Source organism: Mixophyes fleayi, chromosome 7 (assembly GCF_038048845.1).
Source record: "Mixophyes fleayi isolate aMixFle1 chromosome 7, aMixFle1.hap1, whole genome shotgun sequence".
Taxonomy (NCBI): Eukaryota; Metazoa; Chordata; class Amphibia; order Anura; family Limnodynastidae; genus Mixophyes; species Mixophyes fleayi.
In genome coordinates, this window is record NC_134408.1 from 144,231,769 (window position 1) to 144,350,592 (window position 118,824).

Consider the following 118,824-nt stretch of genomic DNA (forward strand, 5'->3'; position numbering starts at 1 on the left):
TGGCAGGACCCAGGGATCAAAGGATTCACAAGCTGCATTGTTTACTTGCACCAAGTAACCTCTATGCCCTTGTATATACATATGTCAATGTTACAAGATGATTTCTCCTATATATATTTTTTCTGCATTACTGAAGAAAAGATGAGAGAAAATATAATGAATTTGATATCCTAACAGTGATATCAAAGGCTACTAGTCCTAGGGGCCTATTTATCAAGCCCTAAACCTAACACAGGAGTTATTGGAGATACCGCAGTCCTGGTAATACTTTATGGGGACTGCAGTGTGGGCAAATGTATCAAATTCTGAAAGTTTAGCTTTTTGGAATTTGTCCTCAATATTGTTAGCCATTTAATCCAATGGGGAGATCATCATGATAATTAACTGGGCAATAGTCCCATTGTAAATAAATAGACCCCATTGTGTAATTACTAAGGGGGCGTATTTACCACTGAGCGTAATCTTGGCACAATGATTATCATTCCTTATGACAGCAGATCGCAAACGATAAGAAATGTGTGTACCATTTATCAAAAGTGTTCAGCCTCAAAACTGTACCCCTAATAAATGGCTGTCCCGGCGAACACATCTTACCTGATCGTACCTTGCGTCCTGGACTTGCGATGACAGCTGTCTCTTATTCATCTGCGCATCCTCTTTTCGAAAACTTTGAGCATATTAACACCAAACCACGGGTCACTGCAAGGAGCTGGACACCAGGAAAGATAGGACCAGAGCAGTTCCCGGTGAGACATCCCAAAGGGACTGGAAACCGTAAAAGGTCATTTTTTTTATACGTATTTAAGTTTATAATAATGATTTCAATAATATAGTGCATATTAATTAGCTATTGTTATAAGCAAATCAAATTATAAACAAACTTTAGGTCTGATATTGTAGCACAGTGGCTTAGTGGTTAGCACTTCTGCCTCACAGCGCTGGGGTCATGAGTTCTATTACCAACCATGGCCTTATCTGTGAGGAGTTTGTATGTTCTCCCAGTGTTTGCGTAGGTTTCCTCCGGGTGCTCCGGTTTCCTCCCACACTCCAAAAACATACTAGTAAGTTTATGCTCCCATGAGCATGTTTTACTGTACCAAAGCACATTGCATCATTTCATTTGATTTTATAACTGGACTGAAAATCTAAATAAATGATGGAATGATGTCTGGCAAATTCTGCAGTGTCCATAGATCTCTATGGAGTTTACAGAGTCACCATCTTTTCAGCCGATGGTTATGACAGATGAAGATCACAGATCTGACGTTGTCAAACACATACAACGTGTACACAGGAATGGGCTGATTGGGACTGTCAGACGTTGGTAAAATCGTTTAAGATATCGCATCGGGAAAATTATTTTGCTGTAGTGTGTACAGAGCCTAACTGTATTGGCCACAAGTACAGGAGAAGCACAATGTATTCAAATATATAACTAATAAATGGCTTAATCACAGCATCCTTTTTGTTTAAATTAGATTATTTTGTTGAAAATAAATTAAAACCTAGTTACATCTGTAAGTTAGTAGTCAATCGATGTATTAAAAATATATTTATGGGCTGAATTTGTGATGCTATTTTGACATTGCAACTTGTACAAATGTTATTTTTATTAAATAAAAATGTAATGGTTTAAATAGTAGAAGATATGCTATCATAAAAGGTATACACTATTTATATGTTTAAAATTATATAAAGGTACAATGTTCTGAAGTATATCAGTACAGAGGCAAATGATTGTAATGAAATAATAATATTAGTATGAGGAGAAAAATTGTTTAATAAATTATAAAAACTTAGGTGGAAAATGGTTTATTGTGCTAATACTATTATGGCCCTAATATGTTAAGTTACAGAAAAAAATACATATATATATATATATATATATATATATATATATATATATATATTGTGAGAGGCATGCCAAACAAATGCTGCTGACACAGGTTTGCTGAACCACTTTGCTGTAGTTTTATTTACAATTCCACACGACCCTGCTTCTAGCTAGACCCTAATCCCCTCACTAGTCACTGGCCACTGGCTGGCATCGGTCGCCCCACCCACAACACAGATCCAGCTATTTATGCTTCATCCACAGCACTAAGGAGCTGAACCATTAATTAATTACACCCATGTGCTCCATCTTTGATCCTGTGCTCTGTGTGTAGAGGAGACTTAACCCTCTCTGCAGCATGAGCCTGAAGACTGCAGGGTTATTGTTATGTGAAAATTATTTTTAGATTTTCCTGTACAAGTAGCAAGGATTGTAGGTTTTTTTTTTTCTTTCAAGAAATAGCCCACAGACTTCACTTTAATCCTTTACACTGTCAAAATTTGAAATGCAAAATAGTCTGATAACCTATTGCAATAGAGTGTGGGGGATGCATTTCATTAGGTTTAAGATAGCAGCTTAATGTTTATCTGTATCTAAAAGGTTTGTCTCTGTAGTTATATACCTTTTTTTGTCACCATAGCCTTGCCACTGAGTAAATATATATATGTATTTTTTTATTAAGATAGTGCTATCTTAACAGATGGAGAATGGTGGGGATTGTATTGAAGACTTCAACACTGCAATCTTTTAGTTTGTTTATCCTTATCTCCTTTCTTTTTCAATTTTAAATAAAGACAATTGGCCTGATTCATTAAGGAAAATAAGGCAAAATAATTAGTAAGTTTTCTCATGGCCAAAACCATTGTACAATGCAAGAGGTGCAAATTAGTTTATTAATTTGCACATAAGATAATACTTGCTGTTTTTTTCATGTAGCAGACAAAGACTTGATAGTTTTATTTTACACTGAAATTTAAAGTGGATCTAGGACATGCTCTACCCCAATTATAAATCTTCCAACACATTTTAAATTTACCTCCCCCTCCAATGCAATATGGTTTTGCCAAGGTGAAAAGTTACTCATTTTTTTTTTGCGTTAATTTCTTTAATTAATCAGCCAGAAATGGCTCATGGAGAAGCCTCCGAAGAGGGTAACAGTGGGTGATAATTTCACCCTACTCAGCACTGCACATTTAAAATGGTTTAAAATATTAAAAATACAATCATCTCTTAATATTTATATTAGATACATACAGAGAACACAGCTAGTTCATAACTGCATGGTGCAGAAAGTCCAAATTCAGAGTAACAACAATAAGATACTGGATAATCTTTCACTGCTGCTGATAGTTCGCGCGGGTGACTCCTCTGTGCTGCGCTACGCAATGGATGTCGGGTGTGATGACGTCACCCCCGATATTCACTGCGAGCGCCGCACGGAGGAGGAGACCAGGGAGGGAGCCGGAGCGCCAGCTGACGGGACCGCAAGGTAAGTATTTTCTTTTTTTTTTTTTTTGCAGGATATTTTTTTCATTAACAGTGCTGCCCCCTTACCACAGCCGCTGGGCCACATTTACAGGCTGGCTGGGCCGCAGGCTTTACCAGGGACAACCCTGGTTTAGAATGAAAATTCCAGGCAGAATTAGCAGCCCTGAAAGTGATATATATATAACATACCGTAGGCAAACTTGCTGCAACATCCACCTAGCAAGACATGGCATGGTCATAAGTCCAGTACATTATAAAACATCCCTCCATTCTTTATGCGGAAAAAGTAGAAACATTTACAGTTATTTTTATTATGCAGAAGAGAAGTTTTATAGTGCAATCACTCAGTATGTACTGTCAGATCAGTGAGGCAATAGGTATTAAACTGTAAGACCTAAGCTCTCAGACAATCAGTTCCCAAGATCTCTTAACACACTCAAACTCATCCCTCTGCTGAGCTCAGCATTGTAGTCCATACTGTATTACACCAGTGCTGTAATCAACATCAAAGACATCTAGTAAGATATCTATCCTAACAGGTGATAAACAGACATGTAAATATGATAATATAAATCACCTTATCAAAGGCAACTATGAGTGAACTGACCAGGAAAGACCTCTGTTTAGAAGTTGGGGGTACGGCTCAGTTTCAGTTTACTGCTCATGGTTTAGTAGAGGATAATGTGCTGCCTTTAAATGTATTCACTGTTGTCACTAAGTAAAGTATTAATTTCTTAAATAGAATGAAAGTGAATTCAAGACAGGTTGTATTTTATGTGTTCCCTGAAGCTCTGATATACATACTAATACTTATTATTATCTGGTCAAACTAACATCTCCAGCCCCCCCGCAGTGCTGCCTAAATACTACAGGGATCTGGTCACGGTGGCTCAGTGGTTAGCACTTCTGCCTCACAGCACTGGGGTCATGAGTTGAATTCCCGAACCATGGCCTTATCTGTACAGAGTTTGTATGTTCTCCCCGTGTTTGCGTGGGTTTCTTCCGGGTGCTCCGGTTTCCTCCCACATTCCAAAAACATACTAGTAGGTCAATCGGCTGCTATTAAATTGACCTTAGTCTGTCTGTCCGTGTCTGTGTGTGTGTGTGTGTATGTTAGGGAATCTAGACTGTAAGCTCCAATGGGGCAGGGACTGATGTGAGTGAGTTCTCTGTACAGCGCTGCGGATTCAGTGGCGCTATATAAATAAATGATGATGACGATGATGGATATGTCAGGCAAGGCTTCTGCCATATTCGGTGTCTCCCGGCTTATAATTTACTCCGGAGTCAGAGACCATGAAGTTCAGGACCTAACAGCTTCCGCCATGTTGCGTACTCACGTTACACATTGGTGGACCTCCACAGTACTCAATAGCTCATGAGTTCAGCGATCACTCTCCTGGGTAGTCCTTTATCATCAGTGCGGCTCAAGAGAGTTGGAAGCTCACTGGTAGAACCCATAATCCTGAGCTGAAGACGCCTGGCTAGCTCGCCGGCCTTGACAATTGTTCGTTACCTCCAGGATCTCCTCAAACCACCTTCAAGGTGTGGGCTCGGATGTGGATATACTGTGCCGGACAGCTGATGTGCTCTGCAGGTGTGGTTTCCTTCGGTGATATCAAACCAAATGGGGCCTGCCGGACCCCGAAATCCGGTCCTATATTCAGATTAGGCATTTCCTAGTTTCTGGTTTTCGTCCTAAACACATTGCTAGAGAACTGACGGCGTTCGAGTCGTTATGTTCCATATCTCGTTGCCCATCTCACCTTGCTCTGCCAGTGTCTCCATCATAGAGACTCAATACAAGATACTACCATGTTTATAGAGTATGTACCATGGGATCTTTGACTCCTGATGTAATAGTAGTCCTGGTACCCCCATTCATATATGGCGGGACTGTGCTCTGTTACTCCCTTTTGGACCCAGGTTATTGCTATCTCTATGGATATCCTGGGGGATATGGTGCCTGATACTCCATTTTTTTGGTTTCTTAACAAGAGAAGTGTTCCAGTTTCCTACTTCAAAAAGTCCCTCTTGAAGTTTCTAAATTCGGCAGCCAAAGCGTTGATCCCAGTCCTTTGGAGGTCTCTGTCCCCACCAACCATTTGTGGTTTGTTCCAAAGATTGGAATTTTACAGAATAATGGATGAATTACTCCTGTCCTCTGATGATAAAGTTGAGGCTTATGTTGCTATTTGTGGATCCTGGTTGGAATGCTTAGACTCTGGACAATATCATCATCATCACCATTTATTTATATAGCTCCGCTGATTCCGCAGTGCTGTACAGAGAACTCATTCACATCAGTCCCTGCCCCATTAGGGCTTATATTCGGCCTTAAACTCTCTGTCACCCACCTAGGAGGGCTCCACGTCCTTTCCCGAGCCTGCTGCTAATATCATCATCACCATTTATTTATATAGCGCCACTAATTCCGCAGCGCTGTACAGAGAACTCACATCAGTCCCTGTCCCATTACAGTCTAAATTCCCTAACATACACACAGACAGACAGACAGACTAGGGTCAATTTGATAGCAGCCAATTAACCTACTAGTATGGGGTTTTTTTGGGGAGTGTCGGAGGAAACCGGAGCACCCGGAGGAAACCCACGCAAACACAGGGAGAACATACAAACTCCACACAGATAAGGCCATGGTTGGGAATTAAACTCATGACCCCAGCGCTGTGAGGCAGAAGTGCTAACCACTAAGCCACTGTGCTGCCCTAATATGATGCTCACAGTCAGAAAGGAATGGCTGTATACATGTCAGGCTAATAATGAATTAATGGGTAATCAGAAAAACATACATTTAATTATGTTCACATAACTAGATTAATTTATAATATCAACATAGAAAAAAATGAAATTATGATAAAAATATAAATATATTAAATGTATATAATAATGTATAATATATTAATTTATTATATAAATATATGAAAACATACATATTTCCAAAATTGGGAAAATGGTATATGTAAATATATATTTATATATAAATATCCATGGGAATAAGTAGCATTGTTCGTTAACAATGCAGTTAACCTACAAAAACTGCTGTTTTGTGGGATTTTCACCTCTTAGGTGGTTGATAAATAGGACCTTCAGTCTTTGTGAATTGCACTTTTTGATATTCTGTCCTGTATACAGTATAAGCAAAAAATACTAACATTTATGTTAATTACCCTTACTGCAGCCGTGAAGACAAGAGTTGTAAGACTGATGAAATCACAGCTTTGATTGGCTAGCTAGATCAATAAGGCACCCCAAACATCATACTGGTTATACCTAAACTCTCTGTGTAACTCCAAATTTACTCCAGATTTTAATAAGATAAATCACACACACAAATCTGTTACTTCCATTCTGGTTTTTGCTTTCTGCCTTCAGAATACTTTTTTGTCATCTTTTTATCCTGATCACCCAGGATGTCCTAACTTATGGGGTCTGATTCATTAAGGATCTTAACTTAAGAAACTTCTTATTTAAGTCTCCTGGACCAAACCAAAGCAAGGGGTACAAATTAGTATTCTGTTTTGCACATAAGTTAAATACTGACTGTTTTTTCATGTAGCACACAAATATCAACTTTAAATGTCAGTGTACAAATAAGCTATACAAGTATTTGTGTGCTACATGAAAAAAAAACAGTCAGTATTTAACTTATGTGCAAAATAGAAAACTAATTTGCACCCCTTGCATTGTAACATGGTTTTGTCCAGGAGACTTAAATAAGAAGTTTCTTAAGTTAAGATCCTTAATGAATCAGGTCCATGAAGTGGATTTAGATAGAACAGCATGTAACTCCTCAAACCAGTAGAATACACACAGCATCACAGAGTATTTCAGGAGGTGTGTGTGTGTGTGTGTGTGTGTGTGTGTGTGTGTGTGTGTGTGTGTGTGTGTGTTGGATCAGTGACCTGTCCACCTCTGTGACTGTTGTGAGGAGATAGTTGCTTCTGACAGGAACAGTGTTATTGTGTGAGAAGGGGGGATGCAGCCAAACTGAAAGACACAGAAGGAGAATTAGTAGAAATAAAATTGATTATATTGAGTAGTCACGTCCTGCTTGGTAGAACACTGTGTACTCTATTCTCTCAGACACTACTTCTTTATTTGCTGGGAGAGATTGCACTGTATCACTCAGGAGACAGTATGTTTGCAGCCCAGTGATCTCAAAGGCGACACAACTAATCCAATTAGCACATACTGTTTTACAGAGCAGTCACAAAATCCAGTGGAGAGGGGGGGGGGTACTTTTGGATAGTTGCATAAACAAAACTATATATTTTACATTCAAATATGCAAATTGAATTAAACATGTCCCAACACAGTTTGGTTCCTTAGACACACTTACATTAATAACAACAGCTTTGGAATGATAAAAACATTGTTAATGGGAGTTTGTAGAAGTTAGCACACACAGATCCCATATCTCTCTCTTCAGAATTTTATTTAAACATGATTACCAGACAATAGTGAATTTTATTTATATTATGAGCTTTGCAACTGAGCAGGTAGTTTATAACAAACCACTCAGAAGCGAATACTCACATATTCCACATGTAGAAATGTACATATCTGCAGATTTGTTATGTATTATCAGGGTTATTATCACAACTAGCAAATAATGGGACAGTGATCAGTCCTAGACGACTTCTAAAACATATTGAGCAATTCACCTCTCGACCATAAAGTAAATTTATTCTATAGAAAAAGCAATGTGTCAACATTATTTGATAGATGGGATTGACTCTATGGTTAGCTGTCACTAGGAAATACAGCACTGCAGCTATATAAAGTAACAGCAACATTAAACAGCTGCCCCCATGAACCTCAGATATTTCACAATGTGGTCATATTCAGCTTGTCCACTTATTTTCCATCTGCACTAATGATATTGAAAAAAAACTTGATAAATTTACCTTTCATCATCATCATCATCATTATTTATTTATATAGCGCCAACATATTCCGTAGCGCCTTACAATTGGGGACAAACACAGTAAACTAATAAACAAACTGGGTAAAACAGACAAAGAGGTGAGAAGGCCCTGCTCGCAAGCTTACAATCTATGGGACAATGGGAGTTTGATACACAAGGTTAAGTCTATATTTTGCATTTCGGCCCAGTCAGACTGCAAAGGTAAAAGTGACTCAAAAGCTAAATGATCCCGTCACACAACAATGTTGGTCATGGGGTAGTTGTCTTGTGTGAAATTGTGTGACGGGTTGTAATAGGGTAATGTAGTGAGGTTAAAAGGGTGGTTGAGGAATATTATAAGCTTGTCTGAAGAGGTGGGTTTTCAGAGAACGCTTGAAAGTTTGTAGACCAGAGGAGAGTCTTATTGTGCGAGGGAGAGAATTCCATAGAGTGGGTGCAGCCCGAAAAAAGTCCTGTAACCGGGACTGGGAGGATGTAATGAGGGTGGATGAGAGACGCCATTCTTGTGCAGAACGGAGTTGCTGAGTTGGGAGATATTTTGAGGGAAGAGAGGAGATGTATGTTGGTGCAGCTTTGTTGATGGCCTTGTAGGTTAGTAAAAGTATTTTATATTCGATTCTGTAGCAAACAGGCAACCAGTGTAGAGACATGGGGGGTATTCAATTGTTAGCGAGAACCCCGGAAAACGAGCGCTCTAAAAATATTAGCGTTAATACGGTAATTACCCACTGAATTTCATCTCGCAGCTCCCTGAGCTGCGAGATGAAATTCAGCGAGTAAACTACCGTATTAACGGTATTTACGCACATATTACCGTATTAACGCTAATATATTTTGAGCGCTCGTTTTTTCCGGGGATCTCGCTAACAATTGAATACCGCCCACAGAATGATTCAGCAGAGGAATAACGATTTGAAAGGAAAATTCAGGTATGCTCTTGTTGGTGGGTGGAAATATTATTAACTCAGTTTTAGAAAGATTAAGTTTGAGTTGGCGAGAGGACATCCAGGATGAAATGGCAGAAAGACAGTCAGTTACATGGGACAACACAGATGTCGAGAGATTAGGAGAGGATAGATAAATTTGGGTATCATCCGCATAGAGATGATACTGAAATCCAAAGGAATTTATTAGATTTCCAAGGGAAACAGTATAGATAGAGAACAGCAGAGGACCTATCACTGAGCCTTGCGGTACTCCAACTGATAAAGGAAGCGGAGCAGAGGTGGCCCCAGAGAAATTAACAGTGAAAGAGCAATTAGACAGGTAGGATGAGAACCAGGATAGAACAGTGTCTTGAAGACCTAGGGATTGCAGCATTGTATGAGACTTTGTCTTTATTTGCTGGAAGAGATAGTCCTGTATTACTGTGTTTGCAGCCCAGTGACCTCAAAGGGACACAACTAATCTAATTAGCACCTATTGTTTTACAGAGCACAGGCACAAAACCCAAGGGGGAGGGTACTTTTAGTTAGATGTATAACCAAAACTATTTTTTTTTTTTTTACATTAAAATAAACCCACTGTGATTTGAATTAAACTTGTCCCAACCCAGTCTGGTCTCATCTCTCTCTTCAGATGCTAATTTAAACAAACAGGATTCCCAGACAATAGTGAATTTAATTTGCATCATGATCTTTGCATTTGAACAGGTAGTTTATAATAAACCACTCACAAACTAATAGTCACATATTGTATTTGGAGAAATGTACTTATCTGCATAATTGTTCTGTATTATCACAGGTTATCACAGCTGGAAAACATTGGGACAACTTTTAAAAAATGTCGAGCAATTCACCTCTCAACCATAAAGTAAACTTCTGTTATACAGAAAGCAATGTGTCAAAATGATTTCACAGAAGCCGTGACCTCTATGTTTAGCTGACACTAGGAAAATACAACAGTGCAACATTAAATAGCTCCCACCATGTAAACCTCAGACGTTTCACAATGTGGTCATATTCAGCTTTCCCACTTATTTTCCATCTGTACTCTTAATAATTAACTAATGATATTGGAAAATAACAGATAACAGAAGAATGCTAGCACACAGTGGAATGGCTCAGGCAATGCGCTGATCACTTATCTATATTATGTTACAATGTATCATTACTGAAAGAGACAATGTGCTGACCACGCCCCCTCCTGACCAATCACACCGCAGGTCTCTCAGCAATGATACAATGTATCAGTACTAAGAGATACAATGTGCTGACCACGCCCCCTCCTGACCAATCACACCGCGGGTCCCTGGGTCTCCGCTCTTCCTGTATTTGTGTTCCAGGTCTCGTAGTGAGCCCTGGAGGGGGCGTGGATAGGCCATGACGTGGGTGGTTGGAGGCAGTGACGTAGCCGGGAAGGGGCGGGACGGAGAGGTGACACGTCAGGCGGTTGCTGGGAGCTGTTATTAGAGGAGGAGGAAGAGGAGTGAATGGAACACTGACTCCGGGCTTTGGAACGTTCGGGGATAACGGAGGCGGCGCTGATTGGCTGCGTGTGAATGTGAGAAGCTGAGGGACAGCTGGAGATCCAGTGTGACTGACCCGTCTATAGAGCCCCATATCCCTGTCCTTCCCTACTACATAGCTTAATCCTCTGCTACATCCCTGTCCTTCCCCCTTCATATCTATATCCCTCTGCTACATCCCTGTCCTTCCCCCTACATATCTATATTCCTCTGCTACATCCCTGTCCTTCCCCCTTCATATCTATATTCCTCTGCTACATTCCTGTCCTTCCCCCTACATGTCTATATCCCTCTGCTATATCCCTGTCCTTCCCCACTACATATATATATCACACTCTGCTACATCCCTGTCCTTCCCTATTACATAGTTTAATCCTCCGCTACATCCCTGTCCTTCCCCACTACATATCTATAGCTACATCCCTGTCCTTCCCCACTACATATCTATAGCTACATCCCTGTCCTTCCCCACTACATATCTATAGCTACATCCCTGTCCTTCCCCACTACATATCTATAGCTACATCCCTGTCCTTCCCCACTACATATCTATAGCTACATCCCTGTCCTTCCCCACTACATATCTATAGCTACATCCCTGTCCTTCCCCACTACATATCTATATCCCTCTGCTACATCCCTGTCCTTCCCCACTACATATCTATATCCCTCTGCTACATCCCTGTCCTTCCCCACTACATCTCTTATCCACTAATACACCCCTCTGCTACTACATCTCTGTCCTCCACTAATACTTCCCTAGCCCACCTCCAATAAGATATTACTGTTCCCATTCACCATAGTTTCTATTCTGCATTACATTCCAGTACTGCCTTCCCCAGACTGGTGATGACCTGGGCACAGTGACTGTGGAGGTGAAGCCTGCAGACCAGCCTCTTGGCTGTATTTGGGTGCCCTTGATGCTGGTCGGTGTGTCAGGGACTAGGTAGAAATGAGACTGTCCATGGTGCTGTCCTTGCTGAGGCCTGTGGGCCCGGTGGTGGTTGGCATCTCTCTGGGCTTCACGCTCAGCCTGCTAAGTGTAACCTGGGTGGAAGAGTCCTGTGGAAGTGGCCCAAGGATACCTGGAGGGCCGGGGGGGCTCTCTGACTCCAGCCACGATGTGAGTCTTGTAAGAAAACCCAATTCAGTCGCTGCCGGGATGGACAATATTGAGAACTTTGAGCCCAAGATCATCCCCTACACCCCACCGGACCCCCAAAAAGTGCAGAAGAAACCTGTCCGGTAAGTATGACTCCTAATCCATTATTATGTGACTTGGCTGCCCTGGAGCATTTCAGTAATACTTTGAGGTGGATCAGGGACACACTTACATTCTTCCGTGTCTGCAAGACTTTGTAACTTTCTATGTGGGAAAGTCAAATTGTCTGTAATAACAGTGTAAGTGATGGCCTGGAGATGACTAACTTAGTCCCATGTTATTAGTGTCTCAGTCAGAACAGACCTGGCCATGTGTTTGGGCATATGTCAGACCTATTATCTCACCACAAGTTGTTCAATATTGTTCTTCTGTTGAAGCTGTACATAATATTATCACACTAGTATCGTCTTGAATTAAATGACTCTACTAGGTTTGTTGATAGGGATTAATAAGTGTTTGTAAACACTGAATCGCTAAATAAGTGAATATATTTATGACCAATATATGCAGAAAATGTGTGCAATTTAGTCTAGAGTATTAATACACCTCTTATGTGCGTATTGTTATACATTGTATGTAACTCTGTAATATAAAATATACTATAACATTTGTAATGTGAAGAAAGACATTTTCAAGAGACCTTATTTGCTACTTGTCTCTTAACGATTAACCCATCTTCCTCATAAGTGGACGAACCTTTGAGATCTAGTTTTTTTGGGGGGTGGGGAGGGGGGGTTTGAAGTATTGTAAACCCTCCCCCAATAACCTGTATGTATGCCCTGCCATGTTAGCAATGTAACTTCAACAGTCTACCATCCATCTGTATAATCTGTGTTCAATAAACTTTCTGCCTACTGGGTTACTGCTAACATTCATTTTTAAATTAAAGTTTCTATCTAATTAAAGTCTCCTTGCTGATGGAGGCTGTAGAAAACGTGCACCCAGCTGTCTCTGGTATCATGCTGTGATTTGTAGCCAAAATCGTCTAGTCCTGCTTAAGAATAGGTTCCGTTTTATGATTTCTGCAACTTATCAAGTGCATTCGACTTGTATTAATGTGATCCATTACTAGCAGGCAATCTAGAATAATTTAAATACAACCTAAAATCTTAGCTGGCTTTGACAGTAGCTTATGTGCCTTGCAGCTGTGAATAGGGGATATCGGTCAGAATAGTTTTTGTTGAGGAAGAAGCCTTGTTTAACTGGCCCATGTGTTCTTGTGGACCGGTGTATAGTAAATTAGGTTTATAATACAAAAACTTGCATTATGCTTCTCCAATACCAGAATACTGTACCAGCAGGAGAGAATCACAGGTCTCACTAATAGAAATCTGCACAGTTGACTTATTTTTAATGTTATAAAAAAAAAATAGATTTAGTGAAATAGTAATTTGTGCTTTAGTAAAACTTTCAGCTGATCCAAAGAAAAAGGAAAGTTGGGGAACTGAAACATTTGCCATAAACACAGGTCTGTCCTCAAATTAAACTATTAAGGAATCTAGACAGGCTGCAGGAGGCAAGGAGTCTGGTATTTTATTGAGGGAAGATAAGAGTTGGTTGTTATATGTTTGAATTGTAATTAAGCCGACCTTTTGTAGGTCATTATTTCTGTTATCTGTATGTAAATGTTGGTTGAACATGGACTGGAGTTAATCTGAACAGTGTGAGTGTTTATTAACGTGGATGGGTCCAATCACCCAGAGCCATCTGTGTGAAACAGATGTTTGCATTCCTGTTGGTTGGGGCCCCAATTTGGATCTCGGAATCTTTCTGAGATATCCTGATTGTCTGACATGCCATCCACTCTGCATGGAACCACTTGGTGTGGGCACCCCGGACAGTGGCACGTTGGCACTTGGGATGGCAGCTATGAAAAGTTTAAATCCAACACCTATTAGAGGTCGGATGTTAGCCCGTTGACCAGAGCAGATGTTACACAAACTGGCCCCTGTACTACTGTGTATCTTTGACACTGCAGTGTGAGTATCGCTTCCTATGCCATCGTGAAGTCCTGCAAACAAGTTCCTAAGACCAACTCCTTGTTCTTGCAGTACTCCGTTTGCGGGTATAAGAATTGCCCACTAATTACTTTCACCACATTTTCATATAAGCACATGGGACTGATAATCCGTGTCAGACGGTTCTTGCGTAATAGCGCAATCCTCTGACGCTACTGGATACCCTGTGTCTGCGTGGATCAGTGTCCTCCCTCATTGGTGTCTTTGTATTATGTGCCTGCTGCATCCTCTCCTGCTGTAAAGCTTTTCTATAGGGTCGTCACTCTCCCTTTCTGCACCCCTGACACATTTATTTGTCCTGACAGCAGCACACACTTCAGGAAGCCATTTGGGAATGAAACATTTCCTTATAATGTGCTCTGGGGGTGGGGGGGTCCCCCTCTTGTGTTAACTCTTTCACCGCAGGCATTAGCCCTGGAGATTTATAGGAGCTGTGAAGTGACCCCTCACTTGGTAAATGTTAGAGAATGTGTAATGTAGGACTTGTGGTCTGCAAGGGAACAGTGTGATAGAAAGATATAACTGATATAGAATGGGGAAAATAGAAAAATAAACTAAAGTGATTAAAAATAAATAAATTGTTCTTAAATTTAAAATAAACTTGACCCCCAAAGAATGCAGACTTTGGATAAATGGTGCTGCAGTAACAGAGAAAGACCTTATAGCTTATAAGTTCATAATATATAAAGGTCAGTAAGTAGTGGGAGAAGCTGGTAGAATACTTGGCTGTATAAGAGAGGTTTGGGTAACAGGGAGAGGTAGGTCATATTGTCATTTATAGGTTACAATTTAGATATCCCCTCCAGTACTGTATACAGTTCTGAAGGACCAATCACCAAAAATACATTCATAAAATAGACAAGCGTTCAGGGCAGGACTGCTAAATTGGTGCAAGTGCTGTGTAACAAAATGTATCGAAAATATATCAAACCTTCTAAACTAGAGAAGTGGTCGTGTTGCCTATAGTAACCAATCAGATTCAAGCTGCTATATTCTAGACTGTACTAAATAAATGATGGATAGAATCTGAATGGTTGCTATGGGTAACACCTCCACTTTTCCTTTTTATAAGTTTTGGTAAATCTACCACTTGAAAAATAACCTGGACATGTTTAGCTCTAAGAGGATTCCTAGAACTATAGAGAACATACATTAGCATTGGAGGAATAGTGAAAGACTACATAAAGGTTCATACCCCCTGGTGTCTTTTTAAACTAATAAACTGCATGTAAACGGGTCTGACTCTAGGACCCATTGCCTCTAATGTTTCCGAACCTGCCAGCATAGTGTTCAAGTTCCTGTTTTTCAGAATGAATCTTGTTTCATTTTTTTTTTTATTTGCATTGTGGAAATCTTACCTCTAAATACTGCTAAAAAGCAAATACAAAATACATGTTGTCTATAATGGAATAATTTATTTACAGTAAAGGCACAACTTCTTTTTAAAGTCCAAGAACATTGCATAGGGCAAATATATAGAGGCTGTTAAGTTTTGGATTAAAGAAGCAAGAGGGTAAACTAGAATGACCTGTATTTCTGCTGTCAGAATCCATGTTCCTCTATTACAGGGGCCTCCTTCCCATGGTCACAAGGAGAGATCTCTGTAGAAAGATGATGTTTCTAATTAGCATTAATGACCTCCTGTTTGTGATTTCCTCAGTATACAGTAGAGGCCAGTCCAGCCATCCATCTATTGCATGTAGACCCCCTTCTATCTCTTTCCTTATACAGTTCAGGTGACTGCTTGTGTTCAGCTATTTGATACACCACTTTGACTTCCAGGTATTTCTGAGGATTGATGTGATTATATTTGCAAATATCCGCCGTTCCGTCCCCTAAAAAAAACACGTTCAGCCCACACGACCGTGTGGGATGAACCACTATTCATGTAAATGAAGCCTAGTAATTTGCGAACAATTAATTTTATATTACACTTTATGCCACTTGGTTTAGTTATATCAATAATTCCTAGTGTATTGATGGGGATTTATCATTTTAAACACTGCAGCACATGTAACATCTCATCCTGTAAGTTTGTCCTTGGAGGACGGAGTCATTGGTTCACAATCCTCTGCTCTGGGCCCATAAAAAAACCTTTATATATTGGGCAACGAGCTAGTCAAGGGTTTCCATGTAAGTGAGAACATGTGTACAGAGTGATCGCTGTGGATATTGAGACATTATGGCACTTTAATGATGTAATGCAATGTGATATACCCCATTGCAAAGTGTCAGGGAACATCTGATTTAGGTTACTGACAACTTATTTATGCAACAGTGTTTTATATTGGTGGCTGTATTTTCCTAATACAGATATGGGATATTTTTATCTGGATGCACTTTATCCAGAAAGCTCAGTAAAGTAATAATTACCACGGCTAAGTCCTACATGTAGGCGTGATTCTATATCCCAGGTCTGGCCAACCTGTGGCTCTCCTGGTGTTGGGGAAAGTACAACCCCCAGCATGCTTTGCCAGTAGATGGCCAGCGGATAGCTAGCAGGCCATGCTGGGACTAGTAGTTTTCCAACACCTGGAGAGCCACAGGTTGGCCAAGAACGTGTCTGTGTGGAGTTTGTATGTTCTCCCCGTGTTTGCGTGAATTGTTCTCCTACAGTCCCAATAACATGATGGTAGGTTAATGTTGGTGTGTGTGGTAGAAGATTTAAGGCTAGAGTTACTAAACTGCTGGTTTGAAAACTGGAGATGTTGCCTATAGCAACCAATCAGATTCTAGCTGCCATTTATTTAGTACATTCTACAAAATGACAGCTAGAATCTGATTGGTTGCTATAGGCAACATCTTCACTTTTTCAAACCAGCAGTTTATAAAATATACCCCTTAGTCTGAAAGCACCAATGCGGCAGAGACCGACGTGAATGATTAAAACGTTTTCTATGAATCACAGAGTGGTATGTTGTTACTATGTAAATAAATAACCAGTCCCTTACTTTAAAGTATATTTAGGATCTGTGTTTATCTCTTCCCTTCTTTAATTAGGAAATGACTTGAATAACTTAAGGTAGGAGTCGTTTTCTCTTTCGTTTGATGTGGAGGTTTTCAGAATAGCTCTCAGTACACTGCAGTTAAGGGACCGTGTTGGGTAATAATTATGTTATAAAGCTCTTACGCTCCCAGCGAGCGCTGCTTTTCCTTATAAAGGAAGGCTGCTTGCTCTCCCCTCCACTGAGCACCAGAGACTGTCACTTAGCAGGTCAGCTAATAAGCACCTCTCATCCTGTCCCAGTTCTCTCTATATAATTCGGATTTCAGAGAGCAGCCGAGGGAAGGAGCCCTGATGGCTGTTAAGCCCATTGTATCTGATGTGTCCGCTATTTCACGCAGCGTAATTTCTTTTTCACCTACAGGATTAACCTGCTTGTGCCCCCAGTTCTCCAAAATCGCAGCCCCCATGTTGCTACAGAGTACATATCCTGCCAGCCTGTCTCTTCGGATAACATGGGCGTGCTGATAAGTCACGCAGACCTCAAATGACTGTTGACCAAATGTTCCTGCTCTGTAGAGCAGTTGATGCACAGGGCTGGCAGAGAAAATGGACAGAGTAGTGGGAGTCAGAGGCAACAGTTATGTGAGTTTTTAAACTAAAATTAACCCAAAGCGACATCTATCTGTTTACACCTGTAGCTAATTATTGATTTGTTCCGCCCGTCTTGGCAGATCGGAATTCAAGTAGCCGCGAAGTGTCTCGCAAACATTCTGAAGACACTCTGCGGCAGATATTTTTACCGAAATATCTGCCCATTTTTCCTTGCGCCCCTTTGAGGTGCGAGGGGGAAGAATGAGCCAATATTTCTACCATAGTAACGGTAAAAGCCCGTAGCCGCGGCATTCTGAGCAGAACCGTCTTAACAGCATTATAGGCCCCCGGGCAAAGCAGTGCACGGAGTCCCTACCTACACAACCACTCGCAGGAATAACAATGTGAATTATCGATAAAATTAAGCTTTTATTTATAGGTACTTCCAACAAAATCAGTGTTTAAACATTAGAAAACATGCTGTACGGTAGAGATTAATCCACACAAACATTTGGACAAAAGAACATGAGCCTTGAAGTTGAAATACAAGAAATCCAACATAAAAATGCTACTTGTTCGGTAAATCATACAGACGGAGATGGCACGGTACGACATTACTATGAATTATTTATTATTTAAGTGTTCAACACAAACATTTGCGGAATTGCTTAAAAAAATGATGTGTTTTTGTCTTGCTTGTGTACAGTTAGTACGTATATATTGTTTTTGTCAAGATATGTATTTGCAATTACAAGACTGCACGTACAGATAACCGCTTATACTGAGGTGATTAGTCCATGTAAACGTTTTAATAAAGGGGTTTGAAGGTTCTGAATAAATCTCCTGGAATAATGTAGAGGGGGGAAGGAGGGACTGTCCTAGGTGATATCATGCTGGATGCGCTGAGAGCAAGGATTTTATGACTGTAGTACTTTGCTTATACCTGGTGATATACGTAGGGTGACCTTGTTCAGAAAGTCTGCAGCGGAGTTGCTTTACAATACAACATGGAGCTTTTAAACCTGCGGCCATAGATTTAATACTCGTATGTATTATTGCTCACAATAGATTGGGGGTCTTGTTTTTGTATTGATTGAAGTATGTGGGATTTACTTCAACAGAAATAGGTGGCTTGCAGAAAAGACGTTGGGATGACGTTGGCACGGTTGCGCTGGGAAAGGTAACGCACGTTTTGGTCATGCGCCTTCCCATACTCCTTTCATACGTTGTGCTTTTATCAGTACAGTCTAGTAGCCGTAGGATGTGCAGTGTTTGTTTGTTTGTTTGTTTTTTGTTTGTGTTTTTGTTTCTTTGGGGGTTTTTTTGTTTGTTTTTTTAAATCCTTTTTTTAAGCACAGTAAATGGTGATAACTGCAATATTGACAATTTGTCCTGCTTATTAAAGTGCTATTCATGTTTTTTTTTTTTTTTTTTTTTTAAGATTTTAAAATATTTATTTAGTGCCTTTCTACTAATAAGACTCAAAACACGTTACATTGTTGCAGAGGGCGAAGCAGCCATCTAGTCCTTGCTCAGCTGCTATTCTATGCAAAAGCACATTAAAGGGTTTGTGTGAAGAAGCCATCAAGGAGAGAGAATACAATAGAGGTCATCCTCCTACAAGATATGAAATCCTTATCAGGGTTTAGTCCATCTTTATCTATATTCCCAATGCTCCTTTGATACTTTTGCATTCTAAGGCCGGGTACACACTACAGAGATATCTCCTGATGTCATATCGTTAATGATTTTACCAACAACTGAAAGTTCTGATCAGTATGTCTATTGCTGTGTACACACTATACACGTCTTGCAAGATTTATAACCTTCGGCTTATAAGATGGTGACGCTGCTGGTAATGAGTGCAGAATCTGCCTGACGTCATACCATTGTTTATAAAGATTTGTAGTCTGTTTGTAAAATCAAATGAAACGATTAGATGTGCTTTGGTATAATACAACATGATCGTTTGAGCGTACACACTAATATCGAACCTAACTGTCGTTATTGTGTAATTGTCACAATAATTATTGTCCTAATGTATGTCGTGCCCCCTACACACATACACTGTCATGCAATGCTTCCATTTGGTTCCTTACAAATAATAAAGAATATCAATATCAAGGGAGGTATGTAAATTTTTATTTTTAAAAATTTTTTTTTTTTTTTTTTTGTAAATATTCCTCTCTATATAAAGTGAACTCTTTTCACTCAAATTTGGCTGTGAGTATTTCACTGCTTCCACTCTCTCTCTTTGTTCATAATTCTAATTCCTCCCTGCAGTGAAACAAATGCTTATTTTAGCCATCGTTCTGTGCAGCGCCGTACAGCGGGGGAAAAATGGCGCATACATAAAACCAGGATATACAGGGTTGACAAAATAAATGTAGACATAAACCCAAACGGTTGGGAGAGCCCTGCTTGTGAGCTTACAATCTACTTAGCCCCTCTAAAAACAAACTAGCAAACAAAATCACCCCCCCCCCCCCCCCCCCCCAAAAAAAAATAAAAATAAAAAATAATTGATAATCTACTTCTGAAACCCGTGTAATGTACCATAGAGGATGTGATTCCAGCGCCTACCTATATTTCCTGTGGATTATTACAATAACATATTAACCTAAGGATGCACAAATGTCTCCCAAGGCTCTAATTCTAGCCTAGATCTGTAAAGCAAATGCTTCTTTTGTTAGTGGAAGAGAAACAATCTTATACTACCCTATTATATCTAATATACATGGCCGTGCATCAGTGTTTTATGTTTAAAAAAAAAAACACTGTACATTTAAAGTGCCTCATCTCCTGCTTACAATGGAAATAGCTATTTTGTGTTGTGTCAATATTCATGAGAAAGCAGCGATCCATTATTCACTAGCTAGTACCCTCCTCTGTGCTTTCTAACCAGATATATCACTAAATGGATAAAATTGAGAAAACTGACCCATTATAGCATGTTGGGCAAAGTGGTTAGCATTGCTGTCTGGCAGCATCTGTGTCGTAGATTTGATTCCAACCATGGCCTTATCTGTGTGTACTTTGTATGTTCTCCCTGTGTTTGCGTGGGTTTCTTCCGGATGCTCCGGCTTCCCCCCCCCCCCCCTCCCCCACTCCCAAAAACATACTGGTAGGTTAATTGGCTTCGTACAGAATTTAACCCTAGTGTGTTTTGTGTGGTAAGGATATAGATTCAAGCTCCACTGGGGCAGGGACTGATGTGAATAATTATATCCACTGTAAAACGCTACGGAATATGCAGGCACTATATAAATAAAAAAACACTGCAAAATCCATCCGTAAATATCCTAATAACACTCTAAGTATATACAAAAAAATTAAAATAGTCTTTCCTTAAGTAGCGGGGTGTCGCCTACCCTAATACAAATGCAAACTCAAACACAGTTAGAATATTGGTATTACTATTATGAATGTGTCCGAAAATGAGTTTATTCTGTTTTTTTTTTTTTCCATATTCAAAAGTTTTATACCATTTAATTTGGAGCACCACGTCTAATATAAACTTAAAAATGACCCTAGGATTCTCATAGCAGTGCTCCTCACGGTGACTCTGAGGAGATATTTGTTACCAGTTGACGGCAATAAAAACAAACAAAAAAATTTCAGGATTTCATTTGTTTTTTCTTAACCTTCAGTAAAACTGGTTTCAGATAGTAGATCACATACGCTACATACTGCACAATATATATTGCCCATTTATTTTACAGTATTCAGTTTACATCTCTGATTTATCTGCAGTATATTTGACAGATTGAACATAACACAATATAATGGATCTGGCAGGACCTCGTCCCCTGTGCAGCTTTGTTTGCAGAAGCAGCAAATGACGTATTGTGATAATCTAAGCTGCACCTATCGCAGATCCGGCAAATATCATTTTGTCAGATGTGACCTTTTGTAGAGAGCCTTAAGCTGTGTCTTTATTTTTAGCAAAAAAAAACTCTTCTATGCGACTTGGTCATGTAGTCAATGAATTTTCCATTCAGGGAAACTGATGAATCTGGGTTTGTGACCGGATTTATTTAAAGCTGTTCTGAATATCCATATTCTGTTTGCCTTATTTATTGATAATCTTTTAGCGATTCCACAAAAGCTGTTTCAGCAACGTGTTTCGGTAGAGCCTGATTATGCTGATTTTAGTTCTTTTGGTTTTTTTGGGGATGTTTAGTAGATGCCCTTATAATGTTTCACTGGAGTCTGTTGACTTCCACGCAATGTGTTTGTAGGTTTTAGAATGTCATGTTCTGGGAAAAGGATTCTCAGAACTGATTTATGAAGGCAGATAACAATCATCTAGACTGTGTGTTTTCTCAGTGGAGTTGCATTATAGACTTGTTTATAGATGTAGCTGGTACATGTGGACACTTCAGACTGGTTTTCCATCTGGTAACCTGGTGGTAAAGACATACTTGCCAACTTTTCCTCGTTGGCTTCAGGGAGATCCCAGGGGAGGTGGGCGTGCGGGGCTAAGATGACGCAATATTTGCATCATTAAGCCTTATCTGTCACGGGGGCGAGAACCGGGAGGTTACCCTACACTCCCGGGAGCCCGGGAGGTCTCTCAGAACTGCAGGAGTCTCCCGGACATTCCTGGAGAGTAGGCAACTATGCGTTAAAAAAAAAAAAAAAAAAAAAAAAAAGCAACTAATGAATCTCTAGAGACTGAAGTGTCTTTTACATTTCTGTCTCCATATCTGAAGTCATGTTGTCTTACCTGTCAGGCTTTGATTAAATCTTGGTCTCCATGAAAATGGCCACCTCCATAGGCATCAATACATGGACATAGGACACAATTTCTGAACTGTGCCATCATGCCACAGATGGTGAAGCCAACCACGTCTTGTACTGGCTCAGTATCAGGGAGAATACCAGACTCTTCAGGGAGTGAGGGAGATCACCCCTATTTCAGGGAGTCTCCCTGACATTCAGGGAGCGTTGGCGAGTATGGGTAAAGATGAGCGAGGCTTTCAAAACTATTCTATGAAATATTTGCCCAATGTTTTGCTGGCTCTAGTTGGCGTTAAGTGTCCTAACCGCACCCCAGATCCATAATGTAAAGTCTCCAGACTGACTCTCTAGTGTATAAACATGGAACAAGGTCATAGCAGCGATGCCCTCTTATAACTGGCACACCACATTGGTACAAAGGCCGGTTTGGCCATGCAGGGACTAGTCTGCGATGGCAGGTTAACGGAGACCAGTGACAGTCCATAAGCCATGGTGACGGTGAGCCCCCCCCCCTCCGTCATGCAGGAAAGCTTCATAAATGTTGCGCCAGGGACTGCAGACTTGGATCCGCTATGTAATTTAGCAACCATACAAAGACTATATAACCGGGAATAAATGTGTGACGTGTGTCAGAGCTGCATAGCTGATGTATAACCCAAGAAGACCATGTAATAGCTCACTAGCGGCCTTCGCGCTTGGTGCCAAGAACATGTCCTGTTCTGCAGAAATGAAGCTCAGAAACGTCACCGTTTGGCTGTACATGGCTGCCTATGTATAGCTTTACATGGTCTGAGTTGTGTCTATATATAAATGTGAGGTTAAGGTTTATTCAAGGTGCTGGTCAGAGCCACAAACAGGTGATTGTTCTGCTGGGGGGGGGGGGGAGGGCAGGGTGGATATGCCTCAGTATCTGTACACGTCTGCTCCTGTCTCCGCACACTCTAATCCCCTCTCTGGGGGTACGTGCAGCGTGCTGACTGAGCCAAAGACAGAGAGACTTTATGTGCGCCACGGACCATGACAAAACACAGATGTGAGAGCAGACATACAGAAGTATGATAAAGGAATTGGCCAACAAAACAGGATCTGTGTTACTATCTGCCATGGATCCACGTTGTGGGACACGCTGGAATCCTCAGTTGTCTTCATATCATGGGCTGAGATTTGCATTTCAGTAATAACTGTGGTGGCACAAAGTTCTGCTTTACAGAAACCGTACACATGACTACTCCCACCTGTTTCTTGTTTGTGAGAGACCCATTAAACCAGAGCTAACATATGCTGTTATCTGCTCTTTTCCTTTTTTGTATAGATCCTGTTATAGGTATCTTGGTTTGCTCCTAGAGCCCCCTGTGCATGGCCACAGCATCTGAGAGATGTAAACTCTATGGAATTTTATACGTGGTGAAAACAGTGGTCTCTTTGTGTAGTTCACTGTAGACTATACTATTATTGTAACCCACCAACTGTTACTCACCTTTCAGAAACTTATTCGGACTGGAGCTCCTTGTAAAATGTCAGTTTCTCGACCGGCTATGACCAGAGTTTTTTGCCTGCCCTTCAAATTTTTCACCCTTGTTTATTTATATAGCGCCACCAATTCCGCAGCGCTGTACAGAGAATATTTATCATACACACCAGTCCCTGCCCCATTGGAGCTTACAATCTAAATTCCCTAACTACACACACACACGTGTTAGTTTTGTCAGCAATTAACCCACCGGTATGTTTTTGGAGTGTGGGAGGAAACTGGAGGCTTTAGAAAGTGATGTGATGACACCTATGAAACTATCTTTGCTCAGTAATGAAGTCTCAGATTCATTCAGACATTACAAGGTATAATAATTATTGTATACATGTAGACTAAATCACTAACCGTTTGTAGACGGAGGCCCAAAGCTACCCTGAAACTGGCTGCAATAAGCAGGGCCGGATTAACCCGAGGTCTAACTGGGCTATAGCCCAGGGGCCTCGGGCATCCAGGGGGCCCTTCAAAGTCCGCAGCAGCATTATTGATCGGTCCGGGGGCGGAGGCGCCCCCAGCCCGATCAATGCTGCTGAGCACTGTCAGTCCAGTCCTCCGTCCCCGGCGCTCAGTACTCTGCTTACTGAGGAGATCTCGCGAGTGAACTCTCGCGGGATCTCCTCAGTAAGGAGCTTACAGCGCGCCGGGGACGGAGGACTACAGTGACAGGTAAGCGCCTTGGGGGGGCCCTCACGGGGGGGCGGCAGGCGGCTCACAATGGGGGCCTCACGGGGGAATGGAGGCGTCTTTAGCCCAGGGGCCTCCATTCCCTTAATCCGGCCCTGGCAATAAGAATCCAACATTACAAGATATTCTGCTGCTTTATGAAAGGGAATGTATTTACCGAATACTTGTGAGCTTATTCGGTTACTTGATTGACGGCTGGAACTGGGGTAACTGATTTATCCACTCCGTAATCCTCGTAGAATCACTTGACGTAAGCGGCTTCCTTCAGTTGCAGTTACAATCGATCAATTTACATAAAGGGCTGAAACCTTCAGGGTCTTTTTGGAAATTGGTAATAAAGTTTTAATTTAAACATTTTTTTTTTTTTTTGCCAAGGTTTTCCATGGGGTCACTACATAATGACACCAAGAGTTATACCAGACACCAAGACAAGATTACATCAGAAATGTAGTTAAGATATGTTCTAACTTTCATATCTATACATCATCATCAACATTTATATAGCGCCAGCAAATTCCGTAGCGCTTTACAATTGGGACATATAATATATGGTTATATATGCAGGTTCTGTATAACACATGTATTTTACAATGTGCATTAAACTTGCAATATCCATGTTCCTGTGCTAGGTTCTATATCTATAACATTATATCTCTATATAGTAAATGTCTTTGACATGAGAACATAGGACTCTATAGACCAGTGATGCTCAAACATTTCTAAGTTCAAACCCACAAGTCATTGTCAGATTTTCTAGGACCTCCTATTTCTTGAAATCCTATCAGTGCCATCCTAATTAAATAAATAAATCTAATTTCTTAGTCGTTTTTTATTTTATGCATTTAAAATATATTTTTGTTGCAAAGTTATTTAACGTGTTTTATGTTAACAGATGGAAAACTATATTTTATACAATAGTTTATTTCTATGGTTTGTTTATTCCAACAATTTATGTCTTTTGAATACATCAGAAATTCTTGCCCTACATTTTGACTGTACATAAAAATACAAAGTTAATATATTCTCGCACTCCCTACATTTCAAAAAGTATACTTATGTTTGTTTATGCTCCATAAAACAGTTCTTGCAATTGATTCTTAAACCTTTTTTTTTTAACTGATCTGCATTGTTGCTGTTTGGTCAGTGACTGGCAATATCCTGATCACAGGTGGCTGTTTTTTGTTTTTGTTTTATTTTTTTTATGTTTTTTTTTTTTTTTTGTTTGTTTTCATATTTTGTTTTGTTCTCTTGTAGATCTCGGTATATAAGCACAGAACTTGGCATCAGAGAACGCCTCTTTGTTGGGGTCCTGACCTCTAAGACCACCCTGAACACCTTGGCGGTTGCGGTGAATCGGACCCTTGGCCACCGGCTGGAGAAGTTGGTGTACTTCACGGGGATGCGCGGCCGGAAGCTCCCTCACGGCATGTCGGTGGTGACCCACGGAGACGACCGGCCCATCTGGAACATGTATCAGACGGTGAAGCATTTGCTGGATCACTACGTGCAGGAATTTGACTGGTTCTACCTGGTGCAGGACGACACCTACACGGAGGCTCACCGGATTTCCAGGCTTGCGGCTCACCTTAGCATAGATGCCGACCTCTATCTGGGGCGGCCGGAGGAGTTCATCGGAGGGGACACGGAGGGTAGATATTGCTACGGCGGTTTTGGCTACTTACTTTCTCGAAGCCTTTTGAAGAAGCTGCAGCCACACTTGGAAAACTGTCGTAACGACATCCTCAGTGCCAGGCCTGACGAGTGGCTGGGTCGATGCATCATCGATTACACTCATGTTAACTGCGTGGAAGAGCATGAGGTAAGGTGTCTTGTTTTTTTGTTTTTGCCTTTTTGTTTTTTGTTTTTGTTGAGCAAAGACAATGTATGCGTTTAGAGGTTTTTTTTTTTCGTTTTTTTTAAAACCTATACGCTGTTTCCTATGTAAAGTTCAGTGCCATAGACAAACTGAGGGGGGAGGGGTTCCTAGTTGCTGGAAACCCCCCTCCAAGCCTGGGGCACTGTATAATTGCGGTGGCTGGACCCTGCCCCCGCTTCACACGGCTCTGCTTGTAAAGAGAGAGCTGTGTGCACCTAACAGTGGTGCACGCAGCATTGCACATGTATATTATGGGGATAGGAAGAGTTGGAGAGCAGCCAAGCACTGTCTAATATTATAGCCACGCCCCCATGCATGCTGGTCACGCCCACTGGCGGTGTGGTGTGGAAACTGTCCTCTACAAATCCTGCGTTTGCTCCTGAAGGCGTAATGTTTAATGACTTATCTTGTCTATAAGAAGTTATTTGAATGCAGTAGGGCTGTTGGTGTGTTCTTCAGGCGAGCCAGCTACAAGTGTAAGTGTAATATCTGTACGTTGCCTTCTGTGTGGACGTAGAGGATCTGCGGTTTTCTCAGCTTGCGGCCTTGGAGACTCTACAATATGAGGATTATAAGGCCGGCTCTGTATACTGTACTGACAGCCGGCAGTTACATTGGTGTCGTTGTACTAGAATATACAGCAAGATGTGTGATTATCAGTCCTAAACCAGCGTGCCCCTGTCGTTTTGGGTTGTAGACACAAAGTTTAAAATTGAAATAAAGGGGATACAATTTTATTTTATCTGACGCTTGTGTATTGTCTACACCGAAACAAATAAATCCCAAGGCTTAAAAGTACAATTAAAACTTTAAAACAGAAGGTAATGCCAATTCACAGGTCTGTCAGTAATCAGAGGCAATGCTACTTTACTTCAAACAAGGCATGTAATCATCACGTGAGTAGAGACATGCACATCGTTCTGTATCCGTCTGTGCACCCGGAAACCTGGTTAAAGGCACAGACTGTCGGGCTTATACAGATGTATCTGACTTGTGACGTTGTTCCATCCTTATTAGAGCTCATCAATGCAAAACATTAATTTATGGCTTGTTCCAGAAGCTCAATAAATTCACCAAGGATGTCTGGTTTTAGGTGTATGTGGGTGATGGGGAACTTGAAGAGATTACCTCCCCTCCTCACTCTATATATTTGTAATGGTCATTTTGCCATATATGGTCCTTGCATTGCTGAATGTCCAGGCCTTTGAATGGGACCCATTGTCTTCTGTATAGGAATCTGTTGCTGGATTATCTGTCGGAAGTAAATGATGAAGGATCTGCATGTATGATGTATTTGAGTGACACTGCCCCATGTAGATGTATGAAATGCTCTTTTGTTCTCTGATAAAAACGTCTTTTATTGGGGGCTCTGAATGACCCGATCTTCCTCTCTGTGCAGGGAGTACGATACCGGTACTTTGAACTGGGAAAGAATGCGGACCCCGAGAGGGAGCGAGATCCCCGCTTTAAGATCGCCTTCACGGCCCACCCAGTCCTGGACCCAGTACAGATGTATCGCCTGCACAAGCACTTTGCCCAACTGGAGCTGGAGAAGACCTACCAGGAAATTGAGCAGCTACAGGTGAGCAAGGGTGACCCTTAAACTAATCCTTCCATGACCAGTCATTTGTGTATGTAAGTAAGGGCCCTATTCATTAATGAACGCCTGTAAAGCGCATGAAAATAGAATGAATGGTTTCTTATGGGTTAGTCTGTAATATTGCATACACTGAAGGTTTAATATGGCAGTCAAAGTGAAGCATGACGCGTTTCTTATGTGATAATGTCCTAAAGGTCTTTAGTCTCTCACACAGTATTGTCACTCTTCCTTTTAATATATCGTGAAGGACCAGTAAGACTGGTTTGTAAAACCACAATGTAGGGTATGCGAAGAATGTTTTTCATTTTGTGTTTTGCTGCTTTGGAATCTGTGGTCCTGATACGATCACCAGAAAGCGCCAATTATTTTTTTTAAAAAAAAACTGGTTTTTGGAACTTTTATAGAAACTAGTTTCCAGATTAGAGGCCCCATACTTTAACCAGATCTGATTTATGCCTGTGGCAGGTAGATTTGTGTCACACTTGCTGAGGCAGCAACCGGTCTGATTGCTGACATTCCACAGTGACGTATTTGGTCAGACTAGCCCTGTAACCATATTTAATGTGGTCTGTTCTAAGCCTACATTACAGTGTACGTGAATCCCTTAAGCACATCTACTTTGCAGAAAAGCTAAATGTTGCTGGCAAACAATGTATATAACAGAGGAATGGGCCAACCTTTGTGGTTTCATGGACAATGTAACAATTAACAGATTTAATGGTGGCTCAGTGGTTAGCGCTTCACAGAGAACTCATTCACATCAGTCTCTGCACCACTGGAGCTTACAATCTAAATCCCCTAACTTGCACACACAGACAGACCGAGAGACTAAGGGCAATTTAATAGTAGCCAATTAACCTACCAGTATGTTTATGGAGCGTGGGAGGAAACCGGAGCGCCTGGAGGAATCCCACGCAAACACGGGGGGAACATACAAACTCCATACAGATAAGACCATGGTCGGGAATCAAACTCATGACCCCAGTGCTGTGAGGCAGAAGTGTTAACCACTGAGCCACCGTGCTGCCTACTTGCAAGACATTTTACAGAAGAGCTCTTATAATTTTGTGTTTAAGCTCAGTGATGCCTCCTGTTGCCAGACCAGGGTTACTACAAGCTGTCAATTTTGTAAAACCTATAAATTTAAAGAGAAAGAAATCAACCTGTAAACTTTTTATATTATGCTTTATTGGAATTGATAAACGTAAATTATACCTCTCACATGCTCAGGGTAGAAGGGACTATTTTGCAGGTTTAGTCAATATTCGTGAGGATGCCATCTAGGTACTAGTGACATTATCGAGACGCCCAGCCTGTTGTACCCCAGTAATCTCTAGTTCACCCTGAATCAAATGACTGAGTATCCACCACTGTGTAGGATACTCTTTAATCCTTTTAGAGGCTGTGGCATGTTTGTTCGAGGGTTAAAATCACCTTTTGTAAATTCCTAAACCCAAAGGCATATTTAAATATTGCTGTTTTTAATTAATTTTAAGAAGACTCCCTTATTGGATACATGGTCATTTGCTGGGTTAGGCCAGAAATTGCCCAACTTTGGAGAAGGGGCATGACAGATTTAAGCTGTACATGTAATCTATTTGTCATGATCAGCAAAGCAGATCTAAAGGTTTTCAAACATTGACCGAACTGTTTTATTTTGTTAAGGTGGATCAATTGTCTTTGCTGTTTTCTGTGGCCATGGAGAATGGGTACATCTGTAATTGAATGCAAATGTAGACTATTGCCAATATTTAAAAGTGCATTCCAGTCTATAGAGAACTGTCTGAGTTGGACTTAGGCCACAAAGTACCAATGATCTGTTTTGGTTTTTGAACTATTCAGATGGTTTGTTTTTATCTTGATTTTTTTTTTTAAAAATTTTTTTATCTTTTTTTTTCTCTTCTGTTTGTAGCGGGAGGTACAGAATACAAGCAGCCTTTCCATAGAGGGAGAACAATCTGCCACATGGCCCCTGGGAATCAACGCTCCTTTCCAGCCCAAGACGCGCTTTGAAGTCCTGCGATGGGATTACTTTACGGAGGTCCACACTTTCTCCTGCATCGACGACTCTCCAAAGTGTGAGCTTATCGGGGCTGACCTTGCCGACGTGACCGATGTCGTCAGCACGGCCGTGGACGAGTTAAACCGCAAATATCAGCCCGTATTGCACGTGCACAAACAGCAGCTCCTGAATGGCTACCGCCGCTTTGACCCGACGAGGGGCATGGAGTACACGTTGGACCTCCAGCTGGAGTTGGTGACTCAGAAAGGCCACAGCCGTTCTATAACTAAGCGGGTCCACCTGGTCCGTCCGCTCAGCGAAGTGGAGATCATCCCTATGCCGTATGTCACCGAGGCTAGCCGCATCAACATCATCCTACCCCTGACCGCGCAGGACCAAGAACATGCTTCACGCTTCCTCCAAGCCTTCACGGACATCCAGAGCAACGAGAACTCCCTGCTCACTTTGCTTTTCGTTTATGACCCGTTTCAAGCTCAGCAGGTCAGCCAGAACGACATCTTCGCCAAGGTGAAGAGCCAAATTGCTGAGTATGAGCAGAAGAATCGCGACACGAAGATCCCGTGGATCAGTGTGAAGACCGATGCTCCTTCTCAAATCCGACTTATGGATATCATCTCCAAAAAACACCCAGTAGACACCTTGTTCTTCCTGGCGGGCGTCGGTAGTCACGTCAGCACGGAGTTTCTCAACCGTTGCCGCATGAACACCATCAACAACTGGCAGGTCTTCTTCCCCGTACACTTCCAGGGCTACAAACCTGAGGTGTCCGAACATGGACAGCAACCTCCCCAGGCAACCCTGGAGCTGTTGCGAGACGCCGGGCGGTTCGACAGAGATGTGTTTGACGAAGCTTGCTTCTACAACGCCGACTACATGGCGGCCCGCACGAAAATGGCAGCCGACGCTCAGGAAAACGAGGAAATCTTGGAAATGCTGGACATATACGAGATGTTTATCCGCTACTCGGGGCTCCACGTCTTCCGGGCGGTAGAGCCAGCTCTCCTACAGCAATACCGCCCACGAGCTTGTAACCCGCGGCTCAGCGAGGAGATATATCACCGTTGTGTGCAGAGCAATCTGGAAGGACTGGGCTCTCGTTCCCAACTGGCCATGCTGTTGTTTGAGCAGGAACAGGGGAACAGCACCTGACCAGGACCGTGAAATGGACTGCCCGAGACCCCCGGTGTGGTCCCGGGGCCTTGGAGAGACCTCAAACTGCTCTGTCCATACCAGAACACTGATGGGCGCTAGGAACAGAACTTACACCTCCAAAAATTTCTCTTGATCTCGAGCTACAAGGCGTTTTTTATAAACTGAGAATCGTTAACGTTGGACGCAAGGGAACATCCCCTTCAATAAGAACAGCCAGCAGCATTGCTTGCGCTTTTGCAGTGCTCCACGCTGCCATCATCACTCCATCTGGTACCCGCTTCAACTTTGAAGAACCTGTGACTTCTACCGTGTGTGCGATCTGCTCCCATGTCTTCATCGTTGGGTTTTCGTTTTGTTTGTTTTTTTGGTTTAGTTTTTTTTTTCCCCACCCACAATAGTCCAATATTTGTGAACATTTTAATTTATCTCTGTGGTCCATTTTTGTTTTGGAAGAGTTTTTATCTTATGAAGTTTATACGAAATAAGACTTTTATGTCCCTGTGATGCCGGATTTGACCTTATAACATGCGCCGATGCTGCGTACAGGTGAGGTTGACCTCTTGCTGAAGGCTTCAACCGATATCTGACGGCCTACTTTCCATCTGTCCAGACTTGTGTGCTTGTTTCACGGCTGCAGTGGCTTAAAGAGTTAATTTAACATTTTGTTCATCGGTGGGGCCATTTTTCCTTGCCGAATAGTGCGCTCAGACCACCCTATGCCCCCTACCCTGAATTCACTCCAAACATTATTTGTTTTTATTTTTGTGGCTTTTCGGCAATTTCTCCTATAGAAAGATTCTGTCTCAGGGTCACTGCCTAATAGTAAGTGCAATGCTTCTTCTATGGCTCATGGTCAAATGCAATCATTAAACACTCCTAGCCCTTACTAGGCCATTGCTGTGTCAGACAGATCTCCAGCCCTTCGCTCATCGATGTTTTTCCTTTATGTATATTTATGTATGTATATGTCTCACCCTGACGTGTTATTGTTTTAAATGGACTTGAAACGTTTTTTGTTTTTTTTTCGTATTGTCATTTATACATAAATTACTCTTTAACATCTGCTGCTGCAATCGGCCTCACTTTATGATGAGGTTAATCTGAAACTGACTATTGATTTTTACACTGGGGACGGAGGAGGTGCGCGCGAGTTATAATAATCGGAGGAGGAATAGTTATTCCGAAGACTCCCCTTTCTTTTTTTTTTTTTTCTTTTTCTACGTTTGATCCGAACAAAACACCGCAGCCGCCTCTTGAAAGCAATCATTTTTATATAATAAATTTAATATTTTGGGGCTTTTGTCATTGATTAAATCTACTTTAATAAAAATGCAACAAAGATCTCTTCTCTGACCTGTTTTGTTTAATCTGTTTTGTTGGGTATAGTTTGTATAATAGACCTAGGGCTAGATCTACTAAACTGGGAAAAGTAGAAATGTTGTCTATAGCAACCACTCAGATTCTAGTTATTTATTTAGTACATTCTACAAAATGACAACTGGAATCTGATTGGTTGCTATAGGCAACTTCTCCACTTTTTCAAGCCCGCAGGTTAGTAAATATACCCCCTAGTGTGAGCAAAGCCTTGTATTGATTGTCGTTACAGAACTGCTATCCAGAATGAAGCACATTGGGGTTCTACCTTCTGTGCACTTTGAGAACAATGTTTCAGTTCTTGCTGAATTAAATGTCTTATGGCCTGATTTCATTAAGGATCTTAACTTAAGAAGTATCGTATTTAAGTCTCCTGGACAAAACCATGTTATGTGCAAAACAGAATACTAGTTTTCACCCCTTGCATTGTAACATGGTTTTGTCCAGGAGACGTAACTTAACATACTTCGTAACTTAACATACTTCGTAACTTAACATACTTCGTAACTTAACATACTTCGTAACTTAACATACTTCGTAACTTAACATACTTCGTAACTTAACATACTTCGTAACTTAACATACTTCGTAACTTAACATACTTCGTAACTTAACATACTTCGTAACTTAACATACTTCGTAACTTAACATACTTCGTAACTTAACATACTTCGTAACTTAACATACTTCGTAACTTAACATACTTCGTAACTTAACATACTTCGTAACTTAACATACTTCGTAACTTAACATACTTCGTAACTTAACATACTTCGTAACTTAACATACTTCGTAACTTAACATACTTCGTAACTTAACATACTTCGTAACTTAACATACTTCGTAACTTAACATACTTCGTAACTTAACATACTTCGTAACTTAACATACTTCGTAACTTAACATACTTCGTAACTTAACATACTTCGTAACTTAACATACTTCGTAACTTAACATACTTCGTAACTTAACATGTTTTTGTGAGAAGTTGGCCAAGCGGGCACTATATGGAAACGTGTGCGCTGCAGACTCGTTTTCTCAAGACCTAGGACGGAGGCACGTAGTGGCGCATGAACGTTACACTTTTCCAGCTGAAAAAGTGCAGCATTTATAAGTGCTCACTAGCTGAAAAATGCTGCAGCGTAGATTTACTAAAGCATCTAAAACTGAAGTGGAGGTGTTGCCCATGTCAACCAATGAGATTCTAGCTATCATGTTCTAGACCAGTGTTGGCTAACCTGTGACACTACAAGTCCCAGCATACCCTTCCAGCAATAAGCTGCTATATATTGACAAAGCATGCTGGGACTTGTAGTTTCATAGCACCTGGAGTGTCACAGGTTAGCCAACACTGTTTTAGATAAATGATGTCTAGAACCCTGTACCTATATTATGTAGCAATGTCTGATAGACTTGTATACAAATCAAACTGACTTTTCTATTGCGGATCCCTGTGTTTGGCACTGAGCAGAGCTGTGTGTCGAAAACCAGGGTTTTAGATTCTATCACATTAACAGACCTATTCTATTGTAGGGAACTCGCTGCAAAGACTCTACAAACTGTAACTTAGGGTTGGGAAGATTTATGTGACTGGTCCAGACTCCATGTCAATTATTTGGAATGGTGAATCCAAAACCAACTGGAGAGTGCATGTTATAACCTATATTATATCTATCTATTATAATCTGCAGCGGCTCTGTCTTCAGACACTTCCTCCCTATAATACTGACAGCGGCACTGCCACTTCCTCCTCTGTGGTTTTTATAAAACCAGGTGCCCACTGAACATACTGACACCTCTAACCATTTTAGGTTGCATTTGAAGCTTTGTATCTCCCCCCCAGCTCACTAATAATAAGGCAAAATATACACCGCATAGCCAGTAACTATATGTATTGCTGAGTACACACAGCTAAATTAGGAGGGGGGGGGGGGGGGGGTTACTTTGGGTACCCAGCTCGGTCCTGTTATCTAATACTGCAAATCTTTCATCTAGAGGTGATGCTTCATCCATATTTGCCCCAAGCTATATGGGGGCTATAGGCAAGATGTGGGGGTTATCTGAAAGTGGGCAATCTCTTTGGCATCTGGGTTAGTGTTAGGAACCCCTCCAGCCGGCACAACACAACCCGGAATCTACTCCGCCAGTCAGGTGTTCACTGGAGCCCCTGATGGTGGGGACAGACTGGGCCGCAGACTGACAGAGGGTCGTGAAGTGCGTACCAGCTGGGGAGAACCCAGGCAAGAGGAGTCAGGTCCACGCAGAGGTCAAGGGCCGGCAGCAGACAACGGTATCGATGAACAAGCTGAGGTCAGGGGTCACAGGCAAATATCAGAACGGGTAAACCCTGCCAAAGATCAGGGTCACAGGAAACACGAGCAAGGTCCAAATCAAAGCCAAGGGTCATACACGGGGAGTCAAATAGAGATATCAGGATGCAGGACAGGAACTAGCAGGTCAGCAGACTGGAACACAGAAGCTATAACCGACAATGAGGCAGCAGACCTCATTGCCTTAAATACCAGTGGCCACCAATCAGAGCCTAGCTCTGATTTAGACACAGCCCCCAGGCTGCATTAATTAGCCCACAGGCTAGAACATGGTGAGCGCTGCGCCCGGCTTCCTCTCATTGCCGGGACACAGCGCTGAAGCGTCTTCCCGTTGCAACGGCCGGGTCAGGGCCGGAAGTGACGTCCCGGTCGCCATAGCGACGGCCGGGACGCAGGTGAGTGAGTCGCGGCGGCTGGGCACCGCCGCGGCTCGTAACAGTTAGTTGTTTCAAAGGGGAACAAACACCCTGGGAGATGTTATTGACTAAGATGACGTAACATCACAGGACTGTCCTGATTTTTTTTTTTTTTTTTTTTCCTTCTTCCTCCTGTTCTAGTTAACCTGCATAACAATCTGCATATTCATTATACCTCGGACCCTAAACACCCTGTGATTGGTTTAGTCAGGTAACAAGCACAGATTTTCCCTAAGGGATAACCCCACCCCCTCCAGATACCTGCCCTTATAGTGGTTTGGGCCCCTCCCTCTTGTATTGATCTGGTTTCCCACTGTCGGGGACAATTACCTGCATAAAAGGACACAGTGGTGGTAGACTAGTGCAGATCAGCAGTGGGTAACACCTACTGCTAGAATAATTACTTCCCCCAATTATACTTGGGATAAGCCCTTTTAATGAGGTTAAACTGCTGACTAGCCACATTCAGCTCGTTTATCAATTAAGCTACTTCACATACTTCTTAAATATTTAGCTCTGCATGAAATTGTTACCCTGTTACAGGTTAAAGAGCCCTTCCAATTATAAACCATGATAATTAACAATTGTCCCAGAAAAACTGATTTTTAGCAACTTTGTCATTTTAGTAATTGGCTCTGTGACGACCAATAAGGGATGCTTGAGACTGATGCAGAAGAAAAAGTGTTTTGTTCATGGCAACCAATCAGATGTCTTGGATACACTGTACTAGAAACAGACCATCTATTGTTGTTGCCAAGGCAACACCACCTTTTTACCTTTTGCACCGATTTTTCTATAACTGTCTCTTAATACATCTTTCAGTAGATGTTCTTGATTGGAAATATAGTCAATGAAACCGCTACTATGAAGCCGCATCAAAGCAATAAATTAAATGAAGGAGAATATTGTGTACTGACGTCCTTCAGCCGCGTGTGTCCCTGTGGATGAATTCTAGAAATCTGGATGTTTCTTGCCGGCACTGACGTCCCAGCTGAATCTCCCCCATCTGTCAACAAACTCATCCAATCCACATGGACGACTCACTAGTCTATGGAGCCTGCTGCATGCACTGCATTTCTAGTAGAGATGAGCGGGCTCGGATTCCGCTAATCCGAGCCCACCCGAACAGTGCGGATCCGAACGGGATCCGAGCACTGTTCGGATATTTCCGGCGGGCAAAAAATTGAAAACGAGGCTCTGTCGCCCAAGTCTCGCGTCGAATCTCGCGAGGGGTGGGAGGGAGGGCCCAGAACAATTCCATCTTATACCTCTTTTTTTGGAATTATGTGCTCAAGCTACCTCGGTGCAACCTTTTGGCCTGAAAACAATATTGTGAGGTGTTCAGAATAGACTGGAACTTAGTGGAAATGATTGTTATTGAATGTTATTGAGGTTAATAATACCGTAGGAGTGAAAAAAAAAAAACCACAAGACTGGTTTTTAGCACTTTTTATGTTTTTTTTCAAAATAAATCAAAAACCTTAAATCCGAACCAAAACCTTTCGTCAGGTGTTTTGCGAAACAAATCTGAACCCAAAACCTCAAGCAAATCCGAATCCAAAACACGAGACACCAAAAGTGGCCGGTGCACATCCCTAATTTCTAGCAATAAATTCTACCTATTTAGCTAGTTACATAATAGATAGTGTGACCTGGGGCTAACGTACTTTTACATTTTATCTCCGATGTAACTCACAATAATAATACGATTTGTTCTCCATCAGATAGGAATATGATCCACAAACCCCACTGGGGGGTTGTCACATACTCTTAGCACTCATGAATATTTATATATTTATTTTTTTATTCTATGATGGTGATATTCTCGAGGTTACAATGCTTGTGCCAGAGTTTAGTAAGTGATGGTAAAAGTGGGGATAGTTAAAAACACTTCTGTAATATGTCTGATTTGTAATTTTGTTATATTGTTTGCATTAAAATACTGCAAAGTATCCGCAAAAAAATACCTCCAGCTCCTGAAAGTAGGAATTGTTCACAATTATCCGCAAGGTCTGGGGTGAGCCTTATACCTCGCCTGACCTGGCTTTTACTATAGATGCATACAACGTGTATTACATGTTTCCCAGGCGCATAAATGTGTAGCAAAGAATATCGTCCATATTAAATGGAGCTGTATGAAATTCAGTTTTATACTTTGGATAACATGGCGCTTGTTTTATAATGGTCCTGACGTTGTTTTTGTTTTCTTCCTCCTTATCATCAAGGCTAGATGGGTTTCTGGTACAAATTCAGAAAGTACCTGTACAACACCTACATCTCATTGACATGGATTGCTTCCATTTTAATCAATGCCTTCTCTTTACAATCATGTTTTGATTCTGGGTTTTACACATTCTTTTTCTGTTCTTTTTAAATGTATAATTAATGTACCCCATGAAGTCCCTTCTCTCTGAAGACCGTGCTGAATCAGTGAACAAGAACTATCAAACCAATAGTAGTTGTATGAATTCCAGCAGCTTTACAGCTGTGCATAACTGATGGTACTCAATTGCTGTAGGCTGTGTACACAGTCTGAGACACTGATGATAACGAGCAGCTTGCAAGAGAGAGACCACAGATACACCATTATAAGTTGTAAAGACAATAATTTAATTCAGCAGGACAGAACAATTCTCACAGATCAATAGGTATATCAGTGTCTATAACGGTTTCTGGTATAACAAATCAATACATCAATTGTATGAATTTCAGTTGTATTTAACTTTTTACAATGCTTTTGCTGTGATAGTCCTTTCCCTACTAATCCAATCCCAGCAAGAGCAGAATTACCTGACTGTCTTAATTCCAGCTCTATTTCTAGACAATAAATTTGACAATACCAGAAGACCCACTAGCCCAGCAACATGAGCAATTGTCTTGCTTAATTATGAGATATACCGCCTATAACTCTGTGTCTGGATATTCATTCATATGGAAATTTGTTCTGTTGTTGTTAGTAGAGAATACGGCACAAACTTTGTGATCCTTTTTCCGATTTATCTTTTATATGATTTAGGAATTGAACAGTTTTTAGTACATTTCACAGAGAAACTTCAAGAAACATTCCCACAGTCGATCACTAGATGGCGCCATTTGTGCAGCTTATTTAACTTTTCCAGCTATAGATCAGCATATTCTGACTCCTGTTCTGTGACACCAGGAATTAAATGATCTTCGTTTGCTTTTCTTGTCAATGGTAGATGAAAGGATATATCTAATCCTAGAACATGTTTTCAATATCCTCCCATGTTGACTGGTAATTATTCCTTTTGCTGTCGTGTTGTGTCCCAAATTGCCACATGTAGGCCGCATCCGTGATTCACTGGGTATTGTGACACCATGGACTCGCCGTCTGCTGCACTCTGACGCGATTTGTGGCAGCGCAGAAATAGAACATACTTTCCGTTTATTTGTAGGACAGGCGGGGATCGTGGAGTGTCCTGGAGGTCTCCCAATAATAATGGAGAGTACTCCGCTTTGTTTGTATGTTCTCCTCATGTCTGCGTGTCTTTCCTCTGGGTGCTCTGGTTTACTCCCCCAGTACAAAAACAGTGGTAGGTTACTGCGTGGAACCACGGTGGCTTAGTGGTTAGCACTTCTGCATTAAACTATGCTCTTATCTGTGAGGAGTTTGTATGTTCTCCCCGTGTTTGCGTGGGTTTCCTCCTGGTGCTCCGGTTTCCTCCCACACTCCAAAAACATACTGGTAGGTTAATTGGCTGCTATCAAATTGACCCTAGTGTGTGTGTGTGTGTTAGGGAATTTAGACGGTAAGCCCTAATGGGGCAGGGACTGATGTGAATGAGTTCTCTGTACAGCGCTGCGGAATTAGTGGCGCTATATAAAAAATTGGAGATGATGATGCGTGTGCGAAATATCAAAGTGAGGATTTAAAACCATCTGCAATCGCATGCAAACCGCATTATTTATTAGATTGCGGTTTTAAAAAAATCATATCTGATTCCTGGCGGTTTTAGAGACACAACATGTATGTGGGTTATAGTGAAGCACATGTGAAGTTTTATAGTAATCTGCTAGTTTGCAAACCCAACCTCCTGCAAAGGCTGTTAGCGCTGGATCTGAGAAGTGGATGTAAGTTCATTTGAACCAAGTAACAAATGCAGCTGCTGTTACTTGTCACACTGTGCATGCAAACATCTTGTCCTGGTAATTTGAGTTGATCCAATCTTCTACTTATGGCCCCTTTCTCTTGGAGAGATAGACAGGTGTCAGTCACACGTCAGTGCAGTGTAATAAAGGTATTTACACGCAAGTCAACAAACACCCCTTGATGTGGCCAATTTTGTTTTAAATGTATGTAAAGATTTATGTCCAGACGTATTTTTTTTCTGCTACGTTTCGGAAGAATTTTTACGGTCATCTCTAAATCGTGCAACTTTACGAATCTTGCAGGTGAGAGGCAAAAAAATAATTTTAGTCTAAAAAAAAAAATTGCATCTTTTCATGATTCATTGCAGATTGTATGGATCCTAGATTACACGTTCCAGTTTATTGCTCTCTAGGTGCAGTTTTTACTTTGATAAATTGGAACAGTTTGAAAATCACACGAAAAGACGCAATTAATTTGTTTCCTTTTCTCCCATCCATTGGAGATCTAAGTGCCAAAGCTCTCCTTCCACTGTACTGTGGTGGTATCAGAGGAAGGGTCCGGCAGGATGTATTGAATGATTGTGGCATATGACAGGGTAGCTGCTTTAACCCTCAACAAACGTGGCTTTAAAAACTTCTCCCGGGAAGACGGAGCCAACTGCAGACTCCTCAAAACTCTACAGCGACATCTAAAAGCTGCTTCGCTCTTTGAAACTAGTAACTCCTGTATGTTTATACAGCTTCAGGCCCAGAATGCTAATTTAAGCACTTTATGGGTGTAACACACAATGTACATAATCTCATTTGTGTGAGTGCTGAAGTTGTCCTATTCATTAGGAGGTTATTTCTCTACACATAGTTTTCTCATATACTATAGATATTACAGGGCGTGCGACTCCAGATCTGATAAGTACAACATGATAATAGACCATCAGTCCGCTGACGTGTGATTAGCCATTTACTGGAGTTTAGTTTCAAACTATTTTGCTCTATTAAGTCAATATTAACTGTGGTCAAGCTGCTCCAAAGTCAAACTAGTTACACCCATTATCTGGCTCAATATATGTTTGTTCAGTATGTGCAAATAAATACTCCAATATTAAAAAAAAATAAGACCTATTACATTTCATAATATCCTGCCGTATTAATTATTGCTCATTCCCTGTCTACCCCTTTTTGCTGATTGTTAGTAATCGTTTAAGTAATTTCTCAAAACCACTTAGAGGACAAAGGGTCCTTCCCAATCTGTGTCTCACACACCTCTCCTGAACTTATCAATCGTTATGTTTCCCTTTATCAACAAAACTGAGAGATAAATGTATCAAGCTGAGAGTTTTCCGGTGGGTTTGATAAACCAATCAGATTCTAGCTATCATTTATTTAGTACATTCTACAAAATGACAGCTAGAATCTGATTGGCTGCTATGGGCAACATCTCCACTTTTCAAACCCGCCGGAAAACTCTCAGCTTGATACATTTACCCTTGAATGTTTTGTTTTCTCCTGTGAGACCTGGGGGTAAATGTATCAATATGCGGGTTCTTCAACACCCGCGTGTTCAGCCTCTTCCGCGATTAAATTTCAAGCGGCGCTGCATTGTAAAGGGAAGTTAACCCTTTACAATGCAGCGCCGCTTGAAATTTAATCGCGGAAGAGGCTGAACACGCGGGTGTTGAAGAACCCGCATATTGATACATTTACCCCCTGGATGTGTTCCTGCGATAAACCTAGCAGCAAAATAATGTAGATGGTCTTATAATTCTACAAACCACTCATCTCTTCTATGAACTGTTACCTAAAAAGTCCTACCCCTCCTGTAATGTGTACCGTACCTGTGATTAACACGACACATAATAATAATAATGAATGTAAGCGCCCAGATTCATTAAGCCACGAAAACTGCACGTAATCCGGGTATACGCGCGTCCATATTCAACTAGGAGCGGACGTAAAGATACGTCTGGTGATGAATACGGGTCTAGGTCCGCTCTGCTCTAACAGACAATACACAGCCGGATACGTCCTATACATATGTGGAATATAAAGTCCCAAAAGAACGCACAGAGAAAAAACCTATTCAATTAATGTCATCTGTTAATAATATAGTCACTAAGGACAAAACATTAAACGTTGTTTTCCTTTCCCCCATAAAATACATTTATCAGGATGTTATTAATGTCTCCTGCATAAAATGCAGTTGTACAGTTGCTCCTAATTACAAACACATGTTATAGCTGCATACACAGCCGTCATCATTAGTAATCAGCACTTACACCTGACCTGTAGCTGGTGGAAGTGATACGGCCAAAAACACTTACCTTAGAGATGCCCAAAGCTTGACTCGGACTTTGCAACGTGCGCACGAGCTTGGCCCAAGAGCTTTAACTTCAAAAGTCCCATAAGACAACTATTGGTCCTAAAATATCAATCCCACTGATTATCAAGTCAATGTCAGGATTATTCCAATATTTTCTCAAATGCTCTATTCCAGATTTCCTTTGTACAAATTGTTCCATCATAGAGATATCTCCAGTGTAGCCAATCTTTTGCTCTGACACCATAATCTCTAAAAATCTATTTGCTTCTAACAATAACTTTTACTAACATAGCAACCACGATTAGTGTTATCAATAAAAATGTTTTTCCACCTTCACTTTAGGGCACCACCTACTAAGCAGTGCTCAGCCTAGATTCTCAACATCGCCAGCATGTCACTTAGGCTTATTGACCAGCCCTTGTATTAAGCCTTTCACTCTTTATAGTAGATTCCATCTTCAGATTACCTCAATTTATCGGCTTCTACCTGCCTGCCACTTTCAGTTTCCTTCTGTGATGTTCAGTCATGTCACCATTCAAATTTGTTTAATCTTTGTTGCTCTGGTTACAAATTATTGGTTAGATACAAGTGTATCCGACGCGCAGAGCACAGTTTAGCTGTTCCCTGTCCCAGAGCAATGTAAATTAACAGCTATGACCTGAGTAAATGGCTGAAAAACACAAATGAAAGAAAAACAAAAAGCTATAGATTTAATAAAAGTTGAGGGAGGGCATGTACAAGCCAATAAATTAAAGTCAACTGAGGGTGGAAACGCTCTTTAAAATTATTTTAGATTGCTCAGGGATCCTGCTGTCTTCATATTAGCACAGGGTGGTGGACTGGTGACTTGTAATCACTCTCACTAGAAGGTAATGCTGTGATAAAATAAACAGATTATTGTTTTGTTTCCGTCTTGTTCTTGGAGCAGTTGTAGATTAATCTGCTTTCACTTTTGAGTCATTTCTTCATGTAACTTGTAGGGGAAATTCAGTTTCTTATCTACAAGAAAATTGTATTTTCGTTTCTGCTTCTCAATCTTTTCCATTACACTTTATCCTCCCCTTGCTTCATTTTTCTCATTTTTCTCATTTTTCTTCAGATGAATTAACAGAAGGAGCTCACGGTGGAAGAAAGACGCATCCTAAGATCTTATTTTACTCAGAGTTTTTAGCGCTCGTAGTTACACCTCATCCGTGCTTTTGCGCATGTTAATAAAAGCACGAAAAAGTGCATTTGCAATAGGTCAAAAAGGATTCAATAGTTTCGGAACCACAATTGCGTTCTAAAATGTTAAGGATTTTAGAAAGAGGTATTTCAGTACAATATGTGTTTAAAATGCACCAGTAAACAGCATCTAAAGTGCACAATTGTTTTTACTGGTTTTCCCAGCACATATATGCAAATGCCCTCAGCATAATTTGCATATTAAAGGAGAGGCTATCTGTGACCGTCTAGCGACCAGATTTATAAGCATTCCAATAATGACCCTATTGATTTTGATAATATGATTAGAAGGCATTGCGTTCATTTTTCGGACCACGGCGGATGCAATATTCGGCCAATTGCAATTTCTCCAGCGTAACAGCAATGACAATAAACAGGTCTGTCTGCATAGAGGACTTCTCTGGATGTGAAGTTAAAATGGATTTTTTTTTTTGGGAGGAGACTGAGCTGTATACAATACAGAGAGCAGTCTAGTGATCAATATACAATACAGAGCATTCTAGTGATCTCTATACAATACAGAGAGCAGTCTAGTGGTCTCTATACAATACAGAGAGCAGTCTAGTGATCAATATACAATACAGAGCATTCTAGTGGTCTCTGTACAATACAGAGAGCAGTCTAGTGATGAATATACAATACAGAGAGTGTCTTAGTAACCAATATAAAATACACAGAGCATTATGTGGCTCTATACAATACAGGGGGCATCTTCATTACCAATATACAACACAGAGAACATATTAATAAGCTATGTTCTATACAGAGAGCATTCTAGTGGTCTCTATACAGTACAGAGAGCATTCTAGTGATCTCTATAGAATACAGAGAGCAGTCTAGTGATATCTATACAATACAGAGAGCATTCTAGTGGTCTCTATACAATACAGAGAGCATTCTAGTGATCTCTATACAATACAGAGAGCAGTCTAGTGATGAATATACAATACAGAGAGTGTCTTAGTAACCAATATAAAATACACAGAGCATTATGTGGCTCTATACAATACAGGCGGTATCTTCATTACCAATATACAACACAGAGAACATATTAATAAGCTATGTTCTATACAGAGAGCATTCTAGTGATCTCTATAGAATACAGAGAGCAGTCTAGTGATCTCTATACAATACAGAGAGCATTCTAGTGGTCTCTATACAACACAGAGAGCATTCTAGTGATCTCTATACAATATAGAGAACATTCTAGTGGTCTCTATACAATACAGAGAGCATTCTATTGATCAATATAGAATACAGAGAGTGTCTTAGTAACCAATATAAAACACACAGAGCATTCTATGGCTCACTATACAATGCAAAGTGCATTCTAAGACCTCAATCTATACAATGCAGAAAGCAATCTAGGGATATATAACAGAGAGAGCATTCTAGTGATACACTACAGAGAGTATTTTAGTAACCAATATCAGGGGCAAATGTAGGATTTGCAGAGAGGGGTTTCCACACCACACTCCCAGTGGGCGTGACCAGCATGTATGGGGGCGTGGCTATAATTTTAGACAGTGCTTGGCTGCTCTCCAACTCTTCCTATCCCCATAATATACATGGGCAATGCTGCGTGCACTACTGTTCGGTGCACACAGCTCTCCCTTTTCAAGCAGAGCCGTGTGGAAGCGGGAGCAGGGTCCAGCCACCTCAATTATACAGTGCCCCAGGCTTGGAGGGGCGCTATATAAGTAAATGGCGATGATGATGATTGTATATTTATATATATATATATTGTATAAGTCTATACAACGTATTACCAAGTTATTTGTTTATTTACCATCAGCCTCAAAAGACAAAGTTGAATGGTGTTATAATGTTGAGCGAGCCTTATGTTTGTTTTATTAAATAAAGAATAATAACATCTCTAAATCTGAAGAAAACAGCAGAAAGCTATAAAAGGGAAAACAAATCACACTGAAAGGGTGGACATTGTGATACATAGTTACATGGGAAAATATGAAGAAACCAATTGGAACGAAAAATAAATGATAATGTTGCTCAATAGTAAACCTTAGTCACTGATAACCGCGTTTCGCTTTCTTGTCGGCACCAGTAAAAAATATTTCCTGGGACAGTAACAGGGTTTGAAGATTTCTCCCTGGAAATGTCTCTTTTGTTCCTATATTGTTTAGCAGTACAGTACAATGCAATGATTTGGTAAGTGACAATCATCACACACAAGCTGTACATCAACAACAATACAGTTTATTTTCAATATCCACAGCTATTTTTCGGTTGAGCACTCTTTTTACCTTCAGGTGATGGGAATGGCCATGGGGACTGACTTTGCCCCGGGCTATGCTAACCTATACATAGGCAACTTTGAGACTGCCCATGCGTGGGTGAGCTTGTTTGGGACACACCTGATATATAGACAACCTCTATATGATTTGGGGTGGTGGTGAATCGCAAACGCTTTCTTTTGTTCAATCACTTAATGAGAATAAACATAACCTTAAGTTTGTTCACCAATTCCAACCAATGAGGATCAATTTGTTTTTGATCTTTATCCCCGTATTATAGATTCGTTCATCACCACTTCCACTTTCAACAAGAAAGTAGGTTTTACAAATTATGAACATTATAAAATCACCCATTCCAACACCTGTATAAATAATAATCCAACAGGTCAATTGTTACTTTTGAAAAGAAACTGTTCTACAGTAGAGTCCTTCCTTATTCAGTCAAGAGCAATGCTCCTTAGTTTAAGCAACTAACTAGCTAATGTATGACTTGTGTTTATGGGGCAGCACGGTGGCGTAGTGGTTAGCACCTCTGCCTTACAGCACTGGGGTCATGAGTTCAATTCCCGACCATGGCCTTATCTGTGAGGAGTTTGTATGTTCTCCCCGTGTTTTTGTGGGTTTCCTCCGGGTGCTCCGGTTTCCTCCCACACTCCAAAAACATACTGGTAGGTTAATTGGCTGCTAACAAAATTGACCCTTGTCTCTCTCTCTCTGTCTGTGTCTGTCTGTCTCTGTGTGTGTGTATATTAAGGAATTTAGACTGAGAGCCTGAATGGAGCAGGGACTGTTGTGAATGAGTTTTCTGTTCAGCGCTGCGGAATTAGTGGCGCTATATAAATAAATGGTAATAATAACAAATACATAAAAAACAGAGTTAAGGAATTTATCCACAGTGATGCTTAATTTTGGATTAGAGGCTTCATCGATTGTAACACCAATTATTTTATTTATGTATTAAGATGTAGCTACCAACTACTATATGTGAAGAGAATTTATGGAACACAGACGGAACATCTTGAATACATTCTTACATCACAGTGTACCACGCCACTTGTTAAACCATCAAGGGTGGGATCCTTGTTGTCTTCAGATTTTTGGGGTTGAACACATAGAAAACACCCCTCCAGGTGTCGATAGATATAAGAGACTGTTGCCAAAAGGTGTTTTCAATGCATATGTTGAACTCTCTTAGCCTTGTGGATTGAAATTCTCTCATAGGTCTGGTTCCCATGTTAAGACATTACAAGTTGTAGTGCCAATCCATCTTGAATATGTTCAAAGATCTTTATCTTATCAGTCTACACACACTGTGCCATTGGAGCCATATCTCACAATGTAATGTATCGTTATCTTCAATGTGGGATCCAAGTTTGAATCCCATATAGAGAGTATTTAACAGTCTTTTGTTCAGCTATTTTAAATTGATACTTTGCCGACTTGATAATATTTTGATTGAGTTTGATACTATTTCCAATTGAATCTTTAAGTTCCAAACTGGTGGATGCTTATTACCAATTACTCCCAAGACTGGCTGTGTCAGCTACAATCATAAGAATTATCACTGGGAATTCAGGAATATATGTACAATAATTTTGATGATTACCACATATAATGATGGTCTTTATGAAGTTTTAAGAGGCCTTTTATGATTTTTTTATTATGGTTTTTTCATTATGGTGTTTTACGAAGGTTTTCTGTAATTTATTAGTCGTGTCTTTATGTGTATAAACTCAATCCAGAAGGTCAGGTATACAAGTCCAGAGTTTTATCAATTTAACAATCAATGTTTGTGGATTTTATGAGAACAATACATTTGGAATTGTTTATATACACCAGCTGAATTGCATCCATTGGTTAGACAGAACACCAATGTGCATTACCACCAATTCTAAAGTAGATCTCCAAACCTGATAACCCCATCTGTCTCTTTAGATATGCACAATCGATAGTTACTCCCATATATAGTAGCTAAACCTCACAATTGTAAGGTTGGTCCTTTACAATTGCCACATCCTATCGATAGCATCTACAAAGTAAATGAGCGCCGAACTATATGTACTCTTTATTTGAAATTTAGGGGAGAGATTACCTTAGTAAGAACTCTCTTGCAATCATAGGAAAGAGCGCAGTCTCAAATCCACAAGCAATTTTTCTGAATCCTGGGAAAGCTATATTAATACGCTTTCAACTTCTTTAAAAATAACAAATTTGGGGTTCCTTTCACCAGACCGTTTGGTTTGAAAGTAGAATATTTTTGCAGGATCCCCCCCAACCTCTATATGATCCATATAGGATCCCGTTCTCACTGCACCTCAAAGAAATAATACACAAGCATATTGAGAATTGTTCTATTGATCTTGATTTGGGTTCCCCTTTTTTATGCCTAGAACAGAGTACAAAAGACATGGTTCTAAGTTCTCAATGGTCTTTATTACAGCTTTTATTTTATACATCAGAGGAATAAAGCTTATAGATAATATTATGCAATTACAACACTTAAACATACATTGTAATTATTGTATATATTCTATATATTACATCTATCTATCTCTATCTATCCATACACATATATATATATATATATATATATATATATATATATATATATTCTACCCCAGTTGTAGCCTAACTTGCATTTTGATTATTTTGTTGCCTTATTAATCAATGTGAATTCTATTTAATAACTGTTTTCTTTTTTGCATCTTATTTGTCATTGTTTGAACTTACTCAATATACAGAATATTTAATGCTAAAAAAAGATGTTAAGCAAATTTGCGCCCGCTCCCAATGCATGCTCAAAACAAGTCAGGATAAACATGTATTGCCACCCCCTTCACCCTGTCAAATCTGCTATGGTGCCCGATGATTATGCAAAGTAACCACTTCTCTGGAAAGTGTGAATACCGGGTGTTTGGCAGAGGGGCATAAGTGTATGTCACAGAATAGTCTGTCAACATTTTTCTATCAGCCATTTCTTTTCCTTTAAACATAATTGAATAAAAGATTTTTCGCACACAGAGTCCCGTTCCGTCTCCCCACAACAGGGGTAGGAACCATCGGTATATGGTTTTTGGTGATTCATCCAAAACTCAAATGCATTACAAATGCCATCAGCTGTCAGTACCCTCATATTGTGTTGCTTGGTTTCCTCAGGGTCACTGTTAAGAATATGTCTGTAGCCCAGCATGTGAGCAACATGGAGAATTATTGTCCCAGGGCGAGAGCCGTATCCTAGGTATTCCTTCTCTTTCCAGAACAGTGGACACAAATAAATGACATTAATGAATTTGGGACAGACGTAAGCAATCACCCCCTTTGTTCTGGGTCTGACGTCACCTTCAAAAGTCGTATGTTGGAGTTTTATGATGAGCTTTCGTACCAGATCACTAGTGATCAGAGGGCAGTCCGTCATGGATTGCACTGCGTCTGGGATGTCTGGCTTGTCCACCAGGAGATGTTTCTTCTGGGCATCGAGAAGGATTTTCAGGGTTGTCTGTTTAATTTCTTGTGCCAATTTCTTCTGTTCGTCACTCAAACAGAACAGAGAAAGTCTGAACAGAGAGAAAAAAAAATATAACAAACAAAGTAACAACCCTTCCATTAGTATAGAAACAGCTACAAATAATACATTTTATACACACAATATACCTAAACATTTCTGTGCACAATGAGTCTTATGTAGGGTTGTGTATACCACTCTTTATGCAAACGCACACACATATTACACACACACTGGTTGAAGTTATATAAAAATTTGTCTCCAATGCAGAAGCCATAGTGGGTGAGCTATTTACATAGGCTTCAGCGCATTTTGGTCTACAAAAAAATGGCCACCAGTAGTATAACTTTGACAATAATAGAGACCGTAATATAGAAGTAAATTCACCTGAAATCGATGTCCTGGCAAAACTTTATTTAATAATTTCCCTCAGCAGAATGAACAAACCTGCAGTTCTACTATTTATTCTTTCATTCTTAGCATGTATCTCAGGACACAGGCAGGTCTATATGTCTGTCTGATGTATGTAATTATATATCCAAAAGGTCAAATGGAAGCAAAGACAAGAGGTGTACAAATAGCTGACTAGATAAATAGGTCTCTTGTGAAAAGCCGTATTCTACTTTCTTACATATCACTTAATCATACTTGCCAAGTTTGGCCTTCAGGGAAAGTGGACATGTGGGGGTGGGGCTCGGTGTAACTTTCACCACAGTGTGACGTTACACCTTTCAAATAAGGTGTAACGTGTCATTAGGCCCCGCCCCTAAACGGTCATCACCATTGCTAGCCTATTACAGCAGGGGCGGGGCACGATGATGTGTAAATTACGTCATAAGCCCCACCCCCTGCCACTTAACCATCATTACTATCCGGGAATCGGAAGGTTGACCTCCTCTCTTATTAGTCCAGGAGGACTCCCAGAAATCCGGGAGTCGGCAACTATGCCCTTAATATGTCTTTGTATTGTATCAAATAGTGGTAAAAGCAACTAAAACAAATTGAAGGGGGTGTATTCAATTAGCTTTCCAGTTCGCGGTAACGTACGTCACCGTGAAAAGTGCGCAGTATTGACAGTAATACGGTACCGCAATAATGCAGATTTTCCTTCACAACTCTATGGGGTGCGCACGAAAATCCACGTTATTGTGGTACCGTGGATCGCCTTCGCAGCCCGTTCCGGCGCGTTACCGCGGACCGGAAGTCTAATTGAATTTCCCCCAACATGTTTTTTCCCACAGGGCACCATATTTGTATAAATCTGTGCCTGGACCAGGGGCAGTCTGGGCTGAAGGGTATGGGGACATCTGTTCCCCGGGCCGGGCCCATACTGGGCTACCATGGGCTGGGTCACTGGGCTAACTGAATTTTTTCTTTTCAAATGTTCCTAACAGGCTGCTGAGCCGTGTCTTGGACCCCAGGCTTAAATGTGTCAGCCAGCCCCTGCCCGGGACTAATTATAAGTAGTAGGACACAAATGGTTGCCACAAATCCCCCTTTCTCCAGCAATAAACTGACATATATTACCTCATCGGAGATGCTTCACACACAGAGTCTCTGGACGTCTCCCCACAGCAGCTGTAAGATCCATTATGATAGATTCCTCTGTGGTTCATCCAGATTTCAAACGCGGCACAGATGCCATCGGCCGTTAGGGGGTGCTGTGTGTGCTCTTTAAATCTCTCCGTTCTGTACCCCAAAATACTTGCGGCTATTAGGATGAACGCCCCTGGACACGAGGAGCAGTCCAGGTATTTCTTTCTCAACCAAAAAGCTCGGCATAAGCCAATGACAATATTGTTTGGTGTAGGATAGACCGTGGCAAAGGCGTCGCCATCCTCTGGGTTATCATCTTTCAATATCGTCACATTCTGCAGTGTAGTTATTAGATTATCTACCAGCTCTGTGCTGATCACTGGACAGTCTCCAAACACTTTCATTTGCTCATCTTCCGCCCCCGTCTCCACCAGCAGCCAGTCCTTCTTATTTAACGCGTCGTTCAGGATGCACAAGGTCCTGGCTTTGGCTTCCGTTACCGTCCTGTCCTCCGCTGTCATAGAACCCAGCTGACAGTAGCCCAACATCTCTGTTATCTAGAAAGAGACTGTGCTCCACCAGCCTTTAACGCACCATACAACTGCCTTCTAATCTCTCACAACTTTTACTTTCCATTTGCACGTTAGTTTCATTTCCCAAACTTGACGTTTCTTCTGTCACACAACAAAATGAAACTACAGGAATTTTGTTTTAACTATTTTTGCCCGGCAGACTCGGAGAGCGGGTTTGTGCACATTTTACAATAACTTATGAAAGAATATTTAAGTTTGGGGCTAAGGTTGATACCCGGTGGGTGTAATGTGCTGCAGGTAAGTGTTCACTTAAAATTGACGTCTTCAGTACCCCCCACCCAGGTCAGTCTTCAGGAACCAGCAAGCGGTCGATCCATCAAAACCCCTACTTTTCTCATACGCGATACAAATACTCTGTACGGGGTGGAAAACTAGGATGATAGGTTTATTTAATATCAGTGAATGGGTAGTGGGCTCTCATTGAGATATACAGAGTTAACTTTCTATACAGCAATCGGCTGCCCAGCAACGGTAAGTAATATTCCTGGCCGCTTCAGAACGCAATTCAGTCATTGACCTCAGGCGGCCATTTTGAGCAAACGCTTACAAATGTCAGCTTAGCGCAAAGCCATCTGTGCTGCTTATATAAGTATGGCAGTTGGGAACAGGTTATAAAGAAAGACGTATCATTTTAGGGGGTATGTTGTAATATATAGAAATGTTCAATAAAAATTAGGTTTTTTTCAGGTTATTTTAAATTTCACCAAATGTTTGTCACAAGATAATTTTTTTTTGTCAACACCAACACCCATTTGTCCATTTAGACACTTAGGGTAATTATATTATACCAAGCTATCAAATGGAACGAATAACAAACATAGCAGAGATGGCCTTAATTTATAGGTTATATTCTCAAATATTACTCACAAAATGGCAGCTTCTGTGTTTGAGGTCACTGGTTTCTAGAGAAATGAAATTGCCGTCTCCACACGGACATTGGTACAGTCCACAAAATGTCTGCCTCCACTGTGTGGAGAATGAAATATCTGGGACCAATGAGGGTGCTTTCGTTATATTCAGGACTGCCCCATACATTCATTTTCACCTTGATAAATAACGAGTCTCAGCTTCATGTACATTCATCATTTATTTGGTTGTTTATAAATTAAAATAACAAGTAGAGTTGACCGTTCTTTGTGAGAGAGAGAGAGAAAAAAATTTCCTCCAATCGCTAAAATAGTCACAGTATCAACAGAAAGCGTCATTGTAAAACGTCCGCTTCTTAGCGCTTACGGAACCTGAGAAAATAGCTTTACTCGGAATTACCATTAAACTTTAAAGAAGCATTATCACCTATAAGTGTTTTTTTTAAAAACGTGTCCTGTCCCCTAATTGATAAAAATGTTTCCAAATGTGGTAGTGAGGCTTTAAAGGACATGTATTGTGATCTGTCTTAAATGGATCATTTTACTAATTGTAATTTCCAAAGGCATTTTGGAGTAATTATTAAAATAGACTATTTCTTCCAAATTCCACATTCCTGATGATTATACTAATGTCATGATTACTTGGGAAGGTCTGTGAATATATACCAGAGGTTGTGACTCGTGAAACTTTTTTCTGGGAGCCGTGGCAGGTCAGGTGATACCTCTGATATATCTTCAGATCTGCAATAAAACCAATAAAATGTCCCAAATGCAGCCAACACTTCTATAAAACATAAGGAATGTGAAATGCAGGGAAAGAAACACACATCTTATCAACATTACATATTGTTTAATACAAATAATTAGAAAAATGTTCCACTTAACAATCCTCAAACAACAAAGTTTCATGATCAAACCCTTTAAATACATATACAAGTATATTTTGTGCTCTATACAGAACATATAACAGGCAGTAGATCAGAATATCTATCTTGCTGTGTGGAAAATGTACACTTTAAGATATATTGTTTAATTATCTGTGGATGTACATGATTAATATATATATATATATAGTTATAGGACTGCCGTCCTTGCAGCAGAGGCTCCGAGTTGGGATTATATCATTTTCTATAAATTATAATTCTCAAAAACGACTCAAACGACAATGTTAATCGCCTGTAGACATTTAAATTGATGCACAAATTCTTATTAGTCTAAGTGTCACATTCTGGTCATACACCGGCTCTTTTCATAAGGAGCCATATTATATTGAGATTATATATAATCACTGCACACATTTCGTGTTAAAAGGGAAAATATTCTCATTTTCAACTGATACATATACTTACGCTTATCATTCAATTGAAGGTTCCCACTCACTGCACTCGCTGAAAACAGTCGCATTAAGTTGCAAACATTATCAGTAACCAATAACAGGGGACGTAGAGGTTTACAAAATTATCTATCAAATAAGTATATTCCAGTTTAGCATTTATTAAGAAAAATAGTTAAGACTCTTAAGTAAACCCTAATTATATCACTGTAATGGAATTAAAAATCCCCATACACACTTTAAAAGAGTCTCCGAAAAGACAGATAGATTGTTTTTGTACAACAGTAAAGCTATTGTCTGTTGTTGATGAACTACAAATCCCATAATACCTTGCTAACCAAAGGTATGCTGAGGCTTGTAGTCTAAACAGCTGTTATTATGCATTAGATTGTCTAAGGTGGACCTACTGTATAAAAAGCATCTATACTACCTTTCCTTAAGCAGCGGGAATGGAATTGTATGAATTTGACAGATTTACGCTGTACGTGGCGTTAAGAGGACTGTTACGTGGCGTTAAGAGGACTGTTAACTGGTGTTACTTGATCCAACGATTTCTTTGGAAATGCTGAAAATGGGCTACGTTTAAATAGCACGGCGCCTACAGACCGCGGAGGCAGTCCCTCTGTCTGCCGAAGTCATATTCACAAATAAATGATGATATTTACTTCCTAGTGATTTCATTGGCTGTATCGCTGTGGCTCCCTGTGTTGGTGTCAGATGCACTTTAAACCTGACACATTCCCAACATATTTGCCGGAAAACACTAACGAGAGGCATGCAAATCACTGTCCAAATAACGTGTCCTTTTTGCAAATGGAAAACGAGGTGACCCTGTTAAAATTCTGCTTGTAGTCCCTGTGTCTGTGCTGTGGGTGGCGGGTGGTCCCCCGCGCTGTGCTAGCACAAGTTGCAGGTGGTCTGCTTGGCACTGCGGCTCTGCCCCTAAATACAGACATTAGAGGTGTAAGTTGAAGGGTCACGTTTGTGGTCATTAAAAGGTTAAATAAAAACAATGCATAATGGTCAATCAATGCACAATATACAAGGTACACGGCTGACACACCATATCCCTGGCAAAAAACAAATAAAAAAAATAAAATAAAAACTTAAAATTGTATTTTTCGGACACTTACCAGTGTGCACAGTACTGCGTTAGGCGAAATGCAAAATCCTAAGGGTGTCGGCCAGAGCACTAAAGAAAAAATAGGTACCTTGTATATTGTCAGATTTCATCCACTGGAGAGTGAGCGATTATAAGCATATTATATTAAATAGGAGCAAGGTAATTAGATAGGCAACATATATGATGTTTAATAAGTAACGGAAACATGAAATAATGTGTTACGGTGCTATAGGATTATATTACATATCTGACACAGACACAAATCCATGCTCTGCATTTGTGATATCTGTGCCGTGACGCCATAGACATCGCGTGCAGGCGGTATGCGTGAACCGGGCTTCTGTGTACTCACCGCCTGCTGCCGTCTATACTCCTCCTCACTAGCGGACAGAGCTCGGGCCAGTGCTAAGTCCTCGTCTTCCTGACCGCTGGGAGACAGAAATATTAAATGAAGGAGCAATACAAAAAACACAATTTAGTATTGTATAATCACATACATGTGTCATGGATAAGGAGAGAAACTGAATTTGTTTTATCCCCACCCACCCTAGTGCGCTGGTGGGCGGCCATCGCCATGGGCCTCAGCCAATTGCTCATTGAAGCTGTAATTAGACTGAGTGAGGACCTCTGCTGGCAGGCTTCAGTAATGACGTATGAGTAGGGATCCGACGTACAGATAGATACAACAGCATAGGCAAACCGAGGGGGGGGGGGTTCCTAGTGCCTGGAAACCCCCTCCAAGCATGAGGCTCTGTATAATTGAGGTGGCTGGACCCTGCTCCCGCTTCATACAGCTCCTCTTGAAAAGGGAGAGCTGCGTGCACCTAACAGTAGTGCACGCACCATTGCCCATGTATATTATGGGGATAGGAAGAGTTGCAGAACAGCCAAGCACTGCCTAAAATTATAGCCACGCCCCCATGCATGCTGGTCACGCCCACTGGTGGAGTGGTGTGGAAATTCCCCTCTACAAATCCTGCGTTTGCCCCTGGACAGCCAGTTGGCAATTGAACAAGAGCAGTAGCCAATGAAACGGAAGTCAGTGGCCATTTTTCTACATTGCTGTTTTGCAACAAAAGCTGAACGGCAGCAAAGCAACACAAACTCTTCTCCCAAGCATCATCTACAAAGAGCGAGCACGGTGGCTCAATGGTTAGCACTTCTGCCTTACAGCACTGGGGTCATGAGTTCCATTCCCGACCATGACCTGTGTGGAGTTTGTATGTTCTCCCCGTGTTCGCGTGGGTTTCCTTCGGGTGCTCCGGTTTCCTCCCACACTCCAAAAACTCCAAAAAGTAGGTAAATTGGCTGCTAACAAATTGACCCTAGTGTAAGACTGTGTAGACTGTAAGCCCCAATGGGGCAGGGACTGATGTGAGTGAGTTCTCTGTACAGCGCCGCGTAATTAGTGGCGCTATATAAATAAATGATGATGATGATGATGAAAGAGCCAAAGATGACAGTATGTAGACACATCAGTAGTCATAGCGCCCCCTACTGGTAGTCGCCATAAATTATTCAACTATAACTCAGTTGCAACCAGACCCCATAAAGGGACATTCAGGTCACGGATCGCAGATTCACGTCTGTAAGCTTTGGACAGAACCAAATCATATAAATAATTAGCTTCTGCTTCAGCCATAGTTCTACCTGCGAGTGACATCCATCCTCTAGCACTCATACAATACCGAGACCTTCCAGCAGAGGTCCCCACCAGCAGTAAACATAGGACCCTGTTATAATAAGCAAACAATGAGGGTCTCAGGACGGAGATGGACTTGTGTGTGTTAAGTGGTTACAGATGGAAAACCACTTTAACTTTGGGCTTCTGTTGTAAAAAAAATGAAGAAAATAAATAAATTGCATGCAAGCATTAATTTCCATAGTTGATTCATAATAAAATATTAAGTTACTATTATCTTATAAACGTTATAAATGTAATACAACCGTTGAGTTACATTACTGCCAAATAGTGGTTTTATTTGGCCTTTTAAAGAATACAGAATCTGCTATTTTGCAGTTATTACCGGCAGAGGTATTGGGGGGGAGACAGCACCAGTTATACTAGTTTGGGGGGCAGTGGTTCTGTAAATAGAAGTTTTATATATTATAGGAGACTGGTGTTCCCCCGGAACACGCTAAACGCCCCGCACACCCGTTCACTGTACCTGTTCTGTTGCGTCACGTTCGGGGCCGACTCCGCAAGTGACATTTCCAGAGCTCTCTGCAGGGCTTCCTCCTCCGACTGAGAAAACAGCAGAGAGTCAAATACAAGACACATACTGCAGACAGTGACGGGGTAAATATCTATTCTGGTGTTTTATTAAACTTTTTATCAAATAGTAGTCGGATACAATCAATGACAGGCAGGTATATAAAGAAATTACAGTCATAATCCGAGGTTTTACAACAAAAATACACATAAGTTGCAGCTCTATACAATGAAATCAGAACAGAGAACAAAAGTATGTAAAACCAGTAGGAAAAAAAAATAAAGTATAGGTAAGGATTAAGGGGGGGGGGGGGGTCTAACATATCATGAAACCACCAGAGTATATAAGATTCAATATATTCAGAAATAACAACCAATAGTCACAAGAGGCTACTGGTTAGAATTGGGACTGAGTTTTCGGTATAAGAGGGTGTTGGGGAGGGTTCTGGGGGAGCGGATGGGAGAGCTAAGGGGAAATTGGTATTTGATCAAATGGCCAAGGTTTCCCCGACCTGAGTAAAGGTACTGTCCTGGTCTTAGAGCTGGTAGGTGATTTTCTCCATGCGTATGACGAACCAAACGAGGGGGGGTCTCGATGCTTCTAGAAATTGCCTATAAATCATTTTGCTCTCGACAAGGATATAGGAGGATGGTTTAGCTGAGCGCTTGTCAGCGTCTTCTAGGGGGTAGCATAGAAGGACGGACCAGGGATTTATAAGAACCTGACAAGGGAGGAACGGGATATAAGGTCTCGGACCTTATCCCAAAAGGGGCGAGATTAAATATCTATTCTTCAGAAAATGGATCAGGACCATTAAGATCAGTTAGATGGATTCTCTCCCTACTGTTATCAATATGCATTCAGTAGTCCATACCGAACTGGGTGACCAACCTCTGAGATGTGTCTTATTGTGTGATGTGTTACTATGCTGTGGTTAAGCCCAATCGCTTGGGGTCCGTTTGCTTTACACCATAGTTACACTGCTGATATGCTGGGACAGAGATTTATTCAGACAAAGGTTGTATATGGGTGGTTTTGTCTGGGTACTCTACATTCTGTTGTTGGCTTTTGTCTAAATTACCGTGGTGTGTGTTTGTACCCATGGTAGGGAACTTAGACTGTAAGCTCTAATGGCAGAGTAGTAAATATTCTCTGACTGTACAGTGAGCGCTGTGTATTGTGATAAACATATAGCTAAAAAGTGCTCAGCTCCTAATTATTACCGTCATGCAATGGGCTGACTCAGCCAATCACAAACCGGTAAGGAATGGGGCAGCCCTGTAAAGATGGTTGTCAGAGTGCGACATTACATAGAGAGACACTTACTAATCCGTTCTGCAAAGCAGCTGCAGCGGGCGGCTGGGGGCTGGGGACACTCACTCTGAAAGAGACAAACCGAAGTAAGAAAGAAGAGTGTAGATCGCCCTTTATGTCATCATCATCATCAGTTATTTATATAGCACCACTAATTCTGCAGCGCTGTACAGAGAACTCACTCACATCAGTCCCACATCAGCAACATCTCCACGTGAAAAGTGGAGATGTTGCCTATTGCAACCAATCAGATTCTAGCTGTCATTCTGTAAAATGTACTAAATAAATGATAACTAGAATGTTGCTATTGACAACATCTCCACTTTTCAAACCCGCTGGAAACTCGCAGTTTGATACATTTACCCCCCAGACAGCTAACTGGCTGCTGCATTTAACTGACTTAACAACAACCAGCAGCCTCTGTACAGACTTCTCCAAGCTTATGTCTGGAGCAGCGTCTGTTACCTGGACCAAAGCGTTTTTAGGAATAAGGTCCCCCAGGGTTCTAGTAGTTGCGGATACGGGACTTTATTGACAAAAAAAGTTATTTTCGGGAGTTCTCCTTTAATACTACTGGAAAATTTGTATCACACGTTATAAACAGTGGTACAAAGGGCCACATTCACTCTTCACATTAGGACCATTGAGAGTGAACAGGTTGCGTTATACATAACAGAGGCGGCTTCCTGTACCTGTTCCGCTGAGGTTGCGCTGCAGGTTTGGCGGCTGTGTAGCTGGAGGAAGCGGGTGCTTTGGAAGAGGAGGCCTGAGATCTGAGCAATGCAGCGTGTCTGCAAAACAAATGATAACTTATATCACACTGCTGAACAAATAGTTCACAAAATGTTTATTCAGGGATCAGTTATAAACAGCATTTTTTTTAAGCAAGATAAATACCATATACTATGTTCCATATGTAGTCCAACATTTAGGTGGGTTACACTGGTGAGTTGGCACCTATTGGTATTAACCTTTTTGTCCAAGTCATTCATATGTTAATAATGTTAAAGTCAATAGGACAAATCAATAGCCAATCAGAGCATTACAAAATAAATGCTGCTGGTTCTAACAGTAGCCAATTAGAGCATTAGAACTAGACTAACCTGCAGCCAATCAGAGCGTTAAGATCCACAGGACTACACCAATCTATAGCCAATCAGAACATTTACAAAGCTAGACCAACCTCTACTCAACAGAATCATTAGACCGTTCACTGTCCCAGATCCAACCTTTAGCCAATCCAAAGAGCTAGCACAAATGATAACCAATCAGAGCATTAGAACATTCACAAGGCTAGACCAACCTGTGACCAATAAGAGCATTAGACCATTCACAGGACTAGGGTCAACCCGTCACAACAGAAGTTAACAAAGTCAACAAAAAAAAAAGCAACTGAATATTTTTAAAACAATTCTATCCATTAACTTAAGTTCATAAATTCAAATTGAAGTTTTTTTTCTTCCTTTGAAGCAAAAATTGGTTCACTTTAATCTCATGATTTATTCCTGACGAGGTTGGATTAGTCGGACGTGTACAGTGGAATATAAGTGCTACCACTTGTTTCCTTTGTAGGTGCCTATGACAAGGGACATAACCTCTACTGTATTAATTTCTAAAAGCAGACAGTGGAAGTGGGAGAGACTAGACCAACCTACAGCCAATCAAAACATTAGAATGTTAACAGTACTACAAAGTTTGACAAGTCAACTTCCCCCTCCTGCACCCATGTGTAGACAAGTTTGAAGTGGGAGTGGCTAGGCCCAAAATTATCCAATGTGATCATCAAAAACCGTTAATGTCAGCACAGAGTAGACAAAACGTTCATACATTCAACTTGCTTTTTGTTTTCAAACCTTATCATTGAGTGAATATCCAACGCTAAGCCTTCACAGGTGTAAGGATAGATCTGTCTGGCTGCTGAAGCAGATTATTCAGTATAGTACTGGATACAGCATGTTATGCTACACAATGAATTAACACAATAGAATAGAACACCCGGAGGCCACAGGACAGTCACGTCGCTGGAAGCTCACCCTGCTCTGGAGATCGGGGCGCTCGTGCCTTTGCATTCGTGATCAAGCGGGTGCCGGTGTTTGAGGCAGAAGTTTCCATGGCAGTCGTCACATATCACCTTCATCAGCTCTTTCTGTCGACAGCCCGGCTTCCCACACTTGTTAGTGAATATCTTAATATTAAACGCAGAGACCCATTACCATGAGTGTAAGAATATATCACCATGATGACAGACAATTATTATTATTAATTTTTATTTATAGGGCGCCAGGTGTCCGTAGCGCCGTACAGGGACAAACGAAATTACAATACGAGGTGAGACAGCACAGTACAGTAAACAATAAGCACAGTAACTCCGTGAGCTCAAAGCACAGCTAGGAGCGGGGGAGGGGAAGGTCCACATACGACGGAGCCCAAGAGGGAGGGCACGGATGACAGGGAGATCCCCAGAGGGGAGAGGAGGGAGCGAGAGGGGACAGGGGGAAGAGGGTCCTCCAGGAGGAGGACAAGGTAGCTGGAGAGCAGAGTTAAAAGTGGTGAAGACAGGAGGAGAGATGGCCCTGCTCAAAGGAGAGTACAATCTAAGGGGTGGGGTAGACAGACAGAGAGACACGGGGGAGAGAGGGAGAGAAGGAGGAACGGAGGATAAGGAAAGGGAAGGGTAATGAAGGGGAAGAGGCAGAAGAAAAGGTAGGAAATTAAGTGGGAGACTGGAAGGCTTTAAGAAAAAGGTGGGTTTTTAAAGGCCGCTTGATTACTAGTGGGGACCCATGACGTGACCTCTGAAGTCCTCACCTTACGTTTCTGCTGAGCCGGGTCAGACTTGCAGTCACGGTCAATGTGCTCTCCGACTACTGCGTCCGGAGTCTGACCCCTCTTCACCGGGATTGGGGTGTTACAGAGGGGACACACTGGAACCTGCACATCCTGACAGACAGAGATCCCTATTGTGAGAGAGTAACAACCAACTGCAATCTAAGGAAGGTCTATGCCCCAACTGATGGGCTAATTACCTTCATGTAGGCAGAGCTGCAGCCATGCAGCACGTACGTAATGTGGTCCTTGCAGAATATTTGCTCACATGCGTCACATTTTAGAGGGAGGAAATCTGTGGGGTACAAGGAAGCAGTGAGAAGGTGACCCACATATTATATCGCCCATCACCATTCAGCCCCAGGTTAATGGCACCCAGTGAACAGACCAGAGTTTTGTCCTTACCAAGCTGCTTGCAAGTTGATTCTGAACAATGTTTGCCGAGGTCTGGAAACTCCATGATAACAAGGATACAGCATCTACAGACAGAACCAATATTCATGTCATAAAATTATTATTACATTGGCCGCTCTACTTAGGAACAATTCAAAATTGTCCTCTTATTGCAACCTAATGTTGAGTTTGTATGGACGACAAAACACTGATTAATTCTACTCCTTTTCTGACACGTTAAAACATATTATTAAAGCTATGTATTCTCCCATCGTTAAACCTTTAACCACGTACTGCAAATCATATATTGAGAAAAAGTATTAGTTAAATGTATGAATGCTTTTATATGTAATATATTATTTGTTACATCCAGACCTTCTCCCACCTTAAAAAACATTGCCAGAATATACCCTTTTCTTACTCAACATGCTACCAAAACTTTTATCTATTCTCTTATCATCTCCCGTCTTGACTACTGCAACCTCCTGCGATCAGGCATTCCCGATACCCATATATCCAGACTTCAATCCATCCTAAATGCTGCTGCAAGACTGATCTTTCTCTCTCACCGCTCCACATCTGCTGCTCCACTTTACAAATCCCTACACTGGCTCCCTGTGTCCTCCAGAATCCAATTCAAATGACTCACTATTACCTACAAAACCCTCAACACCACCCCTGCATATATCTCAAATCTCCTATCAGAATACTCTCCCTCCCGCCCTCTTAGATCTACCTCTGACCTGCGCCTTGTCTCGTCTCTGGTAACCACCTCTCACTCCCGTCTACAAGACTTCTCCCGTGCTGCTCCCCACTTATGGAATTCCCTACCTCGCTCAATCAGACTTTCCCACAGCCTTCAAACTTTTAGACGCTCTTTCAATACCCATCTCTTTTTTAGAGATGACCTTATCCCCGATAACACTAGTCACACTAATGCACCCTCACAACTATCCCAATCTCCACTCTGAGCCACAGTCGCTCCTCTTGTTTCAGCTGTGCCCTCTTCCACTTAGAATGTAAGATCTCTAATGAGCAGGGTCCTCCATAGCCTTTGTTTTCATGTCTGCATTTATTTTTGTCTACCTTGTATGTCCCTTTTTTATGTATGTTGTTTTCCCTACTGTACGCGCTGTGAAGCCTTACAAATCTGCAAAAATATAATTAAAATAATTTGTTCTGGCCTTGTCATATCATAAGGAGGTCAATGAACACTAAACGTATTATTTAATGTGAAGGTAAGAGGATTCTGGATTCAGATTCTAGCTATCATTTATATAATACAGTCTAGTAATGATCGCTAGAATCTGATTGGTTGCTATGGGTAACATCTACAATTTTACTTTTTAGAAGGTTTAGTAAATCTACCCAAAATTCCTGCACTCTTGGTAAGAAAACAGTGGCAGCCAACGTGAAGGTAGCCATTTCCTCATATAATTACATATGAATAAATGGACGTGCACAGTGTATTCAATGCTTATCAAGCTTTATTCATTCCATGACATTTTAAAGTTTTAGTAATAAGAATCTAAATTTAAGAAAACGTCAGCAATTTTATGGAAAAAAAAAGCGTAATCACCAGAGTGTTTTATACAGGTCCCAGAAATCCAAAGTGACCTAGACTATCCATAATAGTAGCGGTGCAATATTCCTTATAATACACAGGTTTTCCTAACGAACACTGAATCAATGACATCTGAACTCAATGTTTATACAGATATTAACAATGCTTGTGTATAAATTATATAGTTAAGCCACTCAAAAGTTAATTTACCTTATTAAATCTACAGTTCAACTTCACCCAAACAAATTCGATTTTATTCACCAAATATTACAGTAAGCTGCAATGTGTTGAATGTGGCATGGTGCAAGTAGCAACCTCCCAAAGGATTTTTCGTGTTTCATTTTTGTATGTTACCCTTCTATTCTCTACTGAGCAATGAAGAACAGTAACTGACAAATAAGGGGGAAATGCAATTCAGCACAATGTGCTTCCGGACCGTCCACAGAGACACATTGCACCGATGTTATGGCAGGAATCTCCACTAATTTATTTTGCACTCCACAGAGGTGTGCAGAAAAATGAGCGGAGATTTCTATCGTAATCGCTGGCAATGACAGATATTGTGGTGATGTCCGCGTAGGACATCACCAGCAACTGAATCTCCCACTAAGAGTCAGTTTGCCATTTTAGCCGGATTGTTTACTTTCTGACCTGTGCGCTAAATATAAATGGGAGTATTCAGCTGGCTGTAGAGCGCCTTCGGAACGGTCGCAAAGGCACTTTCCACCCCACCCCCCACCCCCCAATCGGGGTGCGAGGAGAAACCCGCGATCTTGAGGTAATGTGTACTTAAAAATGTGCACAGACGCGATATTCGGATGAACATCACGGCTCACTGAATATGACCCAATGTTTTTTGAAGTGTTCTATAGAACTTACTTTTCTACAAGATATTCTCCATCTAAGGACTGATCAAGAAACACTTATTGCTTTTAATAAATGGCCATTTGCCCACTGAGGAAGACAGACACACTGGTGAAACGCGTCAAGTCATCCAAGCACACTGATTATCTCTTTTATTTTAGCCGCTATTTCATTTTTTATGCCCTTTTTGTTTATTATCTTAACCTGTTTTTGTTTTCACTTTTCCTGGAATTCACTTTGTGATGAACATGCAACAGACAACACATCACTACTCGGGATTAGGGCTCGAAGTTCAAAAGCAATAATCATTTTAACAGGAAGTCGATAGATTGTAAGCTTGCGAGCAGGGCCCTCTTACCTCTCTGTCTGTATTACCCAGTATCGTTTTATTACTGTATTTGTTCCCAATTTTAAAGAGCTATGGAATTTCGTGGTGCTATATAAACGTTGATGATAATGAACATTGATGAGGTCGCTATAATGCTTTATAACCAGCCAGAAGACATCCAAAGTATCTAGAAACAGATAGCGTTCATCTATTAAATTATGGCTTTCTCTGGTAGACTAAGGGGTATATTTACTAAGCTGCGGGTTTCAAAAAGTGGGGATGTTGCCTATAGCAACCAATCAGCTTCTAGTTGTCATTTTGTAGAAGGTACTAAATAAATGAAAGCTAGAATCTGATTGGTTGCTATAGGCAACATCCCCACTTTTTCAAACCCGCAGCTTAGTAAATCTAGACCTAAGTGTCTGTAAAAGTCTGACCAGGCAGATGTTTCCCCATCCACAACTAACATGTTCCAAAAAACAAGCCAAACATATCATAGGCATCTATTTTTAGAATTACACTCAACTGGTGGGGCCTTTTAAGATCATCAACATGAGCGTCAAAGCTCTGCAGATACATTGGGAAAGAAATTACCAGTCTGAAACTATTCTAAAGGAGTGTTTCAGCTAAAGAAGACATGACACCCCCATAAATACACTGGTTCATATGGGATGAATTGTTTCCACACATAAGCCAAAATATTCAGCCATAGCCTGACCGAATAGCTATATATGGTTTTGAGAACATAACAAAAAGTCATGGCTGTATATGTAATTTTAGTTATACTGTGTATTTTGTAGATCATGCTGCTCTGGTTGAAAAAAGAAATTTATATATTACATTTACATATATATATAATTCATCCATCTTGCTCAGACTGAATAGACCTGCACAGCATAAGTATTTTATGCACTACTTTTTTTCTCTTCTATATCCCTATTTTTATAGCATATTTACAATCATAACCTATACCATCTCTGATCCATACACAGGAAATCAGCAAATACATACACAAGCCACACACACACAATAAATAAATATATTATACTAATATATATATATATATATATATATATATATATATATATATATATATAGCCTTATAAGGCCTCCCCCTATAGCTGACCCTATACTACTCTTCCCCACACTGAGAGCACGTTAATCAATACACCCCAGCTCCACCCGGAGACCCACACTATGACCATGGCTGATTACACCCGACTACACCCGCATACACTCACCAGACCCCAGCTTGCAACAACAGACACCCGGATATATCGTCACTTCCGCCCCGTTACCCTAGAGACCACGAGCACGCCAATAGATCTGGCTATCCATAGGCTACAGCGAGCTGTCAATCAAGAGTAGGCGGGACTGTGGGCCATGTTGGTACACCCAAAAGCGGAGGAAGTACACAGCGTTTATCCGCTGTGACTGTCACTCTGCTCATCTCTTGCGTAACTTGTGTCCTATGTCCTATACACTGAAATGATAACATCCTCTGCTGTGGTTACAGGCTGATATTTATCTACATTAAACTGCTGCTCACCCATCTTCTTAACCTTGTTATTGTCCTGTCTTACAAATGTTGATTTGAAGTAATTGGGTAAAACAGATTTGGGCAGAGATCGTCATCATCAGGTTTTTTTTTTTTAAATAGATCAGTGAGATTCTAGTAGGTTTTAATTGCATTATCTCATAAACCAGTTTTGAGGGATAGCTCCTGACAATGTTCCTATTTTTCACCACCTACCTATTGCACAGGTCAAATAATATGATTGAAAGCCATCCCTGCCTCTAAGAAGAGGTACAGAGGGCTTTGGACAGGTGGACCCTCGTCTTGGGGGCAGGGAATTCCCACACTATGTCTGGGATGCCCTAATGTCTTGGGTGCATGAGGCAAGCAGAAGCAATGTGATCCGTGTTTTGGAATGCTAGGGAGAATTTGCACTCTAGTGAGAGGTCTCTTCCATATTTCCATGCGGCAGAACTTTACGTCACAGCAAAGAGTTCCTAGAATTAGCGAGGAGTCAAATAAAGGTATTAGATGCATCGCCTGCAAAAATAGCAATGAAGATAAGCTTGAATCAAATAACCACCATAAGCTCTACCACCAAAAAATAAAAAGAGAACATTAAGGAAAAATTAACATGTGAAATTTAGAATTTCACAGCTTATATTGTGCTCACGTGGCCTTCAGTAAAAGTTGGATAAACAATAAGGAATCTGAAAAGAAGAATCACGTAGCACTTCAAGATTCATCAACCCCAGGATCCCATGGTATTGTGGTATGATCCTTACTAAGCATAAAGAAAGTTCAAATATCCTGGAGATGAGGGGGGTAAATTTCCTACATCTCAACAGAAGGAAAACGGATAAATAGCCTAGAAAACTTCCCCCCAAAAACCTTCCACATAGACCATTATGTCTGGAACACCCTAAAGTCTCGCAGGAGGCAGGCAGAGTAACCTGTGTTTTAGATGGACATGTAGATTTGGGGTCTGGTACGACTTCATTTTGCAGCAAAGAAAACCTAGAATTGAGTCTAGGTACATACTGGAGAATTTTTCAACCGACGTGTTATCTACAACAATACCTGCGACTGAAGATCCGATCGGTTGGGAGGTTCATGCATTTACACTAGACAAGTTTCAAACGATTTGTCGATTTCATACACACTGAAAAGACATATGAGGTCCCTGCAGCGACATGCCAAATACCTTTAAATAAAGGGCAGATCATGTCTGGCAAAAAAACAGCCCTGATTGGTCCATATCATAAACAAATGCCCATGTCTGTGTTTATAACATTAGAGCAGAGCCAGTCTGCCAGTGAGGGACGAGTGAAGATTGAGGATGAGGGCAGGTGCAAAGTGAGAGAATTGCAATTAATGGATGAAAAAATTGAGTATTAAAAGTGCTAAGTTAAAATGTTGTACAACTGTTAAAGGGCCTTGTTAGAGATTTCTTTAAAAAGTCACGATTATTAAGGCTAAAATGTTTTAAAACTATTTACAGAAAGAAGAATGCACGAAGAAATGTGCTGCATAGCTACTGAAAAAGTGGAAGAAGGTGTGGTTATAAAACAAGAAAAAAGCAAGATAGCAATTAGAAAAATTAAAGCTTCAATAAAAGAAAGTCATTGTAATGACATGTAAAAGTTTTATGAAATGTTAGGAGCACCTTGTTCCATTAAAATACCCAAAATGGCGCTTGTTACAGATGCTATGGACCTTCAGGGCAGCTTGATTGAAAAAAAAACAAGAAGGACCACAACATAAAGTTATTTCAAGCTGTGTCCAAGGTGAGGAAATGGTACTGTGCATTGTGGGAGAAAAAAAATTGTGTTCCGTTTCTTTGTTCGACATAACTAAAACAATTAAAATATTTTTCCTTTCCTCATATAGATACCATCGTCATATCTGATGAAAGTTCAGAAGGAGAGGAGGATACAAATGATATGTTTAGTCCTTCGGATGATGGGAAGGGTGTGGTCGAGAAAATGGAAAAGCTGAACGAATACTGAATAAACGGCAAACATTAATGATGTTAAGAAAAAATTCAATACATTTCTATGGATAATAAATGTGTTAGATGAAAAACTTGGTTTCTTTGATGCACTTGCACTTAAATATATAAATATATTTACTTACAATAAAGTCACAAGTTTGAAACATATTGAATGCACATGTATGGTCTTATCCAAAACACAACTATAGAATACATTGCTATATGCTTTTCTTGTAGACTAGATTTACAGAGGTGTAAAGGTAAACACATCAGAAATTTACATACACACACCCCAAAAGGAGTCACAGTTTGAGGAACTATCGGCAATTGGTCATGGAATCGGTTGTGAATTCATACACACTACAGGCTGATTCATTAAGGAACTTAAGTAAGAAAACTTACTCAAATTCTTGCCTGAGTTTTCTGGACAAAACCATGTTACAATGCAAGGGGTGCAAATTAGATTATTATTTTGCACAGAAGTTAAATACTGGCTGTTTTTTCATGTAGCACACAAATACTGAAATTTAAAGTTGATATTTGTATGCTCTCTATCACTCACTCTGCCACCCTTGGCTCTAACCCTCCTAGAACTGCGTTGAGATCCTCACTCTTCTCTCCTCTTCTTCTACAACCTGTCCTCTTGACCCTGTCCACTCCAAGTTCTCTCCCAATGCCTGTCGTCACCTTGCTCACCTTTTTATTTAGCTTCTCTCTCTCCACTGGTATCTTCCCCTCGGTCTTCAAACATGCTCTCATCTCCCCTAGTCTCAAGAAACCCTCCTTTGACCCATCCTCTCTCTCTAAATATTGCCCCATATCTCTGCTTCCCTTTGCTTCTACAATTCTCGAATAACTTGTCTTCAATCGTCTGACTCACTTTCTCTCCCCCACTCTCTTCTTGACCCTCTCCAATCTGGCTTCCGTCCCCTTCACTCAACTGAAATTGCTCTCGCTGAAGTAACGACTTACTTTCAGCTAAGTCCAAAGGTTACTTCTCCCTTCTCATACTCCTCAACCTCTCTGCTGCTTTTGACAGTCGATCATTCTCCTCTCCTCGCCACCCTTCACTCCCTAAGTCTTTGTGAAACCACTCTCTCCTGGTGTGCCTCCTCTCTGGCTGCTCTTTTAGCATCTCTGCTTCCGGCTCTCCCTGCCCCCCTATTGGAGTCCCCCAAGGTACGGTCTTCTGCTCTTCTTTCTCTACACTACCTCTTTTTTGTGAACTTATTCAATCATTTGGCCTCCAATACCACCTTTATGCCGATGACATGCAAATCTTTCTTCTACTGACCGCTCTCCTGCCTTCCTACCCAAGTATCTAGCGGTGTCTCAGCTGTTACTACCTGGAAGTCCCAGCGCTTCCTCAAACTCATCTTCTCCAGATCCAAGCTCATCATCTTTCCTCCCGCCAATGTTGCTGTCCCTCCCAATATCTCCCTCTTGGTTGACAACACAACTCTCTCTCCCTCCGGTCACCCAAGCCCGCTGCCTTGGAGTCATCCTAGACTCAGCTCTACCCCACACATCCAGTCCCTCACCAAATCCTGCCACTTCCTCCTCCGTAACATCACGAAAATCCATCCCTTTCTCTCTCAGTAAGCAACCAAAATCCTGGTCCATTCCCTCATTTCTCATCTTGATTACTGCAACCTCCTTCTCACTGGTCTTCCTCGCTCTCGCACTTCTGACCTTCAATCCATATAGAATAATGTGACTAGGCTCATCTTCCTCTTCCGCTACTCTGATGCGTTTATCCCTTCATTGACTCCCTATCCGTTTCAGTTCAAGCTCCCTACTCTCACTTTCAAAGTCCTTACCAACACTTCTCAACCTTACATCTCTGACCTTGTCTCGAGGTAGATACCTAACCGACCACTCCGCTCTGCCTCTGACCTAATTCACCTCTCGTTACCTCTTCCTATGCTCTGCCGTGCTACCCCCCATTCTCTGGAATTCCCTACCCCGCCTCACTCAACTCTCCCCCAACCTTCAAACGCTCACTCAAAACTTACCTTTTCAAGCCCGGCTATCCTACCACCTCCTGACCATCTTATCCATCACCTCCTCTTCCTCGTCTGCCATCTCCATCTCTTCCCAGTTGGTCCTACTGTCTCTCACCACCCCTCCCTCTAGAATGTAAGCTCTCCCGGGCAGGGTCCTCTCTACCAATTGTCCCACTTCTGTCTACTGTCTGACTCCCTCGTACGTCCTGTCACATCTTTTGCTGCACTCTGAGTCCCCATAGCATTACTCACACTCATCTGTGCAACTTATATGTATTACTTGATCTATTTGTTACTTGCTTCTGTATCCTGCGCTACGGAATCTGTGGCGCCTTAGAAATAAATAAAAATAACTCCTTTCATAAAGTATCAAGACAATGAAAAGGATGTGTCAACCGCTTATCACAAGCTTGTCTGACATTACAGATAATCTTTATTTTGAATTATACAACAGTACAAAATATGCAATATACATTTCTATACAAAACATTGCGGAACAATGCGCCTCTCGAGACAAGTTAGTGGTACACAACAGTTATAGTAATGGTTATTCAGCAAGAACAATGACCCCATGTAAATACAGAGGTGCAGTCTTATGTATTATATTGAACAAGCCTCGTGTTAGTCACTGCATTCTTATTATAATGTTCAGTACATGATAGAAGGAGTTTTCCAATGCGGCGTTTCACAATGGTCCCTTATAGTCAGCGTAGAGACTTTGGGCGCCGAGCGATGTCACGTAAGTGGTGTATATGGTGATACAGAGGCGTCTGTACAAAGTCCATCTCCATTCCATCCCGCTGTGTATTCTATTCATGTCCACGGCATGACACACAATATCTGATAGTCCAGTGCAATTCCAGGTAGGTTCGCCACCCAAGCATACATATACAAGACAACCCGATTTATATATGTTTATATATTTACACGTATTTATTGGAACATTCAGCCACACACAGAGTTCATGAACAGGTCTTCTCTCCCAGCATTTCCTGGTCCACAAGAAATAACGAGGTGCAGAGAGATCTATAGTAAGACCATTTCTTCAGAAGACGGACAAATATCACACCTACGGGTAGAGAAAAAAAAAAAAAGGTTTAGTGCCAAGTTCTAAGGAAACACAGTCCGACAGATATAACCGGAGGACACACGTTACCTTCTGTGTCTGGGGTGGAAGTTCATCTTCAGACGCCTCCTCCGGCACCGTTTCGGGGTGCTTGGCGGTCTGTGCGTCTTCACTCCACCCGCCCATAGGCTGCCTCGATAAATTAGAAGGGGCTCTCTGCACAGAACCAAAATCTGGGGAGAACAGGATTCATAATTATAAACCTTACAAATGAAAGGAGAGCAAGAAACAATGACCAAGTTACACAAGGATTTGCGCAAATTGCATTTCATGGAGCAGTGACTTCTGGGAGAAATCTCCATGGTTTGTGGTTTTACTTGCGTGCTTGGAATTATTGGGGGTTATATTGGCGGAACTTGGAGTCTCCTTCACTAGCTCTCGGTTATGCTGTATTCTCCTTCCTGAAGAACAGTTTTAGATGAGATGGTAGGTGAAACAAACCCAACAACCCAGATGCCATTGGATGCCGATTTTAGTGCTGGTGTAATTTGACTTTTTCTCTAGTCCGGCTACAAATAAGTGATGGTTCATGGTCCCAGCTACGACCACCTCGGTTAGCCATTTACCAATGGTGACTTCTAGTTTCCATTACCTAGGACCTTCACCCACACCAAGGGACACCAAGCGACTGGATCTAGGAATCCCCATTTAAAAACAATAACACCAACCAAGGACCACGGAGCCGAGACCCTGGCTCTTCACTCTTCTTTTTAGCTGGACTAGAAGAGCTCTCCAGAGCAGAAACCAGTCCCATAGACACCCGGGTTGTTGTTGTTTGTTTGGATTTCCCTTAGGATGTAAGCTCGTATGAGCAGGGCCCACCTTCCTTTCTGTCTCCATACCTGTTCTTCCGCTCCGTCTCTACTGTATCTGCCTGGAGTTTCTGGAGTACTGGTACTGTGTGTTTATTGTTCTGTACTGTCTTACCCTGTATAGTCTACTGTTCGTACTGGGTACGGCGCTGCGGAAACCTTGTGGCGCCTTACAAATAAACGATAATAATAATAATAATTTCGCTTCCATAGATCATTCCATCTAACACTTCCCTTTTAGTAAATCTCACATACAGCAATCAATTACCCTTATAGAATATCTCCAGTCATTACAATGACATTTTATTTCTAACCTGACATTTTCCACATTTCTGCACACATAAGGAATAGACAAACACACAGACAAGACACGACTTAAGAGGTTTACAATCTAGAACAATGCTGACCAAGCTTTTGCTAGGAAGGGTCAAAGCACGCTCTATACCAGCTTTACCAAATCCAAATAAAAATAAGTCATTATATTGGCCTCAGGATAACAGAAGCCATGGTTGCCTTCATCAGGCTTAATGAACACAGGTTGTACAGCCCGGACTTAGGTTAAGGATGCAGCAAGAGACAGTTGGGTCCTTAAAAATTGGGACGGTATAAAAAAAAAAAAAAAAAAAAAAAAAGAAAATATGGGTGGCACTAATGCGAGTGGATGAACAGCATAGGGCAGAGCCGTAACTTACAATTTTAGTGCCTGGGGCGAGAAAGAAAAATCCCACCCCCATAGCCCTCAATTTTAACCAAATAAAGCCAACATATTCAATAACTATGCCCCCCTTCAGCGTTGCGCCCTGGGCGGTCGCCCCCTATCGCACAGCTCTAGTTATGGCTCTGGCATACGGTCCCCTATTGGTCAGAGCATGTCAAAGCCACTTTGAAGTAGTAGACTCTGGTCATGTGCCCCCTGGTGGCAGCACAAGACAACTAATCAGTAAGGGCAGTGGTCTGTTATTGAATCACTATGTTTGTCAGGGCTTTAGAGGGCCCAGTTTCTGCATGAATACCGGGCCTGTTGTTTTTTGCTGAATGATGCAGATCTTACAGGACGCATACCTGTACTGGCACTGAACCTATGAGCACTGATTGGGGGCACCCTGTCTTCCCGCAGCAGTGCGCCCGGGGAGGGGCAGCTGGCAGAGGAAGGTATGTTGGATGTAGTGTTGATCAGTCCTTCTCCCTGGACGCTCTCTGCGCTCTCATCGCTCTCCTGTCTGTGCCATATGTGGCGGCCTGGTGCCATACGGTTGTGCTGCTGATGTAACTGTCAGAGAGAGAGAAGAAACAGTCTGTGTAGGACGACATCTAACTGTTGTTATATTGTAACTGGCTAAATCAGTCCGCACCATTCAACACATGGGAGGGGCAAACGACAAATCAGACAGGGTCGTATTCCCAAACAGACTCAAAGACAACGGACTTTACATTATACAAGATATAATGTGGTGGATATTCTAAATAAAAGCAATGGAAACGTTGTCTTGTTGTTAAGTTTGTCCTTTGGCGACATAACGACGTAGAACACGGATCACATTCTCCGGCCTCTTAGGCTGCTGAGCAACAAGTGGGCGTGTCTTAGTTAACGCCACACAGACTACACGGAATTTAGTCTTATTTTGTTTTTTAAATATTTTTTTCCGACCATAAGATGTATAATATAAATTGTAATAAATTGTCCTGAAAGGAACAGAATAAATATATAAGAAAAAGTTATTTTTCTCAAGGAGGGCAAAGAACATTTACATTTCCTAAAGAAAAACATAAATGAACATCGTGTTAAATTGCAGAGGTCACGGCCGAAGGTACCTATGTACCTAACTGTACATACAACTTAAAAACGACAAAGAATTTTTATTATTTAAAAATGCATTTTTTGCCTTCTTAAAAGACCGTTTTAGAGATGACAGTAACTGACCACTTAACCCACCAAATCATTGTCATCTGCAGAGTGTAGAAATGATGGGAAATCTTTCGACAAGTTCTCTTTTTCTAATTTGAGCATATTAAACCATTTCCTCTGTAACATCTTAGGAACTTGCCCTGTTAAATTTAAACAAAGCTATTTTGCGGCAGCCAGAGAACTAGAGAAATAAAGTGTTCAGTAAATGAGGTCGCCCGTGGGCCACGGATGAGATCTGGATTTTGCGGGTACTCACTTCATGTATGTACACGGCGTGTAGGCTCATCTCCATGGAGGCGTATTCAGACAGAGGACCGCTGGTCATCGGCCCCTCCCACAAACTGCTCCCGAAACTGCCACTCCGGAATTCAATACTACAAAAGAGATCCAATCACCGGCTTAGTTTACACAGAATAGTTTTATAAATAAGAATAAAAGGAGTGTAAATTAGTTAAATACTGGATGTTTTTTCATATTTTACGTTTTAGGTTTTATTTTCACAGGGGTTGGGGTTGGACCTGATCTGCAATCAAAACTTAATCAACAACAGACACATCCACTTTTACACAAATGTTTTCTCACCCGCTCTGATTTGCGGTCATGTGACCGGCCTGCTGCGGCGATAAGGAGCGGAGAGCAGAAGCCACTTCAGACACGGCGGAGACGTGCGGTGAGCACAGGACATCTGTGTGTGGCGGGATCCCCCCTCCTGGAGACATTCCCGGGAACATGTTAACCGCCAGACTGTGGGGCTAAAATACAGAAACACGGTGCACAAAGAGTCTCCAAAAGTACGCAGGAGAGCTAGTGCTCACAGGGAACAGAGTCATAACCCTAACATCGACATTTTTACATACTAACATTGATAGAAAAATCCGCTGTTCGGTGCTACTCTTGAGATTCCACCAAAGCTTTGTTAATTAGTAAAGTATTATCTCCCCTTTTCATTACAGGCAGCTGAAGCTCCTCCATCATTTGGACTAACAGAATATGATGCAGCTCAAACAATAGAGATTGCAGTCATTTGAGTTACTGTTACATCACCTGCCCTGCCCCCAGGTTTGAATGAACCAATCCACACAGTACTACAGAGAAAGTCTGACAAGCTGTCAGTAACACTGTGTCTGCTATGGCAATGAAGCACCTCCCTCCTAATATGGTAACCTGCTGCAGAGAAGCAAAGGAGTTTTCACAGTTACAAAAATGAAATGTAAATCTGTCCACTGAAACTTGTCTTGTTCAAAGTATCAAAAATGTCCAGATTTTCCACTAGTGCTGAAAACAGAGTGCCCACTCGCCAGATTAAATTACAAACCATGGTTAAATATTAAGCAGTTAATTCCAGTTTCAGTTCTATCTGCTGAGGGTGCTCAGAACTACTCTGAGCAAACAGCAGTTATTTCACTCACATAAGGGACCGAATTAGAGGCCTCCCAGCCATACAGCCTCCTCTGGCATCACTGGGGCTGCAGGCGTATGTGACATGTTCTTCAGTGATGTCACTCGTTCCTAGAGAACGGATTGGCTGCATCCTCAGCACTCTATAAATGCCGCCCTGTTATCAGACATTGTGCACAGTCTCACCTCACAGTCAGACTGCAGGGATAATCCGGAGCAATGCAGCGGATTCGCCAGCCCCGTGAGATTTTTGGGAGTTGTTCCTCCGCTGTCTTTCTGAACTCGCTCCCGTAGATGACTCAGGAAGGCTGAGCACTCTCTGGGGGGCTGCCACCGGGGGTTAGTTATGGCGAAATGCATTAGAGATAGCTCGGTCTTGCCATCTTCCGCCTGCTGGTAAACCGAAGCCTCAGTCTTGCCGGCTGACATCCACTGTACCAGAAGATGGATATACAATGAGTAATTAAACACCTTCAGGTAATCTTTATTACCCCAGTAGGAACATGAAGGGGTAAATATATCATCCTTTCGGTTCAGAAAATCTTCAATTTGTGGCGATTTTGCCGGCGGGATTTAAAACTGCAATTTTTTGGCCAAAACCCAGTTTTAAATTCCACCACCAAGATCGAGGAAAAGAAATCAGTGATTTTACAGAGCCCACGGATGATACATTTACCCTGAAGTCTGGTCCTCTTTACTAGAGGCTGAATCGTGTAACTTTTATGTCCATTTCATTACATTTGGGAATAAATCAGCCGTGCGCATTTATGAAACATTTACAGACATAATGGGACAAATCCCTTTGGCACAAATGAGGGTTATTTGATAAGAACAAGGTTGAGCGACTGCTATAGATCACCCCCGATCTAACGAGCTATAATAAGTGTAGACAATTAATGCTGTGTGTACTGTCTAATTACCGCAGGGTTGCCGTGCTGACGGACGTCCATTTGTGCAAACGAACAGGTGTCTCCAACACCCACCACCTCAACGGTGAAGTTTCTAAAAAAGTCGATGATCTCCAGCGATTTTGGACGGAGTCGGAATATCAGCACCAGGGGTGTCAGCAGTGGACTGAGCAGTTCCTCTAGAATGAAAACCTGCAGGGAGAGCGATGGGTCAACTGCAGACAGATAGGAAGAACGTAGATGCAGAATACAGAGGTCTGGCCTAGATCAGAGGTGTCACCCGGGAAGGGAGAGGACTATGACGGGTGCCAATTACCCAGATAATGTACAGTCACAATACAACCCCCCCACTACTTGCTAATGTATAAAGGGAGGGAAATCTGTTCCTCCTACTCCAAAACAGTCATTTAAAAGTTATGTTCTGCAATATTAAGGGCAGCACTGTGGCTCAGTGGTTAGCACTTCTGCCTCACAGCACTGGGGTCATGAGTTCAATTCCCAACCATGGCCTTATCTGTGTGGAGTTTGTATGTTCTCCCTGTGTTTGAGTGGGTTTCCTCCCACACTCCAAAAACATACTGGTAGGTTAATTGGCTGCTAACAAATTGACCCTAGTCTCTCCCTCTCTGTCTGTCTGTGTCTGTATGTGTATGTTAGGGAGTTTAGACCGTAAGCCCCAATGGGGCAGGGACTGATGTGAATGAGTTCTCTGTACAGCGCTGTGGAATTAGTGGCAATATATAAATAGCCGATGATGACACATGACGGCTAGGAGAAAAGCATGAATATCAGATTTTGATAGCTTAGATTTTGTCCTGCTTATATTCTTATAGCCAGGAAAATTATTTCGGGGAGGGTGTAGTACCTTCTTACAGCCTGTAGTTGTGCTGTGGCGCATAGATAAATACACATGACCCACAGGAGGTGTAATACTTACTGCTTTGTACTGGAACAGCTGAGAAAACTCCCCCCGGGTCTCTGCCCGGTGAGCGCTGCGCTGCCAGTGGTCGGGCATGTAGTGAATATGAGCCAGAATCACCCTTAGTAGCTGCTCTGGGCAGAAAACCAGGTGCTGATCCGGAATAAACGACCTAAAGAACACAAAACACCAACTCCTATTAGGTTTCCCCCATGAACTAAAACGTGTCTGTTATGTTACAGCTCACAGATCCCCAGCACATCAACCCAAGGAAAACATATTTTTTATTCTTCGTGCCAAATAAATAAACATCCCCTTTACCGATTATCTAAGGTTATTGATGAAACCAGTAGCATGCAGTGCCCTCTTAGGCCTCTAGAGAGTGCTGCATTCTTACTGAACATCAATAATTTAGCAAAGTCTACAGACATAGATACAGCAACAGAAACAGCCTATGCAAATGCTATATAAAGTTGACGTATACAATTTGCTACCTAGAGACAATGTTTATAGTATATTATAAAAAGAGGATTTTTGTGCTTACCGTAAAATCCATTTCTCTGATTCCATTTGGGGGACACTGCTTCACCCCGAGAGCGGGGGCTTGTTGAAGTTTACAACTTAGTTTACAATTATTTGAATTAGAAGCTCTTTTCAATGACAGAGGCTGACCACAGCAAGCCCCGGCTCAGCTTGGATACGTCAGCTGGAAAAACAATGTACAACGGTGCCAGTAGCACTGCTGACTGTTTTAATATGAAAAAATTAAATAATTCAAGTTTTACTGCTGCCATAGGCAGCTCAGAGAAAAAGTGCCCTACTCCAGGGCACTTCCATTGGCTGGCCATTGGAAGGATTTAAACAGGGAGGAGCTTCGAATTCAAAACATTTTAAACCAAGTGTGCCTACTCCAACGAGCCCTGTATAACCCAAGGTGAAGCAAATCCCCAAATAGGAAGACAGAAAAAGTACATCTTAAAGACGACCTTTTAAGTCAGTAAAGACACTTATGCACAGATATTTATCACGATACATTTAAAGAGCCTTCATGGGTATATTGGCTCAATCCACAAAACTGTTCGTAGGGGACAGATGCTCTTTAAATCACAAGTCACCCTATGCTGCTCACAGATATTCTGTGTGCTGACCTGCAGATAGTCACGACAACCCCCAGAAGTGTGACCGCACTCAACACGTGCTCCACGGCAAGAACGTCCTCGTCGTAGACGGTGAGTGCTATCAGCACCGCCAGCACGGAGCCAGCCAGGAACCCCAGGTGCTTGGCAGCCACAGCCAGGAGCGGGGAGAGGAAACAGTTCATGTATTTGCTGGCCGGCTTGTACGCCCGGCTCAGTCTTGCCTGTAGCTGGTGATCCAGCTCGTTGAAGTGTCGTAGATAGCAGCGGCCGTACAGAGACCAGCATCGGGCTCCGAGACTGCCAGGCTCCCGGCGTAGCACCTCTGTGTAGCTGAAGAAGGCATATAGGATCTGCCAGACAAGTACAAGTGGGCAAAGCACCAGGTTGGCAAGGCCTATCCAGAGGATGCGCTGAGACAGCTTCTCAGCCAGCTCCAGGCGCACCCCGGCTCGCTTGTACTCAGGTTTTAAACTCCACTCGTTCTGGAAGAGGCATCCAGGGCCCCAGAAGAATATAAGCTGGAAGTTGTACTTGAGGCCACGGGTGTAGAACACGGTGTTGCCCAGCAGGGGGAGCCTGTGTTGTAGTGGAAGCAGATTCTTATTGATCATGGCCACCATGTAGTTCTTAAAGCGCAGGATCCTGTGAGACACGTCCAACTCGGACAATTCTTTCTTATGGACGCAGATCTGGTGCTCCTTCTGGATTTGGACAATTCTGCTCTGTACCTCCTCCCAAGTGTAATAGGGGAGATCTGCCTGCAGGATGGAGGAGGATTAGCGGGAGTTAAGGACTGCATTATAATAGCCGTATGCTAGAACAGACTTAGGTGGCCTCTAGCTGTTGTGGAACTACAAGTCCTAGTGGCATTTAGTGCACAAACAGACCAATTTAAGGCTTTGTTATCATTTAAAAGTAACCTTTTCCAAGTAAATATAGAACAGCTTCTCAGGGCCTAGCAACCAATCAGATGTTAGCTTTAATTTTCTAAACTGTATTCAAAAAATGAAAGCAATAATATGATTGGCTGCTAGTGGGTACAGCACATCTGTACAGAAGTGGATGGCGTTTGTCTATTAGATGCACATTGAAGTCTTTGTTGCAAATAAGAATGACCTATGGGGATGTGTATGTAGTAATAGTGTCTGGTACACACCATAGGGATACGCAGAGCTTGGATGTAGAAGTTGTAGATCTCCCAATAGCAGCAAACGTTGTATATAAACTTGATCAGTCTGTGAACCCAGAAGACGCCGGCAATGACCAGGAGGGAGGTGAGAAACCAGTTCTCCTGTATGCTGTGCCGGGGGAAGAGGAAATGTTGTAGACACGTTAAAGAATTGCAAATAATATAGTAATCATTTTATGTTCATGGTGGATTGTACGTACCCTCCCGTCTGACGATAAGAGTCTACGGACCACCCAATACCAGGACATCACAGGTAGAACATGACACCACTTACCGGGCTCTACAGACCCCCGGAGGCAGGAAGGCATCGGGCAGTGTTACTTTGTTATTCTCGCTCTGACTGTGGTTCACCAGTTTGTTTGCAAACAGGATGTCATAGTCCACACAGCTCACCAGGAAGGTGGTGAAACTGACAACGAAGATGAACTGTCTGCACGGTACGATGAAAGGGGGAGATTACAAACGGGTATGTTTCATGACAAAGGTAAATAAACAATTTAGGATTATTTTAAAGTATCCCTAAAATCTCCTCTATACTTAGTTAAATGAAGCACGTCTGTTAAACTCTGGGGGCAAAAAAGTAAAAAAGTGAAGGTGTTGCCAAAACAACCAATCAGATTGTAGTGGTCATGTATGGAGTAGTTTCTAGAAAATAACTAGCATCTGATTGGTTGCTATGGACAACACCTCTAATTATCGTTTTTTAGAAGGATTGATCCATCTACCCCTGGAAGCTGGAAGTTTTGCTTTATCCTGCATGTGATAGACTAGAATAGGTCACACGGGCTTCGCAGGAGAGGTACTAATGTCTTTGAAGGTCTCTGCATTTTCCTTTTTGAACCTTTACTCAACCTAGTGGCACAACTGTAATCACAATAGGCTGAACATCTTGAACATCTGTGACCTTTACCATCTTCTATAACCGCCCTTTAGATAAAGGTTTATGCTTTGAACTAGTGTTTTATTACACAAGTATGCATACCAGTTAGGTTTACTGCTGTTCTAAATAAAAAGAGATAACAACTACAAGATGCTACTAACGGACTCACAGCAACTCGAAGATCTCTCCAATCAGCATACAGGTGAATCCGTTCTTCTGGTGTAAGTTGTACACCTGTAGTGTCTGGTTAAGGAATGTTCTTTGGCACTGTTAAACTATATCACACTAGTGTGCAAGGAATGTAAGATGCCATTTGTCCCAATAGATGATATTGCTCATCAACATGATTATGATAGTTGGCAGCATTTAATAATTGTCAGATTCCATATTTGTACTGATCAATGTGATCTGAAGAATGAGGCTCCAAGTTTCAGACTATTACAGGGATATATTTCCGTTTAATCTAAACCCCTTACATTCTTAGGTATAAAATTCTGCATCTCACTCCTGAAATCACTGCAGGTACGCTATACATTACCCTCCTTTTAATGAACTATAAATAAGTGTGGTCTTATAAATGTGTCATGCATGCATCATTCAAGAGCTTTTGGCTTCCTACAAACCCCCCCCCCCCCCCACTCTCCCTGTATATGACTCCACCAATCCTCACAGTGCATTTCCGATGAGCAAGTCTGCCAAGCTGTTAGTCACTCTGTGTCTGCTCTTAGAAAAATACCTCTCATCTAACACGGCAACCTGTTGAAAAGTGAAAGACTGCATTGTGGAGATAATTAATAGCAAACACTCTAGTTATTACATGCATATTATTCAGCTCCGTAATAAACAGCCTTTCAGAAATAGTACAGCCAATATATGACATTAATATCTCTTTAAAGTACTAAGCATTTCCTGTAGTGTCTGTTAGTTGGTTATTACAGTTTATGTAAAGGGTTGACACAAATGAAAAAACATGAAAACGACCTGTCATAACTCAGTGTCTGATTACACTAACTGAAGACAATTTATAGGCCTCCACGTGTCGCTGAATTGGACCTAGATATTTCAGTGCATGAGCTGCTTATATAAAGACACATAAGGTACATTAAACACTTGAGTCATTAAGGAGAGTAAAACATAAAAAAGGGAGTAACTTTGCATCTGGGCAAAACCATGTTGCATTGGATGGGGAGGTAAATTTAAAATGCGGGGACAGATTTATAGTTAGGGTAGGGCATGTCCTAGATCAACTTTAAATGTCAGTGTAAAAATAAATCTATCAAGTATTTGTGTGCTACATGAAAAAACAGACAGTATTTAACTTATGTGCAAAATAATAAACTAATTTGCACCCCTTGCATTATAACATGGTTTGTCCCGGAGAACATATACTCCTCTTTTTGCCGTACTTTCCTTAATGACTCAGGGCCCTTGGACTCTTGTGTCTAGCGGCCTTCCCGGTTTATTGCTATAAGTATTTCATCCCTCTCTGACTTCGCCCAGTCCGCAGCATTCAAAGGATACGCGAGAAAAGAAGAGATCAAGATTCTCTATGTGATTCCACGGGGCTGGAGAGAAGAAAAGTCAGAGTATAATACGCTATAATACAGACATTACTAAACTACAACATGACTAATTCTGAGCATCTCATGTCACCATCATAATTTGCTTTCTGGATGGGGATGATCAGAGCGCTCAATCATAACACTACTTGTGGATAATTACCCAGAGATACATGCCATAAACCACTCTGTGTATAAGCTAATAATGCCAAGGGTGGCACAACGGCACTACCATTAGATGTGCTGGGGCCATGGGTTCTAGACCGAGCAGAGCACTGTGTCTGTGTGTTCTATGTTCTCTTCATGTCCGTGTGGGTTTCCTCCGGGTGCTCCGGTTTCCTCACACATGCAAACACACACTAATCGGTTATGTGCCTTCTGAATGATTAAACAATCTCTATAAAGTGCTGTAGAACATACTGGCGCTATATAAATAAAGGTTACTAATAATCTATTTCTCAAGGTTGCAGTAAAAGTTTTCAACACTTTGCTCTTAGCCTGGTTATTAGCTGGCAGGACTGGTTCATCAACACTAGTCATAATATCTACATCAGTGTTACCAGGCTCCAAAATTGGTAGCTTTTTGTTTTTTCATTTAAAAAAAAAATATGGAGTTATTGACTTCCATGTAATGGAGGTCATGTTAATGACGTCCTACTATGCGTATAAGAGGTAAACATATATTGCAGTTTGACTCATATACAGTGATGTCTCCAGTCCGGAGACTCCGAACCATTTATTTTTAATGCACACAGCGGTCTTCTGCTTAATAAATTAAAAGTAGGCAGAATATAAATAACAAAACCAGAAACACATTGCTAAAGTTCTACTTTTTATTTGTTTACCCTTCATCATCATAATCATCATCAGCAGCTATTTATATAGCACCACTAACTCCGCAGCGATATACAGAGAACTCACTCGCATCAGTCCCTGCCCCATTGGAGCTTATAGACACACACACACACACACACACGGGTCAATTAGATAGCAGCCAATTAACCTTCTAGTATGTTTTTGGCGTGTGGGAGGAAACCAGAGCACCCGGAGGAAACCCACGCAAACACTGGGAGAACATACAAACTCCACACCGACAAGGTCATTGCTGGGAATTGAACTCATGACCCCAGTGCTGTGAGGCAGAAGTGCTGACCACTACGCCACCATACTTCCCTTCCTAGCGAATAATGGCAATAAAATGCTTCTAGGGAGCTTGTCACAGAGGGGGGAGGAGATGGGAGTACTCACATTTACTTCCCTCAGGAACGTGCACCAAGAGATCATCCTCACCCAGAGGCGAGTCGGTATAAGAGGCCTCCAGCCTCTGGTACGGCGTGTCGAACACAGCCATCTCTCCACAGCCTCACCTCCAGGTATCAGCCTTCAAAATGGGGGAGCCACTGGAAGAGAGAGGACCAGGCGGAGACTTATACACATGGCCTATGCGGAGCGATTATATAATAACACTACATCATAGCATTACACAGACATAATGAGGAAACGTTACGGATTTCAAGTCTTGCTCAATCATGATTGATTATAATTTCACCACTAATTCATTGGTGTGGATGACTGACTACACTATAGATCAGTGTTGGCTAACCTGTGACACTCCAGGTGTTGTGAAACTACAAGTCCCAGCATACCCTTCCAGCAATAAGCTGCTATATATTGGCAAAGCATGCTGGGACTTGTAGTTTCACAACACCTGAAGTGTCACAGGTTAGCCAACACTGCTCTAGATGGTACTATACGCCAGACAAACTCTCCAAAAGGTTCCCTACGCCCACTCCTAACTGCTGGCAGAATCGTGGTCAGAAAGGTACGTTATACATAACTGGTGAACCGGTCCTCGCATAGATCCCTTGTGGAATATGCTCCTTTCTGTTATTAATTCCATTTCTGAGTGCCTATTATCGAAGGATCCCTGAACCTTCCACCTCTCCCACTCTATGCCTGAAGAGAGCGCTCGTTGTAATAAATTGATCTCATATTCTTGCGGCTATATCCCTTATAGCCAACCACTGGAAAAGTCCTGACCCCCCTGCAATGTCGGCTCTTAAAATCTATGTCTAGCATATTGTGGGCATGGACTGTATTACTTACTTTGTCCATGACAAACATCACAAATTTGACCTCGTCTGGGCTCCCTGGTACCTTAGGGAAAGTCGTAATTCCTAGCCCATGTCTGCCTGGCCCATCTTTCATGACTGTTCAGCCCTATTGCCGTTTGGGCCCTGAGCCGCCTCTGAATCCTTCATACGGGCACCGTGCATCTCGATTATATGTGGCAAGCGGCGTTATATTTGTTTCTTGTACATGTTGTTATATACAAATCTGCCAGTGTTTGGCATTTGCTACCATTTGCTTTTCATAATTGGTTTGTACCTGTCCATCTCCCCCACCTCATTTCTACCCACCCTCCCCTCCTGGCCCTTTGCCCCTTAGTTTACCTTTCCTTTATAAGTAAAGAAAAAAACTCTGAAGGAAACGATTTGGTTGTTTGTATTATGTCATTTATTTTTATGTTTTTGTTTGTTTCCTTTATAAAGAAAGTTTTCAAAGACTTAAAAAAAAAAAAAAAACCCCAAAAAACTATGGTGACTTTCTATTGTGTTCGTATATAAAACACGCAGAATAATAAAGTTCTGTGAGAAAAATGACTTCTATCCTAAATATAACATTATATAATATAAAGTACCACAGATACTCTTCCGTCTCTCAATCTCTATCCCCTTATGTTCATTTTCCTGTACAATATTTCTCTTTATTCCCCCAATTTTTTATTGAACTTATTTCACCTCAATGTATAATTCACAATAGTATCAAGTGTATGATATAATGTATCACATACTGTTGATTATAAGGATATTAAGGCTGTCTTAGAGTTCCGTTATCACGTCAAAAATAAATTAAAGTGATAATATGATCAGGAAAGTAAAACATTTATACTACTAAAAGTGAAAGAGAAAGAAAATAATCAATAGAAGTTGAATACAAGTCTTCAAAACAAAGAGAACAGACAGGAAATGATCAGTACTTACATACACACACAGACACCATAATGATTGGGGTCACAGAGGTTCATGAAACCTTTACAAAACTCCAGGTTTAGCTTCTCATTCTCTAAACATCATTAACTCTCAGTATAACTCTGAACAAGAAAATGATAAAGATTAATGTCACTCAATACTTGGATAGGTAAAGTAACAAAACGATAAACACACTGAGGACCCAAACAGTATCGCAAACACACATTAACAAACCAAAATAACAAAAACAAATTAACAAGTAACAACACGCAAAGAAATAAGCTATATAAAAGTTTAATTCTATTTAATAACAGACACATTTGTAGCTTGTCATTCCATGAATGTGTCTGGAAATCTGAAAACATTTATGGTTGCGTCTATATTATGTTATAGGGACACTGGAATGACTTTGGTCAGCCACAAACAAATACCGAATTAGAGATTATCAAATTGGATACAGAAACAACAAAAGTTTTTTTTTTACTAAATTTAACGGTTTTAGCTTAAAATTGAGGAAGTTAGTGATGAAATGTGAAGGTCCTTAAAGGAAATCGAACCTCAATTTTGTTCTTTGCTGAATTGTGCTGAATGTAGGATAAAGTGTATTTTAGTTTTAGGTTGTCTATGTTCAGGATATGAGCAACTGTGTCCCCCTCCTCATTACCGACATTATATTTTTAGGACTTGAGACTGTCATACATCACACACTAACAAGATTGACAGGTGGACTCTGTGATTATATTATGGGTTAATGAGACAAAGAACAACTTTTTACTTCCTAGCTGATCGTGTAGTGCAAATAGTTTAAACAGAAAAGGGGGAACAAGGGAGACCCCACACTGTCACAGGAGTCTTCTCAGAGCTACTTTTCATGAAATTAGTGCAACCCTAAAAATGGACAAGTTGGGCTACCAAATCTGTGGACTTTTGTTTGTTTCTTTTAGTGAACTCTGCTGCGACTACACATGGGTACGAAAGCCTTTATAGCAGAATTAAGGAAAGGGACAGCCTGTTTCGGGAAGGCAAATTTTGGGAGGTTGTCTCTTTTTTTTTTTTTTTTTTTTAACGGGGGTGGACAACATTTATTCTAAGTGGGTGACTACGGGAGTGAAAGGGGATAGGGAAGGTGCTACAGACTTTATTTTATTTTTATTTACCAATTAATTATATTTCAATTGTATTAAAATAATAAAAATAATATGTTGCTTTTGGACCCGTTCCAAGTGTCCTTTGCACCTCAGCATTGTGAAATAATGTGTATTACCAGCTGCCGTCACATTCCTATTACAAGTGACTTTATTATACGGACAGCCCCGGTTCCAGTCTGGCAGGGAGAGTACCAGACCACCGTCCATTCACAACATAAGATCCAGCACAACTGTAAGTATATCTGCCATGGTGCATACAGGAAGGGATTGCATACTACCTGAAAGTGCATTAACGGTGCTTAGAACCCTAAAGAATGAAACGGTTATCCAGCCAGGACCTCAGAAATGACAAATCCCTTTTATTCAGAAGTTGACTCCATATAACAGGATTTCCTTCTTCCCCAGACATACTCACCATGGGTGTCCTCCCATGTCAGTACATGTATGTTAGCTCCTCTCCCACGCCTGCTAACATGTCAGAGTGCAGCTTCTGGTGAAAATGAAACTTAGAAGTGATTGAGTCACACAGGCTGCACCCAGCCCCAGGCATCCACAATGCATTGTTAGCTGTCTAGTTACACACACAACATATGTCACAGTTCTATGATCAGACAATCTGATACCAGACAGTAATTACCATATAATGATCTATACAATATAGTGTATATTACAGAGCTATATCAGACATGTAATAATACTGTATACCATAGAATCAGCTAGTAGTCTCGGATCATTGAGTGTTAAAGTATTCCAAGACCTTGGAGAGCTGGGGCACGGAACATGGAATCCTGTCTTCCATCTAGTTGGAATAGTTTATTCATAATTACCTTTCAGTTTCCATACACATATACTAATACTACTACCTCCGCATATATATGCAATCTCTAAAAACACAGATATGCAATACAATACTATGCAAGAGAATAATTTGTTTTTATACCTACATAATAATATAGAAGTAGTATAGTGCAATTTGCAGCTCTCTAATAACAGACATTCATAACAGAACACAAATAATCATCATCATCATTTATTTATATAGCGCCAGCAAATTCCGTAGCGCTTTACAATTTATATGTTAGATATAAATATATATTATAATTTCAGTATTCATATCACGGTGGCCAACCATCTGTAAATTTACTGGCAGTCAGTAAAAACAAATAAATAAGTAAAATATAATTTTATATCTATATAAATCCTACTATCAAGATTACACTACACATAATATGCATCATATTACTGGTATGGGCCTGATATGTGTGCAGACTGTATTGTCCCCAATATCTGAGACCCATCCTCCTCTGTGTGTCTGAGCAGCTGATGTTTTGGTGCATTTTCAGATCACATAAACAATATGTCAGTAAATACTGGTGGCTGTCAGCAAATGTGCTGTTGTCTGTACACATGGTGTCAATGGCTCCGGCCAATCAGAGAAGGCCCATGATAAACAGCCGTGGCCCTTTCTCTCACGTTACCCGTTGGGTGTCCGCCTCTCACCCGCCTCCGTTACCCGGGGACTGTCTCCCACGGCCGCTCCTCTCTGCCACAGCCGCCTGGCCCTATCACTCCAGAGCGCTGACATGACAGCCAGCCAATCAGAACACGGCTATAGGCCGGCGGGGCTTGCCATTGTCCAATCACAATTAGGGCACGCAGATGGCTCACCAATGACGTCACAGTTGGGCGGAGTCCAGGGTTTATTTTGGGTCAGAGTGGAAGAAATGTTTCGCTGTTTATGTTAGAGGAAGGGCGGAAGTGACGTCAGATGGAGGAAGAGTAAGGGCGGAAGGGATGTTACATGAGGGACAGCAGGGACAACTGAGCTCCATGTGAGCAGCATGGAAGGGTGAGAAGCTTCTACTGTGTGCACATATGTGTGTTGCATGTGTCATATCTGTTTAAAGCAGGCTTAGGTAGCCTGATTATCTACAGCATGCCCAGTCAGCTAGAAACTGGCAGGGCATGCTGGGACTTGTAGTTCCACAACAGATGTCAACCCACAGGTTGCCCACTTCTGATGTAGAGAGTTTCTTAAACATTCCGTGGGTTGTGGTCTAGCACTTCTACCATATGCTGTTGTGTAAGGCTGACGATGTTCTCTTATTAGTGTGAATTCAATGTACTATTTTAACTTCTTGAGGGTAAAAGTTGCACACTTTATTTGAGTTTTTTGTTTGTTTTAAAAAGAACACCATTAGTTTGAATGAAATAATATTGACTGGATTATTGTAAATAGGAAACCAGTAGCAGCACATTATCACACTGAAAAGATGCTGGTTGGCCGGTATTGTTTTATAAACATAATCTTGTTATATATTTAACACTAAGACAATGGTCCGGTAAAGAGTTTCTATATGAAAATACAGTAATAGTCAGGTTGTACTTCTGCCATAACAACTGGAAATCATTCATTCTCGTTATATTCTCTTTTCAGGCCACCTGGAATGCAGACGTTCTGTCTGTTCGATTTGAGTCCAACTAGCGCCTTGTTGTCGGACCTTACTCTGAATAACCGCACGAACGCTAAAGATGACTTTACGGAAGAGAAAGCAAAACTTCCAGGTACAACTGCGCATAGCGACAAGACCACTGATATTATAAGTCACTAAAAGATCGTCATGGGAGAACACTCAAATTTTCTTTTCTCCTTCAGCTATAGGGGGACCTAAGTGGTGTGTTATGTTTCAACCATAGGAAGCAGAAAAAAACAAGAAATTACTTCTCCTCCGTTCTTTCCAAGTGTCCTGGCTAGGCGGTGGGCACGGGACTTCTTTTGCCTTGTGATATTTTTTTGGGTTTATTAGGGGCAGCCACTATCTGTAAACTAGTGTACCCTAATTTTAAATAGGTTTTACCTCATAAGGTTCTGTCACACGTGGTGACCATATTCACAGTGTCTTGGCATGTGACAGGACTCACAGCTTGCGCTATCTTTGTGCAGAATAGCACTTTGTGAAAGTGCCGCACAGAAGTCTAAGGACAAACTGTTCTGCTGAGTATAGTGACATTGTTACAGTAAAGGAAAACCAAATGGGGGACGATACACAATTGGACACATACTTACTCATTCTGATCCGTTAATGTCATGTATACACAAGTTTATGATGTCACAAACCAGATCTCCATCCTATCCAATCCATTCTGATATAATTGGATCGGGTTTTGATTGGACATCTAAATTGTCAGAACACTTCTGAACATGTATGTCCAGCTTAAGCGTTGTTAAGACTGACTGACAACTTATATTTTAGTGAATTGGGAAGGCATTTAATTTTGAGATCTCATACGTACTTGATGCATGCCTGCTAAAATCTCTAACTCAATAGCAGATTGGTTAGATGTCCTTTTAATTAAGGCTTATTTTTCTACCAGAAGGCAACAGAGAAAGGCTAGTGTCAATCATTAGAAAAACTTACTAATTGAAGTATGTAAAGAAAAAAGAAACCTGTTGTGTATAGTTTAAATGTGTAACGAAAAGGTAAAACTGAAAGTATAAAGATGTTTTGTACATAATCATATTTAGCAACAGTACAACTTGTTTTTCATAACCGATTTGTAATTTCCGATCTAGGAATAAATGATGGCAATGCCACGGTGCCCATCGTCCTGGAGATCTCTGATCGCATGAGCTGTTCTACCTGTCAGTGTGTGTTTGACAGCAGAGAGGAACAGGTAACTGACTTAGTTAGGGTCCATTTGGGCTGTACATGTTGGATGTCACTATTATAATCTTATGAAACGACTGACTACACATTCCACAAAGTGCACATAAGATGTGCTGTTTACGTCATGGTCACAGCAGTACAAACCAATGTTATCTATTTTTTTTTTGCCTTTTTTTAAACTTATAGAATGTATAATTCACTAAGGACTTATGTTGTCAGTAACTTTATATCAAATTACTCCTCATAGAACTAGGCATGCTAACTACAGAATTCATGGTTTGTATGTTACACATTTTTGACATAAAGATTAAAGGATCAGTATGGATCACCTGTGTTACATAAAGTCCCAGGGGTATATTTACTAAACTGCGGGTTTGAAAAAGTGGAGATGTTGCCTATAGCAACCAATCAGATTCTAGTTATCATTTATATAGAACATTCTACAAATTGACAGCTAGAATCTGATTGGTTGCTATAGGCAACAGCTCTACTTTTTCAAACCTGCAGTTTAGTAAATATACCCCATAGTGTAGAGCTGAAAATTGTATTTTTATGAACAATAACTTATTGGACTTTGCATAAATGTGTGGTTATAGCCAAGCTGGTCACTAATGTATATGGTTTGTGTGGTGTAATAGATAAGAGGTGAGCGACCTGTGGGTCAGGACCCCATTATTATCCCAGAATATTTTTTTTTTTCTTTCTTTGGGTGGGGAGGGGGTGCACCTGAAGTATACAATATATTCTGTAAGAACGGATTCTTTTGCGGTCCCAGAACATCGGCACACTGACACTAAGGGTCTTGGCAAACAATGTTCCGTAGCACTGAAATACAAGACTTCTTTATTGCACATTGCTTTGTCGATGGTTCAGTAATCTCTGTATTTTCTGCATTAAAGAAAGAACACTACACCCTGGACTGGCATCAGTTTAACTTGAAAAGGAGACTAAAAGGAGCAGGTGCATTAAGTGAGGAGGACTTCCAGGACCGGACACGGGCAGGTGAGGGAGGGGAGGGGAGGGGAGAAGGAGGGTGGGAGAGAGTCAGGCCATGAGCAGGTAAAGGGGAAGGTTAAGCCATTGGTAGGTAAGTGGTGGGAGGGTGACGGACAGGCCATGGGCAGGTGGGAGGGGAGTGTGGCGCAGGAGGGTGAAGGACAGGCTCTGGACCCTTCTTCTTTCTTCCAGGGGATGTTTCCAGCATCTCTGGCTCGGACTCTGAGAGCTCCGATGAAGAGGATTCGGGAACCTCTTCTGATCCGGGTGTAAATCCATCCCCCCTCCCTGGTCACCTCAGCCGCACACAGAAAGTCCTGTTCAGGAACAAGCAGGGTCAGCTGCTTTCTGTCTACCGCTGTGTGTTGGGGGCAACAAAGGTAAGTGCATGGTGATGCCCCAAATAGCAAATTTTTTCATTTATTTATTTTTACATATTTAATGGTAAATAATCCCAACTGCAAACAGTACAGTAATATCCTGTACACTTCCTGCACTTTACATGGGTGCATCTAAGTTATGCAGACACAGGACGTAATATACAGTTTGTGGATTCATGTTTCAGGATGGAGACTTGAATCCGGAGCAGCTGCTGAGCTGTATAAGGACTCTGCAGGAGCAGGCGGTGGTGGTGGTTCTCATGGCTGGTGGAGGACACTTTGCTGGAGCCGTTTATAAGGGGTAAGAAAATAAAGTCTGATTATGTCCTCTGGCTGAAGACTGTGACCCCTGCCTGATACGTTACTGTTCATTCAATGTATTGTGTGTTCCGCTCCATTCTGTCTCCCAATCCCAGGAAGGAGGTGATCAAGCACAAGACCTTCCATCGGTACACTGTGAGAGCCAAGAGAGGGACTTCTCAAGCCGTGCACGATGCTCAGAACCGCAGTCACATGGCCAAGTCCGCCGGAGCCGCTCTCAGACGATATAACCAGGTTGCTCTGATAACGGTGAGACACAGAATTAACTCAGCAATTCAGACGGAAATTCATGACACCGTAGATTTCTAAATAGGACACGTCGATCACTTTATAGAGGCTAAATAAAATAAAAATATATAAAATTCAACATTTCCATATTTTGTACAAGCATCTTATTAGTTGGGAGTACCATTGTCTTCCTTTACAAGAATAGCCAGATAGCGACACAATATATCTGTTCTCTAATTATGTGCTGTAAGAGAACTGTGAATATTTTTATCAGGAAGTAAAAAATAATATTTGCGTGACCTGTGATATTCATGTTGTGGAACGTGCCGTGTATCCCGACTCCCCAGGACATAAATCAGTTGTTGCAGAGCTGGACAGAGGACCTGGCAGCAGCTCGAGAAATCTTCCTGCGCGCTCCCCGGTCTGACAAGACCCTCTTCCTGAGTCGTAATTCACCCATTCCGCGGAAGGACCCTCGAGTCCACAGAATCCCCTTCACCACTAGGAGAGCCACGTTCCGAGAGGTGCAACGGGTACACACACAGCTCTTCACACTGGAGGTGTATGGTAAGCGGGGGGGGGAAGGGGGCGCTATCGTTGTGTTATCCCAGCTGTTCTCTCTTCCTCAAATCTAATGCAGAACCGAACTCTGAGAACATATTACAGATCACCTAATGTAATATGCGCTTTTTTCACCTTCTGTTGTGCACTTTCCATGTATAGAAAGAGTAACTTCCTGCCCATTGTTGTATACTGTACAGCCCTATTACAGCTTATGGGATCTCTTATCTGGAAACACTTTATCAGGAAGTTTAGATCAACCGGAAAGAAAACAAAGTACAGCAAATGTCCCTTATACAATAAATGATCATGCAGCGCCTCCAATAGCTTTCACTGTGAGGAGCTCTGCTAAACGCTTTAATGAGCAGGGGAATAACGGCAGTTTGGGGAAAGATGGGGCTTTTTTAAATTGTAATTTAGTATATTTAAGGTACGGTGCTCTAAATTAAATTGAACGGAAATTCCTTTATCCGGAAGAACCAAAGTTCCAAGTATCCGGGATAATCGATTGTTACCCGTGTTGTGTGTCTTTGATCTTTCATGGCGTCACCTGGAACGGTTTACTACATGTTGCTTATTCGTGACCTGTTATTGAACACAGAAAGGGGTACGGCAGTGTCTGGGATCACGAGGACACGAGAGAAAACTGTAAAGTCTAGAAAATCTGTACGGACAGAGACCAAGGAGGAGACAGCTGGTAAATCTAATATACATTAATACCCTAATGTATAACAATGTATTATCTATAAGAAGAGTAATGTAAGAATGGTAAGGGGAAAAAAAACAAAAAACGTTTGCCCTTTGCGTCAGATGCACCCGAGCTATCTGAAGAGGAGGTCCCCCTGGCGGAGGAATATGTGGAAGAAGAGCTGACACTCAGCACTCTGCACCTTCGGGAATATGAGCTGTACCCGAAAAGGAAAAGGAAAAAGAAGACGAAAAAAATTGGATCAGGTAAAAAAAAAAAATATTTTAAAAAAATAGGGAAAAAACGAAACAGAAAAAAGATAAGTAATGAGAAGTCTGGTTCCATTAATGATGCGTTTTCTTTGCATTTTATCATTGGCTGCAAATTTAAATAGATCATTGTACAAATACCTACTTTATTTACAACATGATATTAAAATATAGCTCGTATTGATGAGGGGTACTCTCCGTAACGATAGAGGGCACACTTGTTTTGACTGTAACATATTTTAACGTTCTGCGACTCTCTCTTGATCTTGAATGGTTTATTCTCAGTGAATTGATCTGATTTTGTGAAGTATGTATGTTGTCTGTCACAGGGTCTGTTCATGGTCAGGACATAATTGGACCCGATTCCGCATCTTTGAGGTTAATAGAGGAGCCTAGTGATGACCATCCAACCTGTCCGGGAACTGACAGCACTGTATCCATGCTGGAAGGTAAGAATGTCCCTGATCGAAGTATCTTGTATGATATTGAGTATTCCGTGTTACATAGTATCTTCCTTTACAGCCGCCAATACAGGACAATGACTTGTGTGTACAGAAAGGACATTCCTCTATAGCTTTCTATCTTGCGACAGATGTTCTTTGTCTAGTGATGGATGCGACTAACGTCCTACATTGTTTAGGTGATGATCTGTGCCGGATGCGCAACTCCTTGTTCACATGCTGCAAGACGGGCGACTCTGAGACGGCGAAGCAGATCTTGCTGCACTTACTCCCCAGCTCTGCAACACAGACCCTGCCGACAGGAACCCCGGACACGGAGGTGCTGAGCAGACTGGTGAACGAGCGTCTGCCGGTAGAGCAACGCACGCTGCTGCATGTGGCCGCGTTGGCGGGGCACGGAGAGATGGCGTGTCTGCTAATGGAAGCTGGCTGGGATCCTGCACTCAGGTAATGCAGCTGCTGAGTCCCAAATGGAATTTAGGTATTTATCTGCTGAGGTGGGTGGCCGGGTAGAGCTGAGCGAATTTGGGGGGGGGGGGGGGGACCACACACGGTGTAAGATCGTCCCATTTACTTTAGCAGAATACTATAAAGCAATGACGACTTTTACAATTACATCAAGCCCACAAAAGTTCTGCAGCATTAAGGTAAACCTTTCCCAAGTTATCTAATCTGAATTCTATACAGTTCATTATATGATGGTAAATGCACTTTGCTGCTTGTTTTCTACACAAATTTCTACACCCTGCATCGAATTGTATGACTAAACTGTAATGTGGAGAATTTGGGGACTCTCTCTGTATTATCCCTGCAGTGTATGGACTCGCCAGTCTGCGGGAAGTGATCGTAAATCGGAGCTATTCCATATGTTGATTTTAGCCATCAATATATCCCAGTTACGCAGTCTGCAGCGGATTAAACTTGTAATTATCTCATCCAGGGACTCCGCGGCGCGGACCCCGTATTCCTTATCTGCCGACAAACGCACCAGGAACAGCTTCCGCAAGTACCGTGAGGATAATCCCGACAGATTCAACTATAGCAAATCCCAGGTGGGGCCGAGATGTGTTACTTTCTCACTGCTCTTAAATTGACCCTGGTAACGGTGCACAACTTGCTTTTATGAACATCGATTAGATTTAAGATATGTATTTACATTTTATCATAATCAAGGGGCTACTCTCGTCAAATTGATACATAGCTTATTTGTACAGAAGTCTCAAGACCATATAGTTCTCTATTATCTGTGAAAGTTTATATGTTTACTGCTTGGTGTAGGATGAAATGTCCCTACGCGATAGACCTGGGGGTAAATGTATCAAGCTGAGAGTTTTCCGGCAGGTTTGAAAAGTGGAGATGTTGCCTATAGCAACCAATCAGATTCTAGTTTATTACATTCTACAAAATGATAGCTAGAATCTGATTGATTGCTATAGGCAACATCTCCACTCTTCCAAACCTGCAGCTTGATACATTTACCTCTCGAATAGATGGCTGGATCACTGAACATTTCCATACTGAAGTACTACGGAAAGCGCCAGATCCAGGACATCACTCCCCCAACTGGGAGCCAGTAAATGTTCTGCATTTATTCCAGAATTTGTAGGAAAGAATTTAATACATTTATTTGGGTTAATTTGAAAACAGGACAGGCTTATGCAGTCACCTGAACAAGGTTTTACAGAGTTCCTAAAATGTTGACACCCTGGGTAGTCCTCTCGTTGCGCTTAACAGAAGCCTCAAACTTAGAGGAGCAGATTGCACTTTTATAAGTTCAGGGCTGAGGAACCATCACATACCCTTGTGGGTATAATAGGTTGTTTTATGATGCGTAATATTTTCTTATCTTGTTTGTGGTCTCAGATCCCAGGACCGGTACCAGGGGAGGTGGATGCCCGCAGGACTGAAAAGAGACGTGCTCAGAAAGCACAGAGGAAACTGAAGGAAAAGGAAGAGAAAGAAGAGAGGCTGAGAAAGGAGGCGGAGGAGGATATGAAGAAGAAATTTGCAGCGCTCAGTGATCGTGAGAAGGTGAGGTCTAGATCTGGGGGTAAATGTATCAAAGTGCGAGTTTGCCAGCGTGTTTAAATCGCGGCAAATCGCGGGTGTTTACCCGTGAGTTTTGAAAAAAAAAAAAAAAACTGAAATGTATCAAGCTGCGATTTTGACACTGAAGTTCAAAATCACTCGTCATCTCTGGCGATTTTGTGCAATGTAAACACTCCCGAGTTTAGCTAACTCTCCTGTGTTGTATCAGTGATTTTTAAACACATCACTGTTACACCCATACTTACCAACTTTTTTAAGTTGGTGTCCGGGAGACTCTCTGTAGCAGGTGGGCGTGCGGGGACGGGGCTTCGAAATCGCTCGTTTTTTTCGGCGGACCCCACTCCCTACGTAATCCAGCCCAGGGCTGAACAGTCTAGGGTTGGTTAGTCATTATGGCAGGGGGACCCCTGCTGCATGCTCCCCCTGCTATAGTGCTGCCAACCCTGGCTGGTCTGCTTAGTGCTGGTAAAGTGAAAATCAGGGGGACCCCATGCAAAATTTTTCCCAGATTTTCACGGGACCAGCACTAGTCCGGCAGAACTAGGGTTAAGCATGAATAGTGGGGGGACCTCACGCTTTTTTTTTTCTGTTTCAACTTTTATCTGTTCTTTACAGTTTTTACAGCTGCCAGGGCAGTGTAACAGTGATGTGTTTATACAACACGCTGCTATCAAGCAGCGTGATGTATCTGGTGTGGTTTGAAGCAAACTCTCCTGAGTTTGCTTACTCGCAGCTTCATACATTTGAGACTTGTATAGCTGCAGTGGCAAACAGTCGGGAGTTTGATATCTGGCGATTTTGCAAATAGCGATTTTGACAGAAGCAGAAATCTGGCGATTTTGCATGAAATCTCAGCTTCATACATCGGCGAGTTTCAACTCTCCCGAGAAAATCGCTGGAGTTGCAAAATCACACTTTGATATATTTACCCCCCTGGTCTCCAAAGATGTAGTTCAGCTTCACCTACACACGGTGGCGGCCACGCTTATAAACATGAGAATGCAACTTAACCATTAACCAGTGACCTCACCGAGGAACGAACCGTTTGTCCTGCCTTAAACACCTGCCCAAAGTATCTGTTCATTTTTTCTTTAATGTCCGGTTTCTTGACCTCTCTTCTCTGGCTTCTGTTCCTCTATAGCCCAGAGACGCCACCGGTCTGTATTGTGTCTTTATCTTTGTGTTTCTTGTTCTCCGCAGAGAGCCCTGGCTGCAGAACGTAGACTGGCCACTCAGCTCACCAAGGCCATGGCTGGAAGTGATGTCAGGTAACCAGGTCCTATGTCAAGGAATGGACAGCACGCTCAACGGGCGTTAAGAGGCTTGTAGAGAGGAGTGTCCGCTATAGTATACCATGTCCTGTATGTGCTCACTGTATATAGTGGGTTATTGTCTTCATATTGAACGGAGCGAACCACATCTAGAGGGGTCTTGGCTTGGACGTGTGTAACCTTGAGAAGTGTTTAAATATAGCTCAAAACACCATTAAATGTATTGAAGTATATAAAACATCTACGAAACTAAGCAGAAAGGGGTATTTTAAAAAGGTATAAAAGGTAGAAATAAACACACTGTAGAGGATACATAGTAAACACTATCCTAGGGGCTACATTTAAGAAATAATAATTTAGGGAGACTGACTAGTAAGTTTGCTGGCTACAAAGAAAGGACCCCATGTATTTATAAATAAGATATAATATGGAAAATATATGGGGGTTTTGTTCACTGCATTCTGTTGATAGCATGGTAGGGGGATCGCGGTCCTGGCTATGGATGAGAGCCGGCCCTCTGCCCAGTATGGCGGAGGGGGTCTACCACAAAAGTATAATAGGAGATAATAAGCTTGGAGCATGGCCCTCTTATCTCTAATACCCAGTCTTGTTTTATTACAGTTTGTTCCTAATTGTAAAGCATGCTGATGCTGTATACATACTTGTTAATAATCACCACGTACTTTGATTGGTAGACGCTGCTGGCTCTGCGGGGAGTCTCTTCTCGGAAAAGTGCCATTTGAATACCTGGACTTCTCCTTCTGCTCCACTCGTTGCCTCCAGGAACATCGGCGGAGCCAGGCAAGCAAATCCCAGAAGTAGGAACGTGTAGTCAGATATAGCGGCACGTGGCGTGTGAGATCCAATCCTACGGAACATCAACGCTGGGGCCATTCCCCCCTCGCTTCTGTGAGGGGCTCATTCCTCTCGGAATTATTGCAACATCTAATCATGAATCCAGTAACGTTCTTTGTAAAGGATCATCACCTGTGTGAGGTGTTGTTGCTGGATGTGAGGCTGTGCACACTAACATTCAAGGGAGCTACTCTACAGTAAAAGTTATTCCTTGGTTGATACCAACAATAACATCTGCAGTGTTGTGATATATTTGGCCAGTTGGTGACACTGTTCAGCCCCCAATCAGCCGGTGCCAGGACACATTGTGCTATGGGGATCTAGTCCATTACCCTGACTACGGTGCAACCCGATCTCCAAGACGGGATTCACATACCCCTTCAGCACTAGAGTCAAATACTAGATTGTAATGGGACGGGGGAAGCTGTACACTTTGAAGGAACATTATTATTTGGGGGGTAGATTATGGATTCTTAACCAATTTTAGGCAGAAACTTATTTGGTAGCACACCTTAAGCTCATTTATGGGTGCCTCATGTCAAGACATAAGCACAAGATTGCAAATCTCCCTTCCTTGGGGGTCATTTATGTCCCAGAAAACACCTTTCAATCATTCCCCTAATTATGGTCCTGTTTTCTCCTTACATATTGCTAAATGACTATAGGAAGAAAGGAAGGGGACATCTTTACTTCTGTTACACACATGTACACTTTGCAGTTGTTAAAGCTGTATGTAATTTGTAACCCTCGATAGACCCCTGATCATCAGAGGGTGTGTAAAAATGATTTCAGATAAAGACCATATGGTTTACCACACTCTACAATGTATCTTGCTAGGCGAAGGTAGTTAAACATCTGCTTGTGGTGTATTATTCTATGCAGGGTAATGCTGTACAGCATATGCTAACCCACCCTTATGTACATCTACCTCTACTTAAAGGTTTCCTTCTAACTACAAGTGACAGGAGTAGATTTCTGTTGCATAAGATTATTCCACAGCAGGGAAGAGACACCTGTGTGCATAATATCATAGAGTGTTCTTCTCTTGCCCATAATGCAATGGTGCTATACACCACACACAACGACCTGGTATGTTTAACTACGAAGATTGAAGCTTTACGGAGATCATTGAATTCATATAATGAACCTCCCAGCTGGGCGCATGAAAGCTTCGAAGGCACTACTGCAAAATGAAATAAGGGGCTTAGTCCCTGGCAAACTGGGACTATGCTAAAGTCAGCCTAAACCCTCATTAGATGACTGTTTCCTGCAGCATACAATGCAAACACAGCAGCGAAAAGTTACCCCTCATTCATCTAGCTGGAACCAGACTGATGGAAGCTGCTGTGGGCTACAGCAACTTTATTTTAATTTTTGTTTTTGCACCATGCTAATAAAGCCTCGGAAGCAAAGTTTTTTTTTTTATGAAATTTATTTATAGTGCAGCAGAATGCAAACAGTGTCACAGCTTGTAAAACAGAGTAGTTTCCTTATGATTGATTTAAGCAAAATAAAAAACACTTGTTTTTTTAATCATAAACAATATATCTGGTTATTATCTCAAAGACAGGATGAAGCGTTGTGGGTGGAATAAAATCTGGCATTTTGGTTGTGAATTACTGACTGTTTCTATGCCGGGGATATGAACATTAAATGGAGCTGTCACTGAGGATGAACATAGGACGGTCACAAATAACATCTACGTCTTATCAGCCCCTTGTGCCACAAATGCAAAGTTATAAACCTTTTTTAATTTGAATGTCCTCTATAAACCGTCTTTCCCTAATGCAAGTGGCTTTCTATGCAGATAAGAGCAGGAGGTAGATTAATGGAAAGAAAAACATAACAACCGAGAGAGGAATGAAATTTACGAAAGTCCCTTTTAGATTTTAAATCACACTACTGGGATTATGGCCAAACAGACAGTTTCAGGGGAACCCTGAGTTAAAGATGCCACCTAATTATATATGGTTCCATAGTGAATTGTAAAAACATTTCAGTGGATAAACTAGAGATACAATTTGATGTTTTAGGGCAGTGATAGCTAACCTGTGGCACTCCAGGTGTTGTGAAACAACAAGTCCCAGCATACCCTTCCAGCAATTAGCTGCTATGTATTGGCAAAGCATGCTGGGGCTTGTAGTTTAACAACACCTGGAGTGCCACAGGTTAGCCAAGCCTGGAAGGGGGGCATTCAGTTCTATAGACGGCAGCAGGATTGGTAGGGTACAACCTCTTTAAAGTCACCTATATAGTAGATCCATCGAATTTCTTTTGTTGGAAAAGTAGCTATTGTTCAACAGCGACATAAACTTCAATCTTGCTTCAGCTTCACAGATAAATAGGTTTAAATCAAGTGTAACATTGTAATAATTCACGGTTAATACTTTGTGTATATTATATGAACACATCCCTTATTGATTGAACTAGCAGATGATTGGTAATAAATCAGGTGCAATGACATATGTGGCCTCTGAAAACAGGAATTGGTTGTTACCTTCAAAAAAAAACAAACAAACTGGACCAAGCATAGACTCCAGAGATTGGCTGTATTTTATGATTCACATATTTAGTTCCTGTGATTTACAAGTAACAGTCTTGGCACTCGTACCCAAAGGCTAAACGGTACCGGTCACTTGGTGATCCCGGCCAAGAGACTTCAGTCTGGTGCTGATCTGGCAGAATTACAGCTGTTATGGTGCAGCCGGATGCTCACCTGTAGAGTGTTTTTCCTTCTGAGCTTGGCTGTCCGACTCTTAAGAGTAAAATGGTGAAGGTGACTGTGCAGGAGGCTTGTATAACCTCTATGTATCCCTAAGTTCTGGCGATAGTTGCTATGGCTCGATCGTCGTCTCCTGCACCGAGCTAGGCGCTCATTTCCCCCGTAAAGTCCCGTTCAGTATTGGTCTATCCAGGAACAGGGCTGTAGGCAGCTCAGGGGCGTTCTCCAGTTCCAGCACAGTGATATTGTTCATTTCTGAAGAGCTAAGGATGCTGCTTGGCACATAGAGGGTCACCTGTGGCCCTCGCGCAGGCCAGTACCGTCCAATGTTGAAGCCGTTTATCCATACCTGTCCCTGAAGAAGAACAAATCATGTATGAGGACATGCAACACAAGGTTTATGGAATAGGATAAAATGAATGTAAAGTGCACGCCAACAAGTCACACAGTGATCCGTTTGTGGCACAGAGCAGCGCCACACGTACTACATGTAACGCAGCTCTGCTTCAAAACGGAGCAGAGGTGCCGGAGGGTTTCAGCGCAGGGAGGAGGGAAAAGAATCTCATTAACGTGTGCCCACCCTGACTCCTCCCCAGACGCCCCCAGCGGATGTGGAGGAAAGAGGGAATGTGCCACTTTTTTCCTCCATATTTACCTTGCTACATGGACCACATCATTTATGAAGTTAAAATAAAACGTTTTTAACATTCACTGAAATTTTGAAAATCATTTCATTATAAAAAAAGTTTTCTAAAAACGTTTTGATATATTTCTCTTGTCAAATTTTGAGACTCACTGCCAAACAATTGTTCTCAGATCATCATCATCACCATTTATTTATATAGCGCCACTAATTCCGCAGCGCTGTACAGAGAACTCACTCACATCAGTCCCTGTCCCATTGGAGCTTACAGTCTAAATTCCCTAATATACAGACACACAGACTAGGATCAATTTGTTAGCAGCCAATTAACCTACCAGTATGTTTTTGGAGTGTGGGAGGAAACTGGAGCACCCGGAGGAAACCCACGCAAACACGGGGAGAACATACAAACTCCACCATGGTCGGGAATTGAACTCAGGACCCCAGTGCTGTAAGGCAGAAGTGCTAACCACTAGGCCACTATGCTACCCATAAGATACAGTAGGTACTTGCTAATGAGAAGAGCTCTTGAGCAGAAGCTCCTGTGATCGTTACCTTACTCCACTGAGGCAGCTTCAGGAACGTGTCTCCAACGTCGATGACTTTAAAGGTCCCGCGGTAGAAGACCGGACCTCCCGTGTTCTCAGTCCGGGGATTCCTCAATAGATTGTTACCTAGAATGTGCGGCCAGCCTCCTGCGATGGGTCCATCTATATTGAGCGGGTAAACGAGCCAATCTTTGAGGGTGTTCGTCCCCAGCGTCAGGTTACCCACCAAACCCTAAGAGAAGAGGCAAAGTATTAACGTTTCTACACCCACACACAGCACAGTTAATAGCAGCCCCCTTCATCCTGTCCCTGTCTTTACCTTAAAGTCTTTGAGATCTCCTCCATAGTTGATTCTCCCCATGTTTTCCACCAGAACATCCACCCAGTCTCCCGCTTTCCCCGTCACTTTAACGGCCTTCGCAACGTCTCTCTCCAGCACACCGTAAAAGCTCTGTACAAACGAAAGTGAGTGCAGGGTCGTTACAAGCGTATAGAGATTCTCAATATCGCACACTACAGTAATGGGAAAAAATGCTCCAACAAATTGATATTGTTGATGTCTGAAAAAGATTTCTTTCTTTACTCACAACCTAGGGCTTCCCGAGTTGGCTGCATTTTGCGCTCTGAAAATATGCGTAAAAAATGTTACAAAAGTTTTTATAAAAGCATTACGTATATATGTCCAACTCAAAAACAGCAGCATTTCTGCGCGTAGAGACGCTGGAGGTGTTGATATGCGATCAGCCAATCAGAAGCAGCTATATAGCACTGCTGGTGACATCATTATGATTGTGTATCTGCTGCAGCCATCCGGTACCCGCAAGAGATGGGCCTCCTAAAAAGCGTATCTGGGATTGTGTCCTAGTCTCACCTACAGGGGGCGTGCTACACTTTCGTAGACTCATCCTCACTGTATTTAACCAACGCTTGTCTGCATCCTTTCTTCCTCTCTAGGCGTAATGGGCAGTAAATCTAGGATGCGCACAAATCTAGATACAGACGCGTTTTTAGAATGTTTAAGCAGTAGGGAAATGTGTATATTTACGCCACAAAAATTGATATATGCCCAACTCTAAATGAGGCCCCAGATGTGTGAGGCCCCAGATGTGGAAGCAGGCCACGGGAGCAGGTCTAACAGTTTTGCAAAGGTTTAAAAACATCCAATTACTTCTACAATGATGCTCCAAATGTAAAAGAAAATAAAAAAAACAATTAGATCTTAAAGGGGTTATCCACCTTCAGATATCTTAAATGTGCCCACTCGTATGTGCCCTCCTGCAACACATACTAAATACATTGCTTTGTTTTTCATCCAGCCCTCTGTGCTTTTTAATCTTGCCATTATACCATCAGGTAAAGTTTTCATTTCTGTTTCAATGGACACGAGGAGCTACCCTCCAAAGTACAACTGCATTCAATATAAAGAGCACAGAGACATATCATATCCCAATAGAAAGAAACATCTGTGCCTGATGATACACAGACATAACTAAAAGACACAGAAGGGAGTTAGATATGTTTATTAAAAAAAAAAAAAAAAAAATTAGGTATTTACTAAAAAGCTGCAAGAGAGCATGTACAAGCCAATAAAAGAAAGTCATGTCCCAGAGTCTCACGTCTAAGGAACAGCTGGTGCCAGATGGATACCAAAAATAATTAATCATCGTCCTTCCCAAGGGCTTTTTGATTCAATATATCTGCCCCTGTAAACAGCGCAGTGAATATTCCTTACCCCATTAACTGAAACATAGCCCCGGTCATGGACACCATTTGCTTGTGATGAAAGTGGAGTGTATAAGGGGACGTTCAAGGGCAGGTGGGTCCGGTACAGCATGAATCCAAAATACTAAGAGGAAACAATAAGACCAACGAGTTGTGTTAAACTAGCACCAAAGAACTGTATTGTCATTATCTATACAGCACAAGGCCAGATATTACCTGTTTAGCATCCTCAAAGGTGATGGGGTAGTCCGTCACATAAGGGGCACCGGCTGCCAAAAAATCCAATTGATCCACGAGAGCCCCAACCTGAGGAAGAGACGACGTGTGACGCGATGTTGTAACTAACTGACGCGCTACCCTAGGGCCGCAGCCGGCCCTCTGAGCCTTCCCCTGTGGCCCCCATCTCCTTCATCATCAGTTATTTATATGGCGCCACTAATTCCGCAGCGCTGTACAGAGGACTCATTCACATCAGTCCCTGCCCTAATGGAGCTTACAGTCTAAATTCCCTAATATACACACACACACACACACACACACACACACACACACACACGGGTCAATTTTGATAGCAGCCAATTAACCTACCAGTATGTTTTTGGAGTGTGGGAGAAAATCGGAGCACCCGGAGGAAACCCACGCAAACACAGGGAGAACATACAAACTCCTCACAGATAAGGTCATGGTCGGGAATCGAACGCATGACCACAGTGCTGTGAGGCAGAAGTGCTAACCACTAGGCCACTGTGCTCCTTCCTACTTTATTGTCAGATGTGGTTGCTACAGCTTGTAACACTTGTATAAAATCCCCGCTATGTTATTACAGATAGGGGTCTCTTTCTTTGATTAAAATGTATTGTTTTAACTTGTCACTTAAGGGTACTGTGCGGCCCTTTTGAGGTTTAGAGGGCCGTACCATGCAGTCACTGATGTGTATTGGGTTACCCATCATTTTATGACAGAGCAGATACTCACTTTTTGCAGAGAGATTAAACCATAGTAAAATTTTGGAGTGGGGGGAGGGATGGGCCCGGATGGCACCGTCTGGAACTGTAAAATAAATAAAATAATAGGAATGTTAAACAATGTAAGTTATATGTAATAGAGCCAAGGTGTGTTCTGCTTCATGCACTCGGGTTTCGTCATCTTATAACTGCACTGGGAATGAATGAAATGAGAGTAGAACATAAACAGAATTATTATTGTATCCAGCATTCTTTCTGGCTATATTCCATTATGATCCGTAATACGTGGCCCCCACGACTCTTAGAGTGTAAGATCATTTGGGCAGAATCATCATTACCTTCTGTTTCAGGTTGTATATGTAATATGTTGGCAGTTTATACATAACAGATAATAAATAATAATAATATTCTCTAACAGAGAATCCATGATTAACGTATCATTCAATTAAGCTAATCCCAAGTAGCAGCATTAAATGAGATGTCACAGAAGGAATTCACTTATACTACATGATTCAGTTCATCATAAACACATGTTGGTAATATTTAAAATATAATTTCCAGGACACTTTGCGGCTTGTGGGTGTATGCAAGTATGTTCTAGGATGAGCTTGGTGCAAAAAACTACCCCCATTATAGTATATTTGCTGAATATGATTCATTTTTTGCACTTTAAATCATCATATTTAATACTGCATTTTATATACAGAATATACTGTGTAGTTAGTCAGTATAGAAGTTCCCAGGGACCACTGTGACACAATGGGGGATATGTATGAAAACTGGCGCACAGCTAACTCATAGTTGTAAGATATTTCCTTTCATTTTCTAAACTGTACAAGAACAATAACAGTGAGAATCTGATTGGCTGCTGTTACACAACCTTTTTTGTGCGCCAGTTTTCGTCAATATTCCCAATTATTTCTTCATTAGATGCTTAACTTAATTTACATTGACCTGCACCGTGTTTGTAGAAAAACAACTCAATGGAGATTATTTATTAATAAATATCTATAGTATCTCTCAGCAATAAGTTTTCATAGTTCTAGCGCAGGTCTGGCCAACCTGCGGCTCTCCTGGTGTTGTGAAACTACAAGCCCCAGCATGCTCTGGCAGCAGGTAGCCAGCCCATAGCCTCCAGGTCATGCTGGGACTTGTAGTTTCACAACATCTGGAGAGCCACAGGCTGACCAAGCTTGTTCAAGTGCAAATTAAACAGTTGTATGTAAGCAATCATCATCATCATCATATGGAAGGATCATAGAACTCAGACAGTACTGCGTTACATTTGCATTCACCTTGCTAATCACCGCACGAATGGCTAGTAATTTATCTGTGGGGTCCCCGGCCTCTGTAAGAGGAGCGTCATAATCATAGCTGGTGGTAATTGGCTGGTATATTTTCGAGAAGTCTGCTCCTGGGGACAGAAAGAGGGCGACAATGTGTCTGATTGTAGCAGAATCTTCTCAGTAATACACGGTCCTATCGCTGTCCATAAAATGGACAAGGTTTAGCCAATGAGCTGCCAGTGGTCAACGGGAGTTGGTTGTCTGTTGGCTAGTGGCCGATCATTGATTGTACTAGTACTTCTCACATCTCTCTTATCAGTATGGAAAAAGAAAATCAGACATTAGAATAATGATCTTGTTTTTATATCTGCGTAATATGACGATAATATAGGGTGATAAAAATAATAATCTCAGTTATGCACAACTATAAATCACAGCGTCAAACATCCTATTTGCTGCTTTGGAACACGAACTGTAGCCTACAAGAAGGTTTCTATACATTTATATTAAATAAACTCGTATTTTAGCGTCAGAGGTGAGAGAGTTATAGTCAACAACTAAAAGTCATGCAAGAAATTCCCATCACAGAGACAGAAAGTGTCCTTACCATTCCAGTAGCCAAAGTTGGTGCCTCCCTCAAACATGTACCTGGAAGTGGACACAATGGAGAGTATGGTGAACAGGTGACACCAGAGACCAATAGGATCCCCTTATATCTAGTCCCATTCCTGCATCAGTGCTACGTGCTCACATGTTCACGCTGGCTCCGGTCTCCAAGATGTTCTGCAGGCCCAGGCTGACTTGTAACGCTGAACTCTGAGAATGCTTCACTCCCCAGTAATCCAGCCACCCCGTGTAGTACTCAGAGTTCACCTGCAGCGGATGGACAGACGAGAGAGTGACTTACAGACACTACGGTGGGAAATAACAACATTCACCGTTGCATGAGGAGGATGTAGCACAGCCATAAAGCTCCTGAGGGTATCTCTGGATTTATAGGGGCCGCCTACCTCAGATGACTTTAACTTATTGACCCGTATATCCATTCTTGCAACTTTTACTAAATACTTTGATTTTTATTATATCCAGCTTCCTTTTGTGCCGTTGATTCTTGCTGCCCTTGAATATGACGCAGCTCCGCTGTGCTCTCTGCACTGGGTACGGTTATATCCAGAGACAGCAGCTTTGCGTCGTGTCCAAGGCCGATGGAAATCAATAACTCCACCTGATGGTATAGCTGCATGGCTGAAAAGCACAGAAGGAAATCAGACAGAAATGGCCACGTGTTTCGTAAAAGTTGCAAGAGGATTTCTACACACCAATAAGTTGAAGTCACCAGAATGTGGAAAGACCCTGCAAGTATGGAAGGTTGAGAGATAGCGTTAACCTTGCAAGTCTGAGACTGAAATGTGCACAATGTTTGACGGACAGTATATTGCTGCGTGCCTTACACCTCAAGTCATAGAGAAAGGATGATGGCGGGAACTGCAGGGGAGGAGTGTGCTGTATACTACAGACTGTATATAACTAACAATGTTTAAGAACAGGATAGGGGTTATATTTAACTTCTAAAAAAAAAATATGTCAACTATAATAAAGTTTCCTTTAAACAAATCATGAAAATTTGTTTTCAATTTGTATTTAGTTTGAAAGTGATGGAATGTGGAAACACCCCTATCATGCCACAGGTGAGTGTGGTCATCATCATCGTTTATTTATATAGCGCTAACAATTCCGCAGCGCTGTACAGAGAATATTTGGCGTTCACATCAGTCCCTGCCACATTGGATCAATTCTCTAACACACAAACACAGACTAGTGTTAATTTTGTCAGGAGCCAATTAATCTACCAGTATGGTTTTGGAGTGTGGGAAGAAACCGGAGCACCCGGAGGAAACCCACGCAAACACACGGAGAACATACAAACTCCACACAGATAAGGCTATGGTCGGGAATTGAACTCATGACCCCAGTGCTGTGAGGCAGAAGTGCTGCCCTAACTCTTGAGCATATATAGGTGGATTAAGGGGGAGCATTAGGTAGTTTTTGCCTTTTGTATCAAAAATAAACTTTGATGGCCCACGGGTGCATTTTTAGAAATGTATCTGAGAAACAAAGAGAGGTCATAACACAAAATACTACAGTACTATGGGATCCTGATCACCACTGAACAGTAGTCAGTAATAACATTGTATAATAGGACAGTGAATTGGCAATAATTACAGTACCAGAGGGCCCCTGGGTTGGTATCTCCGCATAGCTTCAAAGGCTTTAGTTGCATTGGCCACTGAAACGAAATAAAAAAGGAAGGTGTTATTACATTACAATCTCACAGAATAACTAAAGTTTCCTTTACAAGTTGTCTAGAACTTGTGGTTCTAATTTGCATGACTAGGACATAGCCCATTACTCCTCCAACAAAGGAAAGAGGAAACTTGATTGTATTTTAAATCTTCTGGGCTCACAGAGCATTCAGACAACAGACAGACACATCTAACATGTAGACCAAGGGAAGTAGCACTATGCGGCTGTACATACATCCAAAATAATAATAATAATAAAAAAAAAAAAGATACTGAGAATGATACCAAACATATACCAAAATGGATGTGGTACTAGGCAACTGCTATTAAATACCAATTAAGAAAAGATACTAAGAATTACATTCAGCATATGGAAGAAGGGAAGTAGAACGCTGCACTGGTAACTTTATCAGGGACAAAAATATCCAGAGATTAATATTTAAAATCTATATCTCTGAATCTTATGGATAATTAGTAACTATAGTAGTTACAAGGATGATGTTAATACAACAAATGTTCTGTATCTATTGCTGACCTGGGCCAAAGTCGACAGTAGTGTAGAGATCCTGTAGGGTCCCACATTTCAGAAAGTAATCTGCGTTGCCATCCGTGGTGAAAAGCACAACATCGTCCCCCAGGTACAGGCGGAACAAGGCGTTAAGGTGACGCATATAACTGTAATCGCAGGCGTGGAAGCTGCCATATTCATTCTCCACCTGAAGGGCAAAACAGTCATGAGTCCTGGGGGTCCATGTTCAGGGAATGGTAGTGATGTGGATAGTATGCATTCACTTCATTCATTGGTTTTTTTTCTAAATGAAGAAAACTAATAGCATTTATGTTTTTAATATAGGTTTAAAATATGGGATAATACAGCAGGTGTTTATGTTGTATTCTGGTCAGCGCCACGTGATTTAAATACTACCCTACAAAGGATTTCCAATTCATTTGCCTCAGATGAAACCATGGAAGCAGGTGGAGAAACGCGTGAGCGTATTTGTTTTAGGTTTATGTTAAAAACATAGAATTTCCCCCATTCGTATTACAACACATTGACAAGCAAACCTCCTCCACCTCTGTAATATCCACCCAATCTTCAAACCTCCAATGCCTATTTGCCAATTCATGATGTTACCACTTACTTAAAAGACAAAATCAATACCATTCGACAAAGTTCCTCCTCATGCCAGACCCCGCACTTTCTCCTATACCTCCGAATCCATCCTAACGTCATTCTCCCTGGTAACCTAGAACAAAGACTTTGCACTCATCTCATCATGTCACCCTACAACCTGCCCCCTCAGCGCTATTCTCTCCCAACTTCCCAATCGCCCGCTGCATGCCTAACTCTATCTCACCTCCTCTGACTGTCTCTCACCTCTGGCACATTCCCAGTCTCCTTAAAACATCTCACCGATCCTAAAAAAAACATCTATTGAACCAGCCTCTCCCTCCTCCCCTTTGCCTCCAAACTACTTGAGCGTCGCTCCCTTCTCGATTCTGCAATCAGGCTTCTGCGCCCAACATTCCACGGAGACTATTGATCAATGATCAACTAACAGCAACGTTTTAAGGTCACTTCTCCATTCTCATCATCCTGGACCCCTCTGCCGCTTCTTGTTCTGTTGATCACTCTCTTCTCCTTCACTCTACTGGCCTATCCAACAGCTGTTTCCTGGATCACTTCCTATTTATTAAACCATTCCTTCATTATGTCTGCCTCCGGTACATCCTCCCCCCCACTCTCACTGTGTGTTGAGGTCCCCACAAGGCTCTGTTCTAGGCCCGGTGTTTTTCCCACCTCTACGATGACAATACCCAAATATACCTCTCCTCCCCCGACTTCTCCTCTATCGTGCAAGACCAACTGTCTCTCTGCTATCTCCACATGTATGTCACAACACCACCTAAAGCTTAACATGTCCAAAACAGAACTCATCACCTTCCTCTCTCCCAGAGTCACTATGTACCCTCACCCTCCCAAACACAACAATTTACTAAGCCTCCCAAACCAAACGTGATGCCGCTCTCTTTAAACCTCACATAGAACCTTTCTGTGAGTCGTGTTGTCTACACCTTCTAAATATCGCTAGAATATGCCCTTTTCTTACTCAAGATGCAATCAGAACCTTTATCCATTCTTTCATCATCTCCCGCCTCGATAACTGCAACTTCCTGCTATCTGGCACTCACCTCACTCATCTATCCCTGCTTCAATCTGTCCTAAAAGCTGACGCAAGACTGATCTTCCTCTCTCAACGTTCCAAATCCTCTACAAATCCCTACACTGGCTCCCTGTGTCCTCCAGAATCCAATTCAAATTTATTCACCCTCACCTACAAAGCCCTTAACAACACTTCGTCATAGAACCCAAAATGCGTCTGTAAATACAGTCTATTGTGTCCTCTTCGTTCTACACCTGACCTGTGCATCACCTCTGATAACCACCTCTCACTCCTGTCTACAAGACGTCTCCGTGCTGTTCCCCACTTCCCTACCACAACTAATCAGACTCTCCCACAGCCCTCAATATTTAAATGCTCTCTGAAAACCCACCTCTACTTCCGACAATACTACTCACACCGTTCCAATCTCCACTCTGAGCCACACTCGCTCCTCTTGATCCAGCTGTGCCCTCTTCCAATTAGAATGTCAGCTCTCTCATCACTCTTTGGTTTCACAACAGCATTTATGTGTCTACCTTGTATGTCCCTGTTTTATGTATGTCCCTGTTTTCCCCACTGTCCGGCGTTACAGAGCAATGTTCATATAATACTGCAGAGGGAAACGTTCAGTTTCGATTGCTACAAAGTGCCAAGCATCAGAGACACATAGCTGCAAGTAAAAGTGTCAGGAAGAAGGGACAGATACAGAGGGAGAGTCGCAGAACCTGGACGCTGATTATATTTCCTCCATTGCTGTACAGGCGTGAGCGCAGTTTGGGGAGCAGGACGGACATCCAGGAGTCCACGGCATTCAGGTAATCTGGAATCAGAGTCAACAATGAATGAGACAAATGTTTCAGTAAATAAAAAAGGAACGAAAACTTCTGAACATCCAAAAAAACTGACATGTTTTTTGCACCTTCAGATGACTTTAATGTATTAGTTTGTACATGATCTCCTTCAGCATCTAGTAAATATGCTACTTTATCTTTCTAGTTTCTGCTGCTTTAAAGCCAAGTATTTATACAATCAGGAAATCGGTTGATTTCGGTTGCCTTGGGATTACATACTCGTAAAGAAGCGCCATTTGCGTAAAGTAGGCACAGGACGTCAGAAAGCAGCAATTTCACTGTGGTTCTGCACTTTTGTAAAATACCTTTATTGTACTGTCGCTTACCTGGGTCCGAGGAACGCAGAGATATATCCTTCTTATTCAGCAGCCAGGCTGGGAGTCCCCCCTAACACAAATACCAAGATGATAGTACGCTTGTTAGCGCTGGTATAATCAACGGAACTGTGAAATTACCAAATACGACATGTTCACCAAACTAATCCTGGGGGGTAAATGTATCAAGCAGCGAGTTTCTGGTGGGTTTGAAAAGTGGAGATGTTGCCTATAGCAACCAACCAGATTTCTAGTTATCATTTTGTGGCAACATCTCCACTTTTCAAACCCGCCGGATACTCTCAGCTTGATACATTTACCCCCTGCTCTCACGCTTTATATCATACTGCTAAATAGTTACTATTCTGAGCATGCATATTTGTGGCCTCATTCAGGGGATAGGAGTAATTCCAGATTGAAGGTGCAATTTTGCTCTTTAGCAAATCCATGTAGCACTGCAGCGGAAGGGGAAATGGAAAATGTGTGGACCTATTTAGAGTTGGAAGGGGACGTGTCCAACACTCAGTAACAGTGTTAAAAGAAAGTGGCTTAATGCAAAAAGCAGCCAGTGATTCCCCGCTTGCAAAAAAAAATAAATAATGAATACGCATCTCTTGTATCACAACGTGTATGGACCAGACGCAAATATGTATCATTTAGCTGGGTTTGTGCCCAACATGAAATGAGGTTCTCTTGGGAGCTTTAATAATAATCCGCAAGATAATTTTCTAATATTCAACCAAATATATGTTTCATATTATTCTTCAATTGGCCTCCCACCAATAACTCCCAATACAAATGTCTAGCTGATGCCATAAAGGACATTACAGTGAATCTGTGCAGCAGGGAAGTAAAGGAAGGAGAAGGGACCCGATTCTCCTCTGGAACTAATTTCAGTAATGTGGCTCCAAATTTCAATTTAGAGTCTCACCTGAAGATTTATACACAATGCAGAGTCCCAGATGATGCCCAGTATTCAATATAGATCCCAATCTGGTGACCAGTATATATTACAGATCTTACTACATAATATCATACCCAACAATAGTAAGATTATAATAACTCAGCATTCACAGTAGTATACCACATAACAGTTTCCTAAAATACAATTTGTTGAAAAAAAAAAAAGATATAGAATAATAATTCCCAGGAACACATTGTATGTAAATGAGCACAAATGGATGTGTCTGAGAAAGACAAGAACAGCATTCTCACCTTAAATTATTTTCTAGTGTTTAGCACAGGGGGATGTATCTACTAGATATAGTTTTACGTTATCCCTCTGGCCAAGCTATGAACTGGGTTTACATCTCCTTTGCAGGTTCATATTTTTGGACCTCCAGATCTGGCCCATGGTCCGATGACATCATACAACATTCATAATGATGTCAGAACCCTCTGGCTGAAGGCATCCAGGCCAATGTTCCGGTATAAAGGAGCTCTTAGTATATCCCATGTAAGGATGATTAAGATATTTTGGTTTTTATATAATCTTGTACCTTTAATGCCATGTAAACTTTAAGCCAGTGGATCCCAAACTCTCTCAGTTCCAGGCACTCTTAGGGTCTCAATCATTTTTTCCAAGGCACCCCTAAGCCAAAATAATTACCAAGTAGTCCCCCGCCTTGCTTACCACTGACCATGGCCGCGGCACCCCAGGGATGCACGGCGCACACATTGGGAACCGCTGCTCTAAGCTATTGTTTCTGCTTGGATGATGTAACCATTCATTTGTATGCGGTGATGAGCGAATCCTATATGTACGTTTATATTATTACCTTATATGTTCATGCGTCCAGGGAGCCACTGCCCAGACAATTTATATATAAGAATGAGTTTAACAAGAACGAAGCAGCCTCACCTTGGGACCAGAAGAATTGACGGTGACCAGACCACCTCTCCCTAAAGATTTCAGGTGTTGAACCACAATGGGGCCCCCTGGACTGTGACCGCTGACTGACTACACTACTGAAGCGAAGTATATGATTTAATCCACTGTTGTTTGTTTTATTTGCTAGTAGTTTCTTAAATTCACTCAATAAATGACTGCTATTCATTCCCCAGTCTCTTACCATGTCCCACTCTGCACAGATGTAGGGTCCAGGTCTCATGATGACCAGAAGACCAAGTTCCATCGTCAGGTCCAGGAAGTGCTCAAGATCACGGTCTTCCCTAAAGTTGAACACCCCAGGCTGGGCTTCATGGAAATTCCAGGGCACATATCTAAAGAGCAAATTTGACACATCAACACATTGTATATAATACGCAACAATGAATGAGGTCAACAGACTGACCCTTACGAGAAAGAGAGGTGGATCTCATTGGCATCGGAAGAGAATGATTGACTTGAAAGACTCTTACATCTGGACAGCATTCAGCCCGGTCATATACATCTTCTGGAGTCGGTCCTTCCAGGCGCTGGCGGGTATTCGGAAGTAGTGGATACTGCCCGAAATGTAACGGAAACACTGCCCATCCTTTAGGAAACAGTTCCTGGCAAAGTCAATAGTGAACGATGGGCTAGACCAGGCCTGTAGAGCAGAAACATATTTTATTGAAGGATTGATTAACATTGGTGATCATTTTTCCATGCTCCGATGCAAAACACAGAAGTCCTTTAACTGGTCTCCGTCATGACAATAACACATTAACCACTCCAGCTACACACAAAGCCAGATTGTAGACTATTCAGTGTATCAGTTCACAAGGAAGAAGTGTATCGTGTCTAAGGCTGGGTTAGATACTACAGAATTTTCAGCCAATTATCGGGCCCCAATCAAACGATAAATGACCGTCAGGCCTGATATTGCATTAGTGTGTACACTGCAACGATGAACAATTATCGCTCAAAAGCACTTGGTATCGTTTCATTTGATTTTTAAACTGGACTAAAAATGTTGCTCAACAATAGAACGATTTCGTTCCAATCCTGCAGAGTCACAATCTTTTCAGCCGATGGTTTATGACAGATGAAGAGCAAAGATCTGAAGGTAAATCTCGCATTACGTGTATAGCATACTTGCCAACTCTCCCAGAATGTCTGGGAGACTCCCGAAATCCAGGTAGGTCTCCCAGACACCCAGCAGGGCAGACAAGTATCCCACATACAGCAATATACTGGCCAAAATGATGTGATTCGCAGTGAATCGCATCATTTTGACGGTTTGTCGCAGGGGTGGGGTCAAAATGACGCAATTGACCGCAACCCATGCGCTTCCACCCTCTCACCACGCCCCCTACCCAGGATCTCCCGGAATTCACTATTCAACGGTTGGAAAGTATGGTGTATTTTGGGCACACATGAATCGGCATGCTGATCGGGACTTTTTTTTGTTTTCTGTTGTTGGTAAAATCGGTAGAGATGCCGCTTTGGGAGAAATTTTCTGTAGTGTGTGCCCAGCCTACATAGTGTCACTAGTCCCTACTGAATTCATACATAGGCAAACCGAGGGGGGTTTCCTGGTGCCTGGGAACCCCCCCCCCCCCACACACACACACACACACTGTATAATTGAGGTGGCTGGACCCTGTCCCCGCTTCACACAGCTCTGCATGAAAAGGGAGAGCTGCATGCACCTAACAGTAGTGCACGCAGCATTGCCTTAGTATATTATGGGGATAGGGAGAGTTGGAGAGCAGCCAAGCACTGTCTAATATTATAGCCACGCCCCCATACATGCTGGTTACGCCCACTGGCGGCGTGGTGTGGAAACCCCCCTCTATAAATCCTGCGTTTGCCCCTGTCATAGGCCTATATAATAACTGTTTTTACTGTGTGCAGGTGTTGGGTCCACAACACGATTTTAGAGAAGAGAAACAAAAACTTCCCTAATTTAGGATATATATAATTACTCTCTTACTTTGCTGTAAATTAACCCTTCTTATCATACAGCCAGGTAAACAATTATCCCAGGGCACTGGTATTACATTACTGAACTAGTAGAATGTAAGATTACCTGTATGGTAACATAGAATGTTATTCTGTGTACTAAGTTGTCAATGTTCTCTGTAACCCTGAAACACAGCTGAAGAGTTTAATCTATGTGGAATCTCTTCCTAGTAGATACAAATTTAGTTTTTTTCTTTGCAAAAAATATAGTTTTAATTATAAAATGATCAGCTTTTAATACAGTTGTGCCTTCTATGTTGTAAGAGACACTTTTTGTAGCTGGTTCTGTTTCTGTGAATATTTCCAGGACAAGTATTAAATATTAAGTCCCTTGAAAGTCCTAAGATATTTGATGTCTGTCCAAGATATGTACTGGAGAAGGGGGCTACAAGATTATTCCTCCATCCTCAATGAGTGTCCGAGAGTTATTGGAAAACAACACTCGTTAGACAATTCCGGATTCCCTCACCCCCACCTCTGCTTCCAGCCTTAGCTGGCAGTCAACTTGTCCCCTGACCACCTATTGTATGGGCTTTTAATGTAATGTGGAATCTCTATTAAATGTGGGGATGGTAATTGAATGTCATCAATCATTGGGAGAAATAGGTCTATTTGTTAAATGTGAGTGCTATTAAGTGAACGTCGGGGCTCAATGGGGAAAGGGAGGCATAATTATTAAATGTGGGTGCTATTAATGTAAAGTTGTGGCTGGTAGGGGAGAGGGAGGCCTAGTGTATTCACTCATTGCTCGGCTTTCCAAATAGTAAATAGTCCCAATCTCTTTTCCAAACCCCACAATTGCAAGATATAGCCCAGTAGCAACAGAGCTTAAGACACCAGAAGCAGCAGATCTCCAACACTGTAAGAGCAGGTAGTAGAGTACAGCACAGTTTGTCATCTGTCCTGATTCTAAAGGAGACAGTCCTGATTTTTAGAGGAGCATAAATCTAATCTAGCACTGTCAGTGGCTACAATTTACACATAGACTATACACGGTCATACTCTGAAGTACTCTCTGTTATAACATGCTAAATCAGTACACTCTCCTATGACATTCTTTTTGTGCTCATGTGACAGGCTGAGTGAATCACAGTGAGCAGGCATGGGCCTAGGAATCACACCCCAGCACCGTAGGATTAACAGAGAGAGTAGGGGTAGATAGTGTTTTTTTCCTAACACTTGATGGGTGTGTGATTTAATGTAGTCAGATTAAGCAGGACAGTATTATTCAACATGTTGCCCTCCAGTAGTTGTAGAACTACAAACCCCAACATGTCTGGTATGTTGGAGCTTGTAGTTGCACAGAAAGTAATTTCCCTCCCACCCAACATACTCACTGTGAATAACGCTGTGTCTTTGGATTGGATGTGGGAGGTGAGGTACAGAGTGCTATGTTTAGGCTTATATAGGGGGGCAAGAGTGTGCTAAGGGCCAGCTGCCTGGAGGACTGTGTATATATATATATATATATATATGTGTCATAATGTTGAATAAGAGGAAGAAAATGGTGAAAAAAAAAAAGTTATGGGGAAGCAATAGGGTAAGTACTGTAAATAGAGTGACATAGCGACAAGGTGCCGGGGAATACCATGGGAAGGGCATTTTGGCATTAACAGATGAAGGGGATAGGGGGAGGTATCTTTCCATGGGGTCTTAATCTGGCTCTTGTTACAGTCAGTCGAGGGCTGGCAAATCTTATTTATTTTAAAGGAAAAAAAAAAGCAGGTGGCCAAGTGACCCAGCCCAATGCAGTCCGCTATGAGACCGGCCCAGGGGGCTGGTGCCCGCCTGCCCCTCCTTACAGCTCACCAAATTAGGTTGTTAACTCTCATTCATAATAAGACAAGTACTACTAATTGTAACATTGTGTAATTGTAACATTGTGTAATTGTAACATTGTGTAATTGTAACATCGTGTGAGTAATTGTAACATTGTGTGAGTAACTATAACATCTTGCAAGTAATTGTAACACTGTGCAGGTACTTACCTGTTGACAGAGGGAGCTCACCAAGAGCAGGCAGAGGATGACTGGTCCCATGTTCGCCAGCCAGTCGTTGTGTCCTGTAATTGTCCAGCTCCCAGGCTCACAGCCGCTCTATACATTCATAGTCATTATTCTTTTCCTGAAACTCGACTCTAGCCCAGAACACAAGACCACAGTCATGTGATCAGCTCCTACTACCGGAGTCCACTGGGTCCTAAAACCTGGCACTGAGATCTGTCAGACAGATGTGTCTCCACTTGTGGCTTCCTGGGACAGAGCTAACTAAACAGCAACAGGTAACACAGGCTGCTGAGATAGGACGATATTAAACAGAATTATAGCAAAACAAATGACAAGTAGTAATCACTGGTAGCTGTGATACCTCAGAGATAATATATATATATATATATATATATATATATATATATAGCACATTAATAGAGCATAGCATCCTGTGGTTTGTTGGGAGGGGGGGGGGGTGTAGAGCACAGAGTGCAATGAACCGTTTAGTTCACAGCTACAGGATTCTTGCATACTGTGACTATATCTACAGTTAAGGCCGCTGGGGGTGGTTAGAATGATCAAGATATAAACTAGTTCTGAAGAATCGAGGGGATAAACCAGTTCAGGGACAGGGAACTGACTCCAGAAAATAAGTAGTTGGATTACACATTATTGTGCCACGTTAATAGTACCTAGACAGCAGGTCCAGGGAATGGTATCAAAGCGTTATTTAAAGACTCAGAAAACCAGGAACCGTTTATTTTGGTCTTGCGTGAGGCAGCTCCTATACTTTGCACATTTCTGCATGTGTTATGGACAAGTGCATGGGTTAGAGAGCCACAGAGGGACTGAGGATTTGATTAGAGAATGCAGACAAGCTGCAGTAATGTGCCTAATTCTGCACCTGGGGGCAAATATGAAATTTTAATACATTTTAAGCTATAAAGTTTAACATTTAAGATGGCATTTCTGTCCTTTTCATCCACATAATATCATTGCCTCACTTTTACACATCATTTGTGTCCTTACACTGAACATTCATTATAATAGGACACGTTTTGGACCATCTAAGCGCAATTTGTATGAACATCTACCAATAATATACAAGTATGCAACATGGGACAAATTAAAGAGTGATTGCCCTGATGTAACTTTTTCTTGAGACATGTAAGACAGATATGAGGCTCTACAAGCAATGTTTTAGGAGAAAAATGGAAAAGTTGCACTAAATTAAGGCTGTGGTTCAAACGTGGTTGTAGGCAGCACCTGGAGGTGACAACATGCATATTTTTTTTAGCACAGACCACAAATTTACAAAACATTGTGGAAGATTTTGCTCAGACAAACATCAAAAAGAGAGAAGCGGACATAGTAGACTATGCACCTGACATTTAAATAGGCAAAATAAAATGTGATCCACCACTACTATTTTTCACTTTGGTCAATGACCCTCTCTAGGATACTAAGGTCATCCTTGTCTCTCCTTCTTGCTTATACTCAAGTGCCTGACAAATGGATGACTCACTGTCTTCAGCCTATACAATGGGAATACATCAAGATTAAATCCTTACTATATTCTTCTTTCATGTTTTATTTTTATTTTGGAAAACAACTGTTCTCTAATATTTTAAAATTAATTTCCATTTATACCTCTATCTGTAACAATTTTGCACCCCAAAACAATTATGCCCCCTCCCCCCAATTCACTGCAGCCTAGTGTCAGTCTATTGGCTAATGAGGTCCTGTTGGTGGAATATAATTTCCTGCAAATAGCACATACAACAGGATCCCACTGCACTCATCTACCAGACAGCAAAGAGGACCCTACTTAAAACCTGTCTCTTAAGAAGTAGTAATAGCAGAAGTCTTAGTTGCATACATTTGCAAATCATCCACCAATTTCATGGTGCTTCTGCTAACACATACTTACCTACTTTTTAAGGTAGCTGTCTGTTGAGGGGGGCGTGGCCACCCGTGGTGCGCCACTAGGCTCCGCCCCTGTCAATCTTAGGCAATTTTAGCCAATCGCAGCAGAGGACGGGGCCAAAATGGCACGTTTAACCCTGCCCCCCACCATCTACAACAACGGGGACAGCTGGATCCGGGATGTTTGCCTGCTCTCTCGGGAGTCCGGGAGAACTCCCAAAAATTTAGGAGAAGGCAACTATGTGCTAACAAGATGTTATTAAATCCCATGGAAAGAATGGAAGGACTAGTCTCCTCCTAACTGTCCAGGACTTCTGAGACACACTAAGAGAGATTTCCTAGTACTTCAGAAGGTTTAGCAATGTCCATGATAGACGTGACAGGTACAGGGCCGGACAACGTAATTCACATCATGGTACCATATATTTCCCTACTGTCACGGAATGTCAGGGAGACTCACAAATTTATAGGAGTTCTCGCCGATTCCCGGGAGAGCAATGCAACCTCCCGCGTCCTGCCCACTTCCCTAGTGAAGTGGATGGGGGTTTAGTGACGCATTTCGCAGAGAAATTGTGTAATCCTGGCCCCACCCCACACTATATTAAGCCGAAAATCGCAGCACTGAGCAGCAGGGAGCAGGCTTAATGACGTGATTTGCACAGCTCACCTACTAAGAGGGGAG

General features: G+C 41.7%; 6 protein-coding genes and 1 long non-coding RNA gene across 16 annotated transcripts; 3 read left to right on the forward strand and 4 right to left on the reverse strand.

Annotated features, from left to right (window-relative positions):
• Positions 1-3,757: 3,757 nt before the first annotated feature.
• On the reverse strand, positions 3,758-64,845 carry ZFAND2B (zinc finger AN1-type containing 2B). 5 transcript variants are annotated; one of them, XR_012678320.1, is made up of 11 exons: positions 64,784-64,845; positions 60,799-60,872; positions 60,594-60,688; positions 60,376-60,507; positions 59,601-59,752; positions 58,260-58,358; positions 57,580-57,634; positions 56,209-56,285; positions 54,393-54,468; positions 52,481-53,859; positions 3,758-3,770 (listed from the first exon to the last, which is right to left on the reverse strand). XR_012678320.1 is itself a non-coding variant. In XM_075180986.1 (10 exons), the coding sequence occupies exons 2-10, from the start codon at positions 60,851-60,853 to the stop codon at positions 53,815-53,817; spliced, it is 786 nt and encodes a 261-aa protein (XP_075037087.1). In that variant the 5' UTR covers positions 60,854-60,872; positions 64,784-64,845; the 3' UTR covers positions 51,787-53,814. The 5 variants fall into 5 exon arrangements, 4 of the variants coding, with proteins under 4 accessions (XP_075037087.1, XP_075037089.1, XP_075037088.1 ...); XM_075180986.1 differs by lacking the exon at positions 3,758-3,770 and having other exon boundaries at positions 51,787-53,859; XM_075180988.1 differs by lacking the exon at positions 3,758-3,770 and having other exon boundaries at positions 51,787-53,859; positions 56,196-56,285.
• CHPF (chondroitin polymerizing factor) lies at positions 10,646-32,402 on the forward strand. 2 transcript variants are annotated; one of them, XM_075180985.1, is made up of 5 exons: positions 10,646-10,772; positions 11,565-11,982; positions 25,665-26,229; positions 27,686-27,868; positions 29,799-32,402. In XM_075180985.1, exons 2-5 carry the CDS (start codon positions 11,690-11,692, stop codon positions 31,056-31,058), a joined length of 2,301 nt encoding a protein of 766 aa, XP_075037086.1. In that variant the 5' UTR covers positions 10,646-10,772; positions 11,565-11,689; the 3' UTR covers positions 31,059-32,402. The 2 variants fall into 2 exon arrangements, with proteins under 2 accessions (XP_075037086.1, XP_075037085.1); XM_075180984.1 differs by having other exon boundaries at positions 10,646-11,982.
• Positions 47,637-50,759, reverse strand: LOC142097085 (uncharacterized). The gene is made up of 2 exons (XM_075178678.1): positions 50,117-50,759; positions 47,637-48,641 (listed from the first exon to the last, which is right to left on the reverse strand). Exons 1-2 carry the CDS (start codon positions 50,671-50,673, stop codon positions 48,041-48,043), a joined length of 1,158 nt encoding a protein of 385 aa, XP_075034779.1. The 5' UTR covers positions 50,674-50,759; the 3' UTR covers positions 47,637-48,040.
• A 136-nt stretch (positions 64,846-64,981) lies between the features above and the next one.
• LOC142098281 (uncharacterized) lies at positions 64,982-67,143 on the forward strand. The gene is made up of 2 exons (XR_012678322.1): positions 64,982-66,845; positions 66,949-67,143. It is a non-coding gene; the product is annotated as an uncharacterized LOC142098281 (long non-coding RNA).
• A 2,324-nt stretch (positions 67,144-69,467) lies between these two features.
• On the reverse strand, positions 69,468-86,662 carry ATG9A (autophagy related 9A). Of its 4 annotated transcripts, none has more exons than XM_075180991.1 (17): positions 86,552-86,662; positions 85,489-85,560; positions 83,938-84,047; positions 82,142-82,293; positions 80,856-80,899; positions 79,504-79,568; positions 78,729-78,884; positions 78,422-78,563; positions 77,275-78,023; positions 76,145-76,298; positions 75,220-75,399; positions 74,486-74,731; positions 73,484-73,653; positions 73,158-73,275; positions 72,058-72,265; positions 70,214-70,356; positions 69,468-70,126 (listed from the first exon to the last, which is right to left on the reverse strand). In XM_075180991.1, the coding sequence occupies exons 4-17, from the start codon at positions 82,242-82,244 to the stop codon at positions 70,121-70,123; spliced, it is 2,484 nt and encodes an 827-aa protein (XP_075037092.1). In that variant the 5' UTR covers positions 82,245-82,293; positions 83,938-84,047; positions 85,489-85,560; positions 86,552-86,662; the 3' UTR covers positions 69,468-70,120. The 4 variants fall into 4 exon arrangements, with proteins under 4 accessions (XP_075037092.1, XP_075037091.1, XP_075037093.1 ...); XM_075180990.1 differs by having other exon boundaries at positions 85,489-85,563; XM_075180992.1 differs by having other exon boundaries at positions 85,489-85,563; positions 86,547-86,662.
• ANKZF1 (ankyrin repeat and zinc finger peptidyl tRNA hydrolase 1) lies at positions 85,132-98,616 on the forward strand. 2 transcript variants are annotated; one of them, XM_075180995.1, is made up of 16 exons: positions 85,132-85,305; positions 87,511-87,638; positions 88,648-88,748; positions 89,641-89,743; positions 89,930-90,117; positions 90,303-90,418; positions 90,534-90,687; positions 91,014-91,233; positions 91,829-91,924; positions 92,038-92,181; positions 92,514-92,633; positions 92,825-93,092; positions 93,586-93,697; positions 94,509-94,676; positions 95,895-95,962; positions 96,661-98,616. In XM_075180995.1, the coding sequence occupies exons 2-16, from the start codon at positions 87,521-87,523 to the stop codon at positions 96,785-96,787; spliced, it is 2,103 nt and encodes a 700-aa protein (XP_075037096.1). In that variant the 5' UTR covers positions 85,132-85,305; positions 87,511-87,520; the 3' UTR covers positions 96,788-98,616. The 2 variants fall into 2 exon arrangements, with proteins under 2 accessions (XP_075037096.1, XP_075037095.1); XM_075180994.1 differs by lacking the exon at positions 85,132-85,305 and adding an exon at positions 86,826-86,922.
• A 734-nt stretch (positions 98,617-99,350) lies between these two features.
• GLB1L (galactosidase beta 1 like) lies at positions 99,351-116,487 on the reverse strand. Its single transcript, XM_075180996.1, has 16 exons — positions 116,217-116,487; positions 112,701-112,870; positions 112,412-112,562; positions 110,352-110,412; positions 109,900-109,994; positions 107,545-107,725; positions 106,935-106,993; positions 105,458-105,579; positions 105,314-105,354; positions 104,716-104,834; positions 103,431-103,505; positions 102,672-102,761; positions 102,466-102,579; positions 101,053-101,184; positions 100,741-100,965; positions 99,351-99,897 (listed from the first exon to the last, which is right to left on the reverse strand). Exons 1-16 carry the CDS (start codon positions 116,265-116,267, stop codon positions 99,694-99,696), a joined length of 1,890 nt encoding a protein of 629 aa, XP_075037097.1. The 5' UTR covers positions 116,268-116,487; the 3' UTR covers positions 99,351-99,693.
• Between the last annotated feature and the right edge of the window lie 2,337 nt (positions 116,488-118,824).

Bases quoted from the DNA above. Each gene is read 5' to 3' on its own strand.
- CHPF (XM_075180984.1), top strand. From the start codon at position 11,690: ATGAGACTGTCCATGGTGCTGTCCTTGCTGAGGCCTGTGGGCCCGGTG. The intron at 26,230-27,685 runs GTAAGGTGTCTT...CTCTCTGTGCAG, and splicing joins ACTGCGTGGAAGAGCATGAG to GGAGTACGATACCGGTACTT. The intron at 27,869-29,798 runs GTGAGCAAGGGT...TTCTGTTTGTAG, and splicing joins AGGAAATTGAGCAGCTACAG to CGGGAGGTACAGAATACAAG.
- ZFAND2B (XM_075180986.1), bottom strand. From the start codon at position 60,853: ATGGAGTTTCCAGACCTCGGCAAACATTGTTCAGAATCAACTTGCAAG. The intron at 57,635-58,259 runs GTACAGGAAGCC...TGTCTCTTTCAG, and splicing joins GCGCAACCTCAGCGGAACAG to AGTGAGTGTCCCCAGCCCCC. The intron at 56,286-57,579 runs GTAAGTGTCTCT...CTGTTTTCTCAG, and splicing joins CTGCTTTGCAGAACGGATTA to TCGGAGGAGGAAGCCCTGCA.
- GLB1L (XM_075180996.1), bottom strand. From the start codon at position 116,267: ATGGGACCAGTCATCCTCTGCCTGCTCTTGGTGAGCTCCCTCTGTCAA. The intron at 112,563-112,700 runs GTAAGAGTCTTT...TTTGCTCTTTAG, and splicing joins GGGCTGAATGCTGTCCAGAT to ATATGTGCCCTGGAATTTCC. The intron at 109,995-110,351 runs GTAAGCGACAGT...CTCTGATTCCAG, and splicing joins TCTGCGTTCCTCGGACCCAG to ATTACCTGAATGCCGTGGAC.
- ANKZF1 (XM_075180994.1), top strand. The intron at 93,093-93,585 runs GTAATGCAGCTG...TATCTCATCCAG, and splicing joins GGCTGGGATCCTGCACTCAG to GGACTCCGCGGCGCGGACCC. The intron at 93,698-94,508 runs GTGGGGCCGAGA...TTGTGGTCTCAG, and splicing joins TCAACTATAGCAAATCCCAG to ATCCCAGGACCGGTACCAGG.
- LOC142097085 (XM_075178678.1), bottom strand. From the start codon at position 50,673: ATGTTGGGCTACTGTCAGCTGGGTTCTATGACAGCGGAGGACAGGACG. The intron at 48,642-50,116 runs GTAATATATGTC...CTCTCTGTTCAG, and splicing joins TGTGAAGCATCTCCGATGAG to ACTTTCTCTGTTCTGTTTGA.
- ATG9A (XM_075180991.1), bottom strand. From the start codon at position 82,244: ATGGCTGTGTTCGACACGCCGTACCAGAGGCTGGAGGCCTCTTATACC. The intron at 78,024-78,421 runs GTGTGTACCAGA...TCCATCCTGCAG, and splicing joins AAGCTCTGCGTATCCCTATG to GCAGATCTCCCCTATTACAC. The intron at 76,299-77,274 runs GTCAGCACACAG...TGTGTTCTTTAG, and splicing joins GTTGTCGTGACTATCTGCAG to GTCGTTTATTCCGGATCAGC.